General features: G+C 40.8%; 3 protein-coding genes and 1 long non-coding RNA gene across 8 annotated transcripts in view; all 4 read left to right on the forward strand.

Annotated features, from left to right (window-relative positions):
- The window catches only part of bod1l1 (biorientation of chromosomes in cell division 1 like 1), a 23,844-nt gene extending 23,356 nt beyond the window's left edge, over positions 1-488 (forward strand). For all 4 annotated transcript variants that reach the window (XM_089021472.1, XM_089021480.1, XM_089021489.1 and 1 more), the window contains one exon: positions 1-488. This exon is cut by the window's left edge and continues 736 nt beyond it. The gene's annotated coding sequence lies outside the window, so the exon portion shown is untranslated.
- Positions 489-3,703: 3,215 nt separating this feature from the next.
- nkx3-2 (NK3 homeobox 2) lies at positions 3,704-12,671 on the forward strand. The gene is made up of 2 exons (XM_089021509.1): positions 3,704-5,604; positions 11,844-12,671. The coding sequence occupies exons 1-2, from the start codon at positions 5,247-5,249 to the stop codon at positions 12,266-12,268; spliced, it is 783 nt and encodes a 260-aa protein (XP_088877635.1). The 5' UTR covers positions 3,704-5,246; the 3' UTR covers positions 12,269-12,671.
- A 5,227-nt stretch (positions 12,672-17,898) lies between these two features.
- On the forward strand, positions 17,899-74,294 carry rab28 (RAB28, member RAS oncogene family). 2 transcript variants are annotated; one of them, XM_089021524.1, is made up of 8 exons: positions 17,899-18,367; positions 28,894-28,990; positions 44,026-44,114; positions 46,181-46,310; positions 62,926-63,029; positions 63,111-63,188; positions 67,072-67,173; positions 70,093-74,294. In XM_089021524.1, the coding sequence occupies exons 1-7, from the start codon at positions 18,293-18,295 to the stop codon at positions 67,165-67,167; spliced, it is 669 nt and encodes a 222-aa protein (XP_088877650.1). In that variant the 5' UTR covers positions 17,899-18,292; the 3' UTR covers positions 67,168-67,173; positions 70,093-74,294. The 2 variants fall into 2 exon arrangements, with proteins under 2 accessions (XP_088877650.1, XP_088877659.1); XM_089021533.1 differs by lacking the exon at positions 67,072-67,173 and having other exon boundaries at positions 17,904-18,367.
- An 8,787-nt stretch (positions 74,295-83,081) lies between these two features.
- LOC148901259 (uncharacterized) lies at positions 83,082-103,953 on the forward strand. Its single transcript, XR_016117816.1, has 4 exons — positions 83,082-83,134; positions 83,867-84,083; positions 95,760-95,883; positions 103,843-103,953. It is a non-coding gene; the product is annotated as an uncharacterized LOC148901259 (long non-coding RNA).
- Positions 103,954-144,179: the final 40,226 nt, after the last annotated feature.

A 144,179-nucleotide genomic window follows, 5' to 3' on the forward strand; every position in this document is an offset into this window, starting at 1 on the left:
ATAGTCAAGTTTTGTGTGACATTTCAAAATGAACCAGCAAATCATTTTATAGGTGAGCTTAATTTGGCCTCTTGCTAGCTAGCTACCTAACTCTACTTACTATCTAGCTGGTTAGCTAGCTATCTAGTCAAATGGATATAACTTTATGATAAACAAACTGAAACAAAGCCATGGACGCTCTCGTTTTTTTAAACAAAATATTACCGTCAGGAAGTCTGACTTTACATTACTCAGAAAAAGTTGACAGGATAGTCAAGTTTTGTGTGAAATTTCAAGATAAACCAGTAAAACCTTTTAGAGGTTAGCTTAATTTGGCCTCTTGCTATCTAGTTACCTAGCTAGCTATCTATTCGCTATCTAGCAGGATAGCTAGCTTGCTAGCTAGCTAGCTTGTGACTGTAAAGTGACATTGAGAGTTTTGAAAGTCACTTATAAATCAAAGGTATTATTTATTCATTTATTTGTATTAAAGTTTTGAATTCCCATGACCAACTCTTCAATGTTTCAATACTTACCTCACAACTCTGTTTTGTCACAGATACTAACTTTTGTCATCTCATAATTTGACTGTGATATCGTACCCGCCTGTGTAAAAGCAAACGGTGATGGAAATATTTCTGCCAGATGGATTCTGTGGAACTGTGTCATCTTGCAAGATCTCCACGGGAATCAATTTCCACAGGTATCTTTGATTCTTTATGTGGTGGATTGTGAAAGTCTACACCCCCCCTGTTCAAATGCCAGCTTTTTTTTGTAATGGGAAAACAATGAATATAGATAGATATATATATAGATCGACTTTTTTTTTCCTACTGCCACTTATATGAACTGGAACTCGAACAATTAACCTAATTGATGGTTTTTTTTTTTTACTTTATTGAAGACGGAAAACAAGATATGAGTTGCACAAGTGTGCACACCCTCTTATGACTGGGAATTGGCATTTCAACAGGTCTAATGTAGACTATTTGTATGGACGGAGTTAAAAAAATCATTTGTGTGCCTCCTTTCATTTTTTTTCGGGGGGGGGGGGGGGGGGGGTCCCATAAATTTAGTAGAGAGGACTTACTAAAAACTAAAATGGACCCTGATAGGAAAATGCTTCCCCAACGCTGATCTTCTCATATAATGGGACTTTAAAAGCACCCCTCATACGTTTTGAATGGGATCCAAGTCGGGGTCTCCCTTTACTGTATTAAGTGTTCTGTTTGGGGGGGTGAGTGAGGGTGATGCAAAAAAAAGTCCCGGCTCACTTAAAAGGCTGCCTGCCTCCCATCCCTTTTCTTCCCATTTTCCAACCTTGAGCTTGATTGAGTGTGCCATCCAGATGGGGATGATGGGGATATTTGGTGAGAATTACTTTGTAGAAAGAGTGGGGGTTGAGGGGTGGGGTGGGGGGCATTTATTGTAAATGATTCTTGGCAGTTTCTCCACTCTCCATCTGAACGCAATTTGGGGAAAATTCTTTGAAAATGAGGCCGTTCGTATTGGGAGATGTTAACAGCGATTTTACCGTGCCGATGCTCAAGCATATTTCTTTTCAAAATAAGATTGTAGTAACAAGATGAGGCAGGTTAAAAAGAAAAAGAAAACAAATGATTTGGGGTGTTGTTGGCCTAATGTGCCATTGAAGCTGATTTCCTCACTGTACAGCTGGCAGGGAGCTACTTTTTATGATTATTATTGTTATTGTGGGAAATCAAGGCATCATGTCTCAGCAGTGTGAAAGGAGAGGAGGGAAAAGAAGCCACCACTCTAAACCGTTTCCCGGCAGAGCCATTAAGTGCAAACACACCATCTTTCAAGCACGGTTTTTTTCTTTGATGAAAAATGTGGATTTATTCTGGCCAGTAGATGGAGCCATCTGGTCTACAGAAGCTACCTATGGACGTTGTTTTTAAAAAAGTGGGCGAATGAGCTGAGCATTTCATGAAACGAGTTGCTAAATGTTGAAGTTTGGCAATTCTTTTCATTGCTTCAAATTTTGCTAAAAAGAAATTCCATTCCAAAACAAATAAGAGGTTACCAAACTATCGTCCCTAATGTATCAACAACTAACCCCCCCCCAAATAATTTATTGATTGATTATTTCCATAAATGTCAAAGGCAATACATTTCCCCAATGTATTTCCATCTGAAATCGTTTCACATTAATATTAGATTATTTTATAATTGCTGAATACACCCATCAATCTATTGAAGTATGTACTTGTACACTCCAGTCATCATCGGATTTGGCAAATCTAGTAAATACAGAGGTTTGTTAAAATAAACGTTTTTTTAATAAATATTCCTTATTGGCGTGTAAAAATTCCTTATTGGCTTGTATGGGTGTTGATCGTTCTTTGGCTCAAAATAGGATTTATCTTTTTTAAATGACCCAATTTCACCAAAAATAACCAACATTACACGCATAAATAATTGTATCTGTAACAAATGACCTTTGAAACGTTCAAACAAATTAAAATATCTGCATTCTTTATTTTGATACGTTACAGTTATGCAAAACATTCTGAGACCAGACACTTGATCCAAGTGCCTGCATAAAACAATTCATTTTGCATTGAATCGGTGTCATCTATATGATTAAAAAATATGAGTAAGTACGTTTCATTTTAGCACCTGTTGTCTTTTTGCTGTCCAAACTTCCGTTGTGTCTAAAGACAAAAGAAAATGGAAACTGAGGAGAAACAACAAATAGAATTACTGTAGTAAGCGCATACAGTACAACAATATGGTGTAATTGCTGCATGAAAATGTACCAGTTCACATGACAACATCATCAGTAAAAAAAGACACAAATGTCACGTGATCCCGTCGAGATCTGGTTTTGTTGTTTTGAAAACAATGGTAGAATGACATTGTTGTATGAGCAGACAACATGAGAAAGTCCAGCGACCACGACAACGCGTTCATGCAAAAGAAGTTATTGGAATTCAGTTAATGGATGAGAAGCGTAACACTCTTATTATTTCTTGAACGCCCTAGGTAATTATAAAAAAAATACGCAACGACGGCATAAAAGTCCGGCTTTTATGCCGTCGTTGAATTCCGGATTCAATATCATTTTCTCCAAGATAATTCAGAGTGTACGACACAAGCAAATGAGCGAATATAACAAATCGAAATGAAGTGTCAGTTTTTCGGTGCTCTATAAATTCGTTTTTTATTTATGTTACTACTTTTATTTCAAACCGAAAATCAAATCGGCAAAGTTGTCAAATTGTCTATTACGTACTCATTTGACATGTTGTTTTCCCCCCACGTATCTCGCTTGCCTCGTTTCAAACGTCTTTTTAAATATTTTCTTTATTTCATGCAATTCGAGTGAAGTAATAAACGGCAAGTGAACTTTAGCACGTATTTATGGTTAACTTTCAAATCGGTTCATCGAGTATTTTTTATTATTAGTTTTAAATTTCACGCTCTGTCTTTTGTCTAAAAATACTAAATCAAGAATAGCACGTTCAATTCCTTTATTTTAAAAATAACAAACAAGATTTGGAATTGCTCGTCAAGTTATTTTTTTTCTATATAAAACATTTATTTAGATATTTTCTCAAAAAAATTCGTTCGATCCTTCAAAATATTTGAAATAATTAGTCGTTTTTTTTTTTGTTTGTGCATGTGTGTGCGTGTGAGTGGATGTGTAGGCGCGCTCGAAAGAAGAAAATACAGTAGCAGCAAAGTTTACAAACACGCACACACGAACCGCGTGCCAAATATAGCAGATAGAAAAAGATTACTGTTTGTTTCGGAGCAGACTCCCTGAACGAACATGTTTGTTCTTTCAATGGTTCATGCTAACAAAAAGCAGTTAGGAAGTCGTGGGCTTGGTGTTGCGTTTCTCGTCCAAAATTGGGTGGGAGAACTCAAAATAAAGACACGATGCTTAAAACCCGTATCTCTTTTACTAAAACAGATTTTCCAGAAAAAAAATAATTTGTAATGTAATTAAAAAAAACAACTAAATAGAGTAGATGATTTAAATGTTTGAGCCTGTATCATTTTCGGTAGTTTTATGGTTTGTAAGGAGCTCAGTGGGATCTCCTCGTCACGTAACTTCTTCACGTAACTATTCGATTCATTTATTGATCTTCTGAACCGCGTATTCATCATTGGGGTCGCGGGGTGTGCTGGAACCTATCCCAGCTGCCTCAGGCGGTAGGCGGTGGACACCTTGAACCGGTTGCCATGCAATTGCAGAGCACACAAACGAACAACCTTTCGCACGCTCACTCTCCCACCTTGGGTCAATTTGGAGCGTTCAATCAGCCTCCCGTGCATGTTTTCTGTTATGTGAGAGAAAACCGGAGGACCATGAGAAAACCCACGCGGGCTCCGAGAGAACATGCAAACTCCACACAGGGAGGCCGGAACGGGGATTGAAATACACTGTGCTAACCACTCGACGACCGGGCCGCCCGCGTAATTATTCTGATTTATTCAATTACTTTGAAAGCATCTTGGCGTGATAGTGCAGCTCCCTTTCTCTCGAGATTTCGACCAATGGGAGACAGTGTTGGAAGGCTGTCACCGGAACTGTAACACACCGGTAGGGACCTCAACATCCAGACTCATCGGTAAGGCAAGGCCAACAAACAAAAACATCGAGTCGACGAAAATGCCAATTACATGTTGAATATACACACATACAAACATTTAAATAGTCGAATTAGTGTAACAACGGTGAAAGAAACGTGTGGGTTTTACATAATTGACAGAAATGAAATTCGGTTGAGGTAGTTTTGATGGTGTGCTCAAATACAACATGAACATAGAAATTATGAACGCAATAATTCTAAAAGATTGTTTGACAATAAATAGTCTTATTGAGTACGCCGTATCATTTATTTATTTTATTATTATATATTTTTTCGACTGTACTATCTCCGATTATCATACAATGTGACGTCGTGACTGACCAATCAGAAACTGGTTTGCCCTCGGCTTTCCACCAATGGGAGGCGGCGTTGCGAGGCTGTCAGTCACAGGTAAAGCAGGACAAAAAAAGGAAAAAAAGTTGTCTGAAAAGGGCCGGAGCAAGAAGAGCGACCGAGCTGACGGCACAGCTATGCGGAGGGACAGCATCACGCCCGCGGATTTTCCAGCGACTTGTTCCCGCGGGGATGCGAGCCAGAACGTGGTACTTCAAGCGGAGCTCAAAGTTCATCCGCGGATGATCTGACCCCCATCCTTCCCATTCGACCAGCTTAATCGTGCCACTTAAAAAATACAATCTGAACATGGCCGTCCGTGGCAACTCGCTCATGCCCTTCTCCATCCAGGCCATTTTAAACAAGAAGGACGGCGGGAGACACTTGCCCGATTTGGACGTGTGCTTCTCCAAGACGACTTGCTGGAAAATATTCGGGGACGTGCACTCCGCCTCCGGGGAACCATCCGAGAAGATTTACGACTCTGACTCGGGACTGAGCGATGACACCGACGCCAAGCCACCGGGGGTCGCGCAGGGCCTGAAACCGGAGAAATGCGCCGGGACGGCGTCGGACGTCCCGGAGGAGAGCCAGCCGGAGGAGACGGACCACGAATCTGCCGCTGTCGAGAACACCAAAAGTGACAGTGACCTCAAGAACGCCGCAGGTAAGAGCGAGAATTCTGCATGTCCGCTGAAATTAAAACACATTTGATCATTTTAAGGGTATTTATTCATAAAACGCGTCCGTTTGCAAGATAACAGTTTTATAATATCGCCCGATAAAAAAAATAGCAGCGCTTGATAAAATATGACGCCGTCTATAACATACATGTAAAATCTCACGATTTGGTCATGAGACTCCCGATTTTGACCACAATACTAACAATACTCACTTTATAAAGCAACTGTTAACGCAATATACAGACAGTTAATTTGTAAGGTGAAACAAAATAAAATGTAAAAAACAAAATACATATTTATACTAATTGAATGTACAAATAAACAATGAAAGCATGTTGTGTTTTATTTACTTCTAAATTACACTTTTGTAATGTTCACATTATTTTAACACGCACTACAGAGTCGTGCGTACGAAAACCTCCCGATTCATGATTTCTGAAACTTAACATGTATGCTCTAAGAAATTAATTTAAAAAGACCGTTTTTTGCAATTACTGTGATATTTTTTTGTTAAGTAAAACGCTTAACGTCTTTGTGCTGCGATTAATTTGTGTAAGCATACCAAAGACCCGCACAAAAAGTGTTATTTACAATGAGTAAATGTGAATGATTAAAAAAAAGGTAAGCGATGGCGTGATGATGAATTATCCTGCAGATTTCAAGCATGTCAAATATTTGTTCGGGGATTCTGTGATCCTTTGCTATAAGTGTAATTCAGATATACAGTATATGTATAGTATGTGTGTGTGTGTTCATCAGTATTAAATCTGGCCATAATATTGAAAATGACATTTTATGCATGACTATATTTGATTAAGGCGGTTCAGAGTTCCCTGTAACTGGACCACATCCAAAATAATCAGATGCATTTTGCTATGAACTCTCACATTCATCTCATGATTACCCTTTGACCCCCCTACGCACTGAGTTTGAATGATTATTTGGTTACCCTGCCTATGCAATCCTAAAGTTGATCATAAAACCTAACAAAAAACAACAACCTCATATACTATAATGGGTGTTTCAGTTCTCTTTACTAGAATCATCTTTAACTTTTAATTCCTCATGTAGAAGTTTTAAGTTATGTCTCCCATCCAGTAATTTAAATCATTATAATAGTAATAGAAAATATACTTGTGTTATATTAAAAAAAATCTGGTTTATTTTGGATGATGCAAATTATGATATAAATGAGTGTGCTTTCAGGCATATACAATGCAAATAATGTCACTTTTAGTAGAATAGATGAATAGCAGTGCACTTTAAAATGTTTTAGTCCCTATCAGAAATAGAGTGATATTGTTTGATGACCCAAAGCGTCACCCTATTCAAAAACGGTGTCTTCAATGGACAAAAATGCTTTTATTAAAAATGATGATAATAATAAGGACACTGAACAGTCCAGTACTGTGCATGTATTTTTAAATGTCGGTTACAAAGATTGTCAAAATATGTTGCAAAATGACTTTCTAATTTGTTTTACATGATATTGTCCAGAAATACTAGTCTACTTACTCTAAAATTTCGACAATAAGAATTTTGGTTCATATTTCATTCTTCTAAAGAAAGCTTATAAAGAAATACAAAGACATTTAGAAAACCCTCAAAGACACCAAATGCTTAATATTGGGGGACTTTATATTTGGGATTCACAAATTAAAACTCTTTTTCTTTAACCGGTATAGTATAAATCAGTTGAATGCTGGAGAGGTCATGTAGTCAAAAAGTGGCGTGGAAATCATTCTATGGAATTGCTGATGAGGGAGCACATTTGTTAGTGATTTTTTTTTTTTTTTATTAAAAGAAGCAGGTGCACTGTGGTAGAACCAACCACGCATAACAAAATTACAATGTTTAATATATGTGTTCATCCAAAAGATTTTTTGGTGTAGTTTAAGCACAGGTGTCAAAGTCAAGCAGCCACGTCGCATTTTGTGGCTAAAGAAAGTAAATAAGGTGTGGCTACTTCCTGATTCATGCTACACGCATTTCAGTTTGTCAGAAATTCTGTTTACAATTTGCTGTTTGTCTTCATTTTAAACACATATTCCACTCAGCCCTTTTCACCAAATCCCTGCTAAAATACAATACTGATCTGAATTTAGGATTTTTCAAGAAAAGAGACACTGTTATTTGAATGTATTTCTGTTTTGACCACTTATATGGATGCAATCGCTGTCATGGCATGGCAGTGAACTCAACTCAACAATCTGGCAAAGTGAACAATTCACACTGTTTAATGCAACATCCCCGTCCCCGTTGACATTAATTTTAAACAAAATGTAAATTAAAAAAAAATACTGTTATGTATTTAAAACAACCAACAAGCTTTGCCTAAGTTAAATCCATCTTGCTCAGTCCGATCAATGAATCCAAATTGCCATTGCCAGTTTTATATTTATATTTAAAAACAAAGAATGGGGCAAAACATGGAGACAGACAAAAGAACAGTGCTCAGAGGCATATATTCTTCATCCTGTGCAAAGAGCAGATAACATTATTCTAGCAGTGACCGTCTCGTTTTACATCTCTGCAATATCACTCCCTCATACTGACTCCAGGTAGCACAAAAAGTAGTGGAACCATGACCATTAAGTTGAGGCAAAAAAAATACATGGCAGAAATAGTTCTGTATTTTTTTCGCTTGTGAAAAACAACCATTTTTTTTTTGTTAAAAAATGAGATTTTATCTGGTAACAGGCACCATTGTATTTTGTATTTGTCACAATTCCCCATGACATCTGATTTCAATGTCTATTTGTTGCAGTAATCGTCAATAGTAAAATTTTGTTCAGGAGTGGCGTTATGGGTCGCAGAATGTATTTTTGATACATATTTATTTTTTTCTAAGCACATCATAACATTTTTTTTCATTGACCCAAAAGCTGGCACAACCACAACATTTATAGCTATGATTAAAAAAAATCCAACTTTTGCTAAACCAAACCTATAATTCATAATTATCAAGACGCGATACTATACAGTCTTACATAATATATTATGGTTGTTCTATTATGATTATTGCCTGATGGACTTGAGGGAAAAAAGGCAAAATAAAACAAATGGACTCAGAATCGCCACAAAACTCGAGAAAACATTAATTGCACCTCTGATGACTAAAATAAAAAAAAAAATGACCACTAGTATAATCCAATGACGATACATTTTCGAATATGTATAATGCCCAATTGCCTAATACTAAAATGTGAGTTTATGTCAAACACATTTTTTTTTACATATTTGGAATTACATCCAGGACCAACATAGTGCGTCAATAATCCAATGATCAATAATTTGACTTTTGTCCAAAAAACTGTCACCAAAAAAGTTGTTTAGTAGTTTTATGCCATGCTTGAATGGCAATTTTAAACAAAAGGACCCTTTGCACCGGGGAAAAAACAACAACACACAGTGGTTTTTGTTTACTTCAAAACCTTTACTTTTTGGTTAGGATAGTGGATCTTAATCCTGCCACTGAAAAAAATACAGTATTTTGCGGTGTATAAGGCACACTGTTAAATCAGTTGTGAAAAATTACTTCACATATAAGGCGCACGGGCGTATAAGGCACAGGGTCATCTTTTGAAGAAAATCAACGCTTTTGGGTGCACCTTATACACCGGAAAATACGGTGCAGGCAGAACATTTGAGTGGCATTTATAAGGTTTTGTCCTGTAGTATTTTATTTACTGTATTTATTTACAGAAGAATAAAAAATGATGTATTTTTAAAAGAGCTAATATCGACTGATTAATCAGGCTAGCCAATGAATTGGTTGTAAGTCAAGGTGGTATTATGAAAATACTGTATGTGTACCGTAGTTTCCAGTGTATAAGGTGCACCGCAGTAGAAGGCGCACCCCCAATGAATGGTGTAGTTTCAAACTTTCTTAAATATATAAGGTGCACCAGACTATAAGGCACACCACTTCAATGAATGAAAATAGTTTTTCAAATATAATATATAAATATATAAAAGTTTTCCAACCATAGTCAAGGTTGGGCTTATGCCCTACTTCTACAATAGAGGGAAATGAAATGCCCGTCTCAGCACGATGGGGGACAGAGCTTTCAGCTGCTCTGCCCCTAAACTCTGGAACTCACTTCCTCCCAACATTCGTAACATCGATTCTCTTCCCACCATCAAATCCCATCTCAAAACCCAACTATTTAAAATTGCATTTTCTGTGTAGCTCTTTCTCTTGTTTCTATTTATAATTGTATTTTATTTATTGTATTCTACTTTTGATTGTATTTTATTTATTATAGTACCTACGCTTGTCTGTGACTGTAAAGTATCCTTGAGAGCTTTGAAAGGCGCTTAAAATGAAAATTATTATTATTATTAGTATTATTATTATTATAAGGCACAGGGTCATCTTTTACAGAAAATTAAGTCTAAAGGGTGCGCCTTATACACTGGAAAATATAGTAACTCATTCACTGCCAGACAATGTGCAAATATGTGTCCAATCCAGTGCCAGGGTTTTTGTCATTGTCAGTCAAATTCTAACACCCACAGAATATTGAGTTTTAGGACTACATAAACCAGGGGTGTCAAAGTCATTTTTTGCAGCGGGCCACATTGTAGTTATGGTTTCCTCTCGAGGGCCGTTATGAATTTGGGGAACCCATTAGAATGTTTAAATCCCTTCAAATTTTACTTATAGAGCACACAGCAAATTAATGAATAACTCGTTTTCAAATCTGAAGTCAAGAATAATGACTTTTATTGTGGTTGACATCCAAAAATATGAAAATTTGGCTCAGATTTTAGCAATCATCATGGAATTTCACAAGTTTGATTTGCTTTCGCGGGCCGAAAAAAATGATGTGGCGGGCCAGATTTGGCCCGCGGGCCATGACTTTGACACCTGTGACATAAACAATCAATGCAGCGTTAGAAACCTTTCTTCAGAAAACATTTTATTTCGAGATTACTTGGAGTTATCTGCATAAGGTGTATAAGGTTATACACTGGAAAATATGGTATTGTTATGAAAAATTATATCTCTGCACACTCTGCACATTCAATCCCGAGTACTTATTTAAAGGACACCATTTTTTGTGTGTTGGCCTATTGACAAAATGGCTGCTTAAAGGACAACGACACCATTTTTTTGTTTCCTAACTGACATCAGAAAAAACGTTTTATAGCATCTAAAATACCCAAAACATGCAGGCTGATATTTTTAGTCAAATGCAAAACACCAATAAAAATGACTTAGTGTCCCAAAACTACTTCAAAATGACCTCGGAGAAGCCGAGATTCAGAAGGTCCCGCCCCCTTGTTCGGGACGTCACGCCAGGACTTCTTGCCTTTCTCTCGAATCAAAACAATGGCTTCAGATTCGGAGAAGATGCTTTCTTGTTACTCATCCAGTTATGAATATGATTCAAATAGTTCTGAAGGAGAAAGCATAAATATTTGCAATTGTTTAAAGAAGTTCTTCCGGGTCATTTTGAGGCATCAGGGCTGATGTGTAGCGTCCCAGAAAATGCACAAGATGGCGCCCAAGCTCCGTTGGAAATGGGCTGATTTGTCTGCTGGGAATTTGTGTCAACTAGTATCAACTAGTAGTCTTGGTGAAACACACAACGATTCACCACCGCGTTATTGATGTGTTTTACTTCTAATGTCACCATCAACATGGAGTAACACGAAGTTTTCAGACCAAACAAAGTACCCAAAATGCATTGTGTGTCGCTTTCTTGGTCAGGGGCATTCCAGACGTCACGTCAGGCATCGTCATCAACTTGAAAACAAGACTTCCTGAATATTCAGCGCGAGTCTTAAAACGTAAAATATAGCTATATGCGGTGGAATCTTTTTAAAATACGCTCAGTAGAAGTCATTTGAAGCCATTTTACAAATTATGGACACAACTTGTCCGGAGGCGTCGGTTGTCCTTTAAGTAGAGTAAGTAAAATGAAATGTATTATTATTAGTAGGTAGCTATCTATTAGCTCGCTAGCTAACTTTTTATATACAGTATTTGAGTTACTCTGCGGTTGTGTGAACGCTGGCGCATGTGGCTGCCGCTGCTCACCCACAGAAAAACTTATCCTGTGACTGTAAAGTGACCTTGAAAGTTTTGAAAGGCGCTTATAAATGAAATGTATTATTGTATTATTATTATTATTAGGTTGCCCACCTATGTCGCTTTCACATATGCATCATTTGACGTCAAAGCCTCCTAAATTGCTTTTATGACCTTCCGTAGACTGCGGCCGCCCCTCTGACGAGAAAAGCGCCGAACAGCCCAAGGCAAGGAAGAAACGCTCCCGGGCGGCCTTCTCCCACGCGCAAGTCTTTGAGCTGGAGCGCCGTTTCAACCACCAGCGGTACCTTTCCGGGCCCGAGCGCGCCGACCTGGCCGCCTCCCTCAAACTGACAGAGACTCAGGTCAAGATCTGGTTCCAGAACCGACGCTACAAGACTAAACGTCGCCAAATGGCCGCTGACCTGATGGCATCCACGCCGGCCGCCAAGAAGGTGGCGGTCAAGGTGCTGGTGCGTGATGATCAGAGACAGTACGGTCCCGGGGAGGTCCTGCGGCCTCCGTTGCTGTCCCTGCAACCGTCCTACTACTATCCGTATGCGTACTGCCTCCCTGCGTGGACACTCTCGTGCACGGGAAACCCGTGAAAATAGAGCGGACTCTATTTATTTGCAGACTTTGTGTTGTTTTTTTTTTTGACATAAGGAACTTTGACAGCTCTTTCTTTTTCAACCAAAGTGGAAGTCTATGATGGGACCTAATTGGACATTTGTTCATTTATATATTTACATCCTACCTCTGCAGTGATTGATGGTTGTTTTTTTTTTTTTTGGGACTTTTCATTAAATTGCAAGCTGTGTTTATTCCCCCACTGCCCTTTTCTGTCCTATTTTCTCGCTGTCTTTGTAAAGGTAAGATATTTCAGCACTTTTTGGGAAGCATGTACGCGGAGGGGAGAAAAGAAATTTGCAAAAAAACAATTCAAATGTAATGTGTGCTTGTGTTTTGGATGGTACAAATAATAATATTAAAACATATCAGTTTACTATGATATAATGGAATTTTATTTTAAGGCTTTTTTTTTTTGGTTCTTTTGAAGCCGAATCCGGGTTCAAGGAAATAAAGATGAAGAATGTTGAAGCAAAACTAGCATTGCATGACAAAAGTAATAAGCAAGAAAACAATAAATAAGTAAATAAATAATAATAAGCAAGAAAAAAAAATCTGACGTGAAAATGATGAAATGAGAAGAGAAAAAAAAGCCTTACTTTGGTTTGGCTGCCATTTTGATTTGAGGATTCAATTTTAAAACAAGCCAAAAAAAAGTTTTTATTTTGACATTTTTGGTGTTCGTTTTCATAATTTTTTGTTTGGATTCAACATTTACAATACATATTGATTTATATAGTGTAGGGGTGTCAAAGTCATTTTTTGCCGCGGGCCACATTGTAGTTATGGTTTCCTCTCGAGGGCCGTTATGAATTTGGGGAAGCCATTAGAATGTTTAAATCCCTTCAAATATTACATATAGAGCACACAGAAAATTAATGAATAACTCGTTTTCAAATCTGAAGTCAAGAATAATGACTTTTATTGTGGTTGACATCCAAAAATGTGAAATTGTGGCTCAGATTTTAGCAATCATCATGGAATTTAACAAGTTTGATTTGCTTTCGCGGGCTGAAAAAAATGATGTGGCGGGCCGGATTTGGCCCCCGGGCCTTGACTTTGACACCTGTGATATAGTGCTTTAACAATAGATGTCGCTGTAAGTGAAAAATGACTTTATTTGGATGCAGAATCCACTTATAATTGTACTACTATACAGGATTTATTCAATATCAAATAACCACAAGTATAATATGTTTCAATTTAAAGGACAACCGACGCCTCCGGATAAGTTGTGTCCATAATTTGTAAAATGACTTCTACCGAGCGTATTTTACAACGATTCCACGGCATATAGCTATGTTTTACGTTTTAAGACCTGCACTGAATATTCAGTGCAACAACTTTTTTTTCATTCATTCTTATAGTCCGGTGCGCCTTATATATGGAAAAAAGTTTGAAAATACACCATTCATTGAGGATGCGCCTTATACTGAGGCGCGCCGTATACACCGGAAATACGGTATGATCGGCAACAAACCCTGTTCGATATTTATTTTTTACCTCGGTTATGCTTTAAAAAATATGCAAGAAATTTGTTTTCGATGACATGGGATCGTTAAATATGCATAATTCGTTTGAACATGTTTAGTCTGATTCTATAAGCTTGATTATAAGTAATACTTTCCTGTTCTCCAAATCACCAGGAATGTTTAGCAGACTGAAATATATTGTTTCCGATCAAGCACAACCTCCATCCACAGCAGGACTTGGCTATGGTAAGTGTCACAGAGGAACCTGGACAATGCAATGTATTCAAATCAATGAATTGAAAGTATTTTAGTTAAAACATTTGAAAACCATTACCCATCATTGTGGCTCGGCAGAGTTTTATGATAAAACACCAGCTGGGACCAAAGTGGTGAACAAAAAAGACTACTTTATAAACAATAGAAGGACATGTCTGGTCAAAGTGGGAAAGCCAAGAGAGAAAGGAGCACCCCTTTCACCTAGTTTTATCATACAGCAGTGATGACATCATCTCGACCAGGCCTATCAGCAACGAGGAGGGTGTTACATGGTATTAGACTGAAATGAATGCTACAGTGCACCCTATAGATGCACAAAGTCTCTTTAGTCTATATACATCCATATGGACTAAACTAAACATGTTTACGGATGTGTATAAAAACGTTCTATCACTTTCCTCTTCAGAACTATTTGAATCATATTCATAACTGGATGAGTAACAAGAAGGCATATTCTCCGAATCTGAAGCCATCTTTTTGATTCTAGAGCAAGGCAAGATGTCCTTGTGTGACGTCACGAACAAGTGTGTTTTGGGTATTTTAGATGCGATAAAACATTTTTCGGATGTCAGTTAGGAAACACAAAAATGGTGGTGTCGGTTGTCCTTTAAAGTGTTTGTGTTATCTCATAATGACAATTGGGAAATTCCGTATTATTGCTGTTAATTAATTAATAATAAAAAACATCCAAGTTCACACACTTTTCTTTAATGGCATGCAAATCTTGTCAATGTCTTCACAAAGTGGTGACTATAATAAGCCTTGTTATGGACTTCAGATCAGAAAGCCTTTAATAGTCCCACAATGAGGAAATTTGCTAATCAAATTTGTACCACTGGTTCTCGTTCTTCTGCATTCATATACCAAAGAATGAAAGTCTTATATGCAGAGGGAATTATCTTTAATGTGAATGGCAGCAATCAAGACTTGGGGGAAAAAAAAAAAGATAATTCATTTCTCCAGACAAAAATAACTTACAGCATTTTTGCTGCAACAATCAATATGATTGCATGGTCTTCACATTTTAATTCAAAAATTTGAGACCTATAAACACTCGCAAGATTTAAGTGCAAGTCACAAGGGATAATGCGGGTGCTTCTTGTGGGATTTTAGGCTTTAATTCGTCAAATATCAGCATGAATCAATAGCCCTCATTTTCAACATTCTATTGAGTGACATGTTCCAAGCAAACTGAATTACCTTTTTTCACCCACTCCTAGGCCTTCAGTAGTGCTACATCTGAATCACTCCACAGGTGCGAGTGTGGTGTGATTTACGCCACGTCCACTAGAGGGTGGCGTTAGCCAGGAAATAACTTGTGACTTGAAGAAACTTAATAAATACTGTTATTAAACTGTTCGATTTTTCATATGAACGTGTGGAGTCATGATAACCGCATAAAATTGCATTATTTGCTATTTTTGCTAGCTTTGGAGCTGACCAACCTTAATCATGTCACGTCAGGAATCGTCACCAACTCGAAAACAAGACTTCCTGAATATTCAGTGCGAGTCTTAAAACGTAAAATATAGCTATATGCCGTGGAATCTTAAAAAATACACTCAGGAGAAGTCATTTGAAGTGATTTTGCAAATTATGTACACAACTCGTTCGGAGGCGTTCGTTGTCCTTTAAAAGTCTGTCTTGAAAATGGCTGATTGATTGGAATAAACCTCCAATCAAATCAATTTCTTCTCCTCCTTTAGCCATTGTGGGTTGACAAAAACACTATTAAATCAATGCAACAATATATTTGCTTATGCAGCTCGCTACAGATACAGTGTGCTAGCTCTGGCCAGTATGCTCTGATCGCTAGAGGCTATTGATCTTATGATTGGCTAGTGGTGAGCCAGTCATGTGGCTAGCCAATCGACACTTATTTTTATGCTCCAGAGCCTGCAGAACTGATTATGAAGGCGTCCAGGTAGATTTCTGACCCTGGTAACAAATGATAGCTGAAATGTGATTGGTTAAATGCTTAAATACGAAAACACACAAATGGAAGCAGCATAACAGGCAACGGGAGAAAAGCAATGAAATGAAGCTGAAAGACAATTTGGAATTATTAAATAAGAATTCATGGAGAAAATATAATTCACAATAGTCTGTGATTCAGATATTTTAGGCCAGCAGAGAAGGCCTTGCAGGCCCTGACGGCCCACCACTGATCGCAACTATATATCAACTACATGCACTACATGTGCCCGTTCATGTACAGCACACAGACGCCCTCACTGTTGATTCTGAACGCGTCGGTCAGATTTCATACAGCCTGGCGACCCAAGCTAGCTGAATTCTGATTGGATTAAAAACTCTGACCTAAAACTACAACACTGAAAGGAGCATAACCAAATGGATATAACATCAAGAAAACAGTATGTAGAATAATTATATATATATATTTAGAAAAAATACTTTTTTTAATGAAATTGACCTTTATTATAATTATGATAATGATGTCTGATTATGTTAGGCCAGCAGAGAAGGCCTTGCTGGCTCTGACGGCCCACCACTGCTATTGACCTGTCATGAACGTTTTTGGAATGTGGGAAGTGATACAAAGAAAACCCAGCAGGCATGGGGAGAACATGCAATCTTCAAATAGGATCGTCGGATCAAGTGTGATTTTATGATATCCTATAATGTACAGGACACCACGGGAGGTGACACATCTGCCTCACACTTCCGGGATTTAGAGTTTTGAATCTGTGGAGTTTAGATTGCTTTTCCCCTCACATTCCAAAAATATTTTTTGGGGGGCGGGGCTACTTGAATAAAATGTTCTAAATTGTCCGTATGTGTAAATTATCAATACATCGCGTCGCTTTGTGCGAGCGGATTCTCCTGGAAAAGGTACTTTATTTGGACTACCGTTGTGTTCAGTGGGAAGAAAGGAATCACTTTGTGTACAACTCATATGACTGCCTTATGGCTGTGGGTGCTCTGTGTGGACAGGCATTGCTAATCAAACAAGCAAATAGGATTAGGATAAAGTGTAATGTAATAAATGCATCATGTCTCACATTTGCAAAAAAAAAAACGCACAATTTCAGACAATGAAATATCATTTTATTAAAATACTAAGTTTCTGTGTGATTTTCACTATTCACGCTTCTTATTTGATTGTGGGTGATTTCCAAATACGTATGCTGGAGATTGCAATTAGATTATTTTCCAAAAATGGTTCAGCCCTCCTGGTAAAGCAACGACGCATGACAACATTGAACTGCTCATGATTGCACTTATTTTTGCAAGTTGAAGTCCCAAAAAAAGAGTTTAGCCAAACGAGCGCTAATCCAACCCATTTTAACACCGTTCTCTTGCAATCAGGATGATGGTAGAGAGTTATTCTCTGCACCTAGACCACATGGATAACAAAATGAGTAGTATGATGTCATATATGCGCATATATGACAGATTCAGGACGTCAAGTGGTGGTGCATTTTCTATTCAAGCATAATGATGCTATTCAAGCCATTTAAACCAATGAGGGTGGAAAATGAAGCACGGGGAAAAACAACCGCCATTTAGAGATATGCTGTGTCCCAAAACAAACGAATTAACCTGACAATTAGGCATGTGTGTGTTTGTTTGTGTGCGTGTATGTGTTCGTGTATAATGTATACATTTGTTGTCAAGCAGCCGTGTGGTCACTTGGTTAGCTTGTCATTTATTTGGCTTTTTCAATAACACATAAAACACAAAACACCCCAAATAAATAATTACTTTTAAAAATTTGTTGCATGATAGAAGAGCTCCAAATATCCGAGGATTAAAAATTTGTAGCCACCCACTTTCATTTCAGGTCTGTTTTTGTTACCGTAGCAACATCTTTCGTACTATAGCAACGCAGTTACTCGTCACACTGTGGACCCAACCATTCTGTAAACTCGCGGCTGCTGTTTTGCTCCTCAAGCGCTTCCACGCCGTTGTGACGACCACACACACAAATTTCTCGTCGAGGGCTGTAGTGTGTATTTTAATGATTGAAATTTACCTGATTTGAACCAAAAATTGTTTCCTTTTCATTATTTGAAGTGTTTCCGCGGACACAGCCGAAGTGGCAAAGTTGGTACAGTCAAAATGGCGTTTGGTATCTTCTTCGAAACCGTGCTAATCCGTCAGTGATTATTAGCTGCCTCGATTTCGGATTCAAATCTTGGTGTCGTGGAAGCATTTTTCTCTGTGGCGCGGTGGGTTGAGGGGGGTCTCACTATCTCTCTGCCAGACACTGGCTGATCAAACGGCGGCGTCATGTCGGACTCGGAGGAGGACAGCCAGGATCGACAACTTAAAATTGTGGTCATCGGCGACGGCGCTTGCGGCAAGGTGAGCATCACGCTACGAAAAAGTAACTGTGCTTTACTATAATCAAGTCAGATGTTTCCACATGACACGGACGTGTTAATTTTGCCTCGTAATTCCATAACTCCGATATGGTTCGGGCTCCTCGAGACTCTGCTCCTGACTGCTATGGCTCTTCGGGTCACCATGGCGACAGACGCTAAAAAAACGACACATGCTCAATGAGCTGTGAGCTGACAAGCCGGATGAGACGTGTTGTAACATTTTAAACGAATAACATGTTATTGTGTAGATGCATGCATCTCAACACGTTTTTGTTAGATTTACCAGCGCGATTCTCCACATGTTTTGGTTTTAAAGTTCCAAATTTCCTCGTCATGCACCAATAAATGTTCTTACTACTGCTTCACATAGTTCCAAAACATTGAAAAGGCTATATTTCAGGGGAAAATTCAAAATTTCCGACAAAACAATCTAGGAAATTGTAACAATATTCAAATTGAATACATACAAAGAAACATACAGAAATAAAGTCAAAAGTCAAAGTCAAAGTCAGCTGTATTGTCAAATATGCTAATATGCACACAACAACAGTAGTTAATAACAATTAAAAAAATGTACGCTGCAAAAAGATAAAATAAAAATACAAATGCTCTAAAAGTCCTTAACTCATTCACTGCCAGATGTGCAAAAATGTGTCTACTCCAGTGCCAGGGTTTTTGTCATTGTCCCTCGAATTCCAGAACCCACATAATATTTAGTTTTAGGACTACATAAACATTCAATACAGCGTTAGAAACCTTAGACTCTTTTCTCTCATCCCGAAAAAGAGTTAATTCCTAAATAATATGGATCTGGAGTTATATGAGCTTGAAATGGGGCTATCCAAAATACAATGCAGGCTATCCAAAATACAATGCAGTACATACATATTGATTTATATAGTGCTTGAACAACAGCTGAAGCTGAACAACAAAGCGCTAACATGGGAAAAAAAGAAATGCTGTCCGCTTGTGCAAGGGGAAAAAAAACATTGCCAGAGGTCTGACCAGCGCTTTATCGGAACCCATGCAAGAAAAACAAAATCCGAACAAATTCGGGAATGGCGCTCTACGTCATATTTCCAATCCCCGAATAAATTTGTAAATGGCAGTGAATGAGTTAATCACCTGTAACGAAAAAAAGAGTGGATTCAAAACCATATACACATGTGGCCAACAGCAGTTCTGTTTATTCTGTTTCCGTGTAGCATAATTGTGAAATGTTCATGCACCGTGTTTGCTTTAAACTCTGGCCTCCATAAATTAACCTGATTTTAAAGGACAACCGACGTCACTTTTTTTGTTTCCTAACTGACATCAGAAAACGCGTTTTATAGTATCTAAAATACCCAAAACACGCACTATGATATTTTTAGTCAAATGCAAAACACCAATAAATATGACTTAAAGTGTCCAAAATCTGCAAAAAAATGAGCTGCGAATTGGGCATTTTCAGAAAGTCCCGCCCCCAGTTTGTGACGTCACGCCAAGACGTCTTGCATTGCTGGAGAATCAAAACAATGGCTTCAGATTCGGAGAATATGCTTTCTTGTTACACATCCAGTTATGAATATGATTCAAATAGTTCTGAAGAGGAAAGCATACATGTTTGCAATCGATTAAATAATTTATTCCGTGCCATTTTGAGGCAACATTGGGGGGAAATGTCTCACCCAGAAAGAGGCAGAAAATGGCCATGTGAGAAATGAAAATGGCCATGTGAGGAATGAATCAGCCCGTTTCCACAGGCTGATAAATTCCTTACATGGAGCTTGGACGCCCTCTTCTGGCTCTTTCTGGTGCAACACGAGGTTTTCAGACCAAACAAGCATTGACGTGATGGAAGGACTGCTACAATGTGTCCTTTTTTTCGGTCAGGGGCGTTCCTTCAGTGACGTCACGTACGGACTCGTCACCAACTCAAAAACAAGACTTCCTGAATATTCAGCAGGAGTCTTAAAACGTAAAATATAGCTATATACGGTGGTATCTTTGTAAAATACGCTCGGTAGAAGCCATTTGAAGCCATTTTACAAATTATGGACACAACTTGTCCGGAGACGTCGGTTGTCCTTTAAAGGTTTATGTCAATTCAGCGCAATATCAAATAGGTGGCTAAATGTCTTGATGTTAAGCTTTTCTGAAGAAAAAAAAACAATGTAAACTGGTGTCTTGCCAATACATCAGATGTTCAAATGGTATTCAATGTCCACATATTTATCTGGAAGTCCACGTAGGACAACTTTGACATTCTAATACAACAACTACATGCTACCAAAGAAGCAAAACTGGCGGGTGACAACTGCATGCAACCATAATGGGGGAAAAACACTGTAAAAAAGTGAAATAAAATGAAAAGTAAAATAAAACAAATGCACGCCTAATCCACATCGTCACTAGCCAGTTGACCAGAATTGTACTTTTCATCGAGTCACAATAAAAGGGCAACTTCAAGCTAGCACAGCAACATTGCATTTCATTGCTTTAGCGTGTCATCGGCTCTCAACTTACACCGTAGGGCGTAGGAGGTCTTTTTCCTCAATGATAAATTACTGGTTTTTGCAGAAGATTTAAGCTCACCACAGGTTGGGAAACCAACATCACCATTAGCAACTTTATGCACAAGTCTGCCATTATGGAAGACCGCAAGGGTGAGGTGCACATAACTCTTCCGTGTTATATAATTGTGTCATTTATTATCCAATATGGCTTGACATCTTGGTTGAGGAAGTTCAACTCACCAATTCTGCAGATAAATTTTCAGCGGTAGCATTTATAAAGCAAGCAATTCAGAATGTCTTTCTCATTTGCAGAATTAAGTACTGTACTGTATTTTCCGGTGTATAAGGCACACCCAAAATCCTTGTTTTTTTCAGCCTGCGCCTTATAAGCAGGTGCGCCTTATATGTTAAGTAATATTCAACCACAACAAGGTCTTACATCCATCTAAAAAATCTAAACACACACCTTTTGGATGTGATTGGATTATTAGATTATTAGATTGGATTATTAGTCTCGCAGTGGCGAAATTTACATTTAACAGTAGCAAAGTAACGAAAGGAAAGAAAGAAGTAGAAAAACAATACAGAAGCTGCATCTTAAAGTCAAAATGACAACAACAAAAATAAAATCACAAATAATGTGACACAATACAAGACACAGTCAGTCATTCAATCTTAAACACTTTCTGCACCCTCTTTGTTGTATGAAGCAGTTCTAGATGAAAGAGGGGCGAATCAAAGCGTACTTTTCACCAGTGGATCAGGGACGTCGTGGTGAAATGTGCACGTCTGCTACAAGCTAAATGTTGAAAGCAAACCATAAGCTATAGCATCCATTGACGAAAAGAGATTTTCTCACATTTATCCAACGTAAATCAACTTCAATTCCAAGCTGCGACATTTCGAGAATCAAAAGCGTCTTTTTCACCAGTGGACCAAGGACATCATGCTGAAATGTGCACTTCTGCTACAAGCTAAATGTTGAAAGCAAACAATAAGCTATAGCATCCATTGACAAAAAATGATTGTCTCACAACTCCTATCCAACGTTAATCTGCCTCATTTCCAAGCCGCGACAGTTCGAGAATCAAAGTGTGTCATTTTCACCAGTGGATCAGGGACATCATGGTGAAATGTGCACGTCTGCCACAGGCTAAATGTTGAAAGCAAACAATAAGCTATAGCATCCATTGACGAAAAGAGATTTTCTCACATCTCCTATCCAACGTAAATCCACTTCAATTCCAAGCCGCGACAGTTTTAGATAAAAGAGTAGAGGAACAAGGCAATGCACACAAAATTGTACCTGACAATATAGGTATGCCTGTTTTAAACAAGCAGTTCTTTAGGAATAAATGCTAAAAAGTTAAACACAATTGAACTCAGAAATAGTGCTTGTACCACACCGTGATGCCTCAAAATTTACCAAAAATCTCATGTGGAGTCACACTGATTGATTTTTTTATGTCTTAAACTAATAATAATACGAATAATACTAACAATAATAATAATACTAACAATCATACTACTACTACTAATAATAATAATAACAGCAACAACAATAATAATAATAATAATAATAATAATAATAATAATAATAATAATAATAATGCAAGAATACAATAATATAATAATATAATAATATTATAATATTGTAATATTATAATATTATAATAATATAATATAATATAATATAATATAATATAATATAATATAATGTAACATAATAATAATAATAATAATAATAATAATAATACATTGCATTTGTAAGCGCCTTTCAAAACTCACAAGGTCATAAAATTACATTCTCCCTGAATAATGTTATCTCTTCCAAAATAATTGACCTCGGCGGTGTTTTAATTTTTGCGTTTTTTTTCTCCATGAACAAAAGAAGGTGAAACTGAAAAGCCCCATTTTGTGGAGGAAAATGAATGTTATTATTCTAAAAAAAACCTCCATTTTTCTTGTTTTTCTTTTCGGGAGGGTGCACGAATGGCGGTGCTGTTGAGAACACACAGGAGTCAGTTACCAGCAGATACGCTACATTACACCCCCCCCCCCCACCCCCCCCCCCCTTGCCGTCAATCATCCCCCACCTGCTTGTGTGTTGGGCTCAGAAAACACCATTCCCTGCACTCCTCATTTGGATTCAGTACCACTGACTGACATCTTGAATGCCGCCCCACAGCTCCCCCCTCCTCTTATTAATGTCAATTTGCCTAGCAAATTGCAATCGCTTCGGTTTATTTTGGACGCCATTCTTCGCTGGTATTTTGGCTTGCGGTCAGATTGTCCATTCAGAAAAATATTCGAGACGTGGGAAGGTTTGTCCATCTGAGCTGGATGTTTTTAACAAATTCTAGAGGCTCTCGTATAGCCAGAGCCTTAATACGCCGGGCTTCGCTTACACATAAGACTGTTTTTCCACATGAGTGCTCAAGTTTTCTTCACTATTTGCTGTTCCCTTTTGAAAGAAGCTGGCTTTGGATGGAGCGTTAAAGGACAACCGACCCCTCGGACAAGTTGTGTCCATAATTTGTAAAATGGCTTCAAATGACTTCTACTGAGCGTATTTTAATAAGATTCCACCGCATATAGCTATATTTTACGTTTTAAGACACACGCTGAATATTCAGGAAGTCTTGTTTCCGAGTTGATGACGATTCCTGACGTCACGTCACTGAAGGAACGCCCCTGACCGACAAAGCGACACACAATGCATTTTGGGTACTTTGTTTGGTCAGAAAACATTGTGTTGATCCGTGTTGATGGCGAAATTAGAAGGAAAAACACATAAATAACGCGATGGTGAATCGTTGTGGGTTGCACCAAGACAACTATTTGATACTAGTTGACACAAATTCCCTAGCAGACAAATCAGCCCATTTTCAATGGAGTTTGGGCGCCATCTTGTGCGTTTTCTGGGATGCTAAGTTGGAGTCCAGACGCCTCAAAATGACACGAAAGGACTTCTTTAATCGATTGCAAACATTTATGCTTTCCTCTTTGGAACTATTTGAATCATATTCGTAACTGGATGAGTAACAAGAAAGCATCTCTCTGAAGCCATTGTTTTGATTCTCGAGCAAGGAAAGACGTCTTGGCGTGACGTCACGAACAAAAGGGGCGGGACCTTCTGAAACTCTGCGAGCTCATTTTGAAGTAGTTTTGGGACACTTTAAGTCATTTTTATTGGTGTTTTGTATTTGACTAAAAATATCAGCCTGCATGTTTTGGGTATTTTTGATGCTATAAAACGTTTTTCTGATCTTAGGAAACAAAAAATGGTGTCGGTTGTCCTTTAAAGATGAGGGTTACACGCTTCCCTGTATCCTTTTTTTGCATCTTTTCAAAATGGCTGCGCAAAACATGCAGTTAAAATACTAATTTAACTCATTCACTGCCAGGCATGTGCAAAGATGTGTCCACTCCAGTACCAGGGTTTTTGTCATTGTCACTCAAATTCCATGACCCGCAGAATATTGAATTTTAGGACTTCATAAACATTCAAAACAGTGTTAGAAACCTTAGACCAGGGGTGTCAAAGTCATTTTTTGCCGCAGGCCACATTGTAGTTATGGTTTCCTCTCGAGGGCCGTTATGAATTTGGGGAACCCATTAGAATGTTTAAATCCCTTCAAATATTACATATAGAGCACACAGCAAATTAATGAATAACTCGTTTTCAAATCTGAAGTCAAGAATAATGACTGTTATTGTGGTTGACATCCAAAAATATGAAATTTTGGCTCAGATTTTAGCAATCATCATGGAATTTAACAAGTTTGATTTGCTTTCGCGGGCCGAAAAAAATGATGTGGCGGGCCGGATTTGGCCCGCGGGCCTTGACTTTGACACCTGTGCCTTAGACTCTCTTCTTACAATGGGGAAAAAAGTGGTAATTCCATAATTATATGGGTCTGGAGTTTTAAGCTTGAAATAAGGATGGCTGTCCAAAATACAATGCAATACATGCATATTGGTTTATATAGCTCTTTAACATACATCCATACATATTATTTGTTATTTAGTTTTTTTTTACTTTAAGATGGCGCCGCGAGAGTTGCTGCCTTTCCAGCAGCTGCTGTATTTTGCTTTTCTACTTCTTTCTTTCCTTTCCTCTTCCTTTCATAATTTTGCTGCTGTGAAATGTACATTTACAGGAGAAGGACCTTGAACAAATGATTGTAATGACAATATCTGGATGGCAGTGTTTATTTCAACACTTGGTCTTCCAGGACTCTCTGCCGGAGTCCCCTAATCGGTTTTGACTTATCGAAACAAAGGGCTGGAATATTTCTTGGCTCATATTGTGTATTTGAGGTCACTTTTATTTGTTGTTGGACAAGATCGAATATACCTGTCAATCGCTCTTACATTCAATGATGGAGGTGTCGACTGTACAAAATCATCACACTGAGAGCGCATAAGGAATTGCATCGTATATGATTGTGTTAGTTTTCACGGCGCTCCAAGTTTCTTGTTTCATTGGAACACGCCCCTCCCCAAACCCCCCATTTCCCGGCATTGGGATCACGGGTGACCCTGTGCCGGAGTGTCAGGATTACGCCAGCGTTCACATTCACTCTTCCAATTGTACGCTAAAGAGGGGGAAAAAAGTACAAAGGCACTCCTTTTTGGAGGAAAGCCAATCGACTGGGATGCCAAGACAAATGTCCGAGTAGGCCAGCAAGAGCATGAGGGATTCATTTTTGCTGTCCGAGCTCGTTATTCTGGTGTTGCGGCTGATTGTTTGGGCCACCTAAACGAGCCATAGTCTCCTTGTTGCTGTCATTATTCAGTCACTCTTGAGGCTGCGAATAGCCTAGAATGAAGCAATGTGGGGTTGAATAAACGTCCAGAGGAATGATGTTGACGGCACAGTGCTTGAGTGGTGAGCCCATAGGTGTCAAAGTCAAGGCCCGGGGGCCAAGTCTGGCCCCCCACATCATTTTATTCGGCCCGCGAAAGCAAATCAAAGTTGTGAAATTCCATGATGCTTGCTACAGTCCGAACCAAAATAACTATTTTTCCCACAATAACTCATTATTTTTTACTTTAAATTTGAAAACTACGTATTAATTTGTTGTACGCTCGATTGTGTTTCCCGAAAACTAGTTTGAATGCCAAGATTATATTCTCGCAAATTTAATGTTCGTATGGCGAAAACTTTGTTAGCTAAAGCGTTTGTAAGTCGAGGTATCGCTGTATATGATATAATAATAATAACAATAATAATAATAAATTATTAATACATTTCATTTATAAGCGCCTTTCAAAACTCGCAAGGACACTTTACAGTCACAGGATATTTTTCTGCGGGTGAGCAGCGGCAGCCGCACGCGCCAGCATTCACTCAAACCGGAAGTAACATAAAGTAAAAAAATATATAAATACAGTATGTATCATTCATCAATATCCAAGTTAAGATATATATATATATATATATATATATATATATATATATATATATATATATATATATATATATATATATAAAATTTGCGAGAATATAATCCTGGCATTCAAACTAGTTTTCGGGAAACACAATCGAGCGTACAACAAATTAATACGTAGTTTTACCCGGGAATAATCCGTTCCCGGGTTTCCATAAAATATACTTTTCAACTAAATAAGCCGAAAAAACTACACACAACATACCTTATTCTATGTATAATAAATGTGCTATTGTATTGTAATGAAAGAAATACACTGCATTGTATCATAAAGTCACTTTATTTGTATTTGTGATGGTCATTTATGGCTTGATGGAATGGCGTTAGAGGTCGAAGGTCAAAGGGAATTGCTGTTTGGAAAGAGAGGCGCATTACATGAGGTCTGTAATTAAAGAAATAAACTGCTGTAAAATAAAGTTTTATTTACCTTTTTGATGGTCATTGATGGCTTATGGAAGGAGAGTCACCTTCCATATGGACTGTTGGTAACTTAACCTCTGGTGCTGTTCGGTCGTGTGCTTCCGCCGAAGATCACTCCGCCAGCCGTGGTGGGTATGTATTATAAAAATAGTGCTTATTATAAGGTTTAATTTTCATAAATTTGACGTTTGTAACACGAAAAGTTTGTAAGATAAGGTGTTTGTAAGTTGAGGTCTCACTGTATATATATATTCATGGCCGTGGAGCGAAATAAAGTCCTCAGAACATGGGAAACACCCCCTACGGTGCAGTTCAATTCCTCAAAAATGGACTTGCTGCACGATGAGTGCTCAGGTGTTGCGTTGACACTGAGGCAAGTTAATAGACATCCAATGCATCCTGTTTTCGTCCCGCCAAACATGCATCAAAATGAAACCAAGTTGGACTCGTCACCCACAAGCTGTCGTCTCGCAGACGGTCTATTTTCCTCCTCCGCCAATGGTGACAGTGATGGAGCTTTCCTAATTTGTGGCAATTATTTGGTTGCAGTCCGGAGACATGACAGACGCACACACACACACCTGTTTTTGTCATTCTCATTTGACAGTTCCATCCGGATTGCGTCCGCGCTCATTTGTTGGCTTTTTAACTTTTTAAATCTGTGAAAATGATTTATAAAATAAAGTGAGTGTCACACTTTGTTGCACTGTCTTCAGGCTTGTGGGCCCATGGTAGATTCACTGAGGAAAATGACTTGATATGATAAATTACATTTGACTGGTGGTCTATAAGGCGAATCACATGGGAATGAAAACATGGTTTCCCAATTTAACGGTCAAGACCCAAAATTGGTTGTGAACAGGATGACACAAAAACTTTATATCGTTGAACATTATTCATGGAAGAACTCCTTTAAATTCAAACTTTTTTTTTCCTCAGCCGTCTCAACTTCCTGAACGTTTTAGTGTATCGTTCAGACTGAGTATTATCCGTAGGAATCCGGAGTGAAAATGTGTTGATTCTGCTACAAGCTAATCTTGATTTGTTGGGTTGCAAGTTGATTTTCTGCAGGCCTTACATAAAATGGCCGAAAAGAACCATTCATAAAGCAGAGTACAGATAAAGTAATAACCGTATTTTCCGATGTATAAAGCACACCCAAAAGCTTTAATGTTCTTCAAAACAAACCTCTTCCTCTCTGTCTCCTGCCTAGCAGTTCAAGGCTCAGCATTGTTCATATTAGGATAACTTTTATATATTTCTATATAATATTTGGAAAAGCTTTTTCATTCATTGAAGGTGCTCCTTATAATCCGGTGCACCTTGTACACTGGAAAATATGGTATTCTTTAAGAAAATTACATACAAAACCAAAACACTGGAATATTGTATTTATAAAATAATCAACATTAGTATTTGCTTGCCCATCTTGGGCAAAATTATTTAAAGGACAACCGACACCATTTTTTTTTGTTTCCTAATCGATTGACATCAGAACGTTTTATAGCATATAAAATACCCAAAACACGCAGGATGTTTTTAGTCAAATGCAAAACACCAATAAAAATGACTTAAAGTGTCCCAAAACTACTTCAAAATGACTCCCGAAATGGCGAGTTTCAGAAGGTCCCGCCCCTTTGTTCGTGACGTCACGGCAGGACGTCTTGCCTTGCTCTCGAATCAAAACAATGGCTTCAGATTCGGAGAAGATGCTTTCTTGTTACTCATCCAGTTATGAATATGAAATTCAAATAGTTCTGAACAGGAAAGCATAAATGTTTCCAATCGATTAAAGAAGTCCTTCTGTGGCTGCCGCTGCTCACCCACAGAAGAAACTTGCCCTGTTACTGTAAAGTGACCTTGAGAGTTTTGAAAGGCGCTTATTAATGACATGTATTATTGTTATTTATTTATTATTATTATTATTATTATTATTATTAAAGAGTTTCAAAATTTGATTCTGATTAAGAGCAGGAGTGAATTTTTAATGTTGTGCACAGGCAGCGCGTTTCTCCCAACTAAAACTAAATAAATACACAAAATAAAAAAGAAAGCTTACGTCTTCCAGTCATGTGTTGTTGCCGCCTGCTGACTGCTATGTCTCTCCTTTTTTTTTTGCCGCTGTGTTCCAGACTTCACTCGCCACCAGATTTGCTCAGGAGGCCTTTGGGAAGCAGTACAAACAAACCATCGGCCTGGATTTCTTTCTGAAGAGAATAAGCCTTCCAGGTGAGACACCCACCAACCATCGTTTTGGGAGTTCTCGCTCCCTTGTTTAGGGACCGAGCAGGCGCACATGTTACTTATCACTCTGATCATTTTTAAACAAGGGTCGGTACTAGAAAGCTCCTAAATTGAAGCCAAAGATTTAGTACCAATATTTGAAATGCACAATCTATTGCTTGCCTGTCACAAACACCAAAAGAAAATTAGGTGTGACCTTGAATGAGCTTCAGCCAACTATAATTTTTCAGCAAGATAGTGGGGTTACGCACTACTTCTTCAACAGGGGGAAATGGAGTTGGTGACTTCTGACAGTAGTTGCGAGACCTGTTGTGGCTCAACATTACTTCAAATACCCAAAAAAACGGGGCCCAACTCTAATTAGGTTTTGTCAAAATGAAAGGAAACTTTGGTCGTAATTAGTTTATTATCAGTGTTTGAAATAACGTCTGCCCGGTGGCCCGGGGCGTACAGCTTTTACGCCGGGCGTACAACATCTCGGCCCGGGTGGCCGACAACTTCTTCAAAAAAAAAAAAAGAAAAATTCTAATCAAACGTTTGTTTTATTAAATCAAGCAAAAGCTACAAGCAAACCGCTACAAGCCACGTGGACTCCTCTTTCTAAGCGCCTTTCAAAACTTTAGTCCGATTTATTTTTAAAATTTGAATTCCACCCCTGGCACCGCAACGCACTAGCAGGCCGGCAACGTGTACGGCAATTTTGGCCAGCCAGTCAGCATCTCACTCTCGCGCAGCAATCAACTGTGTGATGGCATCAGATGGGGGGAGTTTACGAGTCATTTAGCCTCCGAGTCTCTATCCACCATTTTGAATGGATTTCAACTTACGGCCATTTTGACTTACGACCGTTTGGTCGGAACGGAACTCGGTCGTAAGTCGGATGTTGCCTGTAGAATAAACGAGTTATGACCAAAGTTTCATTTCATTCGGACAAAATACTAATAAAAACAGGGCCTAATTAGAGTTGGGTCCTGCTTTTTTTTTTGAGGGGTCACCCTGTATAAGGCGCACCTGCGTATAAGGCGCAGTGTAGTCTTTTGAAGAAAATCAAGGCATTTGTGTGCGCTTTCTACACCTGAAAACGCGGTACTTTATTCCCGACGTTGGCGTTATTTAATTATCAAATGATCCTGTGTAAAGAAAAAGGTCACTTTCCAAAAATATTCACTTGGTTCTCTATAAAAATGCCCACATGCATACAGGCGGCATTGACTTTAACGTCCTCTTTTACTGTGTAAAAGAGGCTTTCAAAATTCCAGCCTTATTGCCCCACCCTTCACATCTGGTACTGAAAGTATTGTTCTAAAATCCCCTCACATGGGAGGCAGTTATGTGCCAGTCGGCCTCGACTAATCTTCCTTTGCCTTGGAAAATGGACATTAAATTTGACGGGCTGGCCCTTCATGGTGCGACGACGTAAACGTTAACCCTCGACCCTCCCTCACCCCCCCATACACACACACACACCGCGGCAAAAGATGGTTACAGCTCCACTGAGACCCAGACCACAGCGCCAACGTACATGGTGATGGTCCTAACGAAGTTGAGGACCACCCAGCTCGCCGAGCCGCCCTCCTCTTCCTCAGCTCATCAACACCCAATTCTCCAGAAAATGGGCCCTTTAACAACTCAAGTGTTGAGCCAGTGTTATTGCCGCTCCATTGATACAGATAAACGTGCAAAGGCATGGACGATAAGGTGCACGCTTTCACCACGAGAGGTTCAACCAGAAGCGCTCAACAAATGTCGCCGTGCAATTAAGTCAGAGATCATATTAACTCATTCACAGCCAGACATGTGCAATAATAATAATAATAATAATAATAATAATAATAATACATTTCCAAGAGCCTTTCAAAACTCTCAAGGTCACTTGACAGTCACAGGATGAGTTATTTTGTGGGTGAGCAGTGGCAGCCAGACGCACAAGCGTTCACTCAACCCGGAATAACTCAAATAGATAGAACGCCAGCTACCTCATAGGTAGCCAATAACTGGCTAGCCATGTATATAGCTAATAGATAGCTAGCTAATTAATGTGCCGTCCAGATAGCTAATAGATAGCTAGCTAGATAGCCGGGATGCCGACCTACGTTGATGTTCCTCAGGAAGTCGCCGGAGGCCAGCGGCAGGCGGATGTTCTCCAGCAGGGAGAACTGCTGGCGGATACCCCCGGCCGACAACATCGACGAGGTTTGAGAGTACGTGGTGTCCTTCTCGACAATGTGTCCACTCCAGTGCCAGGGTTTTTGTCATTCTCATTTGAATTCCAGGACCCACAGAATATTGAGTTTCAGGACTACATAAAGATTGAATGCAGTGTCAGAAACCTTCGACTCTCTTCTTTTGTCAGAAAACAATGAGTTAATTCCTAAATTATATGGGTCTGGACTTATAAGAGCTTGAAATGAGGGCGGCTGTCCAAAATACAATGCAAGACATACATGTTGGTTTATTTAGCGCTTTAACAACAGCTGAAGCTGGAACAAAGCGTTAACAGGGAAAAAAGGTAATGCTTCCCCCATTGCCAGAGGCCATGAACAGCGCTTTATCGGTACCCAAACATGAAAAAACAGCCCGAACAAATGTGGAGGTCATATTTTCAATTCCCGAATAAATTCTTGAACATTTTGAATGGATTTGACTTGGAGTTGACATCAGTCCGTGACCGATTTTTTTTAGGCCTGCGGAGAAGGCTTTGCAGGCCTTAACAGTCTACCACTGCCGTATGTGTAGGTAGAGTTTGCTGCTTGCTAGTTGTGACTATAAACTGCAAATGTTTAGGTGGGCAAGCTCCGTATACTTTTTTGACTGTTTTTGTCCAGCTGAGCCTGGTGGTGCTTACGGTCTGCTCTTTTCATTTGAGCTCCACCGCAATATTTTTGGGGGTTTAGTTTCCCCAAGTTCTCAAAAGCCGAAACTGACACACAATCAAAACATGATCCTTCGTCCAACTCGCAAATCAACATAACCTCTAAAATTTTACTTCATGTTGTTTTATTAGTAATGAAAGAATAGAGACACTTTGCAGACTTGTGCTGTTGGGGCATTGGCACAAGTTAAAAAGTGACATTTTAGATCACTATTTCACATAGCGGTGAAAAAAAGACTAAATATAGTCAATAAAGGTTTTAATATCGAATAATAATAATAATAATAATAATAATAATAATAATAATAATAATAATAATAATCCTCTTTTCCTTTCTGCTTTTCCCTACAAGGGGTCGCCACAGCAAATCAGTGTCCTCCATCTTTAGAGGTTTGATCCGCATGTTTGTTTTGGCCAAGCTTTTACGTCGGATGCCCTTCCTGACACAACCCTCTGTATTTATCCGGGCGTGGGACCGGCACAAGAAGACTTAAGTCCCTTTGTGGCTACAGAACAAGCAACTGGCTCAGTAAAAGGCTCCCAAACACAAAATGGTCATTGGCACAGCAACAAAAAAAGCAAAAACTATACTCACCATTTGATGACAATGCTCTGATCCTAGGTGCTTTGCCGAATAATATAATAATAATAATAATAATAATAATAATACATTTCATTGATAAGCGCCTTTCAAAACTCTCAAGGTCGCTTTACAGTCACAGGATAAAGTTTTTCTTTGGTGAGAAGCGGCAGCCGCACGCGCCAGCGTTCACTCAACCCGGAATAACTCAAATACATAGAAAGCTAGGTAGCTAACTAATAGATGGCTAATAGATAGTTAGCTAGCTCGCAAGCCAGATCGCTAATAGATAGTGAGCTAGCCAGCCAGCATTAGCTAGATAGCTAATAGATGTAACTAGCTAGCTCTATTGATAGATAGCTCGATAGATAGCTAGCTCGATAGATACTCCTTGTGAAAGCGCTACCTGCTAACCACTGTATTCGCAAAATATCACTTGTACCGCACGGCTGCACCACTGTTGCTACATTCCGGAAAAAATAAAGAAATAATAATAATAATAATAATAATAATAATAATAATACATTTGATTTATAAGCGCCTTTCAAAACTGTCAAGGTCACTGTTGGATACGTTTTTCTTAATAATAATAATAATAATAATACATGACATTTTAAGCGCCTTTCAAAGCTCTCTAATGAGCCCACAAAGCACTGTTATATTGAGCAGACGCAGCATCAACAACTCAAAATATTGATGTTTTACATGGCATGGGACAAAAATGGGATCCATGATAGGAACAGAACACTTTTCATGTATTTACTCGACACTCAGCCCGCAGGATTACGAACAAGGCTGGCCCGGCTGGGATGTGAACTGTGAGCAGTCCGCGGGCCTTGTGCACTGTTTGCTCTGAAGGGAAGAGCTTTCACAGCGAATAAGTTTGAGAAGTGGCAGATGCGCTACAATGAGGCGCCACCAGAAAAGACACATTCAGCTCACATCGCTTGATGGCAAGAATTAAGCCAAACCTCTGGCGAGAAGCATCGGGACATGAAAATAAGGAACGGTCCAAAAAAATGATGGGAAATATAAATAGGAAATACAACATTTAAGGTCAAATACAATCTGTTGACAGGGCGCTGGTCTTCCTCTTGATTTTCTCCCCCCCTCAAAAAAAAAAAATCTCAAGGTGACATCATGCAATTTACCCACAAAATTAAACATTTTCCAGGTGTCTTAATAGCACATCTGTGACATGCCTTGGGCAAATGACCTCAAGGATCGAGAATTACAGCACACTTAAAGGACAACCGACATCACTTTTTTGTTTCCTAACTGACATCAGAAAAACGAAAATACCCAAAACACGCAGTATGTTATTTTTATTCAAATACAAAACACCAATAAAAATGACTTAAAGTGTCCAAAATCTGCAAAAAATTGAGCTGCGAATTGGGCATTTTCAGAAAGTCCCGCCCCCAGTTCGTGACGTCACGCCAAGACGTCTTGCATTGCTGCAGAATCTTGTTACACATCCAGTTATGAATATGATTCAAATAGTTCTGAAGAGGAAAGCGTACATGTTTGCAATTGATTAAAGAATTTATTCCGTGCCATTTTGAGGCAACATTCGGGGGAAATGTATCACCAAAAAAGAGGCAGGAAATGGCGACCAAGCACCTGTTAAGAATTAATCAGCATGTTTCCACAGGCTGATAAAGTCCTTATATGGAGCTTTGTCGCCCTCTTCTGGCTCTTTTTGGTGCAACATGACGTTTTCAGACCAAACAAGCACAGCAAAATGCATTGACGTGATGGAAGGACTGCTACAATGTGTCCTTTTTTCAGTCAGGGGCGTTCCTTCAGTGACGTCACGTACGGACTCATCACCAACTCAAAAACAAGACTTCCGGAATATTCAGCGAGTCTTAAAATGTAAAACATAGCTATATGCGGTGGAATCTTTGTAAAATATGCTCAGTAGAAGTAATTTGAAGCCATTTTACAAATTATGGACACAACTTGTCCAGAGACGTCGGTTGTCCTTTAAGTTTGACAAAAAAAAGGTCACTTAACAAGAACAGCCACCGACTCCATTTCCTCCTGTAGAACAAGTAGTGCATAACGCCAGCCTGTACTGTAGCGCCTTATAATGTGGTGTGCCTTATATTTGGAGAACTTTGATTACATTTATATATTATATTTGGAAAACATGTTTCATTCATTGAAGTTGCGCCATATATTCCGGTGTGCCTCAGATATGGAAAAAGTTTGAAAATACACCATTCATTGGTAGTGCGCCTTATACACCGGAAAATACGGTACTTGTCAAATAGCAATATCACCATACACCACAAGGAAACCGAACGTTTAAACAAATTGAAGTGGATAGTATAAGTGTCATTTTTGGCCATGGCAAGTGTTTGGAAACAGGTCTCAAAGTGGAAGGTTTTGAAAATGTTTACAACTTTACCATGAACATTCTTGAAAACACCCAAACACATTTGGGAAAAAAAAGTATTAGGATCTGTAGGTTGAACCTATATGGCAGGGGTGCTCAAATACGTAGATTGCGATCGACCAGTCGATCTCTAAGGTACTAGAGGTCACATCCGACTTACAACCGGGTTCCGTTCCAACAAAACCGTCGTAAGTCAAACGGTCGTAAGTCGAAATCTATTCAAAATGGCCGACGTGATGTCTACACTACAGCTAGTATACAATGTCAATCTGTTTTTTTAAAGCAACGTTTTCTATTGAATACTATTATATACCAAACTGTTTACAGTTCATTTATACATTTTATAACTTTTAGTGTCAGTTTTATCATTTTATATTTGGTATTATCGATTTTTATTACTGTATAATGCAATACATATATATCGGTTTATATAGCGCTTTAACAACAGCTGAATATGGAAAAAAGCGCTAACATGGAAAAAGGGGAAATGCTGCCCTCTTGTTTAAAAGAAAAAACATTGCCACAGGCAATGGCCAGCGCTTTATCGGCACCCAAGCATGAAAAAGCAAAACCCGAACAAATTCGGGAATGGCGCTCTACGTCCTATTTTCAATTCCCGAATAAATTCGTGAATGGCAGTGAATGAGTTAAAGGCTTTCTGATTCTGATCCACTCCACATATCACAGAAGCAAGAAGGGTATTAATTATTATTTTTTTGCTCACATTTGGTGAGCATTTGTTTCCTAAATTCCATCACCGGGTCATACTGTCTACCCTGGTCCGTCTGTAAAGAATCATTTCTATTTTTACTGGATTGTTGTCATGTAAACCTCGATAAAGTGATGATCATGATGATGATTCCCTCCTCCGTGTGCATTTTCGCGTGACCTTTTTTGAAGTTTATCTGTCAGCCAGCGAGGCTTCCTCCCCAGGCAAAAGCAGAAAAATACCAGTGGCGTTGAGTCAGTGTGAACCTTCTGAAACACAAATAAAGCAAATGTCCGAATGCGGTGGATGGGCGGGGATGAGAGCAGTTATTCATCGTCCTCCTCAATGTAGCTTTACATTGCCACTGTATAGTCTAGATGTAGCGACTGTGAACCTCAACGTTTCCTTTCCTCGCCTTCAAAATAAGGGATAAAGTCGCCCAGCCGTATCCACCGCTCCTCTCGGACTCGGGTACACACACAGTGCGACACCAGTATAAACTGGCCGCTGTCTGGTCCTCTCATCCTCCCCCTTTTGACCACCCCTTTCATTTTCCACAGGAAAAAAATATTTATTTGGGTTTTTGTGCCTGTTTTTCCCACTCACATTCAGCCTGTCTTTCCCTTTCCACTGACATTGTCATGAGCCAGTTGACAGCGGGGCGGGGCCTCCGTTCCCGCCGCTCGCCAGCTGCTGTCAATTCCCTCCTCATTAACTGTGGACATTTAAACCCGACGCTGGCATCCACCCAGCGTCGGAAGATACTTCGCCTTATGCCAAGCTAGTACGTGGAACTTGTTACCAGTACATTATTTGCTTCGCCCGAGGAATGATTTTAGCCACGAACGCGTTTGTTGTTTGCACCGCGTCGTAGGTTGTTTTGCACCCCCGTGTGCCACTTTATTTTCTGGGTTAGTGTGGTTGGGTGGATTGCCGCCACTCACCCACTAACATTGTCAGTTGTCATTTTGAGTTTGTTTCACGAGTTTTTACCGGGTCCGCGTATTTTCGGACCCGCGCTTTATGTTAATAAATCCTTTGCCGGTACCCACGCCTCTGTCCTGCTCTACGATCCACCGCCTATACCACACGTTCCTGCTCGCCAGCTGCCACTGTCGCCGCCGGAACGTGACAGAATCTTCCGACCAACATGGATCCTGCGGACAGTAACCGAATCTTCTCCGTCCTCGCTCAGCAGGCGGAGCAGCTCGGCCAAGTGGTGCCCGCCATCGCGGAGATCCGCCGCGACATCACCCGGTTAGCCCAACGGGTAGATAGACTTGAGGCCAGCGGCGCCTTCGTCGCGGGGGCCGTCCCTCCCCAAACTTTGAGCCGCGAACCCAACATCCCACATCCCGCCCGTTACGGAGGGGAGCCCGGGCGCTGCGCGCAATTCCTGCTGCAGTGCTCCATAGTTTTCGACCAGCAACCCTCCGTATACACCACGGACGCGGCCAAAGTGGCTTACGTCACCAGCCTGCTTGCCGGACCCGCAGCCGCTTGGGCGTTGGCCGTCTGGGAATCTCGGCCGGAGCTCCGAGCCTCCTTCCCGGACTTCGCCGCCGAGTTACGGCAGGTTTTCCATCTCCCGGTGAGTGGGTAGGCAGCGGAGTCCCAGCTGTGGATCTGCCAGCAGGGTAGCCGATCGGCGGCGGAGTATTCCGTCGCCTTCCGCGTCCTGGCTGCCGCCAGCGGGTACGACGACCGTGCGCTGCGAGGGATGTTTCGGCGCGGGCTCAGCGCGGCGTTGAAAGACGAGCTGGCTACCCGCGACGAGTGCTCCAGCCTTCGCGAGCTGATCTCCCTCACGCTGCAGCTGGACAACCGGATGCGAGACAGGGCCCGGGAGCGGGCTGCCCAGGCTAATCTCGAGCCGCCAGCAGGGACCCGAGGGGGTGCCCGGACCTTTCCGCGTGGGGGGCACGCGGCCGTGGAGCCGATGGAGATGGGGGTCGAAAGGGCCGTTGAGCGGGCGCCGGAGCGACGCAACACCGGCCCGGCATGCCAGCTCTGCGGCAAGTTGGGTCATCGAGCCCCGGACTGTCCCAGTTGGGGGCTTCCCGGAAAGACCCCCAGTGACTGTAAGTTACCCCGTCCACACAAGCAACGGGTTCCCTTAAGGTCCGCGGGGGGGTTCACGTCGCGGAGACTGGAGCTGGATGCCGTTATACACGGTCCCACCAGGACAATGTCCGTTCGGGCCTTAGTGGACTCGGGGGCCGACGGCTGTTTTATAGACCCGCGCGTCGTGTCGGCGTTGGGGTGTCGGGTTGTTCAGCTGGGGGCGAGTCGGAGCATACTCGATCTCGACGGTCGGTTACTCGCCGAGGTTACGCAAGAAACCGTGCCGCTTCGACTCGTACTCTCGGGCAATCACGTGGAAAACCGGCGGTTTTTCGTGATGCGTTCACGCTCGGTTCCCATCGTGCTCGGGTTACCTTGGCTGGGGACCCACAATCCGGCCATTTCGTGGGACGGACCTACCATTCAGGGGTGGAGCCCCCTCTGCTACGCTCACTGCCTCCGGTCGGCCGCGGGTGGGCCGGCACCATCTCACAGCTACCCTAGGGAGGAGATTAGCCTAGAGGGGGTGCCGCCCTGTTACCACGACTTACGACAGGCGTTCAGCAAGGACCGCGCCCTGTCGTTACCACCGCACCGTCCCTATGATTGCGCCATTGACATTCAGCCCAACGCTCCGTTTCCCAGTTCTCGTCTGTACAACGTTTCCCAACCCGAACAACAGGCTCTCCGGGACTACATTGACTCTTCGCTCGCGGCCGGGCTCATTCGGCCATCAAGGTCACCTCTGGGAGCGGGGTTCTTTTTTATCACTAAAAAGGATAAATCGTTGCGTCCGTGCGTGGACTATCGGGGACTCAACGAAATAACTATAAAGAACAAATACCCGCTCCCACTGATTGACTCCGCCTTCGCGTCCCTCCAGGCCGCGACCATCTTCACTAGACTGGACCTCCGGAGCGCTTATCATCTTGTTCGGGTCAAAGAGGGGGATGAATGGAAGACCGCATTTAAGACACCTCTGGGACACTTCGAGTACTTGGTGATGCCGTTTGGTCTCACCAATGCACCCGCTGTGTTCCAGAACCTTATTAATGATGTCTTGAGGGATTTTCTGAATATTTTCTGTTTTGTGTATTTGGACGACATTTTAATTTTTTCAGAGTCCCTTGAGGCACATCGCCAGCACGTCCGGCTAGTTCTGCAGCGGCTGCTGCAGAATCGACTATACGTCAAAGCCGAGAAGTGTGAATTCCACACCTCCTCCTTATCCTTCCTGGGCTTCATCGTGGAGCGGGGGCAGATCCGGGCTGACCCAGCCAAGACCGAAGCGGTAGTAGAATGGCCCACACCCACCTCTCGCAAGCAGTTACAACGCTTCCTGGGGTTCGCCAACTTCTACCGCCGCTTCATCCGGGACTACAGCCGGAAAGCCCTCCCTCTCACCCAACTCACCTCTACTAAGACCCCGTTCAGGTGGACGAGAGAAGCGGACGCCGCGTTCCGGCTGCTGAGAGAGGCTTTCTCTCACCCCCCAGTTCTCCGCCATCCAGACCCCAACGGCGCGTTCATTGTGGAGGTAGACGCCTCGGACTCAGGCGTTGGGGCAGTACTCTCCCAACGCTCCTCAGTCGACCAGCAGCTCCACCCCTGCGCCTTCTTCTCCCGCCGCCTCAGCTCCGCCGAAGCCAACTACGACGTGGGCAACAGGGAGCTGCTCGCCGTCGTATTGGCTCTTCAGGAGTGGAGGCACTGGCTCGAAGGGGCGAAGGAGCCGTTCACTGTGCTTACGGACCATAAGAACTTGGCGGTCATCCGGGCCGCCAAGAGGCTGAACGCACGCCAGGCACGGTGGGCGCTCTTCTTAACACGCTTCTCCTTCACCCTAACCTACTGTCCAGGAACAAAGAACACCAAGCCCGACGCCCTCTCGCGGATCCACGAGCCAGCAGACAAGGAAGACCTTGCGGAACCCATCCTGCCCGGCCGCCAGATCATGGGGGCGCTCCAGTGGGAGGTCGAACGGAGGGTCATGGAATCATTAAAAGGTACCCCGACCCCCGATAAGTGTCCCACAGGCAGACTGTTCGTTCCCCAGTCGCTGCGCTCGGAGGTGCTCCAGTGGGGGCACGCATCCAAGGTGGCGTGTCACCCAGGGGTGAGCCGCACCGAGCACCTCGTCTCCCAGCGATTCTGGTGGCCGCGGCTCCGCGACGACGTGGCGGACTTTGTTAAGGCCTGCCCGGAGTGCGCCTGTGGCAAGGTCTCCCATCAGCCTCCGGCAGGACTGCTCCGCCCCCTACCTGTTCCCCCGCGCCCTTGGTCCCACATATCAGTGGATTTTATCACCGGCCTCCCCCCATCCCGTGGTAAGACGGTCATTCTCACAATAGTGGACCGGTTTTCTAAGTCGGCACACTTCGTGCCGTTGACCAAGTTACCGTCCGCCATTGAGACGGCGACACTATTGGTCAAACACGTCGTCCGTCTCCACGGGATCCCCACTGACATCGTGTCGGACCGAGGGCCCCAGTTCGTATCCCGGGTCTGGAAGCGTTTCTGCAGGTCCATGGGGGCGTCGGCCAGCCTGTCCTCCGGTTACCATCCACAGTCCAACGGCCAGACCGAGCGGAAGAACCAGGACCTGGAGGCGGCCCTGCGCTGCGTATGCCTTCATCGTCCCTCGGCCTGGTCCATCCATCTCCCGTGGGTGGAATATGCCCACAACACCCTGGTCTCCTCAGCCACAGGTCGGTCACCGTTTATGTCGGCTTATGGCTACCAGCCGCCGCTCTTTCCCACACAGGAAGGGGAGGTGGAGGTCCCGTCGATACAACACCATCTTCGGCGGGCCCATCGGGTATGGAGGGAGACCAGGGCAGTCCTATCACGCACGGCAGTCCGGAACCAAAGGGTCGCGGATCGCCGTCGCCGTTCCGCGCCAGCCTACCAGGTGGGCCAGAAGGTCTGGTTGTCCACAAGGGACCTACGGCTGGCCGGGACAACCCCCAAATTGGGTCCGCGTTTCGCGGGCCCCTTCACTGTGGAGGCCATCATTAACCCGGTCGCGGTCCGACTTCGGCTGCCCGCCTCCATGAAGATCCACCCGGTTTTCCATGTATCTCTCATCAAACCGGTGGAGTCCAGCCCCTTGGCCCCCCTCTTGCCCAACCCCCCCCCCCCCCCCCCCCCCCCCCGCGGATGGTGGATGGAGGACCGGCATACGCAGTGCGGGAGATCCTGGATTCACGCCGCAGGGGAAAGGGCATCCAGTACCTGGTCGACTGGGAGGGTTACGGACCGGAGGACCGTCAATGGGTTCCGCGAACCTGGATTCTGGACCCGTCGCTCCTGAGAGACTTCCACGAGGCTCACCCGTCGAAACCAGGTGGGCCGCCAGGAGGCGTCCGTTGAGGGGGGGGTACTGTCATGAGCCAGTTGACAGCGGGGCGGGGCCTCCGTTCCCGCCGCTCGCCAGCTGCTGTCAATTCCCTCCTCATTAACTGTGGACATTTAAACCCGACGCTGGCATCCACCCAGCGTCGGAAGATACTTCGCCTTATGCCAAGCTAGTACGTGGAACTTGTTACCAGTACATTATTTGCTTCGCCCGAGGAATGATTTTAGCCACGAACGCGTTTGTTGTTTGCACCGCGTCGTAGGTTGTTTTGCACCCCCGTGTGCCACTTTATTTTCTGGGTTAGTGTGGTTGGGTGGATTGCCGCCACTCACCCACTAACATTGTCAGTTGTCATTTTGAGTTTGTTTCACGAGTTTTTACCGGGTCCGCGTATTTTCGGACCCGCGCTTTATGTTAATAAATCCTTTGCCGGTACCCACGCCTCTGTCCTGCTCTACGATCCACCGCCTATACCACACGTTCCTGCTCGCCAGCTGCCACTGTCGCCGCCGGAACGTGACAGACATGAGGACAAGAGTCCTCTTTTCCTCCCATTTTCTGTTTCATTATATCCATTTTCCCTAACAGCACTTCATTCTCTTCTCCTTCCTGACTCGGCTGTAGCCAGAGATGACACACATGGCACAATACAAACAGCTTTTTTTGCTGCTATGCTTTAAAGCGGGGATGGGAAACTTAAATGCTGGAGGGAACCACAAATGTTCATCAATGCTACGGAGGGGTGGGGGGTACACATACAGTAGGACCACATACAGTGAGACCTCAACTTACGAACTTAATCCCAGACAGAGTGTGTAAGGCGAAAAGTGTGTATCTCAAAAACAAATTTCCCATAGGAATCCTTTAAAATGGGAATAATCCGTTCCCGGGTTTCCATAAAATATACTTTCAACTAAATAAGCCTTAAAACTACACACAACATACCTTATTCTATGTATAATAAATGTGCTATTGTATTGCAATGAAAGAAATACACTGTATTGTATCATAAAGTCACTTTATTTACATTTGTGATGGTCATTTATGGCTTGATGGAATGGTGTTGGAGGTCGAAGGTCAAAGGGAATTGCTGTTTGGAAAGAGAGGCGCATTACATGACTGTAATTAAATAAATAAACTGCTGTAAAATAAAGTTTTATTTACCTCTTTGATGGTCGTTGATGGCTTATGGAAGGAGAGTCACCTTCCATAAGGACTGTTGGTAACTTAACCTGTGGTGCTGTTCAGTCGTGTGATTCCGCCGAAGATCACTCCGCCAGCCGTGGTGGGTGTGTATTATGAAAATAGTGCTTATTATAAGGTTTAATTTTCATAAATTTGACGTTTGTAAGACAAAAAGTTTGTAAGTTGAGGTGTTTGTAAGTTGAGGTCTCACTGTATGTCCTTACCAAATGTATTCCAAGAATGCTATTTGAATATGGCCAAAATATGTGAATGCATGCAAACTATACTCTCAATTTACTTTTTTGAAGATTTTTCAATTCACGCATCAAAGATTCACTCTCCTAACCCAACATCAAAGGTTGGAAGCAAACAAAATAATCAAATAGTATGAAAATAGAATTCAAAGATGACAAGAAACCAATATATGCACTGATTTGTCATTAATATTTCTAACAATGCATACTGGTTTTGTCATTTTTGCATGATAAATCCACAAAAAAAGTCAGGCCTACTCACATCACATTGTTGTTTACAGTCCGGCACTTATAAGACCCAATGTAAGCGAAATTAAGACACATGCACATTCCACCATGACGTCTCTGATCCACTGCAGAAAAGGACACTTTGATCCTCTCCTCTTTCATCTAGAACTGACTTTCACCGAGTGGTGACTGGTGATATTACAATTTAAAACCACAGTCGACCCTTGCCTATTCTCTATTCACCAAGCCTGTGATTTCAACTCTGATTCCCCCGTAACCCACTCTCGAGGACTTGCGCACTGCAAGAATCAAGACAAGAGTGTGGAAAATCCTACTGGCTACCTACTGGCAGGCGCTACCGATCCATGAGCACCAAATCCAGCAGATATTTAAACAGCTTCTTCCCTCTAACAATTAACTCTGCTGCAAAATGATTGCCGAACATTTATTTCCCATAAGAACCCATTAAAAATGAGAATAATCCGTTCCCAGGTCCCCATAAAACATACTTTTCTACTGAATAAGCCTTAAAACTACACAAAATATACCTTATTTTATGTATAATAAATGTGCTATTGGATTGTAATTAAAGAAATAAACTGTACTGTTTTATAAAGTCGTTTTATTTACTTTTCTGAATGGTCGTTGACGTAGTTGCCTCTTGATGATATCCGAGTGAAGTTGCCGTGGTTCCTCGATGATAATACCTTCACTCACACTGTCCCATGCTAGCTGCTTTTTGTTAATCCAAATCAACAAGTTTTTCAACCTCTTCTACTGCCTGAGACAGTTGCTTAGACAAGACAGAATCACCCTTAGCCACATGTAGCAATGGTCGACTTAGCATACTGGTACTGGGACGCTAAGTCACACAAACGCACACCTCGTTCGTGTTTTTCGATGATCTCCTTCTCCTCTTCTCGACCGTAATTTTCTTTTATGTCCTTTTCGGTTTAACACTATCATGTGGTGGGGTCTTTTTCGGTCCCATAATAGCAAAATTACTCCACTCAATGACAAATCACGTCTGCACTCAAATAAAGTGGGTGTGGAAAACCGTGGCGTTGTTTGGCCGTGTGGTTTGGTGTTCATCCGCCGAAAAGTAGTCTGCCAGCCACCATGGCGCTGTGTGGTTTGGTTCGCCCGCCAAAAATTAGTTCGTTAGCAAGGACTATATGCTCGCGAATGTAATGTTCGTGAGGCGAAAGGTTTGTGAGCTAAAGTGTTTGTAAGCCAAGGTATCACTGTACTGGCATTCCCACTCATATCAATACAATTTTTGCTTTATGAGCAAGGTCAGGGAACTCATATCTCGAAGCACCAGTGCGTTTTATGTCACGGTACACTTCTCTTTTACCTCTTGCAGGCAATTTGAATGTGACCTTGCAGGTGTGGGACATTGGAGGCCAAACGTTAGGAGGGAAAATGCTGGATAAATACGTTTACGGAGCTCAGGTATGTCACGTTACTCTGCATGTACACAATCTAATGGCAACACTTTTTCAATCACTTAACTTTCCAAACAGCTAGCACATCTTTTTCACTAGAAAGGGTGCATCCTCCTTCCCCAACAAGATGGCTCCAGTTGATTTGGGGAATTTAGCGCTCATCACTGCGGTGGGACAGTAATAGGAAGAACAGGAAGGATTAGTTTTGAGCCACGTCGGTGACTCCACTAACGCTTATTATTACAGTCTCGTCAGGCCTCCTGGCGGGAGCCATATGATAATAAACTCAAGCCATCGACTGACACATGAACTGATGGTAAATGCAGCAGGCCGGTAGACACTCATAATTTGTGTCAAAGTGAGGCCATGGAGGAATTGGCAACATCCGTAAGGGGCGTCTACTGGTTGCCATTGTCAAATAATATTTCAGGGATTTTCATTTAGTACTATGGATTTGTTCATGCATCCCTAACCGAAAATGACAGATGTGGCTGACGTTGCTCAGTGCATACTGCAGCTTAGAAGCACACTATCTTACCTCACTTTTTCAAGCGTGAACCCATTTAAATCTACGTGAAAATGGTAAATGGTGCCACAACGGTGTACATATCACATAATGGTGCATTTCATGCTAGTTTTAACCCCTTCCCCAACAATTGTTTTTTTTGTGTGAAAAAGTTCCTTTTTCGGTCATTTTTTTTTTCAACATGATATCATTGATGCTGGCTATCAAAACAGTTTGTAAATCCTACCCAGTTTGTTTAGCAAAACGATTAGTCTCTTCCAGTACAGTGTCAGTAAACTTTTTAACAATAAAAACACTGAAGAATTCAAATGGACTCAGTTCTTCTGGGTTTTCATCAATCGTTATTGCAGAATTTCCTGTGAAAGGATACACTCCTCTGACAACTCGAGGCTTCTCCAAGTTCTTCGCTCACCCCCCTCCTCCTCCTCTTCCCCATTTGTTGAGAAATAGTCATTGGCCAATCAACTGGAAGAGTTATCAGAAGTATTCAGGCTTCTGAGGGGAGTTTCATATTCACGATTATCCGTTGAACTAGACAATTGTGGTGTAACACTTGAAAACGCTACAAAAAAAAAAAAATGAATGCAAGTGTGGATGCGAACAACAACGTTACGACGACAGCGGCTGGCGGAGCAAGTCTCGTAACAATGTCCTTGAAATCCCACGGCTCTACCCTATCGCGAGAATAATCGTTTCACACGTAGAATGTCTCACAGTCTTAAAATCGACAAGTATATAAGAATGTAGCTGGTTTTTGAAAGTAAGATTTTAGATGAGTATACTCGTCCATGACTGAAAAACGAACATTTTGTGAAAAAGTGCATACAGACGCTCCCCTACTTGCGAACATTCGACTTACAAACAACGGTACATACGAACATTTTTGTAATTACATATGTAGTCTTCTCTAGTTGTACATGTACATATCTTGATAAAGCATATATTGTATTAAATGTTTATTTTTCAGTACAAACCAATACAGGTTACTTATACAAGCCTTAAACATACTTATGTAAGCCTTAAACATACATTCCATGCAAAATATAGCACTGAACTAACTTACGAACATATTCACCTTATGAACGAACGTTCGGAACGTATTTCGTTCGTAAGTTGTGGAGCGTCTGTACTCGTTTCAGCTGGGGCTGGGGTTAATGCCAGTACTGTGTGAAACTTTCCATCCCATCATTCCACCCTGTGCTTTCTGTAATCAATCATGTTGTGTCTACAAAGACAAGTGGTAATCGGAAGCGTCGCGACCTGTCGACACCGACCACGCATATTGTGATAGTGCGTGTCGCTGAACTATTACGCCTTTAGTCATGCCGCACAGTACAGTAACTGAACTAACATTCACCTTGCTGACCCTCAGTCAGGTCCGATATGGAGGTCACAAAACCTTGACTTCAGTGGCCCTCAAATTATTTGCACCTAGTGCTACTTCTAAGATTACTGTGCACGGCTATGTTTGCCCCATCGTAATGGCCAACATTAAAAGGCAAAAATCACTCAGAGGTTTAATTGTGTTCCGTTCCTTTCCCACGTAGGGGATTCTACTTGTGTATGACATCACCAATTACCAGAGCTTTGAGAATCTTGAGGATTGGTTCAGCATGGCGAAAAAGGCCAATGAAGAGTCTGACATCCAGCCTGTCGTCTTCCTGGTCGGGAACAAAAGTGAGTGTTACACATTCAAAACTCACACTCACAACATTGACAACCCCAAAGATGCCTTTAAGTAAGAGTGTGCCTTATACTCCATAAGGCACACCCCAAATGAATGGCATATGTTAATACTTTTTTCCGTATATAAGGTGCACTGGACTATAAGGCGCACCTATGAATTAAAGATGTTTTCCAATTGTAATATAGAAATTACTGTTTTCCAAATATAAGGCACACCGCATTATAAGGCGCTACAGTAGAAGCTTACTTCGCATATAAGGCGCAGGGTCTTCTTGAAGAAAATGAAGACTTTTGCGTGTGCCTTATACACCGGAAAATATGGTACTTTGCATATGCCGGATGTTTCCTCCGTTTGCTTCAGCCTGTTCCACAATTCATGTTACACATCTGTGGAGGAGTGCGTGTTTGATGGTAGCAGCCATGTTTGTTGAAGCGCCAGATAACCGATCTTGTGTGATATGTCCGTCGATAACAAGGTAGTTCGGGTTTGGAGCGGTGGGAGTGTTTGTAAACTCTGGGGAGTCAGCGGCAATGATTTAGGATCCGCGGATCATCAAACCTCAGGAGAGTGCTTATCTATGTCCCTCCTGTCTCACGGTCAGATGCCCCTCATCTCGCCGCCCTCCTCACCCGCGCTCTCCTGATCTCAAATAGTCGATCAGGCACGCTTTGACGCTAACCAGACGGCTGGACTGCTATCTCCACAATAAGGAGTAATAACGATGACATCCCATCGGACAGATGTGTTGTCTCGGGTACCGCTGTGTTATTGTGAAATGTCAGCGTGTGCTCGATGCTCCTCCTTGTTGGACGATGTTGAACAGTGAGCAAAGTAGCATCTACACACCAGGAGCGCTCCAATGTTCACTCATTGGGGCCATAGGTCACATGTCTCCTGCATACAATGCATTCTACCGTCTTCACTTGAATCTCCAAAAGCTGGCTTTGGAGATGAGCGCCACTTGACGTTAGAGTTGAGTGTGGTGGTTCTTAAACTGGGTTCAATCAAACCCTAGGGGTTCGGTGTATCCTCCGCCGCAGAGGTCCACCCCTCAGTCTAGTCTGCAGTTAGTGGGCAAAGTCATTGAAAGAAGCGTTCGATGAATGAGCATGATGAAACTGGTGGGGTTCGGTGCCTCCACCAAGATTAAGAACCACCGGACTGTAACGTCAAGTCGAATGGTTAGACCAGTGGTTCGTTAGACCAGTTTCATATGCTCATTCCCCGAACCCTTATTCCAATGACTCTGCCTACTAACTGCAGTCTAGACTGAGGGGTGGACTTCTGGCGGAGGATCCACCAAAGCCCTGAGACCGACGCACCGAACCACTAGGGTTTGATCGAACCAAGGTTATGAACCACTGGGTTAGCCTGTAATATTTAATTACGCACACCGTCATGTACCCCCCAAACCGCCAACGGCTGTCTTGCTTGGAATACCCCCATGTGTGTTTCCTGACCAAAAAAACAAAACAGCAATCCCATACAGATGTCCCCACTAGGAGCCATCAATCACCTTATGAATCTCCCAGCATTTCTTTGGGTTCATGTCTAAGACAACGTGAAAGCTAGGTCAAGTCTTCGCTTGGAAATATAAGTACACTTTCTCTGTACTCTTCAAGGGGCTTTTACACATCGGTCATATTTGTGTTTCTCCAAGTGGAATTCTTGGCTTGCAACAACAATGAACATGTGATTACGTAGCATTCTTTGCGAGTGGAGAGGTCTTTCGGAGCGGTTTCCCATGATGTCGGACGAGTTGGGCAACATGTTTGCAACAAACCAAAATAGACAAGCAGACATAACAAGGAGCTTGTACAAACATGACATTTTTGTGTCTGTGAGGACCTGACTCACGGGTCATCTGGGTGTTTTGACATCCGGGGACATTTTCACTTCGAAAAACTTGAGGCAAGCTCTCCACAATAGTGGCCTTCCCTTTAATAAACACGATGCCTTCAATTCTTCACTCACGTCAACCTATGACAAATGAATGCCCAGGCTGTTAAGTTCCACTCCCGGTTAGTTTACTGTCAAACTAAACATAAAAGAAAGAGAATTACAGGTTTATTTAAAACATTGTCTTGATAGTTTAGATTAATGGTAACAAACAACGCAAAACACCATTAACTGGCTAATGATTACTTTAGGTGTCACTGTGTTAGATAACACTTTAAGCAGTGGATGAATTGAACATAAATGGTGGAGCAACACCCGTGGAAAGGCAATATTACACGATAAGCAGAGTTCCCTATGTCATTCTAAATGAAAATGATGTCTTGAACAGTGATTTGTGTTGCAGTCGACTTGCTCTACAATTGTGTGTGTCCATGTCATTTTCCGTGGAGGTGCGACTCATTTTTAGTTTTGCCTGTTGAGTCAAAGTTTTAATACAGGGTGACCCAAAAAGATGCGTACCCATGAAAATTTCAATTGTGGCTTTAATTAAAAAACTATTTACAGTAAAGTCTCGTTATATCGATATTCAAGGGAGTCCGAAAAAATATTGATATAACCGGGACTATCGATATATCCGACCCTGTTTGCATGTAATTTTCTCCGTGCGTGCATAGTAATAGTATCGATATAACCGGGACTATCGATATATCCGATATCGATATAACAAGACTTTACTGTATTTCAAATTACAACCACACATTATTCAGTTTATGGAAGACCATTCACCGGAGTTTCAGCTATTTCTGTCCATTTTTAATCAATTTATGGCTTTCCCAAGATGTGTTCCAAATGTCCACTATTTCGTTGCAAGCAAACCTGTACACGTCTGACAAAGTTGTCAATCACTTTTACACACTTCTCTTTTGGGAAGGCGACCCACAAAGATTCTTGCTACTGAGTCCCTCTCTGCAAGAATATTTTCTCCAGAAAGAGGAGTGTGTAAAAGTGATTGACAACTTTGTCAGACAAGTACAGGTTTACTTGCAATGAAATTGTGGACATTTGGAACACATCTTGGGAAAGCCACAAATTGATTAAAAATGGACAGAAATAGCTGAAGCGCCGGTGAATGGTCTTCCATAAACTGAATAATGTGTGGTTGTAATTTGAAATAAATAGCTTTTTAATCAAAGCCACAATTGACATTTTTATGGGTACACATCTTTTTGGGTCACCACGTACTTTGAGTCATTATTTCCAAATTCTATTCCATAGCCAGCTAACCAAACCATACAATAAAATTTAAATTCATGCACACATATGTTTGTGGCTGAGGGGCTTCCTTCATCAACTAAGTATCTCAAACATTGTTTTAAAACAAAATAGGCTTATTAAAATGTCTCACCAATTTTTTCACTCGTTTTTGTTGTGATTCGCGAGCTGGTCGAGTTATCGGATTTCTCAGATATTTGAAATGGTCCAAGAAAATTAATAATTTGAGAGCCTTTCAAAAGTATTAAAATACTTTGTATTTTGTAAAAATAGACAAACATTGAGTTATTTTTTTAACTCATTCACTGCCATTCCCAATTTTTTTCTGGAAGTGAAAATATGACATAGAGCGGTCTTCCCAAATTTGTTAGGGTTTTGTTTTTTCATGCTTGAGTGCCGCTGAAGCGCTGGCCATGGCCTCTGGCAATGTTTTTCCCTTCCACAAGGGGGCAGGGTTTCCCTTTTTGTTGTTATGTTAGCGCTTTGTTCAAATTCAGCTGTTTTTAAAGCACTACAGTAATGCAAATTTCCCTATTGTGGGACAATTAAAGGCTTTCTGATTCTGATATTGCATTGCATTTTGGACAGCCGCCCTCATTTCAAGCTCTTATCACTCCAGATACATGTAATTTAGGAATTAACTCTTTTTTTCCTGAAAGAAGAGAGTCTAAGGTTTCTAACTCTGTATTGAATATTTATGTAGTCCTAAAATTCAATCTTCTGTGAATCTGTGGCGTCACAGGTTTGCCTGTGAGACCTGACAACTTACGACTAAAGAGAAATAATATAATAATAATAAAATAATCAGGCACATGGACCAGGCGGGACCTCCTCAGCCTCATCAGCCTCACCGCCTCATCAGCTGTCACATCTTCACTCGTTGCTCCTTCTGCTCACTCGCCTCCGAGGCTTTTCGTGCGCTTTTAACACCTTGTTGAGGCTGATCCGGCTTTTGTAATAATGTCACCAAAACACCCTCCGAAGCGAAAGCGTAAACAACACATGATCAGAGGTATTGCTTTGTTACTGGCTAAACTGCGCTCAATGAGATATGCTAAGCCATGGGTTTGCAAACGTTTTGGATCCGAGGACCGCTGACAGAGGAGACATTTTTTCAAAGAATGAAGAGGCTTATGTCAGTTAAACATCCCTACCATTGACCCCCTAAAAGCTACATGAATTAAAAAGTAGCCTATTAACTAGAATAAATGGTATAATAGCATTCCCATGAAATACAAAAAGATGCAGTGTTAGGAGAACAAAATTGTATTGGGTCAATGAGGAAAGAAATCAGTGACTTCCAAAAATAAACATTGGCTCTTGTGAGATGAATTTTTTGTGTTCTGGAAAATATACTTTCATTTTATGTAAAAAAAAAGTCTGTTTTTGCAAAATATTCCTTTTTATTTTGAAACAATAATTCAGATGTAAAAATGACAATCTGTCAAAATATACCCAGGTTATGTATTTTAGCAAATGAATTATTTTGAGGCAGGGAGTTTCTTTGTTGTGGAGGGTTTTATTGGCATTTGAAGTTTTCATTTCATGTTTTTTTTTTTACAAAATACCACAACAAATTTGGCCACTTGGCTAATTGTAGACTTTTAAGTGGCTAAGGACGCCTAAGTGAGACCTTACAAAGCAATTGTTTTATGTGCCAATCATCACATGTACTGAAGGTGCTCTCTGCCTACTTTTTTTTAGAATGATGAGCCATAATGAATCAACTTCATCTAGATCCATATTTTATGAGTGGACCCTACGTCTACTTCAGTGGTTCTTAATCTTGTTGGAGGCACCCAACCCCACCAGTTTCATCTGCTCATTCACCGAACCCTTCTTTCAATGACTGTGCCCACTTACTGCAGACTAGACTGAGGGGTGGACCTCTGCGGCGGAGGATCCACCGAACCCCTGAGACGATTCACCGAACCCCTCGAACCTAGTTTAAGAACCACTGCTCTACTTAAAAACGTATTTGGATGCAGATGGTTTTACTTGGGTCACCCACTTGACAGAATAAAATGGAGCGAATTCTACAATAACCCTTTTCAATGTGTGCTCGTGTCGCTCAGAAATTGTGTCAATTTAAGTACTTTGTAACCGGGAATTTTGATGTTTCAGACCATGTAGTCCACCACCTTAAAACATGTTACAACATGCTCTCTTGAATGAGACCTAACATACATGTCCTTTCTTATGCTAGTACGTCTGTAGACATGCTGTCTGCATTATTTATCACGCCCATTTGTTTTTATGGAGTAAGGATAGGCCCCGCTCGTTCCTGAAACATATGCCTTCCCCTTGCTAGTGCTCTTTCCCTCATGAGCTCCAGTACCATCCGTCATGGGCTTGCATAGCCCTTATTTGGGGTGACTTAAATGGGTTCAGTTCTCTTAACCCCTCCTCATCACTCATGAGTTTTCTTTGCGCCCGATCCACTCAGATCCGCCATGGGAAACTCCTTGTCACCTCGCAAAAGTCTTACCTGCTCTCATTCCTTTTGCTGTCCTGTCTTCTCATGGTTTTGTCTTGCTAACGCTTCTAATGGCACACTTCAGCTCATCTCACTCTCTTTAGCGTGTGTGGATTTTTGCCGTCGCCAACCTTACTCACAGTAATGTCTTTACATTGGCTCCGTGGTGCTGTTGTGTCAAACAACACCCGCATGTTTGCCTTGTGCACGCCGCGGCCGATCTCTCCGCATGTTGGTCCCCATCACACTTTTCTCTCCGTAGTTTTCCAGCCAACCATGTGAGAGTCAAAAAGTCAAAACACGGATCTTCTCGTGAAGCGTATCTTTGCCACCAACATTGTTGGGCTGGATTTGTTTGTACGTTTCATAGGGCCTCAGGTCAAGTGCAAGCCAACGCCGCGAACCCTTACGCGTCACCCTCATGCCCCTGCAAAAGTGCCACAGTTTTCAGAATTGGCCTGCGCATTTCTCATTTGAGAGATGCTCAGACGTCCAGTGGTGCAGAGGAGCTCAATGCGCTTCTGTTTTTGGTTTAGCTGAAAAATGTTTTTCCTGGCTCAACCCACTCCTACTTAGGTCCTCTTACAACAAACTAAAAGGTCTTAATTGCCCCCGAGGGAAAGGTTTAGCCACAATAGACATGTGGTGGGACAAAAGCCCAGTACTCTTGTACCCTCACCCCTCCCCAGATTGGAGGGATGAACACGTCAGCAGTGCCTGTGTCGCACGGTAGGTTGTGCAACCGCAGCTTTGACGCTGTATATACACCATATAGACCTAGTTAAGGCATGGTTTACGGATGGATAAAAACCTGGAATGTCTGCCCTTTGCAGCAAATCCAGCGTTTCCTTTTTCTCTTCACTTTTTATTTGCACTCAAAAGGTCAGCACAGATGTATCGTGTTGTCTCGGTTCTTGCGCCGGCAGTTTTTTAAAGTCTGGAAGTGATGGAAAATGTAGAATCGTATTACAACGGGACAAAAGTGGGAAGAACGAAGAAGTGCATCTGTATTACTTTGCGACAAGTAGTGTAACAATCACCTCGACCGAGGTTGAGTTCTGTGACTGGCACTGATTAAGAAATACTTGCCAGGCTGTGTTGAAGCTGACTTCCAAAACATTCTTCGCTTCTAGAACCCATAAAACAACTATAAGCTAATTGAATCAAGCACTACAATTTGATTGTGACAACTCAATGACTCTGCTGTGGTGCCCCCCATCTCCCCTCACGACACTCCTCTCCCCACCTCTTTTGCTCTTGCGCCTGTTAAAACATGGAAAGTCCTCATTCATTCTAGCCATCCATAAAGCAAATATTGTTGCACATGCAGCTGATGATCAGTCTTCCAATACCGTCTTGTGTGGTCAGTCATGGGCCATTTGAGTTGCACAGCACAGCTTAGCCACCTGACCTGAATGGATCCTGGAACCCTTACGAATTTATTTCTTCACTTCTCCACAACACTGATAAGGAGGAATTTGTGGATGATGCGTTGACACATCTTTTCATCTGTAAGTTCCAGAATGCACTTTGAACCTGAACGTCACTAGCTCTTTTTACTCCAAAAGTCTGCCATTTTACTCTTTTCCGTTAAAAAAACACCAGCAGGCAATGACAGGGGTGGGCCCGACTACTCCTTGAACATGAAGAACTGCTTTCACGTTCAAGGGGTAGTTGTTGAGGCTTTGCGGAAGCATCTGAAATTGACTTCCCCTGCACTGTTGTGTTGAACGCAATAGTACGCCACACTAGATGCCAGGGTAGTCACATGTCGAATTACCTCATGTCTTTGTGCAAGCACACACAGTTGCGGCAATACCCAGATTCGGTGGGCTCTGTGTAAAAGTGATGGGCAGATAAATTCAAAACCTTTTATTTCTAATTGTCTGTATTTTTGTGCAAGAGATGCAACTGACCGACTATGCCCATGCACCAGGATTTAACTCCACATGAAGTCTCAGTGGCTTGTTAACAGGAGAGCATTTTTATATAAAAGAGAAAAAAAACAATGCAACACAGCAAATGTTTAGGACCTGAGTATTGAGTCATAAGAGATTTCGTAATAATGCTCAAAATGCTTGTGTGTGAAAGAACCGATTGGCCATTATTTATTGGTCCCCCCAGGAATCTGCAGAAGAATGTTGATTTCCCAGAGAGCTTTTCTGATTCTTGGGAGAGCAAATCTTGATTTTTGTGCCTTAAAAGTTTATTTTGCATAATGTCCTTGGGCCTGTGTGCTTTGAAATTTGCCTTGTTGATGCTTGTCTGAATAATAAAGGCAATCATGATCTATCCGGTTTTATGAGCCACGATGATAGAGCTTCATTTTTACTGTTTTGTTACAATTTGATACCATTTCTTGAGGAAAAAAACACACCTTTGACGCCAAAATTGTGTGTATGAAAGACTCGTTCCAAAGTAAAACACAGCCATTGGCGTGTGACTAGATAAATACTACACAGCCCTACGTGCTTACGATAATGCTAAACTGATGTCTATGCCTCCCATTAATTACCTTTAATGTAAGAGTCGCCCCTGCTAACATGGCTGCCACGTATTTACATGCATTGCAATAGGTGGGCAAGTGCCCAGTGGCTGGCTACATGTGTGCTGCATTGCCGCATTATTTTTAGCCTGCTCTCATCTACTGTAGAGTCTAAGACGAAACCAGCGCAAGCCAGAAACATGATTTGTCTCTGTGTGTTGATGTCGGCCAATTTGAAAGGTAATGTACAAAGAATCCGTTTTTATAATTTTCTGTCTGTTGAAACAGGGTCTGTTAAATCAAGGGTTCACTGTCATGTTTCTTTAGAAAAAGCCATCAACTCCCTACCCAAGCGTGCGTTACTTCGTTTTCTGTCTTTGTTCCAGGCATCGTTTTGACCCTGTTGTTTGACAATTCAAAAAAGCAATGAAACCAAACCCGAGCAGAACTTATTCGCCCTGTCCACGATTTGGACGCTCAGTCAAGTTTGTTAGGATTGGTGATGTTTCATTTGCTGTAATTAGATCAAAAGTCCCCGTGAACTCAATGACTAGACTCATAGGAATGATGAGGCAGCCAATGATGAAGGCTCCCCCGTGCTCAGCAGAAATGTTATAGGGCATAGCGGTGATTCAGGCTCACAGAGACACGCATTACTGCTTAGCTATAAAAGTCCACTTAGTTTAACAGCAGCAGGAGAGCTTGGAGGACATTGCCAGTGAAAACCCAGGCAACATCTTGTGTGGTCAGCTCGGTACTGACTCTTTTGTTCACTTTTCATGAGTCCTGAGAGCCCGCTAACACAACCTGCAAGGCTTTTGGACCCATGTTTTACTGGAGCGCTGAACAGCCGTGCACTCCAGCTACTGCCAGACGTGTACATTTCCCTACTTCTGCGGGAGGAAGACCACATTGTAGCCAGGCCACCGTAGAGTAGTGTGAGATTGCACCGCAAAGTGTGAAAGCAACGTGTGTTTGACACGCACGTGTGCGTCCGTGCGGGCTTTCATGAAAAACGATCGAATGACAGGATGAGCTGTGATCAATGAGCTGTCGACAGAACACTTCTGACCTAGTGGAAAGCTAGTCCCTTGACGTTCCCGGCCGGTTTCAGGCCACCAGGGCGGGGGGCGCCGCCGCACAAAGAATGCTCTGTCTCTGTCAGGATTCCCTTGAGAAGCCTTGCGCAGGCCTCGCTCACCTTCCGCAACGCCAGCCGACTAACAGCACTTCATCTGTCTGGGTTTGCTTGAACCAGTCGTGATTATCTTATTATCGAAGCTTTAATATGCTGCTGATTGCTTCTCATTATTTTGTCACCGGTAATATTCACTTGTATCCACTGGTACAAGGAATTAATTGAATGCGCAGAATTGCGACCTTGTTATGGATTTCCCCCATGACTCAGCTGAGTATTCATCTGTTCTGGCTAAAAAAGTACGATAGTCATTTTGTAAATCTGGAAATTCCGTGTTAAATTTATGTAATAAAAAATATTTTGTTACAAATATGAAAATTCTGTCTCTTGTAACCAATTCATTTGTTCTCTCAATTTGTCCTTAGCTTGAGAATAACCCATAACACATCACGAAATACGACTCATTCCTCACATCCTTCTGTGACATTGCCATTTTCAGCATGCATGTAAACACAGAATAATTTATTGTATGCCCGAGAGACTTTTATATGTTGTAAAGTTTAATTAGCCAACTTGTCCTACAAAATCCAAGCGTAAATCAAACCCTGCATCAATTACTTTTATAGATTCTCTCACAACTCTATGTAAACATGGCTTTGTGAGCATGGAATAGGTCACATCATTTAGGAATTTCGGAAGCCAAGTTTGGACTGTTGGGCATTCATTTAATCAGGCCAGCAGTAAAGGTGCTGTGGAGTGATTTTGAAACATAAAAACATTGAATATTGGAGGTTTTTTTTTAGTTTCAACGTATTTTAAGACAGCTCCTATGCACTTTCCATTATATATTATGAGACCCAAGTTTTTGAATTTCATCATAGTTGGAAGTCAACCAGCATTACAGAATGGATTATCTTTCACTGTGGGAGTTCCCGGCATCATACTACAACCAATCCCACAAACTTCAATATTTGTCACCTGAGCCCAACTTATTGAGAATGCCCATTGATATGATGTTACAATGCAAGAAAACAAAATCAATTGTAATAACAATTTAGTCAAAAAAGGCATGGCGGATGTCGTCATCCATGAAAGCCGATATGGAACACATCCAACCACAACACAGCTTGACTGACAGTTTCTGTCACAGTTTGTTTGATAACCTTCACCGTTTGTTTGATAACCTTCACCGTTTGATAACCTGCATTGGCTCACATTTTCACATTGAGAGGGAAACTGAAGAAAACCCAGAGGAGTTTTCAAGGCCTGCTGTTAGATAATGTTGGACGTTCTCCCTTGTGGTTGTTTGGTCTCGACCGTGGAACTTTCTTTTAATAGAATAGGACCCCTGAGCGCGCTCTTGACAGCAAGCGGCCCACCATTTCTATCGCATTCCACTCTCAGCTCGCAGACGAGGCCGTGCGGCTGCTTAGTTTAAAATGCCAGCAATTAACTGTGCTATGTCAGCCGTATTCTCATGCTGTCCATTACTGGCAATCTTGTTGCAATTGGTCCCCAGCAGCTTAAATACAGGAACATTAGCTACGTGTCTGCTTTCACGGCATGCTTTTAAGAAGCCCACAGTTGAAGATGATCAAAGTCAAAGTCAGCTTTATTGTCAAATATGCTAATATGCATGACATACAGCACAGATGAAATTACTGTCCTCTCTGACCCAGCATGCAAGGAACTTATAATTACTTTAACAAACATAAACATGAAAACGGCAATTTGCCGGGAGAGGGGAGCCTCTGCGTGTTCACGCGCCGCCATCTTGGGAAAAAAAAAAATGAAAAAATAACAAATATGACAACACAAAGACACAGAGTCATTCATTCTTCAGGACTTGCTGTACCCTCTTTGTGATGACATGAAGCAGTTCTAGTTAAAAGAGGAGAGGATCAAAGCATCCATGTCAGCAGTGGATCAGGGACGTCATGGTGGAATTTGTACGTCTACTACAAGCTAAATGTTGAAAGCAAACACGAAGCTGTAGCATCCATTGATGAAAAGACATTGTCTCACATCTCCTGTCCCACATAAATCCGCTTCAATTCCAAGCCGCGACAGTTCCACATACGCATCGGCGCTCTGCGCTGACGCTGCTTTCTTGTTATCGCTGGCTCCTCAAGCCATGCATCCATCCAACCGCAGACTGACCAACAGCACTGACCTTTCCACTGAACAAAGCGGGGCTGTGAAGATGCTGCCCATTACAGGCGCAAAAAAGCACAATGGCCCCTTTGGTGTCCAGCGATGGTAGTCAAATGGCTCCGACATTCCTCCCATTCAAAAACAGTACTGGCATATTCATGCTGCCGAAAGGCGCAACCGCTCAGCACAGTCTCCTCCTTGATGAATGTCGTGGTCAAAAATGCTGAAAAACAATCTGTATCCGTTCCACGTGACGCACAACAACATAAAGTGACAAAAGAAAACACAATAACAAGACAAAAACAACAAAAAAAAGCAAGGCTCGTGAGAGCACTTGCTGATGGCTGCCTACTCAGGCGCCATCTTGGAAAAAAAAAAACATGATGACAGCTAACAGTCTCTTCTTGTTTGGCCTTTGCAGCACGTGCAGCAATATAAAAAGGACATTGCAAAGCATTTTGGAATGCCAGGGGAAAAAAATGCATGAAATTTGAAAAAAAAAGACAATTAAATCTGGTGTTTGAATTTTTGTTCTGCCAAATATCGAAATCGGCATCAGTCTTAAAATAATTAAATGATTAACAAATAAATAAATAAAAACAACACAAACAAACAAATAAATAATAAAAAACAAACAGACAAACAACTAAGTAGCTAACTAACTAACGAGCTCACAAACGAACTAACCAACCTCCCTTCCTACCAACCTATCAACCATCCTCCCTTTCTACCAACCTACCGACCTACCTACCTACCTACCTACCTACCTACCTACCTACCAACCAACCAATGAGCCAACCACATAAATACATAACAAATATTTAAGCAAGACACATCGATTCCAGATTTTTTCCCTCTTTTTGGAGTGACCAGGTTGGATATGATCAGGAATGAGGAGATCAGAGGGACCACTTATATTAGAGAGTTTGGAGAGAAAGTCAGAGAGGCCAGACTGACGTGGTTTGGACATGTCCAGAGAAGAGAGAGTGAATATATTGGCAGAAGGATGCTGAGTCTTGAACTGCCGGGCAGGAGACAGAGAGGAAGACCAAAAAGGAGGTTTATGGATGCTGTCAAAGAGGTGTGAGAGAAGAGAATGCACAAAACAGGCTTAGATTGAGGACACTGATTCGCTATGGCGACCCCTGAAGGCAGAAGCCCAAAGGAAAAATAAACAAACTCTATCACCTAAAAAGTCTCTTACACTCATCAGATATTTATCTCCAGCTACTCACTCAGAATTCCCTGCTTTGGCATGCAAATATTTGAAATAAACAGTGACGGTGACCAGAACGAGGGAGAGCCATCGGTCTTGACGAGTGATGTTTCACTCCACTATCTCTTACCCACTCGGAGGCCTAAACAGTTTAAGGTCGTGTTTGCAGTCACTTCCTCTGGGTTGTTAAACTGATGTACAATTTGACAGATATGGAAGGAAACCAGAACATGGTGGTGGGATTGTTTTGACCTGATAAGTAGAAATGGGTACATTAGGTAGACAAATTGAGCAAAACACTAAAATGCAAGGATTAAGCTTGTATTGAGTATAGAAAGATGGGTGCCACATGCTACAGCATTTTCCCAGTTTGGTTTGAAGAATGCAAAAATGGATTTCTTTCGTCCGGTCATAAAAATGTTAGCAATCTGAAGATGATGGTGTGCAAAGTAGATCGTGAATGCTGCTCAGGTGGCATAAGAGGCGCGGTTGCAATCTGGGTCTGTCTTCCGATTTTCTTGAGACCATCGCCAGCTCCAGCCACTCTCATAGCACAATTCCACAGCTTTGGAGACGGGTTTGGCGGACGGCACACCGCAGCACAGCAGAGAACATTACAGCACATTGAGTTAAGATAGCAAGCAATATTGTTTTGGAAGTATGATTTCAATAGTCTGGTTTCAATGTCATTTTCATACTTGTGTTCTCAAAAAATAGCCTTTTATTTAAGTTCTTCATATTGTAGTTGACACAAGTAATATACTTGTTTCTCACAATCAAAGTTGCCGATCTTTTCCACCATACAATTCTTTGTCTTTTATCTATGGACTATGATATTTTCTGGTGTATTAGGCGCATATAAGGTATAAAAGTTGACCAAAAAAATGTGGCTATGTTAAAGATATCAGTATCAAACAATGATAACGGAAATTACCAACATAACGCGAAGAATTACTGATACCATTGCCACAATTGTTCGCTGTAGTATAGCCTTATCATGACAAAAAATTGAGTACTGTCCTGATGTGCTTCATGCGATTAATGGGACCCATGTAGAAATGGATTAACATATTTTCCGGTGTATCAAGTGCACTGGAGTATAAGGCGCACCCCGAATGAATGGTGTATTTTCTAACTTTTTTCATATACCTTCAATGAATGAAAAACGGTTTCCAAATATAATATGATTTTTTTTTTCCCGTTACAGCCGCTACAGTAGAGGATGGGGTTACGTACTACTACAGAGGGAAATTGAGTCGTAGCTGCTGACAGTAGTTGCGAGATCTTTTGTGGCTCAATCTTACTGCACATACAGTATAAGGAGCACCTGTGTATAAGGCGCAGGGTCATCTTTTGAAGAAAATCAAGGCTTCTGGGTGCGACTTATACACCAGAAAATACGGTACTCATGGTATTCAGATAGTGACACTACATGGGAATATCTTGAATTAAAGAAAACATTCAAATGAAATAGATGTCACAACTGTGTTTTAAAAGTTGTTTACTCAACAAACAAAAATGCTGTAGTTGAGTGCAAGTTATGCCATCGTTTAACAATATTTGTTTGAAACAGGTCGTTTTAACCACAAGACTGCACTTGGTATTGGTGAGTGCTCAAATGTAAGCACTTCTACTCGAGTGTCAAAACAAGTTGAAGATTTCAGGGGGCCCCAGTACTCACAATGTAGAGACATGTCATGATGATGCTGTGTCGTTTGGAAACTACAACAGCAATAACAGCAGTAGGGACGGGAAATCGTGGCAAGCTAATTCCGCCTTTTGTGTTCTATAGTCTTGTTTTCGGTCTCAGAAGTCGTATCTTTTTACATCCACTTTAACTTGCATCACCACTCTAGAGCCAGTGTTGATGTTAATGTTTCCAAATGTGACACTGACACATGACCGACCTCTGCCAAGTGAGCAGGATCCAAAGGATTAGGCGTGTTTACTCCGAGTTGCATGGAGGTACCTATGCATGTTAATGATGGGAATTAATAACCTGCTGACGCCTGGGAGATAGCTGTGTTTACTCCCTAGCTGCGACATGACAGTCTGCCCTTGCCCTGAAAGGTTTCTGTTTATGTGTCTCTTATGACCACGATAATCGGCTTCTACTGGAAAATAACCACTCAAACCCCCGTCCCCCCTTGCGCCCTCTTTAAAAGTATTTGCTATAGCTTGCCTGCTGGCATTTTTAGGGTCATGTGACTTGCTGAGATATTAATATTGCTCAATAAATGTAGTAGTTTTGCTCTCCCAGACTATATATCTGTCCTTCCGAGTACAACTCTCTCTTTCTCGCACTCGCTCTCAGGGCATGAGAACACAGTAAATCCTTGACAACATCCCACAATGAAGAAAACTCTCAGACGGGGGTCGAGAGAAATGCAACACCGTACAGTAGCCTGACTTCCTCCGGGTGCCATAGACCGGCATTAACCAGATACCGGGTGTGGCCACCGAAAAGCACAAAGCCAGAAATAAAGAGGCGGGCTATTGCTTTTCAGCAGGGAGACCCAGTGTGACCTTCCCCATCGACCCCAGTATGACCCTACATGGGAGAACCCGAGTAGTTCGTATCACTCAGAAGCAGTGAAATGCTCAGCCAGCACCAACAAAAGCATAAAAACGAAGGTGTTGTCATCGGAGCCTCTTCAAATCAGGTGACAGCCCCCGTTATTGAACCAGTGTGCCCACCTTATTCCCTCATTAATCAAAGCGCTTATGCGTTAGCGCTCTTACTGTGGCTTTAGGCTGGATTCCTTGTCCAGTTCTTGTTCCTGACCATCTCTGCCCCTGATTTGTCTGTGTCAAGTCAAATAAAGGTTCTTCAGGGTGGAAGTGTGCTTGACTGGTGGCATATGTCCCAATGGGTTTGAATGCCAGGTTTAGTGTGACTGAATTGATCATATTGAAGGGAAACAAGACACATGTTAACCGAGTGGTTCAGCTGACATTATCTGACGACTGATTGCGGTGGTGTGCACTGAGCTTACAGTGTACAGACGCTCCCCAACTTTCGAACATTCAAGTTATGAAAAATGGTACATACGACCATTTTTGCGGCTATAGTATGTTCTAGCTCGCTTACGATTGGCTGCGTATAGTATGTGGGCGGGGAGGAAATCCCTCTTCTCAATTGAGTCTCCGAAGAGAAGGCGAATGGCGATGCATAACAAAAATAATGGCACGTAATTCAGTAATTACGTGGCAGCAGCTTACTGAAGACCCAAGGATATACAGTATGTCGTTGTACTACAGTAGGTGTGAATTTATTTTATGACTGTTAGAACATCTGTGTATTATACTTCCCCGTTTAGTGTTTGACTTAAACATACATTCCATACAAAATACAACACTGAAACAATACGTCTGTGTAAGCTCTCAGTCGTACAGGAGTGGTCCATCGATGAAAAGGTTTCTTCAGCCGTCATCTGTACCTTAAGTACAGATGAAGAAACCTTTTCATCGAAAGCACTGAAGCAACTTACGATCAAACTCACCATACCAGTGACCGCTCGGAATGTATCTCCTTCGTAAGGTGGGGAGCGTCTGTAGTCAGGCACTAACTACTACCTCTGCAGTTAGGTATAAAAATATGAAGTTAAATTATAGATTAGCCTACATTTATATTTCACCGTTATCGAAAGAACAGTTTCAACCAAGTTAAAAATGGAATTCATTCATGATTTCAAGTCAAGTTCGTTTCTTTTTTTAATTAGGTCTTCTGTTACAGAATACCCAATTAATTCGGCCACAAGCACCCTCAAAACCAGCGTTACCTTCAGCCAGGTTTGACGGCGACATAACTATTGGGTTATGGTTTGTTGTCAGTCTCCTTCTGTCTCTGGTTTATGTTTGTAAACAGTTATCTCTGCTGTTTATGTTGGAAAATAACGTGATAGTTTTAGCTGAAGTGCGAAACTCGATTCTCTCATTTGTCACGCATGTTTTTTTGTCCCCAGTCGACCTGGAGCACATGAGGACGGTGAAATCGGACAAGCACCAGCGCTTTTGCCAAGAAAACGGCCTCATCAGTCAGTTCGTGTCCGCCAAGACCGGCGACTCTGTAAGCGTCTGACGCCAACAAAAGCATGATTTTGATCATATTTACTCGGGTTAACGTTACACCTTGTGTTACTGTCTTCAGGTATATCTTTGTTTCCAGAGGGTTGCGGCTGAGATTCTCGGCGTAAAGTTGAACAAAGCTGAGATAGAACAGTCCCAGGTGAGTCATTCAAGTGTCGCGTTTCAACAAAAGGTCTGGACGTTACTTTTTCTTCCTGGATTCGTTGACCTGAGAAAAATGATCAGCCTTACAGAGTATCTAACATTATGCCAGTTGTAATGGAGGTCAATGGGAGTGCGTGGGGTCAACAGAGGTCACCACACACTGTAAATGACCTTTTGTTGCATAAACACCGGTTTGTTACGTCTACCTCAAGTAACGCTCTACCTGCCAGTGAAGCTGCCCATCTGTAAATAAGACCCACATTGACCACATTAATGCGTGAAGTCAGAGGTTAAAGGTATGCATTTGCGGGGGTGACAAGGTTACTTGAGCCGGCTGATTTATTTTGTTTATCTCCGCAACGATGCCTAAAAAACACTTGGGCCTGCCAGCGAGGCCCGGTTGCCCAAACGTGGCGGCCACAGGATTTACACGGTCACCTCCCCCAGAAGCATTAATCCTCCCTATGATACGAGCGTTTGGAGCCACCCTGGCTGGGGTAGTGCTTGATGAGCTGGGGCCTGCAGAAAGGTCACGGCCCTGGGAGAGGAGGAGCGCATGTAAGGGGAGCGCTGGCCTGGTTCTCAAGCCCATCATCACCACTGTTACTACCGCTGCCTACTGACTAATGGAGCCGTCCATCCACTTTGTTCTTCCTACCCCGCTGTCACCGGAACAAAGTGCTTTGATCCATGTTTAGCAAGCGGAGAGAATGGCAGTGTGAAAAAAAATGAAGTGATACACTGTGGTGGTCTTCTCGTTTTAATTATGGAACACTTATTTGTTTTTAAATCTCTTGAAGGGAAATCTTGTGATTTTGACACACCACAAAGAACAGAGTGTTGGTTAAAAAGGTCTTCCAAAAGCAATTGAAGAAAGCTCTTACAGAATGACCAGACACATAATTGACAGTCAAATGTTCTTCTGCTACTACTAGTACAACTCCCTGTAGCATTTTATTCTTTTAAATGCCGACACATCTCTCCATGTTTAAAGTCCAACAATATATTTGGTTAAATCCTCCACTGACTAGATTATATTTCACCATGTACCTGTAGTAGCGGGACATGGTGGTCCAATGGCATGCCTGTTCAGTGTGTCCTCATCTCTCTTTCTCTCTCTCTCTCTCTCTCTCTCTCTCTCTCTCTCTCTCTCTCTCTCTCTCTCTCTCTCTCTCTCTCTCTCTCTCTCTCTCTCTCTCTCATTCTCTCTCTCTCTCTCTCTCTCATTCTCTCTCTCTCTATATATATAACATATTGTGTGTATATATATAACATAGTGTGTATATATATATATATATATATATATATATATATATATATATATATATATATATATATATATATATATATATATATATATATACAGTAAAGTCTCGTTATATCGATATCGGTTATATCGATAGTACCGATTATTACGATACTATTTCCATGAACGCCAGGAGAAAATTACATGCACGCAGGATTGGATATATCGATAGTCCCGGTTATATCGATATTTTTTCGGACTCCCGAGAATATCGATATAACAAGACTTTACTGTGTACATATATATATATATATATATATATATATATATATATATATATATATATATATATATATATATATATATATATATATATATATATATATATTCAAACAGCGCCGTCCATACGGCTGAGATGAAGAAGCGCCATTCTGCCCTCATTTTCATGTCTGTGAATCATCATCCGCCAATCATATCATATACTGTATAAAAACTGGGCTTCAGCATCCGTTGATGCCTCGCAACGGACAGCAGAAGTGCATTCCTGTTTGAAGATTGAGGTGACGCTACAATTTTGTGATATTTCTGAATGCGGTGATAAAGTTAACTAGTGCTTTTTTTTCGTCCCGCGCTTATCAGCACAGTTTGCAAAACAAGATACAGTAAAGTCTCGTTATATCGATATTCAAGGGAGTCCGAAAAAATATCGATATAACCGGGACTATCGATATATCCGACCCTGTTTGCATGTAATTTTCTCCGTGCGTGCATAGAAATAGTATCGATATAACCGGGACTATCGATATATCCGACCCTGTTTGCATGTAATTTTCTCCGTGCGTGCATAGAAATAGTATCGATATAACCGGGACTATCGATATATCCGATATCGATATAACGAGACTTTACTGTATATATATATATATATATATATATATATATCAAAGTCAAAGTCAGCTTTATTGTCAAATATGCTAATATGCATGACATTCAGCACAGATGAAATTAGTGTCCCCTCGGACCCAGCATGCAAGGCACTTATAATGACTTTAACAAACATAATAAACATGAAAACGCCAATTTACCGGGAGAGGGGAGCCGCTGCGTGTTCACGCGCCGCCATCTTGGGAAAAACAAAAATTACAAATATGACAACACAAAGACACAGAGTCATTCATTCTTCAGGACTTGCTGTACACTCTTTGCGATGACATGAAGCAGTTCTAGATGAAAGAGGAGAGCATCAAAGCATCCATTTCAGAAGTGAATCAGGGACGTCATGGTGGAATTTGCACGTCTACTACAAGCTAAATGTTGAAAGCAAACAAGAAGCTGTAGCATCCATTGACGAAAAGACATTGTCTCACATCTCCTGTCCCACATAAATCCGCTTCAATTCCAAGCCGCGACAGTTCCATACACGCATCGGCGCTCTGCGCTGACGCTCCTTCTTATCGCAAATCTTATCTTATTCTTGTATATATATATATATATATATATATATATATATATATATATATATATATATATATATATATATATATATATATATATATATATATATATATATTCGAGATGCAAAGAATGTGGGTCAGTTGATGGTACTCCGGAAGCTTGATGGTACTCCAGACGCTTCCTGCTTCGAGCTAATTCTTCAATCATGATGCCCTAATGATTTATTTATATGTTTATTTATTTTGATAAGCGTTTCAGAGAACGGATCAATGGATGCGAGGTCTGCTCTCTGTGCTTGTTTAGAGGTGGAGACAGAGGCTCAGTCAAGCCTCATTATCAGCTGTCAGCTATAGCAAGCTGAACACAAGGGTCGCGACCCATGACAGAATTATATCTGCCCGGCTGCCCCTTCCTTCTTTCCTCTCTGTCTTCGGGATCAGATAGCGAGCCCTCAGATCCATCACTAGCTTTGACACCAGGCCTCAGCAGCTCATTCATTAGCCAGCCAAACGTCTGTGCTCCCGCTAATGGGACGTAGCCGCCGTTTTCCCGCTTAACACTGATGTCATCTGTTTCCTCTTTCTATTGCACCTCAATTTCTTCCGTATCATCCCACATGTTAATGATGATAATGCATTTAATTTCTAAGTGCCTTTCAAAGCTCTCAAGGTCACTTTACAGTCACAGGATATTTTTTTTTCTGTGGGTGAGCAGTGGCAGCCACATGCGCCAGCGTTCACTCAACACGGAAGGAACTCAAATAGATAGAAAGCTAGCCAACTAGCTAATAGATAGCCAATAGCCAGTGAGCTAGATAGCTATATAGCTAGCCAGATAGCTAGCCAGCTCGACAATATAGCTAGCTAGGGATCGTTTTAGCTAGCGTTTGTAGCGCTAGCTAGCTAGATATCTATATCTATGTATTTATCTATGTATTTATTTAACTATTTATTTAATTACAGTAGTGAAATTGGCTTTTTTTGCTGTGTCAAATTTAGAAAACATTTTTGCTAGGTATTTTAATATGTGAACATGAAAGGTAAGATGAATATATTCCTCACTTTCTACCTGCCCTAACTCTCCATTCTTACCATGACTATTTTCTCTCCTTTGCTCATTGTTTTCATTTTTGTTTTCACTCTCTCTTTGCTGCCCGGCATGTGGCCTACCTGCTCAGAGGATAGTGAAGGCCGAGCTGGTGAACTACCCACAGGATGAAGGCCCGATTAGACAGGAGTATCGCCAGCAAAGCAAAATATGTCTGGTTCAATAGTTGAAAGTATGTTTGCACAGTAGCATACTAGCAATGAGGGTCATTAGAGGATTAAGTAGCTTCCCTTTTTTAGCATTTAGCTATTAAACAGTTCTTGGACTTTTAGAAGTGTGTCATTTTGTAGTCCTTTTAGTAAATGTAGTGCTGAAGTATTCATAGCATTCCATTTTAGCCGTATTCTGTTGTTACAGCCTCATTCCAAAATACAATCTATTTTTTTTTGCTAGAAATCTCTACACAAAACAACCATAACAACAATGTGTTTGTATCATTCAAATGTATTCACAGATTTTGTTCAAGACTTTGTTGATGCATCTTTGGCAGTAATTGGAGCCTCAGGTCTATTGACGTGTAATATATGCAGAATATTGAGTTTTAGGACTACATGAAAACCGATTTGGTCAAAAACAGAAACATTTCTCATTATAATAAATGTAATCAATGTCGTTTTTTTAACTCATTCACTGCCAGACATGTTCAAAAATGTGTCCGCTTCAGTGCCAGGGTTTTTGTTATTGTCACTCAAATTCCAGGGACCACAGAATATTGCGTTTTAGGACTACATAAACATTCAATGCAGCGTGAGAAACCATAGACTCTCTTCCTTCATCAGAAAGAAAGAGTTAATTTGTAAATTATATGGGTCTGAAGTTATATGAGTTTGAAATGAGGGCAGCTGTCCAAAATACTATGCAATACACGCATATTGGTTTATTTAGCGCTTTGAAAGCAGCTGAAGCTGGAACAAAGCGCTAACACGGAAAATAAGAAATGCTGCCCCCTTCTGGAAGGGGAAAAAAACATTGCCAGATGTCTGGCCTGCGCTTTATCGGCACCCAAGCATGAAAAAACAAAACACGAACAAATTCTGGAATGGCGTTCGACATCATATGTCCAATTCCCGAATAAATTCTGGAATGGCAGTGAATGAGAGATCTCTCTAGAAATGGTTGCGCACATTCAAGTCTGGGCTCAGTCTGGGGGTACTGTGGTCATTGGAACCTTCAAAGGAGCATAGTTTTTTTTTTTTCCCGACCCTTCCCCAGATTATTGCCTCGAGACAATCCTGTCTTGCAGGTCAACAGACAATTCCTTTGACTTGACACCTGTGACACCTTAAATAGACAGGTGTGTGCTTTTCCAAGTCATGTTCAATCAACAGAAGGGGTGTTCACACCGCAAGTGTTACTCCGGTGTAGCTCCGGGGTTGCCCCCCCCCCTCCCCGGTAGAGCATTCGCATGTACAACGTTATACCGGTGTAGCCCTTGAAAACAGCTTAAACCGGAGCAAATTCATGAGGTGGATCCCCGATTATTTTGGGGTAAATGCTAGTTTGAAGGGTAGCACTATGGGATGTGAAGGCTACAGGGTTAGAACCATGCGAATAGTTGATTGCATATGGTATTTTGTGCTCGGTTATACCGTGTTTTCCGGTGTATAAGGTGCATTCAAAAGCCTTGATTTGTCATATTGAGCCACGACAGGTCTTGCAACGACTGTCAGCAGCCACCGACTCCATTTCCCCCTGTAGAAGAAATTGTGCGTAATCCAAACCTGTACTGTAATAATAATAATACTAATAATAATAATACATGTAATTTCTAAGCGCCTTTCAAAACTCTCCCGGACACTTTACAGTCACTGGATTTTTTTTTCTGCGGGTGAGCAGCGGCAGCCACACGCACCAGAGGTGCCTTATATATATGGAAAACATTTTATATATTTCTCTCATTTTTTACATTTTTATCATTCTTTGAAGGTGTCACCCCTGCCTTATATATTGAAAAAGTTTGAAAATACACTATACATTGGGGGTGCGCCTTATACTCTGGTGCGCCCTTATGTATGGAAAAGTTTGAAAACACACCATTCATTGATTGGCCTTATACTCCATTGCGCCTTATACACTGGAAAATACAGTGAGACCTCAACTTACAAACACCTTATCTTACAAACTTTTCGTCTTACAAACGTCAAATTTATGAAAATTAAACCTTATAATAAGCACTATTTTCATAATACACACCCACCACGGCTGGCGGAATGATCTTCGACGGAAGCACACGACCGAACAGCACCAGAGGTTAAGTTACCAACAGTCCTTATGGAAGGTGACTCTCCTTCCATAAGCCATCAACGACCATCAAAAAGGTCAATAAAACTTTATTTTACAGCACAGTTCATTTCTTTAATTACAGTCGTCATGTAATGCGCCTCTCTTTCCAAACAGCAATTCCCTTTGACCTTCGACCTCCAACACCATTCCATCAAGCCATAAATGACCATCACAAATGTAAATAAAGTGACTGTATGATACAATGCAGTGTATTTCTTTCATTACAATACAATAGCACATTTATTATACATAGAATAAGGTATGTTGTGTGTAGTTTTTTAGGCTTATTTAGTTGAAAAGTATATTTTATGGAAACCCGGGAACGGATTATTCCCATTTTAATGGTTTCCTATGGGAAATGTTTTTTTGAGATACACACTTTTCGCCTCTACACACCAATTAAGTTCGTAAGTTGAGGTCTCACTGTACAATACTTCATGTCAACTCCAATGAGATTGTAGGTACCTCTCAAAGATCACTGAGCTCAATTTTTAGCTTTGTGGGGAAAGGCTGTGAACACTTGTGAATGAATGTGGAAAGTTTGAAAATTGGTGAGTACTCTATGGATGCACTCTACTGGAGGTAAGAACAAAAAAGTGCCGTCAACGTCATTTTCACAGGGATACCCGCGACGGATGTTTTCGCAGAACGTATGTCTGTTGCGTGAATGAAGCACCAATGTGGTTTCAACCCTAGTAAAAAAATAAACATAAAGATTATGTGGTCTCTGCACATTATGGTTGATCTTGAATGCAGTCATGATTCTGAACAAACAATACTGTGTCTTACTGGTGTGTTCTTCTTACAGCGTGTGGTCAAAGCGGATATCGTGAACTACAGTCAAGAAATGGCAGCCCGGACCGTCAACACCCCTCGCAGCTCCATGTGTGCGGTACAGTAAGACCTAGCAAAGCCCACTTCAATGCCAACATTGAACTTCAGTATTTTCCTTTCGGGCTGACGTGTTCAAACAGCGCCGTCCATACGGCTGAGATGAAGAAGCGCCATTCTGCCCTCATTTTCATGTCTGTGAATCATCATCCGCCAATCATATCATATACTGTATAAAAACTGGGCTTCAGCGTCCGTCGATGCCTCGCAACGGACAGCAGAAGTGCATTCCTGTTTGAAGATTGAGGTGACGCTACAATTTTGTGATATTTCTGAATGCGGTGATAAAGTTAACTCGTGCTTTTTTTTCATCCCGCACTTATCAGCACAGTTTGCAAAACAAGATACAGTAAAGTCTCGTTATATCGATATTCAAGGGAGTCCGAAAAAATAACGATATAACCGGGACTATCGATATATCCGACCCTGTTTGCATGTAATTTTCTCCGTGCGTGCATAGAAATAGTATCGATATAACCGGGACTATCAATATATCCGATATCGATATAACGAGACTTTACTGTACTTTTAACTCATTCAATGCCATTCATGAATGTATTCGGGAATTGAAAATATGACGCAGAGCGCCATTCCCGAATTTGGTCGGCTTTTGTTTTTTTTATGTTTGAGTGCTGATAAAGCGCTGGCCATGGCCTCTGGCAATGTTTTTCTTTTCCACAAGGGTCAGCATTTCTGTTTTTACCATGTTAGCGCTTTGTTCCAGCTTCAGCTGTTGTTAAAGCACTAAATAACCACACATATATATGTATTGTATTGTATTGTATTTTAGACAACCACCCTCATTTCAAGCTCATATAACTCCAGACCCATATCATTTTGGAATTAACCCTTTTTTTTCCTGATTAAAGAAAATAGTCTAAGGTTTCTTACGCTGCATTGATTGTTTATGTAGTCCTAAAACTCAATATTCTCTGGGTCCTGGAATTCAAGTGACAATGACAAAAACCCTGGCACTAGAGTGGACACATTTTTGCACATCATCTGGCAGTGAATGAGTTAAATGGTGTATTTCTTGGATTCTGATTAAATAACATTGAGATGCTGAAAGTATTTCCGCTCTGGATAGTTCTCTCTGTGCACTTCCAGAGAAATTCAATGGTGACGTGGTATTGGTGAAGCCTTAGAAAAGATGTTTAAATGGATGTTATTACTTGTGAAGAGTGACACTGTAGTAGTTAGTTTCAATATGTAAATGTCATCAAAAACATCAAAAGCTGGACAATGCCCATCATAAAACTAAACATGTACATCTAGATTCCCCCGATGTGATGTAAGTCAAATGATGGGCTGCATATTTGCAGTTCAAATTCGTGATTATTTTCCTGTTTTTAAATCCCTCTGTGTAAGCTCTCAGTCGTACAGTAGTGGTTCATCAATGAAAAGGTTTCTTCAGCCATCATCTGTACTTCTTTGTCAGACGTTTCGCTCCTCATCCGAAAAGCTTCGTCAGCAAACTAAAAATTTTGGTGGTAATCAGCAGACGAAAAGCTTTGTCAGCGAACTAAAAATGTTGCTGGTAATCAGCAAATCACAATCAATGGTAATGTTTGCTGATTCTTACGCTTGCATTGAATGTTTATGTCTGATTACCAGCAACAATTTTAGTTCACTGAAGATGCTTTTCGGATGAGGAGCGAAACATGCGACACCTTCTAAGAAGTACAGATGACTGAAATTTTTGCTGATCACCAGCAAAAATTTTCATTCGCTGACGAGGCTTTTCAGATGACGAGCAAAACGTCCAACACCTTCATAGGTGTACAGATGACAAATTTTTTGCTGATTACCAGCAACATTTTTGGTCCGCTGACGAAGCTTTTCGGCTGAGAATCAAAACGTCCGACACCTTCAAAAAAAGTACAGATGATGGCTGAAGATCTGTTTTAAAATCCTATGTTACTGTCGAAAATGACCATTGGTGAGTGAATACGGTTTCAATGAGTTGACATCTTGCAATCTTTCACTCATCGAATCAACACAGACCAACAATGAAGTTGAATGCTCCAGAAGAACTGTTGAAATTTTAAGAGTAAGGACTGAAACATGACCCCCCCCCCTCCCCCAGACCCCATCCCCTCCCTATACAGCTCTAACAGTCACCGCTAGCTCACGATCCACCTGGTTGGTCTTTGTCCTGTGAATCTCCACTAAAATAGCTTTGAAATGTACCCAAGACAGTTGATACAAACGCCTTATAAAAGCTAATAAGTGCTATCACTGTAATTATTTACCCAAATACAGTAGTCCTGAGACTTTTGTGATTGGAGGGCTCCTAGTTCAACCACCCCACCCTTTTTTTTGGCCTCGTCAGTGTCACTCACTGAAGCCAGCAATGGATTAAGTGCCTTTGAAACCGCACGGATAAACAAAACAAAAGACAGTATCTCTCCAACCAGGTGTCGACTCCAATAGAGAGTGGGGGGGGGGTGTCACACCAGCCCCACGTGCAGTTGTTTCGCTCCAGTGGACGTCTTAGGAATTGTCTTGACTGGATTTTTTTTTTTTTTGGGGGGGGGGAGCAAGAGCTGTCACCAGTGTTGACAGGAGAGAGTTGCCCTTGGCTTTGCGGCTGTTTGGACAGGTGTTTTTGTCAGGAGAAAACAACCACAGTCCCCTCTCCATGCTCAGACCCGCACGATATTGTCGCGTCTTTCCAGACGGAAGCAAAGAATATCAGCACAGCAATAATGCCGGAGAAAGGACGAGGCTTCTGCTACACCGGAGGGGGCACGTCAAGGTTGGGTGGCTCAAAACTCAGACTTTCTTCCTGTTTGTTTTAGCACCATTGTGTGAGGCGTTTTTTTTTTTTTTTTGCAAATGAACAAAGTTCCATGAATTGTTAGCATTCCTGCTTTAAAAGTGAAGACGTGAATCACAGTTAACATGGCACTCTAAAATCAATTCACAAATTGAACATGCAGCAAAATGTTTAAAAAGATGCCAGACAATTGGTGAAGTTAAGCTAATTCTTTGAAAACAAATGCATTTTTTTCTGTTATCTAGTGTTGCGGATGAGTTGGTGAGGTCCACCTGGCACCATTCACCTGCCAAAAAATCATGAACCATCATGCTTGGAAAAAAATCTGAATACTAAACCAGTGCTAGATATAAATGAAAATATAAATCCAAAGCTAATGCTAAAATGCTAAAGAACTAATGAAGTGCAACAAATTCCCAAAGAACAATCAACCAGTGTAGCGAGAGAAGGTGTGACTGAGGAATGTGTCAATCATTTGCTCATGTGCATCCAGATCAGGACACACACACACACACACAAAATATATCCGAAAACACTATGATTGGACAGTTGTATAAAACCGATTTGCTACAAAAATTAAACAACTAACTCATTCACCGCCATTCACAAATTTATTTGGGAATTGAAAATATGACAGAGCGCCATTCCTGAATTTATTTGGGTTTTGTTTTTTCATGCTTGGGTGCCGATAAAGCACTGGCTTGGCCTCTGGCAATGTTTTTCCTTTGCAATAGGGGGCATAATGTCCCTTTTTTCCATGTTAGCGCTTTGTTCCAGCTTCAGCTGTCATTAAAGCGCTATAAACCAATATGTATGTATTTTATTGCATTGTATTTTGTACAGCCGCCCTCATTTCAAGCTCATATGACTCCAGACCCATATAATTTAGGAATTAACTCATTTTTTCGAATGAAAGAAGAGAGTCTAATGTTTTTTTACGCTGCATTGAGTGTTTGTTTATTCCTAAAACTCAATCTTCTGTGGGTCCTGGATTTCGAGTGACAATGACAAAAACCCCGTCACTGCAGTGGACACATTTTTGCACATCGTCTGGCAGTCAATGAGTTAAGGTCTTAAACTCAAGTGACATAACTAGTGTTTAAAACAAGGATGGCTACAATCGCGTTCCCATCGTGTCATCAGTCAATCCCCCTCTTCACTTTTAATTGATTAATTTAAGGGGCGTGGCATTTGAAACATGGCCAATTTGTCTTCTTTTGAACTTTAGGACATAAATTTGTCCGCCTAATGTTCAGTGTCATCGTCTCCATGCATTCTCTTTGGTAACAATAACGTTTTGTCTTAGCTCAATTGTTTCTTTCAATAAATAGTTGAATGTGTATCAATGGCTGTGGCTCTCCTTTTTTTCATTTACTTCTCTGGCATGAAAAAAGACCAAATGATTGTAATGTGAAAAGTAACAAAAAAAAAAAATAATATATATATATATATATATATACATATATATATATACTTCGTTACTGCTGCAACTGTTGTGAAAGGCGCTATATATAAATTAAGATGTATTGTATTGTATAAGGCGCAGTCTAAAATGCTCCCTCAGTGAATGGTGTATTTTCAAACGCATTCCATATATAAGGCACACCGGACTATAATGAATGAAATGTTTTCCAAATCTAATGTATATATACAAAAGTTTTCCAAATATAAGGAACAGTACATTATAAGGCGCTACAGTCGAGTATGGGGTGACGCACTGCTTCTCCTACAGGAGAAATGGGGTCGGTGGCTGCTGATAGTAGTTACAAGACCTGTTATGGCTCAATATTACTTCACATATAAGATGCACCTGCATATAAGACGCAGGGTCATCTTTTGAAGAAAATGAAGGCTGTTGGATCCACCTCATACACCGGAAAATACGGTACAGGCCGAACATTTAAGTGGAATTTAAAAGGTTTTGACCTGTAGTATTTTATTTTAATATTAAAGAAGAATGAAAAATGGTCCATTTTTAAAAGAGCTACTATTGACTGATTAACCAGGCTAGCCAATGAATACATTATAAGTCAAGATACCGAGGTGGTATTATCTGTACAGTATTTTCTGGTGTATAAGGTTCACTGGAGTAGCTATCTATTTGCTATCTAACTAGCGAGCTAGCTATCTATTAGCTGGCTATCTAGCTGACTATTTAGCTATCTGGCTGGCTACCTAGCTAGATATCTGGTGGCTTCCAAGCTGTCTATCTATTTGCTATCTAACGAGCAACCTTACTATCTATTAGTTATCTATTAGCTGGCTGGCTAGCTATCTGGCTGGCTATTTAGCTATCTAGCTAGCTATCTAACTGGCTACCTGACTAGCTATCTAGGTGGCTTCCTAGCTAGCTATGTATTAGCTATCTAGCTAGCGAGCTAGCTAGCTATCTTTCTATCTATTTGAGTTATTCTGGGTTGAGTGAACACTGGCGCGTGTCTGCCGCTGCTCACCCGCAGATAAACTTATCCTGTGACTGTAAAGTGACCTTGAGAGTTTTGAAAGGCGCTTAGAAATGAAATGGTTTATTATTACATGGCGCACCCCCAATGAATTGGTGTATTAAGAATATCCATATATAAGGCGCACCAAACTATAAGGTGCACCTTCAATTAATGAAAAACGTTTGCCAAATATAATATTTAAAAATATAATAGTTTGATTCTGATTCTGATTCTGATAAGGCACTACGGTTGAGGCTGGGGCTATGCAATACTTTTTCTACGGGTGGAAATGGAGTCAGTGATGCTGACAGTGGCACACCTGCGTTTCAGGTGCAGGGTCATCTTTTGAAGAACATCAAAACTTTTGGGTGCACACCGGAAAATACGGTATATGTACTTTAAATGAGGCCTAATGACAAGCAATTGTACTGACAGCCACTCGAAAGCATTTATTTGAATGTTTTTCTTTTTGTATGTACTGTATATTGTTGCTTACGTGTTTTTCTTCGTTCTCTCGATTCTCCCAATATGACGGTTTTCACTGTGAAACCAAAACACTTCATCACCTCTCTTCCTGCTCTGTGACCTTTCTGCCTGGATATAGACGGGGTCCGCTTATCTTCATACCTTTCCATATTTGCGCCTCCTTGCAATGACTTTGCAGTATCAGTCGTAGAGTAAAACAAAAGATGGTAAGTAACCCGGTAAGAGGCCCCTGGTTGGTTCTTGTGGCCAACACCCTGGTGATTACCCACTCACCCTTCTTTCTGTTCTGCACCTTAGCCAGAGCGGCAAAGTAATAAGTAGAATGTATAAATCAACCCCTGAGATGAGTCTTTCCTTCTGTCCCCGCGTCGTGGTGTGAGCCAGACGCAGTCCCGTTCCCAGGGAGCCTCTGTGGGTGTTCCCCCAGTTCCCGTTGGACCAGGCAATGGGCATCTCGCCTCGACCCGTTTGCTAGGTGCTGCCTGTCTGCCGCAGCCGAGAAGCCGGTGATTTATTTTTGCGGCAAGGATGTGGGCATTCCGAAGGGTCGTATTTATAGTGCGCTTGGTCTTGCTGGGAGGACCCTGCCAGGAAAAACAGGCAGATTCCCAAAAGGGAGACTCGGGGACAGAAAAGTAAAGGACTTTCTGGCATGGACGGACGCTATTTTCAGTGGGTTGATGAATGAACAGCACTTACGGTCAACAGACTCCGCGTATGACTTGAGATGGAGGGGAGGACAACCAAGTCGTCCCTCCTGTAGTGGCAGTTTGAAACCCGAATCAAAATTGGGCAGCGTTATGTGGTCGGTGTTAAAAATGTTCCAATGTCAACCTCTCAAAAGCACAATTGCAACTCTAATTGTATGCAATTCATGTCAGAGAAAGAATCTTGTTGATTGTGATCGGTGTCAGATTTTTATTTGTTTTTACAATGTTTTCCCCAGTCAAGAATTTGGGATGTTATTGAATTTCATTGGATTAGCCTTTATTAGTCTCGCAGTCGAGACATTTACATTTCACAGCATCAAAATGAGGAAAGGAAAGAAGATGTTGACAAACACAATACAGAAGCTGCTGGAAAGGCAGCCACTCTCGCGACGCCATCTTGAAGTCAAAACAACAAAAAAACACTAAATAAATAATATGAAAACACAAAAGACACAGAAAGTCATTCAATCTTAAGCAGTTTTCTGCACCCTCTTCGTTACATGGAGTTCTAGATGAAAGAGGAGAGCAGCAAAGCGTCCTTTTCACCAATGGATCAGGGACCTCATGGTGAAATGTGCACGTCTCCTACAAGCTAAATGTTGAAAGCAAACACAAAGCTGTTCGCATCCATTGACGAAAAGAGATTGTCTCACATCTCTTGTCCCACGTAAATCCGCTTCAATTCCAAATTGTGACAGTTTCACATATGCATCGGTGTAATGCGGGGCTGTGAAAATGCTGCCCATTACAGGTGCAAAAAAAGCACAATCGACCCAGAGCTGTCTAGCAATGACAGTCCAATGGAACTGACATTGCTCCCAATCAAAAACAGTGCTGGCATCCTGTTTTTGATATGCACACTGAAGCAACTTACGAACAAATTCACCTCATGAACGACTACTCGAAACATATCTCGTTCATAAGGTGGGGAGCATCTGTAAATCTGAAAAAGGGATGAAATCATGACTACTTAAACCGGCATCATATCTTGAAATAGGTCACCTGTCTATGCTAAATGAGAATATAGAAGATGTTCTTGCCAAAGTATGCTTTCAGTGGACAAGCCATCATTTGTTTCTGTGCCCTCACTGGTCCGTTGGTTATCGTGCTGTGCTATGTTCAGAAACTCCCCCATCCCGAAGACCGTGAAACCCGAGCCCCCAATCCTAGCATGGACCGCCAGCCTCCAGTAATCGCGCGCCTCTTGCGCCAGCATCTACAGTACAGCGTCGGAATCAGCTGACACTTCCCCCAACAACCGACACCGTGGAACCCGACTTGACTTCTATTCCGATTCTTTTCCCGCAGCCACTTTTCTCCCCAAAGTACGCCGCCCGGCCGTTGCCCCTCGCTTGTATGAAATGTCATCGAGCTCCACAATGCTTTCAAGACTTGACGTATCGCCGTGAGGCAAAACTTAATGTGTGTTATTACAAAAAACTTTGGGGGGACTCCAGTGAGTAAAATCAGAGCTGGAAAGTTTTGTTGTTTTTTAATACCGGTCAAGCAAAGGAAATGGACTAAGGAGCCAATAAAAGCAAGAGCTCTTGGCTTGGGTCATGACAAAAGCGGCACTTCAATCAAAAGTGAACAATTTGGCCTTGTGCAACCGGTTGAGAGACTCTGTACTCAATATTTGTGGAGTGCCGTTGCGTGCCTTCATTTCAACCCAGAATTTCCTCTCCACGGCTGCTGACCTCCGATCCATCGGACCAGACTGCTTCTGATTATCTGGAGTGCGTCCCAAAATTGAGAGCAGCGGGCTTTGAGACATCCTGACGGATACTCACGTCGCACCGTTCGGCCATTCCACACTGGGCGCTTTGTGTCGATCCTCCAAAGAATTTCCAACATCACCTCACATTAATATGGATGCTTTCTCCCTTGCTCAATATGAAGTTGCCGCAACACTCCATTTCTCTTCTGGCACGCTGGTGTGATGAGATGTTCTGTTTACACCAATAAATGACCCAGGGCACCGTCATGAGGCATTTCAAGAAAAGATCCTTGACTAAAATTTTGAGAACGCCAAGCCAGAAACATATTTGACTTGATATTGTTGTTGGCCAGTCCAGCAGAAGTTGATTGGTGTCACGGTCCTTTCAGCTGGAGCTCAATTCCCCCTGACAGGCCGATTCCTCCCTGCTGGGTGGGTTACTGTTCAGTGAGATCGGAAAGTGCCACGTTGCAAATGCGACGTAACGCAGCCTGGTGAGGCTCGACGTTTCTGCCGCAAACTCTACTTCTAACTTGTTTTATCGTCTGAATGATTTGGAGTTGATAAAACACTGGCTCAGACTCTGCAACCACTGAATCTAAATCCCCGCGTCTATCCAATCAGCATGATTCTGTTGCGTAAACCGCCTTGGCGAGGTCACGTTTCATAGTCTCTGCGGCACCCGAGGCAATAACGTAATCCCCCGTCAATGGGCTGCTGTCGTTCGCAACGCCGTCTTTGAGTTTAGACGATGTGATATCAGCCCGATGGATTTCTGACATGGAGGGTGGATGAAAGTTGGGGATATTTGCCAATTTCGTCAATTTCAAAGAATCCAATTTAGGTCATCACATTTGATGCGGGTTTCAGGTTTTGGAAAAGATGACGAAAGATATTCTAAGTATTCTATGCACAAAAGAAAATGTCGGGAGAATGAAATGTGTAACTGAACAAAAAACGTTTCATAAAAAGAACTGTACATAGTGCAAAGTATAAAAATAAGTATAAAAGGCTTATTTGATATATGTAACTGTATTGACTCGACATAGGGTGGCTGTGTTATTTACAATGCATGTGTCCAGGGTTTTTGTGTGTGTTTTTTTTTCATTTGTGTTTATAAAGAAGCCTGACAGCAGTCGGTAGGAATGAGCGGCGGTACATTTCCTTCTTGCAGCGCGGGTGTAACAGTCTCTGGCTAAAGGAGCTACCCAGTGCTGTCAGGGTGGGCAAGGAGGGGCCGTCCATCATAGCTTTTAATTTAGCTAGCGTCCATTTGTTTCCCACCTCCTCCACAGAATCCAGCGAGCAGCCCAGGACAGAACTGGCCCTCTTGACCAGGTGCTCCAGTCTTTTTCTGTCCCGGGTGGTGATACTGCCTGACGAGCAGACAATTCCGTACTGGATGGCCGACCTCAGTGTCTTAAGGAGTGACGCCTGAATCCCAAAAGACCTCAGTTTCCTGAGTAGCAAGAGGTGACTTTGATCGGGGCATCTGTTTTTGTAGTCCAGTCCAGTTTATAGTTGAGAATAACATCCAGGTACTTGTAGGAGGTCACCCTCTCTATGTGTGTACCGTGGATGTTCAATGGTGCAGGTGAGGACCGTTTCCTGCAGAAATCCACAACCAACTCTTTGGTTTTCCTGGGGTTGATCTGGAGGTGATTCTGCAGGCACCAGTCCACAAAGTCCTCTGTCAGTCCCCTGTACTCCCGATCGTCTCCTTCTGTAATTAGGCAGACAATAGCTGAGTCGTCAGAGAACTTCTGAAGGTGGCAGGTTGGAGTGTTGTAGCTGAAGTCCGAAGTGTAGAGGGTGGACAAGAATGGAGCCAGGCGTGTCCCCTGCGGCGCCCCAGTGCTGCGGAGAAGCCTGCACAACTCAGTTCTTAACCCTCACATACTGTGACCGGTTTGTGAGGTAATCTGTAATTCATGATTTGATTTCATATGCTAAAATGCTAAAAAAACATTACACCACAAGAGGCAAATGTGTGACCAGGTATCACGGCGAAAAGTGTGTATCTCAAAAAAAAAAATTCCCATAGGAAACCATTAAAATGGGAATAATCAATAATCCGTTCCCGGGTTTCCATAAAATATACTTTTCAACTAAATAAGCCTTAAAACTACACACAACATACCTTATTCTATGTATAATAAATGTGCTATTGTATTGTAATGAAAGAAATACACTGAATTGTATCATAAAGTCACTTTATTTACATTTGTGATGGTCATTTATGGCTTGATGGATTGGCGTTGCAGGTCGAAGGTCAAAGGGAATTGCTGTTTGGAAAGAGAGGTGCATTACATGAGGACTATAATTAAAGAAATAAACTGCTGTAAAATAAAGTTTTATTTACCTTTTTGATGGTCGTTGATGGCTTATGGTAGGAGAGTCACCTTCCATAAGGACTGTTGGTAACTTAACCTCTGGTGCTGTTCGGTCGTGTGCTTCCGCCGAAGATTACTCCGCCAGCCGTGGTGGGTGTGTATTATGAAAATAGTGCTTATTATAAGGTTTAATTTTCATAAATTTGATGTTTGTAAGACGAAAAGTTTGTAAGATAAGGTGTTTGTAAGTTGAGGTCTCACTGTACTGTATATGTGTAAATATTTATATATGTATACATATACGTACATATATACACACGGCTGGTGTCAAAAACTCAACCAGTCAATAATTTACCGTGGTTGACGTTCAAAAAGGGAAACGATGTTGCGCTCGTACAAGTCAAAACCTAATCCGCGCACAGAAAAGAGGCAAGGGTAAATTGTACAAAGGCGCGGCATACGACACCCAAGCCTGCAAACGGCCATCTGTCTTCATAATAAGTGGCACCTGATGTGCGCCACTTAAGTGTAACCTTGAATCGTTGATGCTCTCCTCAATTAAGGTGAGCCGATTAAGATGTGAATTATTGAGTCGAATTTAGACATCAAATCACTTATTCATAAGCATTTTGGTCACGTGATGAGTGTCATCAGCGGCCGGTTACTAATTCATCTGTTTTGATGAACTGAGCAAGTTCTTCCTCTTTGCTTATTCATATTCTCCACCTTGGACAATGGCAGACCTCTTCAAACTCCATAACAGGTAATCCCCCATCGTCAAAAGTCACGTCTCAGGTGTTTCATGGGAGAATGTCAGCTGAAACGCGATCGCGCCTCTGAATTTTCCCTCCTTTTTGTTTACTTTGACAGCCCCAAAGAAGCACTTACAGGACTTGTGACGGCTTTGCAGCTTCTCTTTTCCTCCATGATGCATGTGCCCCGTTGAATCATGCAATAGGGGATTAGATGACTTGTAATGTTCATTATAACAGGAGTCATTAATATCAACGGGATTTGGTGACTAATCCCGAAACTCAAGTGGGACAAAGACAAAATTCTACCCGTTTTTTTTTCTGTTTATTTCTGCCATTACTATGCACCCAATGTACACCCTTCATCATTTATTTTATCGAATTGAATATTCAAATAAACTCACGGGTAAAAAAACATAAATCTACGCTGTGCTCTTATTGTGGTTAAACAATTTATACCATTTTTAGTGTTTATTCGAAAAAAATGGAATGCTTTGAAAATAAACTTGTTACAAAACCGAATGTCATGAGAATAAATTCCCACTACTGAAAATAATATATATATTTCAGGAAAATCAAATGATGATGTCAAAAAAAATTGTAAAATTAGCATATATTTTTCCTTTGTACATGACAACATTATAAGACAAAAAATAGACAAGTTTGTATGTAACAAGAGAATTCACTCAATAAAATGTTCTTATGACGTCACTTTATATTATATTATATTATATTATATTATATTATATTATATTATATTATTATCAATATTGAAAGAAGTAAGTTTGATAATTATTGTTTAGTATTTTTCACACACTTCAAAAATTAAGTTCCACCCTTAAGCAGAAAAATCATCCAATATTCCCAGAATCTAATTGTCTCTTTTTTTTTTTGTTTCATTGGTAATAATTAAGTGCAAAACTAATGCTATGAGAAAACAAATGTGATATCGTGATATTGTTATTGTGCTGTTGTTAAAGTGTTATATAAATCAGTATAGTATTGTATATTGATATTGTGGTTGATAAAAACAGCCTTTGAAAAGTCAGTTTACGTGAGAACGTTTTGACACTAAAATCCGATTTCCCCCAAGAATAAACTAAAATATGAAGAGGAAAAAAAGACGAGAGCATTTTTTTCGGGAGAATACAAATGTAAATACATCTCAAAAAAATCAATTGCTTAGAAGGGCAGCCCAGTGGAAGGTGGTTAGCTCACTGTCTCGAAGTGATTCCAGGTTTGATTCCAGCCTTCCTGTGTGGAGTTTGCAACCATTCGAGTTACGACGTTACGGTACATACGAACAGTTTTGCGGGTACAGTATGTAGAAAAATGTTCGGACAGAGATACTGTAAATTACATTTTGTATTGCGCTCCTTTTTCCGCCCGAGGACATTTGCCATTGGTTGCGTACTGTGCTTCACGCACACACACAGACACGTCAAGGTATTGAGGGCTGTATGTTTACGTGACAGACACCAAAGATGACCAATCAGCGCCCTGCTATACTGAAGTGTTACCAACAAGTTCAGACCCCGATCCGCCGAGCTCGCTTACAATTGGCTGCGTAGAGTATGTGGGCGGGACGGAAATTCCTCTTCCGAGGTTACCCTCTGAGTAGGAGGCGCCGCGCTTGCTAACAATTGGCTGTTTAGAGTATATGGGCGGGCCCGTAATCCCTCTTCCCAGTTGACGCGCCAGGAGCAAGCGATCCAAGGATATATGTCGTCGTACTACAGTAGGTGGGAATTTATTTCACGACTGTGATAGCGTCTGTGTTTGATACTTCCCCTTTCAGCGTTTGACTTAGACATACAGTAGTCAAAGTCAAAAGTCAAAGTCAGCTTTATTGTCAAATATGCTAATATGCATGACATACAGCACAGATGAAATTAATGTCCTCTCGGACCCAGCGTGCAAGACATGCAAGACACTTATAACGTGGCTAAAAAAGACATACAATTGACAACAGACAATACATGTAATTTCTGTATGTAAAGTGAGGTAGTGTCGTATGGAAAGTGAGGCAGTGACGTATGTAAAGTGAGGTAGTGACATATGTAAAGTGAGGAAGTGACGTATATAAAGTGACGTAATGTAGTAATGCAAAAACGAACAACAAGAAAGGGTTGAAGTGAGGTCTTGCAGAAAAAAATGAGAAAGAAGAAAAAATAGAGTTCAGGGTGAACTGTACATTCCATCCAATATATAGCACTGAAGCAATTTACGAACAAATTAACCTTACGAACGACGACTTGGAACGTATCTCGTTCGTATGGTAGGGAGCGTCTGTAAAGCCTTGTAAAAAAGGGTAAAAAGTCCAGCGTGAGTACTTTTATCACCTCCACGTGTGAGTTGATCCAATTGCGGCCTCTGTCCAATGTGTCTACATGACTGGCAGTACGCTTTAATAATAAATGAGACTTGAGGAAGAAACAAAAGCTTGTTTTCTCTCCCCCCATGTCAATAGAATGCGTTGATGCAAGGGGAATGCCCAAACCCTCGTCCATTGTTATCCTGGCACCTCCTGCCTGCGGTTCACACACCGAAGAGACTCGAGACGAAAGAAAGCACCGCAACAAAAAGCAGCCTTGGCCCTTCTCGTCATGTGAGCGCCCCTGAAATGACTTGACTGCAATGATGAACACCTTCAATGAACCATGGGGTGCAGGTGATCTTCGTCTTCTGTAAGTATTAGGCATGTTAAGCAGTGACAAATCATGTGGAACCTGAAAAAGCAGAAGTACTCCGATGACAGCTATCTTACGCTTTGTGGCACCAAAATACCACAATGATGTCATTTTGAGTACAAATCCAAGTCGTATTAGATTCCCGTCGCAAAAATGAATAAATAAATAAATAAAATTAATATTCAAAACTTTGGTCTCGTGATATAATATGATGTTCCAGAAGCCTCAAAATAAATAGGGACGACTGAATATATGTATATATATACAGTACCGTCAAACCTCAGTTTTCAAGCCATAATCTGTTCCAGAAACCTGTTTGAAAACCACAAAAGAATCACATTATAATCATTGTAATGAAAGTCAGCTTTTTTAAACTCATTCACTGCCGGACATATTCAAAATTGTGTCCACTCCAGTGTCAAGGTTTTTGACATCATCACTCAAATTCCAGGACTCACAGAATATTGAGTTTTAGGACTACAGAAAAATTCAATGCAGCATAAGGATCCTCAGACTCTCTTCTTTCCTCTGAAAAAAAGTCCATTACATTTATATAGGTCTAAAGTTATATGAGCTTGAAATGAGGGTTGCAGTCCAAAATGTACAATGCTATACATACATATTGGTTTATATAGCGCTTTAACAACAGCTAAAGCTGTAACAAAGCGCAAACATGGAAGAAAGGGAAATGCTTCCCCCTTGTGGAAAAGAAAAAAAACATTGCCAGAGGGCTGACCAGCGCATTAATAGCAGTTCAGCAAGACAAACAAAAACCGAACAAATTCAGAAATGGCGCCCGACGTAATATTTTCAATTCCCGAAAAACATTCGGGAATGGCAGTGAATGAGTTTATATTGTGATGATAAATACAAACACGCCTGCTCACAATGGAACTACACGAGGATAATGAGTTGATCACAATGAAACGCTACACAAGGAAGCGTATAAGAAAGCGGAGGGGAGTCGAGAATCGATTTTCGGTTTTTAACCGAGGTATAAAAAAACAGTTTTTTTTGGTCAAAAACTGATTTTCTGTTCTCTACCGAGATATAAAAAAAAACAGAAAAAAAATTGGTGGAAAAGCTTGGAACTGATACGAATTGGTTTTCAGCATTTTTGGCCACAGCATTCCTCAAGGAGGAGACTTTGCTGAGCGGTTGCGCCTTTTCGGCAGCATGAATATGCCAGTACTGTTTTTGAACGGGAGGAATGTCGCTGCCATTCGACTGTCATCGCTGGACACCACGGGGGCCATTGTGCTTTTTTTGCACCTGTAATGTGCAGCATCTTCACAGCCTCGCTTTGTTCAGCGGAAGGTCGGTGCTGTTGGACAGTCTGCAGCTGGATGGATACATGGCTTGAGGAGCCCGCGATAAGAAGGAAAGAATATGCCAATGGAATTGAAGCAGATTTATGAGGGACAGGAGATGTGAGGCAATCTCTTTTCGTCAATGGATGCTACAGCTGCGTGTTTGCTTTCAACATTTAGCTTGTAGTCGACGTGCACATTCCACCGTAATGTCCTTCATCCACTGGTGAAGAGACACTTTGATCCTCTCCTCTTTCATCTGAAACTGCTTTATATAACAAAGATGGTACAGAAAATGCTTGAGAATGGATGTCTCTGTGTCTTTGTGTTGTCATATTATTTATTGAGTTTTTGTTGTTGTTGTTTTGACTTCAAGATGGCGTCGCGGGAGTGGCTGCCTATCCAGCAGCTCCTGTATTTTGCTTTTCTACTTTCATTTCTTTCATAATTTTGCTGCTGTGAAATGTAAATTTCTCCACTGCGAGACTAATAAAGGCAAATCCAATCCAATCCAAAACCCGTCTTCACTTATCTGATCCACTAAATTATGATAGCAATCTTAATATCTGACGAACATAAACAAAGCCCCCAAAACAGCAGCTCCCTGGTGGAGGTAATGAGTCAATGTGCAATGTTGAAGTGGAGCTCCTAGCCTGAGAAGAAGTCCACGGCGGTGTTGCGTATCCCGCAGGTGTCTGCCTCTGGCTTGCGGGGCCATGTATGCGATTTAGTTGCGGGTTTAGAGTTGCGCTCCTGTTCATGAGGGAATTTTGCCTTGTTGAGAAAGAAACGCTGAAACTGATCCCCTTTGCCTTTTTTTTCCATCTCTCTTCTTCATCTCAGGAAGATTGGATGCAATATTTTTCTGGTTGACGTTTCTGGTGTATTGCCATACATTTTGATGCCTTTTTATGAAGGGGAGGGTGAATGGTGTTCGAGGACCTTTTGCAAAAACGGCTGACAGAGCAGAATACCAGGAAGTAGCATATAAATAAATGCCCAGACAACAAAATGTCAAGAGAGATAAAAAGGCTGATTATAAGCCGTCGTAACGACTTTCTATTACCTTGCTTTTGTCGTACTTTATTCCGATGCTAAAATGCTACTGAAACACATGCTATACACTTTTTATTTCTTTTAGTAACAAAATCTGATCAAAACAAATCCAAGGTCGCTAGTGCTCCAGGTGACTAAATTTTAACCTCAGCTCCCGAAGGTTACCATTTATTTATTTATCTATTTTACCATTTATTTTATTGTTTTATTTATCACTTCAAGATGGTGCCGTGAGAGTTTCTGCTTTTCCAGCAGCTCCTGTATTTCTTTTTTCTACTTCTTTCTTTCCTTGTCTCTTCCTTTCATAACCTTGCTGCTGTGTTACTGCCGGGTAGAGTGAACGCTGGCGCGAATGGTTGCCGCTGCTCACCCGCACAAAAAAAAGTTCTTATTCCGTGACTGGAAAGTGTACTTGAGAGTTTTGAAAGGCGCTTAGAAATTAAATGTATTATTATTATTATTATTATCCATCCATCCATCCATTTTCCGTACCGCTTATTCCTCATTAGGGTCACGGAGGGGGGGGGGGTGCTGGAGCCTATATCAGCTGTCTTCGGGCACGAGGCGGGGGACACCCTGAATTGGTTGCCAGCCAATCGCGGGGCACACAAAGACGTACAACAGTCACTCTCCCACTCACACCTAAGGACAAGTTAGAGTGTTCAATCTGCCTGCCATGCATGTTTTTGGAATGTGGGAGTAATGATTTATTATTATTATTATTTTTTTTTTTATAAGTTAAAATGTTCATCACTTTTCCTCCTTCACAACAGTGTCCAATTTTTTTTACGTTGTCAAACTATCAGGCATTACGTACAAGTAACATTATTTTCATTCATTTAATGCTTAGGTGTGAATGGCTACTCAAACAAGCCGTGGGGTTGGTGCAGGATGGCCAATTTACATAAATATGCCGCTGAATAGACGTGAAGGGTGGTTGGGTGTCATATGTTGGCTATTGTTTGTAGTTGGCACTTTGTGAGGACACCAGAGAAGTTTAAAAAGGCAAAAAAAAAAAAAAAAAAAAAAAAAAAACACGGTATGTCAGTGGCAGGCCGTGGATTTCATCGCTAGGCCTTCAGTAGTGCTATGTCAATAAATCCAGACTGAAAAAAGTGGTGTGATTTACTACTAGTCCACTAGATACTACCATTAGCAAGGAAATAACTGACCAACCTTTTAAATGATGTCCATTTTTCTTGAAAAGTCCGTCTTGAAAATGGCTTTAACAGTAAATCTCCAACCAAATCAATTTCTTCTCCTCCTTCAGCCATTTTGGGTTGATAAAAATGCTATTAAATCAACATAATATATTTGCTTATGCAGCTCGCTACCGATACAGTGCGCTAGCTCTGGCTAGCTTGATCTTGCGGCAAGTGATGTTATGATTGACTGGTGACTAGCCAATCATAGTTTGCGAAAACTGACGTTACCCCAGGCCTCACGTCACCAACTTGAAATCTGATTGGTTAAAGCAACAGACATTAATTAAAGCAACAGTGTCATTGACACCACATTTAAAGCGACAAGGGCCGCAGAACTGATTGTGAAGGCGTACAGGTAGATTTCTGACCTTGGTAACGAATGATGGCTGAAATGTGATTGGTTAAATGCTTAAATACGAAAACACACATCTGGAAGCAGCGTCGCAGGGGGAACGTAATGAAAGGAATCTTAAAGGACAACCGACATCACTTTTTTGTTTTTTTAACTGACACCAGAAAAACGTTTTATAGCATCTAAAATACCCAAAACATGCAGTATGATATTTTTTGTCAAATGCAAAACACCAATAAAAATGACGTAAAGTGTCCAAATTCTGCAAAAAAATGAGCTGCGAATTGGGCATTTTCAGAAAGTCCCGCCCCCATTTCGTGACATCACGCCAAGACGTCTTGCATTGCTTGTGAATCAAAACAATGGCTTCAGATTCGGAGAATATGCTTTCTTGTTACACATCCAGTTATGAATATGATTGAAATAGTCCTGATGAGCAAAGCATACATGTTTGCAATCGATGAAAGAATTTATTCCGTGTCATTTTGAGGCAAACGGGCGGGGGGGGGGGGGTGTCTCACCCAAAAAGAGGCAGAAAAATGGCGACCAGCTCCGGTGAGGAATGAATCAGCCCGTTTCCACAGGCTGATAAATTATTTCCATGGAGTTTGCCTCCCTCTGCTGGCGGCTTTTGGGTGTAAGACATGGTTAAAAAAAAACAGTACAGCAAAATACATTTACGTGATGGAAAGACGCTACAATGCGTCTTTTTTTTACGGTGAGGAGGCGGACCTTTTCTGACGTCACGTACAGACTCGTCACCAACTCAAAAACAAGACTTCCTGAATGTTCAGCGCTAGTCTTAAAACATAAAATATAGCTATATGCGGTGGAATCTTATTAAAATACGCACAGTAGAAGTCATTTGAAGCCATTTTACAAATTATGGACAGAACTTCGGTTGTCGAGACGTCGGTTGTCCTTTAAAGACAATTACAAATTATTTAATAAAAATTCACTGACACAATATAATTAACATCAGTCCGTGATTCCGATATTTGTAGGCCTGCAGAGAAGGCTTTGCGGGCTTTGAAGGTCCGCCGCTGCCGTATCTGTAGGTAGAGTTTGCTGCTGGCTAGTTGCGACTATAAACAGCAAATGTTTAGGTGGGAAGGCTCCACAAACTTTTTTCCCTGTTTTTCAGCTAGTAAAAAGGCTGTTTTGTGACTGATTAGATTTGACTGCTGAAAGTCAGCTCTGAGTATGGTGCGATATCCTGGAAAAAAATATCAAAATGCTCTAAAGCAGGGGTGTCAAAGTCATTTTTTGCTGCGGGCCACATTGTAGGTATGGTTTCCTCCCGAGGGCCGTTATGAATTTGGGGAAGCCATTAGAATGTTTAATCCGATCCACATCTTACATATAGAGCACACAACAAATGAATGAATAACTAGTTATCAAATCTGAAGTCAAGAATAATGACTGTTATTGTGGTTTATATCCAAAAATATGAAATTTTGGTTAAGAATTTAGCAAGCATCATGAAATTTCATACGTTTGATTTGCTTTCGCGGGCCGAAAAAATTTATGTGGCAGGCCGGATTTGGCCCGCGGGCCTTGACTTTGACACCTGTGCTCTAAAGAGTGTGGCAACATTGTTGGGGTAGTGAGAGATGGAGTAATGATGGGTAAATCCCCACTCAAGGCTCATCTACCAAATGTATGGCTTCCATGATTTGGTTGGTCACAAATATGTGACAGAACAATAACTGCATCTATTTGGGAGTGGCTTTTTTTTCCTTCAACATTATCACGCCAAACTTTTGAAGACATGGATTATATATTCCCCAGAGTGACAGGTTTATGTGAATATGAGGCGTTCATCCCCTTCAAAGCAAAGAGTTCTCTCGGGTGCGAGTACAACAGTTGTCGCCTGCGGGCATGTGTGGGGCCACTGACACATTGTTTGACTGTGAGCTGGTTGCTAAGGACTCGCTGATGTTTGAACTTGAGAGGGTGCTTGGGCATGAACACCTGCATTTGTATCACCCCCCCCCCTCCCCACCCAAGCTTTAGGAAAAAGACCTGGATATCTTTCACTCGGTGGCACTTGGAGAAGAAAAGAGTCGCGAGTTAGAGAAAGGAAAGTATCCGAGAGACATCCCCCAGGTTGTCAAGTCGTGGGTCAGAGGTGAAAGGTCAGTGGGGAGGGTAGGTGGTATGTCAGGTGTTAAGTGGAGAAGACAAATCGCCAAAGACTTTTTAAATGTGCTTACCTGCATCCAGCTGGAAACACCCTCAAAGCAGTTATTTATTTATTTATTTATTTATTTATTCATTTATTTATTTATTCATTTATTGAGTTATTTATTCATTCATTTATTTGTTTATTTGTTCGTTTATTTATTTATTCATTTATTATTCTTATTCTTATTATAGTAATAATAATAATAATAATTATTATTATTATTAATTATTAATAAAAAATATTATTATATCGGTACACAAACAGAAGGGCGTGTGTTATTTATATATTTATTTATTTATGTATTTATGTATCTATCTATTTATTGAGTTTATTCATTCATTCATTTGTTTATGTGTTTGTTTATTTATTTATTCATTTATTATTCTTATTCTTATTGCAATTATAATTATAATTGTAATTGTAATTATAATTATAATTATAATGTGGATTGTAATGTCAAATTTCAATTCTGATTGTTCTGACAGTTACCAAATGCGCAGATGATACATACTCTGCTCCATCACACAGTCGCGCACATGCGCAGTCGATTCCAAATACAAAGGAAAATCAATGAAAAAAAAAACATCAACGTGGGATGTCACAGCAAACAAATGCAATTTGACCGCCGATGAGCCAACACAATGCGATCGCAGATGATTTAATTGAAAAATACATTATTTGCTCTCTGTCTTGTATTTAAGGTTATGCTCGCGTTCACAACAATGAATAGAGGGGAGAACATGTGATCAAGCTTTATGCTCAATCATAGAAACGTTTGTTAGGCAAGACAATTCACTATGCCCTGAACACAAAGAGACGATGCACACGTTAGATCAGATGCAATTCGACTCCCAAACCAGTCGGTTCAGCTTCTTTTGGAGCTTCATTAAAACACTTTTGACAGCCAGCGGATCGGCAAACAATTTCTTGTGCTGTGCGTTAAAACCCTCGGGCACCGCATTGTCCGCCACAATACAGACACGGTGAACACAACAAAGCATTTGGTAACACCTCGATCAAGCCAAATGCAATTATCAACTCACAAATAGCCAGCGGTGGGCCGTCAGGGCCTTCTCTGCTGGTCTTAAAATATCTGAATCACAGACTGATGTTAATTATATTTTGTCCATAAATTCTTATGAAATAATTCCAAATTGTATTTCAACTTCCTGTCATTGCTTTTGTTTCCTATGTTGTGCTGCTTCCAGATGTGTTTTTTTCATATTCGAGCCTGTAACCAATAACATTTCAGCAACATTTTTGTTACCAGGGTCCTACCTGGACGCCTTCAAAATCAGTTCTGAAGGCCCTGTCGCAATAAATGAGGTGTTGATGACTGTGTTGCTTTAACTAATGTATGTTGCTTTTAACCAATCAGATTTTGAGTTGGTGACAGACAGGGCCTTCTCGCAGGCTATATCACCAGCCACTCGTGACAAGAGCATACTGGCCAGAGCTAGCACATTGTATCGGTAGCGAGCTGCATAAGCAAATACATTGTTGTGTTGATTTAATAGCAGTTTTGTCAACCCACAATGGCTGAAGGAGGAGAAGAAATGGATTTGGTTGCAGATTTATTGCTAAAGCCATTTTCAAGACAGGCTTTTCAAGAAAAAAAATGCGCATCATTAAAAATGGTCTGATATGATTCATGATCCTGTTGTTCTATCTTCTCTGCTGTGTCAAAGATTGACTTGTGATCCCATATTGCGAATCCACACATTCGCGGTAAAAACTCGACAAAATGACAGTATTTCTTTCTTCACAACTTATTTCCTGGCTAACGGGACCCTTTGGTAAATCACACCAAACTTTTTTATTTACAGTCGCAGCTTGGACGTAGCACTACTGAAGGCCCAGGGGTGAAATTCATGACCCGCCACTGCAAATAGCGTCTTCTAAACTGCGGCTGAACCATTCATCAAATTCAAATTGACATCGCAAAGTTCCAGTCGCCAAATATGATCGGGTAATATTCAATCAAACAAACATAATGAATGTAATTTGGTTCGGTTCTTCCTGTAAGAATTCTTACCAATGATTCAGATTTTTGCAGTATTGAATCTTCTGATGGTCAAATTAATACTGTGTAAAATCTTGAAGCGAATCGAAAAATCTATCAGCTTCAATTGTGCATTGGGAATCGATTCGGGTCGGTCTCCTGTGAATCGGATCAAATGTGACCGGGCTCCTTTGGCTCCTTATCTGAAGTCAACAGTCTCAAACTTGGGTCTTGAACTGGACAGTGACTTTAAACTTGACCGACAAATTGGTGTTGTTGCTAAATCTAGCTTCTTTCATTTTTGGCATCTGGCTAAAATAAAACCCCATGAGCACCTTGGAGCCGTAATTCATGCCTTTGTCACATCTCGGCAACATTACTGTAATGCGCATTAACTTTGGAGTCAGTCAATCCTCCATGAGGTGTCTCCAGCTCGCCCAGAATGCTGCTGCTCCCCTCTTGAATGGTACTCGTAAGATGGAGCGCATACAGTAACTCCTATTCTGGCATCCAATCACTGGCTCTGTATCCATTTTAGAGTTCTTTTCAAGATCTTATTATTTGTCTTCAAATCTTTAAATGGCCTCATCCACCTCTATACACCTTCCCGACGCCTCAGATCTGCTGACCAGACATTATTTGATGTGCCAAAACCTAATTGGAGTCTTAAAGGGTCTGTTCCTTTGCTGGTCCCACTCTCTGGAATGACACAAAACTGAACATTCGGCCTCAAAACTCACTTGTACTCTTTGGCAATTGACTCAGCATGATTCCGACTTGATCGTGGTTTCACTCCTTGGTGCTTTCTACTATCTTTGTGACTGCTTTATTCCTGTATATGATAGTTGTCCATGTTAAGCGCTTTGTTCCTGTTTTTTTGTGAGCCTTGCAGGTGCGTTCAGGGTCAACTGTTTCAGTTGGAATGCCACGTTCAATGAAAGGTTGGTAAACAGTCCGATCTGTAGTTAAGATCCAAAAGCGTGGAGAACAGGGGTGGAGGGGCGGAGTCCTCATTTTCTACATGGACCCCTCTCTCGCTATTGTTCACATGATTGTGGGTGCGCTCTTTAAGTTCTTCCAAGCAGGAAATGTTTAAACATAGCTAATTAGTGAATATTCCCCGCAGGATGTGTCTCTGGTACTCCTTCTTTGAGGCTGATCTGACAGGAGTCGTGCCCTCTGGGGGTCCCACTGGTCAATTATGGGGGCCAGTCGTGGCGGGATGTTTTTTGGGAGGGAGGGAGGGGGGGGAAGAGCTCAATCCTGAGCTTGGCCTTCACCACTTTGGACTGACTTTGACTTTGAAATCAGCGTGAGGCCTGTCTGTCTTTACTGGGGAATTTGAACCTCTCTCTCTCTCTCTCTCTCTCTCTCTCTCTCTCTCTCTCTCTCTCTCTCTCTCTCTCTCTCTCTCTCTCTCTGTCTGTCTGTCTGTCTGTCTGTCTCTGTCTGTCTATGTCTCTATCGGTCTGTCTCTCGATGTTTCTCTCACTGTCTCTCTCTCTGTCTGTCTATGCCTCTGTCTGTCTCTCTGTCAATCTCTCTCTGTCTCTCTCTCCATGTCTATCTCTCTCTCTCTCTCTCTCTCTCTCTCTCTCTCTCTCTCTCTCTCTCTCTCTGTCTCTTTCTCTCTGTCTGTCTCTTTCTCTCTGTCTGTCTATCTGCCTACCTGTCTGTCTCTGTCTCCCTCTCTCTTTCTGTCTGTCTGTCTCTCTCTCTGTCTCTGCATGTGTCTCTGTCGCTCTGTCTGTCTTTCTCTGCCTCTCTCGCTCGCTCTCTCACTCTCTCTGTCTGTCTGCCTACCTATCTGTCTCTGTCTCCCTTTCTCGCTGTCTCTTTCTCTGCCTGTCTCTCTCTCTCACTCTGTCTCTCTCAGTCTCTCTGCCTGTCTCTCCCTTTCTCTCTCTCTCTCCCTGTTTATCTCTCTGTCTCTCTCTTTCTGTCTGCCTGCTCTCTCTCTCTCTCTCTCTCTCTCTCTCTCTCTCTCTCTCTCTCTCTCTCTCTCTCTCTCTCTCTCTCTCCCTCTCTCTCTCTCTCTATCTCTCTCTATGCCTCTGTCTGTATCTCTGTCTCTCTCTTTCTGTCTGCCTGCTTCTCTCTCTCTCTCTCTCTCTCTCTCTCTCTCTCTCTCTCTCTCTCTCTCTCTCTCTCTCTCTCTCTCTCTCTCTATCCCCCCTCTCTCTCTCTCTTTCACACACACACACACACACACACACACACACACACACACACACACACACACACACACACACACACACACACACATCAACTGAGATTGCTCGAATCTTGAAACTGCTGGGTTGAAAGTAACGCACATTTGGGGAAACATCAATGGGCTGAGCCAATGGTGGATTATTCGTACCCGGATCAAGATTTTGATCTATCAAGAAGTAAAAAAACCAAAACAAAACAACAAAAAAGATACATACTGACAAGTTCAGACGGCCAGAAATGGGGACCAGCTTTCGCTCTTCAGACCGGCTCATATCCAATCTCCAATGCAATCTGCTGGGTCAAAATAATTAACCCAACCTTGGGTTAAAAATAAAAATCTTTTGAAAATGCCCAGCTAGTCAGCCAATGAGTTATCCAAACAGGTACTTTGATACATGACTTATAAACATTGATGTGGGACTTGATCTTCAAATTTTCACTTCAAATTTTAGAAAATGTAGACTTTATAATAATATCTCAACACTTGAATTTCTCACATTGTGAGTGATCGAATTTTCTGATATGCAAACAAATGACAGGGTGTATATTATCACATTTGGTTTGTTTTGTGTATGTGTGTACATACAAATAAAATGCAATCACCTCTATGTTATAGTTCACATGAATAAAATAGGACTTTTGTTCTGTGGTGTAACCACTTTTAATTTGTCCTTGTGGAGGAAAAAAAAGTGTGCCTCAAATGATCAAAAATGTAAAGACAAACACAAATCAGACATGTGTCACCTTTTTCCCTTCTCCTTAACCAATTATCATTAATAAGAGCCGTTTTTTGGGGGGAAAGTCAAGAAGGCAAAACACTCGCCGCGGCTCGTCGCTGCCGAAATTAACTTGTCATTGGAGCGTCTGCCTAAATCCTGCACGCTTACACAGGCAGAGTTCAGAGTGCTGTGTACCGTTCAATTACAATTTAACAGATGGCTCTCTATTAGTCGGTGTCCATTTCAGGGTTGGAGGTGGGGGGGTCATGACCCACCCCTCTCGAAGTCAAGCAGGTGCTTATGTTTGACCCCTCCTCCCAGTCCTTTTTCACCGACAAAATAAAACGTACAACCAAACGGACAGATTAGAGCGATACAAAACACACCTGGATAGCAGCATGGACAAATCATGTGAGCTTTATCCATCGCACACACACACACACACACACATACACACGTGCACGCCAGCCTGGGTGGAAATCCAATCTGACAGTCAACATGTCAAATAAATATATCCTCCCCACCCCGTCGGCCCATTTTTTTTTTGTTTTGAAGATATTAAAGTAATTTCTATAATTGTTCCAAACAAGTCCACTTTTCCTAATTCCCATCTGTGTCCTTGACAAGGAGGTCAACGATCAGGAGGAGCCCTCCTCGACTATTCTCGGCTCGCGGCAGCTGGCCGGCACGCCGACGAGAGACAGCGCAGGCCCGAGAAACAGAGGAACAACCGGAAGAGGAGACCAGGCAAGTCTCTAAAAAGACACAGATAGAATTGATTGAATTCCTTTATTTGGCCCCTCCCTGCCAAACCCTGGTCATGTACTTTCACTTTCGAATGATGGCCATTGATGCTTGGCTGCTCAATCACACTGATGTCTCGCATCCTTCTTTCTTTTTATAATAATAATAATAATAATAAATAATAATAATAATAATAATAATTAATAATTAGCATATTTGACAATAAATCTGACTTTGACTTTGATAATAATACTAATAAATTTAATCTACAAGTGCCCAAGGACACTTTACAATTAAAAGAACAATAAAAGCATAAGTTTTCCCCACTTTTGTTTTCATTTATTGTCACATTCTTCACCACACGGCACACCATCAAACAAAAAGAGAATGTGGATTTTTTTCTCTAATACAATGTATTTGTTCTTTCTGTCACTATAAGTTGATGGCATAGAGCAGGAGTGCTCAATACATTGATCGCGATCGACCAGTCGATCTCCAATGTACTATTGCTAGAACACATGACAACGTTATGTAACGTTGTCTTGAACTGATGTTATACAAATAAAGTTACGTTGTTTCGAAAAAACTGGACGTCAGCCTATCAGCCAACCCTTCACTTGATTGACACCGGACAACCAATCAGATGACATTTAATTATTCGATACACTGCGTACCAGCCATCCCTTCACTTGATTGAAACACTGGACAACCAATTAGATGACGTTTTATTATTAGTCACACTGCGTGCTCAAACAACGCATCTGAATGTTGCAAAGTTAACATTAATTTAGTTGTTAGTTACATCCTAATTTTTCGCTCGTTTTTTTCCCTCTTAAATGTAAAATAGGGTATAAAATGAGTGGGGGAGCTGGACCAAGTAAGAAGAAAACAATTTATCACTTTCATACGGAATGGGAGGAGGATTTTTTTTTTCAAAGTTAGTTTGTCTCGTCTGCCAGTTATCAGAGTGGACTCAGGTAATGAAAAAAAAATGTACAGAAGGATATTATGTTGTGTAACATGCAGTTACAGTGATCCTCGCTACTTCGCGGTTCACTTATCGCGGCTTCAGGGCATCGCTGATTTTTTTTTTTCAGGGGATTTTTTTTAATGGAATGCAAATGTGCAAACAAAGTAAAAGAAACAACACTGCAAACAAAGCAGAATAAAATCAAGCACACTGGCGTGGAGCATTCTGCTTCTAGAAATCGGGCCATGTCGGTTTATAAAAATATTCTTGCAAAAAAAAGGGAGTGCCAACAACTACCGATAACAATGTTCTTCTCTCGGAAAAAGACTCCTTCAGTAGAGAAAGACGCAACAGCGCAGCGGAGTCAGGACGAATAGGCTCAGCAGCAAATATTGTTTTACAACACCATTCGTGAAACGATTAAAAAATAGGTTTTATTTTTTTGTTTCATTCTGCAGTATGGACAGTTTTGCATTGTGTTAAAAAAAAAAGCTGACTACATTGTACTTCGCGGATTTCACCTATCGTGGGCTATTTTTGGAACATATCTCCCGCAATAAACGAGGGTTCACTGTATACATCAACATAAGTTGCAAGAATCATCAAATTTATTTCTTAATAAATATGAGTAGCTCATTTTGATGTGGTCATTTCAAAAGTAGCTTTTGAAAAAGTTTGAAAAAGCACCCATGACGTAGAGCACAGCTCTCAAAGTCAAGGCCCAGGGGCCAAATCTGGCCCGCCATATCATTTTATTTGGCCCGCAAAAGAAAATCAAACTTGTGAACTTTCATAAGGCACTCTAACTCTAGGACAATTGAACTGACGGCCATGAATTTCTACTTGTAGAAAATAAAGGAGAGTAAGTTTCTTCCCAAATTTGCTACAAGTTAATACCTCATTCTTCCAATATCTCGTCATGTGGCATTTTTCGGCTGTCAACACAAGATTGCATTACAATTACTCCAGGTGTACAAGTGAGTGCCAATTACTTTGCTCTGCATTTTTATCATTATATGTTACTAAATATCTATAAAAATGGTTTCCTATGTTTGCATTGTGTTGTATAAATTCTTCATGTATGGTTTTATTAATAAAACTAATAGAAATGTGGGATGAGATTTTATTTACGATCAATATAAATATTGTAAAAAAGTTATGTATTTCTGCATTTCTTAAAGGACAACCGACGTTTCCAGACAAGTTGTGTCCATAATTTGTAAAATGGCTTCAAATGACTTCTACTGAGTGTATTTTACAAAAATTCCACCGCATATAGCTATATTTTACGTTTTAAGACTCGCGCTGAATATTCCGGAAGTCTTGTTTTTGAGTTGGTGACGAGTCCGTACGTGACGTCACTGAAGGAACGCCCCTGACCGAAAAAAGGACACATTGTAGCAGTCCTTCCATCACGTCAATGCATTTCGCTGTGCTTGTTTGGTCTGAAAACGTCATGTTGCACCAAAAAGAGCCAGAAGAGGGCGAACAAGCTCCATATAAGGAATTTATCAGCCTGTGGAAACGGGCTGATTAATTCCTCACAGGAGCTCGGTCGCCATTTTCTGCCTCTTTTTTGGTGAGACATTTCCCCCCAATGTTGCCTCAAAATGACACGGAATAAATTCTTTAATCGATTGCCAACATGTATGCTTTTCTCTTCAGAACTATTTGAATCATATTCATAACTGAATGTGTAACAAGAAAGCATATTCTCCGAATCTGAAACCATTGTTTTGATTCTCCAGCAATGCAAGATGTCCTGGTGTGACGTCACAAACTGGGGGCGGGACTTTCTGAAAATGCCCAATTCGCAGCTCAATTTTTTTGCAGATTTCGGACACTTTAAGTCATTTTTATTGGTGTTTTGCATTTGAATAAAAATATCATACTGCGTGTTTTGGGTATTTTAGATGCTATAAAACGTTTTTCTGTTGTCAGGAAACAAAAAAGTGATGTCGGTTGTCCTTTAATTGATACGCCTTCTTTAGTAGTGAATAAAATGATTCATCATGAAATGTAATTTTCAGATTATGGTAACAAAAGGGTTAAATGTTTCTTTCTCGCTCTCACACACACGCGCGCGCGCACACACACACACACACACACACACACACACACACACACACACACACACACACACACACACACACACACACACACGCGCACACACACACAAACACAAACATGTGCAGTATGGATGTTTGGGTTATCTCGGTCGACTTTTTACCACAAACATTTCTCTCCAAAGGTTTCCTGAATGGAAATCAAACAAATAGCATTTACAACAACAATAAAAGGTAAAATAAAAATGGTAGTCTGCTGTGTTTCAGGCCCTCTCAGTGCGAGCGTAAGGTGTGAGAAGATAAAGTGTATAAATAAAATGTTTATAGAAGTGGAAACATTCTCCATGCATGCTTACACTGGTTCAAATGAGGGCCCTTAAAACAACACGGGGCGGCTGTTTAGGACGAAGTAAAGCAGACAGAGTGACAAAGCACTCAAGGGCTAACGCGAGACACAACACGCGAGGCGCTCCGCGTCCGTGTCGCCGCCTCTTGGCCACCGGAGCCAATCTGGTTCTTATCTTGTGCAAAGTCAAATGTAACCAAACATGTGGAACACGTGTTAGATCCCAAAAAGCTGCTTGAAAAATAAGCAGGCGCTGCACTGTCGACATCCGTCACTCCAAAGGGAATTCCTAGAAAAATAACTCTTTACTTGATTCCTTCACTCCAACAAGCCGAGAAATTAACATTAAAGTTGTTTGAAATCATCATGTAAGATTTTGACAAAGTAGCAAATGAAACTGTTATGACATTGTTATTTTGAGGAACATAATTTATTTTACACAATGGTCATCCCACCTGCATCACCATGAAAGAAATATACAGATACAAATACAGAAAATACAGCTATTTTTTTGCTCCATATCAAAATGTCCTGTGCATTGATCTGATTGCATGTTGACACAATTGTGTAGATACCTGTCTCTTTGTCCTAAAATAAAACTATTATGTATATAATTCCTTTTGGCAGACTCAAGATCACAATTATATTTATTATTTTTCTTCCCAGAAATAGTTTTTAAAGTCCAAACTTAAAACAAATAATGTGTAGTGGGGGCACTGTATTATGTCACAATTTTTTTTTGCATTATATTTTGAGACTATATTTATTAATCCAGGCCAAGACCCTCCCATTTATGCCCTTTTACTCATACATTATATTAATTATTATTATTATTATTATTATTATTATTATTATTATTATTATGAGTAGTAAATTATTAATTATTATTATTATTAGTAGTAGTAGTAGTAGTAAGAGGAGTAGATTTTAAAAACCACAAAACATCTTCAGAATGTTGCCCATCAATATGTATTTGTATTATTATTAGTCATTATAATATTGATATTATTATCATTAGTAGTAGGAATAGTATTATTATTATTATTATTAGTATAGTAGTATTGTTATTATTATTAGTATTATTGTTATTAGCAGCAGTAGTAGTAGTAGTAGTAGTAGTAGTAGTAGTAGTAGTAGTAGTAGGACTAGATTTGAAAAACCAACCAATAGTAAGGATGCCATCTTTAGAATGTTGCCCATCAATATGTATTTGTATTATTATTAGTCATTATAATATTGATATTATTATCATTAGTAGTAGGAATAGTAGTAGTAGTAGTAGTAGTAGTCGTAGTAGTAGTAGCGGTGATGGTAGTAATAGTAGTAGGACTAGATTTGAAAAACCAAGACATAGTAAGGATGTCATATTTAGAATGTTGCCCATCAATATGTATTATGTATTATTATTATAATATTATTATTAGTAGTAGAAATAGTAGTTTATTATTATTATTATTATTATTATTATTATTATTATTATTATTATTATTATTATTATTATTATTATAGTAGTAGTAGTAGTAGTAGTAGTAGTAGTAGTATTGGTAGTAGATTTTAAAAACCACAATACATAGTAAGGATTTGATCTTTAGAATATTGCCCCTCAATATATATTTATTGATGATGATGATTATTATTATTATTCATAATAATAATCTGAATATTAATAATCAGATTAATATTACTATTAATAGTAGTAGAACTAGTAGCATATATTATTATTATTATTATTATTATTAGTAGTAGTAGTAGTAGTAGTAGTCATAGATGTTAAAAATCACAACACAGAGTAAGGTTGTCATATTTGGAATGTTGCCCATCAATATGTATTATATTGTGTTGTATTACATTTCCCATGAAAATATTGAATCCATGAATAATTTTAAAACATTGTCTTGTGGTCAATATGGCTATTTTGCAAACAAAATGATGATTACCACATACCCTAACCTCCAATGTCAATATTTATGTACATTTTCACCCGCCCCCAAAACAAAACAAAAAAGTAAATAAATAAACAAGTAACTGTGAATGTTTTAGGAAAAGTTTGTGACAAGTTGTCAGCATAAACATACAAAATATCCACAATTGTCAATGAAAGGATAACAGGTTGACTTTCATAACACTTTGACGTTTATATACATAAAGATGTATTGTGTTACACACACGCACACGCACACACACACACACACACACACACACTGGAAGCTGTTACAAAATGCACGTCCTCACATGCAAACATGCATCTTTCCGTCGCTCTCGACTCTCGGAGGCCTGGTAGCTGTTAAACAAGCAAAATATCAGCGCAGCTGCAGTCGGCTTTGATACGCCGTGAGGTTGGATGATGCTTATTTGATCATTTCATTAGAACATTTTCTAGAGGTGTCAAAGAGGTCCCCTATGTGTGTGCGGCCGCTATTAGGCTCAATTATAGCCGCGAGAAGCCAGCAGAACTGAGCTGGCTCTGTGCGTCACTTACAAAATGGCCTTAAAGAGCCACTGAGAGAGACACAGAAATTGCCATTCATAACACTTAATGGCTTATGAATTAAGTTCCATCGCCCCCCCCCCCCCCCCAATCAGTTGTAATCACTTGTCGGAGACAAGAAAATGGAAAATGGGGGGGGGGGATGACTGATGGAACAATGGAAGGATACAAACAATTACAAAGGCAGACTCTAGCATGGAACAGGCACTTCATTGTTTAAAATTAGAGGATGTGAAGCACGAATCCAACTGCAAAAAAGCTTGTGAAAAGGACCTTGACAACAAAAACATAATCATAATAATGCTATGTTCAAGGACAACCGACATCACATTTTTGTTTCCTAACTGACACCAGAAAAACGTTTTATAGCATCTAAAATACCCAAAACACGCAGTATGATATTTTTATTCAAATGCAAAACACTAATAAAAAATAAAAATGACTTAAAGTGTCAAAAATCTGCAAAAAATTGAGCTGCGAATTGGGCATTTTCAGTAAGTCCCGCCCCCAGTTCGTGACTTTACGCCAAGACGTCTTGCATTGCTGGAGAATCAAAACAATGGCTTTAGATTCGGAGAATATTCTTTCTTGTTACACATTCAGTTATGAATATGATTCAAATAGTTCTGAAGAGGAAAGCATACATGTTTGCAATCGATTAAATAATTTATTCCGTGCCATTTTGAGGCAACATCGGGGGGAAATGTACCACCCAAAAAGAGGCAGAAAATGGCGACCGACCTCCTGTGAGGAATTAATCAGCCCGTTTCCACAGGCTGATAAATTCCTTATATAGAGCTTGGTCGCCCTCTTCTGGCTCTTCTTGGTGCAACACAACGTTTTCAGACCAAACATGCACAGCAAAATGCATTGATGTGATGGAAGGACTGCTACAATGTGTCATTTTTTTCAGTCAGGGGCGTTCCTTCAGTGACGTAGGGTGAGGACTCGTCACCAACTCAAAAACAAGACTTCCGGAATATTCAGCGCGAGTCTTAAAACGTAAAATATAGCTATATGCGGTGGAATCTTTGTAAAATACGCTCAGTAGAAGTCATTTGAAGACATTTTACAAATTAGGGACGCAACTTGTCCGGGGACGTTGGTTGTCCTTTAAATTGCAATTATTGGTATATTATTTTTCAAAATTGTTCAGTGCTTTTTGTCACATGGTGGGTTTATCTGTTTTTTTTTTAAGTGATTAAAATAATAGAAATGACATTATTTTTCTCTGATTGGTATAAAGTTCAGAAAAAATATCTGCAAAATTAACTTGTGACTTTGGCCGGGATAGAGACACTCCTATTTTCCATTCAGTCCCTTTTTAATCCTTGTGTGGTGGTTCTCCTCCATCCTGCAAAAAAAAAAAAAAACACACACACAAAAGCTCCACCAAAAAGTATAAACGTTTTGGATGTTCGTTGATCTATTAGGAAATTTTCTTAAAATTATTAATAATAATAATAATAATAATCATCATCATCATCATCATCATAGTCATAGTAGTAATAATAATAATAATAATAATACATTCCATTTCTTAGCGCCTTTCAAAACTCTTAAGGACACTTTAGAGTCATGGGATAATTGTTTTTCTGTGAGTGAGCAGAACATTTTTTATCTATTATAAAATGAATTATATACAGTAAAGTCTCGTTATATCGATATTCAAGGGAGTCCGAAAAAATATCGATATAACCGGGACTATCGATATATCCGACCCTGTTTGCATGTAATTTTCTCCGTGCGTGCATAGAAATAGTATCGATATAACCGGGACTATCGATATATCCGATATCGATATAACGAGACTTTACTGTATATTTTAATATATTTTGGAACATTATAGTCAGGTCCTTTTTTTAGGCTTTTCCCCCTGACCCAAACACTCTCAGAAACAATCACCTTCATTGACAACGGAAAATTATTTCTGAATTTTCTAATTTATGATCATTTTTTTTCATTGACAGATGTGAACAGCAATACTTATTAATTATTTTCTTTGACGCCTTCCTTCAAAAGGAAAAAAAAATGTACACATCTGCATCATATTGTATATTCATTCCATAAACCCTGTTAAATATTTTCCCAGGGAGTGGTGAACTGTAAGCGGTCAAATCCATATTTTGGGGGTCCAATCAGATTTCAGCTTCGACAGGATGACATGTTCAGGTAATCTGCCCAAGGCCTTCATAATCTCTACCCGCAAACATACATGCGCGTTATCATGTCACGTCACTTACGGGGACCACCCTTCACAAATGACTTACAGTTCCCCCAAAAAATCATGGATGCACACGGTGACTTTGTCATCTTATACACACTTTTAAATATACTATAAGACTTTATGAAGTCATGTTTGGACCGTAATGAGGACTAAATTTCAATATGAATAAATGCATTTAAATACTTCACACGATCCTTACCAGTTACACCTGTTTAATGGGGACGTCACACTAACTGTATTACGAATCAAAAATGGCAATCTGATCTGAACTGTCAAACGAAAGTCAATTATGTGACTAATCATTGAAATAATTGAATTAAACATTTTTGGTTTGTTAAAGGTTGTGACTTGAATATACAAACACTTGCGCGCACACACGCAAAAACACGCACAAACACACCCTGTTATCGACGTGGTGTTTTTTATTATTATTATTATTATAATTATATTATTATTATTATTATTATTATTATTATTATTATTATTATTATGTTTATTAATATTATTATTTTTAATAGTCAATTACATTTCAGAAACAGTCTGCACAAATGTTCATCAAAATGCTCATGTGAGCATTTTTTCCATGCTCCGATTGGTTGAGCTAAATATGTGCACAAAATATTGATTGACATGTTGTCATACATGACTAAAAATGTATTTTAAAGGAGAACTATTCAAGGGCAAGTGAATGTCCTGAAAATAGGTCATCTAATACCATTGCTTGCTGGCTTGTTTCAACGCAGAAAGTTTATTTATTTATTTATTTATTTATTTATTTATTTATTTATTTATTTATTTATTTATTCGTGCATTTATGTATTTATTTTATTTTATTTTTTATGCAGTTTCAGTGCAACACAAATGAGTGCTTTGACTAGCTTACATTGACAGGCAGGAGCAATGAAAGATTATCTGCATTGTGTATTTTATAAAAACAAATTGTGATAATTAGTCTGCTATACAGCTGTGCAGTGGTTTGTACTTGTTTGAAGGTTATGTACTGAAAGACAGGAGTTTTTCTTGCGTTGTCTTCTTTTTTGTGCCGTATAGTGATTTTGGCTTGTTTATGTATTTATTTAGTTTTTAAATATCGTTTTCCAACATGGTGTTATGTTGGAGGTACATTAGGTCACTGAAGTCCCATGGTTGAAAATCACTGCCCGCCACTGGTTTGTCCTGCACTGTAAAAAACAAACAAACAAACAAAACACGCGCGCGCGCACACACACACACACACACACACACACACACACACACACACACACACACACACGCACACACACACAGTATTTTTTGGGGGCCTAAAATAATAATAATAATGTTGGAAAATATAAATTACTGACATTTAGCACTAAAAAGCAGGCAGAGTTTTTGCTCATCCAGTATCATTCAGTTGGGGTTTAGCAAAAGGGACACCCATTTTCTCAACTGTTATTTTTTTTATTGTGAAATGTCGCCCATTTTTTCAAAAGCGAAACCAAAAAACACTGAGTTGAATTACCTAATTTAAAATGTTAAAAATCGCCTTGAAATTTGAGTTCAGCTAACATTTTTTTTTACAGTGTAGGCACTCATATCGATGCTGAAATTTCCTGATCACTTTGGTGTGAAAGGGCTTAATGGGGACCCTCGGGATGTCAACTCGCTAAGAATTGGAACCAATTTCGGGGCCTTCTGTCACCTAGCGCAAAGATTAACTGAGAGAACATGGCAGCAAATAAACATAATTATATGGGACAATATACAACATGTAGTATTTTGCTGAGTTTACACAATCTATAAACTCTAACCCCCCCCCCCTCCCACCCCCTTGAGGAATAACAGTTGGGGGCATGTTCCCATTCCTGATGTTGATGTTCAAAATTGCGCACATGACGTATGCACGCATATGCATTTTTTTTTTAATTTAAGAACCACCAAGCCATTATTTGTAATGGACGTGCCGGGAAATGTGCAGCAGGAAGAATGTCAACCACATGTTCAAAAATAAATAGAGCGACGAGAATTGAAACAAGCACTCGGAGGGTTAATCAAAGCTAATTTCTTCATGGTTTCTCTTCGCGGACTGCGCTCCAACGCCGTTTCCCCTGTCACTTTATTATTGCAGCATTTCTTTCACGGGGTAACGCTAATCCGGGCATAACTACGCCCTGCCATAAGACATTAGCGGCAAACGGACACAGGAGAGAGTGAGAGGGGGTAACGTACTACTTTCACCCCCCCCAAAAAAATGGGCTTGAATTACTCCAGAATCCACATTGTGTTTGTTCAAAAGACGTGAAACTTTTCCAGGCTGCACTCAGAGGTGTGTTAAAGGCCAGGGGTAAAAGTGACGGGACACCTTCAAACTCCCCTCTGTTCTTCTAATGGACTCCTCCGTCGACATGCTGGGGTTAGAAACATCATAAGTTCATATTCCCCACATGAGACTTTCCTCCATTTAGCGGTGTTCGCTTTCACGCGTCTCAATGGCTCCAACTTTCGCGAGCCGAAGAATCAGAGTCCTATCAGTGAAATCAAAGGCGATTACACAGCTCGCCAGTCACGTCGGATCTCTGTGGCCGTGCTAAGTATGTAGCGCAGGCCGCAGCCCCCGAAGTCTCTGTTTATTCAGTCAAAGTGCTCTGTAATTTATTTAAAATAATCTATTTTAACAAATAAAGAGGTCATTGAGGGAGCGCGTGGCTGCAGGCGCATATTTGAAATGGCTCTTTAAGAGGGCCGGGCCGAGTGGACTGCACCCTCGGAGGAGGACGCCTTCCCACGTGGAACGCCGCCACGCAAAACCCAAAGAGCAACATCTCACGCGGAGAAGAGAGCGAGCACTTGCCTTGGCCTCATTCCCACCGACACTTGTGATTGCCATGGCGACCTCCTTTCGCGGCCCATCGTGGCGTCAGTTTTTATAGCTAAAAAAAATCAGGAAGGGGCAACTACCACTTAAGTCAACTTCATGCTAGAAAAACTACTCAAACGCTTTTTATGCCTCACACTTTTTATCCAGAATTCACTTGGCTAAACCACACAGACTGGAAAGTCGAAGTGAGGGATGGGTAACTCCAGTGTCTGAAACTCATGACAAAAAGTTAGTGGACACCCCGGCAGACAACTCTGAAAAGTTGCCAATGTGCATACTCGCATATTGACAATTTGCATACTCGGCACCGGCAGCCAATCAGAAGCCTGTTTCGTGCTTCGGACTATACCGTGACTCTAACGTGTACTTGAGAGTTTTGAAAGTTGCTTAGAAAGAGGAGTCCACGTGACTTGTAGCGGTTTGCTTGTAGCTTTTGCTTTATAGAATAAAACAAACATTTGATTTGAAAAAAATGTTGTTTTTTTTCTTGAAGAAGTTGTCGGTCACCCGGGCCGAGATGTTTTGACAGTTGTATGCCCGACGTAAAGATTGTAAGCCACTGGGCAGACGTTATTTCAAACACTGGTAACTGGCGTATATTTCAAAAGAGGACATTTTGGAACTTTGTGACCATAATATCGCAATACTAATTTTGTCAAAGAATTGCTATATCAAATGAATACACGCCGCGATGAATCAGAATCAATCAGAATCAGGATCATCTTTATTGCCAAGTATGTAGAACACACAAGGAATTTGTTTCCGGTAGAACACGCTGCACTAGTATCGTCGTCAAAAAAACTGCTAAGTGGCACTATACAGTTCCATTTTGGCTACTGTTGAAGGATTATTTATTAATTGATTATATTGTTTGTTGACCAATTACGAGGGGTGTCCCTCAGGGAAGCGGGTGCAAGTTTTCCCTTTAGTGGTACCTCTTAAATTGTCATTTTTAAAATGTATTTCTTGCTCTTTTTAGGAGAGTAGTTATTGTTGTCGCAGAGCTTTAGTCACCTAACACTGTTGGTGCAGTCTCTTGTTTCTTTGAAGATCGTGTAGGTCACAAGCATAGAAAATGGAACATCTCAGAAGGAACCTTGACATGTTTGGACCGTAATAGTACCGTATTTTCCGGTGTACAAGGTGCACCCAAAAGCCTTGATTTTTCTTCAAAAGATGCCTCTGCGCCTTATAGACAGGTGCACCTTATATGTGAAGTAATATTGAGCAACAACAGGTCTCACAACTTCCGTCAGCAGCCACCGACGCTATTTGGAAAAACACTTATGTTTTATCTATTATTCACTCCTCATTATCAACTGGAATTGTTCCTATCCCACTCAAAACCGCAGCTGTCACTCCAATCTTGAAAAAACCTGGCTCAGACCCAAACGATTTCAATAACCTACGTCCAATTTCCCACCTTCCATTCATCGCCAAAATTCTTGAAAAGACAGTTGTTTCCCAGCTTCACTCACACCTCACTCACAATAACCTCTACGAACAATTCCAGTCTGGTTTCCGCCCCCGCCACAGTACTGAATCGGCTCTCATAAAAATCACGAATGATCTTTTTATGGCAGCCGATGCCGGTTCACTCTCCATCCTCATTCTTCTCGACCTGACCTCAGCTTTTGACACCATTTCCCACCCTATCCTTCTCGACAGACTTTCCACCCTAGGCATCACCCACATCCCACTCCGCTGGTTTCACTCCTATCTCTCTGATCGCGCACAATTCATCCAAATCAACTCGTTCACCTCACGGTCCTCTCCGGTGTCCTCTGGTGTGCCTCAAGGGTCTGTCCTGGGGCCAATTCTCTTTATTATCTACCTACTTCCTCTTGGCAATATTTTCCGTAAGTTTGGCATTCACTTTCACTGCTTCGCGGATGACACCCAACTCTACCTCTCCAGCAAACCCGACGCTTCTCTTCCACCTTCATCCCTCTCTTGTTGCCTCTCAGAAATTAAATCCTGGCTTTCCCATAACTTTCTCAAGCTCAACAGTGAAAAAACTGAACTTCTTCTTGTCGGTACCAAATCCACCCTCCACAAAACTAACAGTTTCTCCCTCACCATTGACAGTTCTACCGTGTCCCCCTCCCCTCAGGTCAAGAGTCTGGGTGTCATCCTCGATAGCTCACTTTCCTTTCACTCCCATATTAATAACATTACTCGGTCTGCTTATTTCCACCTCCGTAATATTAACCGTCTCCGTCCCTCGCTCACCCCTCACTCCGCTGCTATCCTTATCCACAGTCTTGTCACCTCCCGCATCGATTATTGCAACGCACTTCTCTTCGGTGTCAATCAGAAATTTCTCCATAAACTCCAACTCGTCCAAAATTCTTCAGCCCGGATCATCACCAAAACCCCCTCCTTTCACCACATCACCCCTGTACTCCAGCAACTCCACTGGCTACCTGTTAAACATCGAATCGAATTCAAAATACTTCTGTTTACATTTAAAGCCATCCATAACCTTGCTCCTCCCTATCTTTCTGACCTGCTTCAAATCTCTGTTCCCTCTCGGTCCCTCAGATCCTCATCCTCCCTTCACCTCTATGTGCCCTCTGCCCGTCTCACCACGATGGGATGCAGAGCTTTCAGCCGCTCTGCTCCCAAACTCTGGAATTCACTCCCACCCAACATCCGTAATATTGACTCCCTCCCTATTTTCAAGGCTCATCTCAAAACCCATTTGTTTAAAATTGCTTTCAATGTATAATTCTCTCTGCTATTTTATTATTTATCATTTTACTTATGGTTTTATTGTTATGTGCTGTGTTCTATTGTTTTTATTGTAAAGTGTCCTTGGGTGTTTTGAAAGGCGCTTGAAATAAAATGTATTATTATTATTATTATTATATATTATACAGTGACACCTCAGCTTACAAACGTAATTGGTTCCCTGAAAGTGTGTGTAAGGTGAAAAGTTCGTCTGCCAAACATTTATTTCCCATAAGAAACCATTAAAAATGAGAATAATCCGTTCCCAGGTCCCCATAAAACATAATTTTCTACTAACTAAACCAGGGGTGTCCAAAGTCAGTCCTCGAGGGCCGCCGTCCTGCCTGCTTGAATCAGGTGTGTTGCTCCTGGGAGAGCTGGAAAACAGGCAGGACAGCGGCCCTCGAGGACCGACTTTGGACACCCCTGAACTAAATCTTAAAACTACACAAAATATACCTTATTTTATGTATGATAAATGTGCAATTGTATTGTAATTAATAAAATAAACTGTACTTTATAATAAAGTCATTTTATTTACATTTGTGATAAGAGTTGTCAATGCATCACAAACTTCCAGGTTGCCTCTTGATGATATCCGAGTGAAGTTGCTCTTTTTTCTCTGCGATAATACTGTCACTCACAATGTCCCCCGTCTAGCTGCTTTTCATTAATCCAAGTCAACAGATGTTTTTCAACCTCTTTTATTGCCTGAGACCGTTGCTGAGACAACACAGAAACACCCTTAGCCACGTACACCATGCTCTCCTTCTTCTGCTCGACCGTCATTTTCTTTTGTGTCCTCTTAGGCTGAACACTAGCCTGTGGTGGGGTATTTTTTGGTTCAATAATAGCAAAAGTATCCTTGATAACAAACCACCATATGCATCAAAGAAATGAAAACGAGTCCGCCAGCCACTGTGGCGCTGTTCGACCGTGTGGTTTGGTGTTCTTCCGCCAAAAACAAGTCTGCCAGCCACCGTGGAGCTCCGTGTGGTTTGGTTCGTTTGCCGAAAACGAGTTTGTATGCCAAGATTATATTCTCGCAAATTTAATCTTCGTAAACTAAACCGTAAACTGAGATATCACTGTACGTGGAAAATGTTTTTCATTCATTGAAGGTGTGCCTTATATATGGAAAAAGTTTGAAAATACACCATTCTTCGGTCTGCCTTATACACCAAAAATGTGGTATATTTTTGTGGACATAAGTCTACACATTCCTGTTTGCATTTTCCTAATACAAAAGACTGACACTGAGGTAAATTATCTTGCAAAATGAAACTTAAATCACCTTTAACGGGACCCACTGTATATCACATAGCGATCTTTTAGAAATGGAAAATGACAATAAGCGTGGACGCCCGCTTTGTAGTTTTCGCGGAACAAATGGAATCTATGCAAATTAACCCCTTGCACTGATTGTCATGAGCCTTATTGTGCCCTTCTTATTGATACTTTATGGCCAATCCAGACCCTTGATACTTGTTTGAAGACAGGGTGGGCTAAGGACACTAAAATACCACGGATGTCTCGAAATAGAACCCATTTTCTAACCAATCACCGACCAGATTCTGTATGTCAATGTGATGTCCCCTCCTCCCTGATGACATGAGACTTGCACCATCAGAGGAGGTCTTAGTGAAGGGAGGGAGTCCAACTGTAAGAGGCCCGCTTGTATAAATGGAGCCAAAGTACTTTGCTGTATTTGGACTTGTTTGGCTGTATTTGTTTGCACACCGCACAGTTCGGTGAGATGCAGGGCAAAGTTTTTCCCTCCCACTTGAAAGACCAACATGTTGTTGATGCTGGATGCCAGCTTCCAAAACCACTTTTTTTTTAAACACCCCAGACCCCCAATCATTAAACCTGTTTTCATGACATTTCCGTAATTTAAACCATCAATTACACTGGGACCTCTCAGATAGAAAATATGATCGGGAAACCTTTATCTCCCATTTTGTTCCTGTTTCATAGTCATCCTAATGGAAATAATGTAACTAGTAACACAGTGATTCCCCTTCTTTTTCACCATTTTAATTTATTTTTGTTCACAGAGTACTGTACTGTACTGTACTGTACCCGAAGAGCTTCAGGTACAGTACAGGTGGTAGCAAGGTTGTTGTGGTAGGTTGTGGTAGGTTGAGGTGGTAGCAAAGATGAATATGTTGAGGTTTTCTTTGGGAGTGACCAGGTTGGATTGGATCAGGAATGACTATATCAGAGGGACATCCTATTAGAGGTTTTGGAGAGAAAGTTCGGGAGGCCAGACTTAGATGGTTTGGACATGTCCAGAGGAGAGAGAGTGACTATATCGGGAGAATCATGCTGAACTTTGAACTGCCAGGCAGGAGACCAAAAGGAAGACCTCAGAGGTGTTTTATGGATGTTGTGAAAGAGGACCTGAAGGTAGGTGGTGTCAGATAAAAGGATGCACAAAACCGGGTTAGATGCAGGACATTGATTCGCTGTGGCGACCCCTGAAGGGAAAAGCCGAAAAGAAAAGAAGAAGAGTAGTGTACTGACTGTAATGCTTTTGCATGTGGCAATGGAGACAGCAAGGCATTAAAATCTATAAAGGCACTGAGCACGCGTGCACAGAAACAGTTGTTGACCACTTACTCACACCCAGACACAATTCCGCCGTGGTTCATGTGTTGGTAACGATTAATTATTAAATATGATTAATGATTAATGCCAATTTCCCCATTGTAGACTATTAAAGGCTTTCTGATTCTGAATTCATTGACAACAAAAATGTAATGGGTCACTGGAATCTTGCTCAGCCAATTTCCTGTGACAAATATTATTGTTTACACATGGAGCTTGCATTCCAAAAACAAAGTGAAAACAAAGAATTTTCCATCCCTGCCATTTGATCGTAGACACAAGACATAAGACAAAAGTTTCATAAGCACCATTTAGGAATTAACAGAAATAATTGAATGACAAATGAAGATGTATGATGTAAATAATTCCACAAACTGTTTGCTGTTAATTTGAAAAGCTAACTAGTAAGTTTATTTTGCTGTTGAACATTTAGTTAATTTCATGTCAAGATATCACATCATTTTGTAGGCACTACGGTTGAACAAAAGTTAGACAAAATAACACGGAAATTTGAAATTTGACCAAATATTATAACAAATATGTACGTTTAGCCGTGTTAGCATGTTTCCGGAGTCTATACGTTTTTTTGTACATTTTATGTGTCACAGTTGAGCGGTTGCGCAGAGCGCTGATGCATATGTGGAACTGTCGTGGCTTGGAATTGAAGCAGATTTACCTGGGACAGGAAATGTGAGAATATCTTTTCGTCAATGGATGCTACAGCTTCGTGTTTGCTTTCAAGACCTAGCTTGTAGCAGATGTGCACATTCCACCATGACGTCCCTGATCCACTGGTGAAAAGGAGGCTTGGATCCTCGATTCTTTCGTCTAGAACTGCTTCATGCAATAAAGAGGGTGTAGGAAATGCTTAAGACTGAAGATTGTCTATGTCTTTCATGTTGTGTCACATTATTTGTTATAGTGTTTTTTTTTTACTTCAAGATGGCGCCACAAGAGTGGCTGCCTTTACACCAGCTCCTGTATTTAGTTTTTGCTGCTGTGAAATGTAAATTTCTCAACTGTGAGACACATAAAGGCTCAACTAATCTAATGTAATGTGGCAGTCAGGGTTCATATAAATACATGGGCATACCATACATCAATTTAAATGTGAACGGCAGTGCCGTTGTACTGCACATGATCACTCATGGAATGACTGTTGTTCAACAAGACTCCTTAGTCAGAACTGTTTTTTCATAAACACGGTGGCAGTCATTGCTCACATGATGGCATTTTTACGAAGTATGACTTATCCAACTAATTCCAGTCTAGCGGCCTCATGTCGGGTTATAAAAACAGCACACTGGATGACCTTGTACCAGACCTGTTCATGTATATCTACAGTGTATAGATGAATTTCACCAACCGTCTTTAGAAAAACACGGCCTAAAACCGTGACTGGCATCTGGTGCAGAAAATGGTCTTTGCCAGCCAAAGAAAACCTGCTTCAGGGTAACCATCATATAGGACATTTTACGAGATGCCGTTATTTCTGTTTGTGGCTTGGGTTTGACTTTTTACAGTCGTCCTTTTTTTAAGGAATTTTGTGAATCTATCCATTCCTGATGTTTCCAGATAATTTCCACGCTACTCTGTCAAAAAAGCTTCTCAGTATGTATTGGCCGACATGTTGGTTTGGGTCAGTGAATCGAGGTCAGACTGGTGGATTACTTTACTAATGATTTTGGTCTGAGCAGACGGCTTGTTTCCAAAAGCAGTTTGAGTTTCGCACGTTGTTATGCTCCGAGATGTTCTCACCGGGCCAAGAACTGTCGCTTGATTATTTAACGTTCTTGTTTTACAAACCGGCTTAATCTTCAGAGCAAAGAAACAAGAAATCCAATCGTCACGACGGATTTTCAGGACTCCCGGCCCGGAGTTGGACGCTGCGTTTTCCCTCGTAACACAATCCATCGCTTCCCGTTTGAGATGTTTGCATGTACTGTAGCGCCCGGCGGAAAGATGGGCTCCGTGATTGAGCCCACCCACACTGCGCCAATGTGAGGGAGCATGCCCCTCAACTCCCATTGGGGGCAACAAGGTCCTGTGTCCACATTTCAAGCGCGCCTGTCACTCACAGTAGGGGAGCGAGGGTCAACACTTATGTTCTCCAGCTAAGAAAGCAAGGCGGTGAAGCTCAACACAGCCTCTTTGTGCTGATCCTCATTGGAGGAGGATGGACGCAAAGTGACCAGAGTGAAAGACAATTACAAAAGGAAATACACCAAAGTACTGGGATTGATCTGTCACTTGTTGGACACGGCTCAAGAATCTTCATTTTGAAACGAGATGGACTTGTTGGAACTGTTTGCAAGGTCCTTAACTCTCATTCACTGCTAGATGTTGTGCAAAAATGTGTCCACTCTAGTGCCAGGGTTTTTGTCATTTTTCACTCAAATTCCAGGGCCAATAGAATATCGAGTTTTAGGACTACATAAACATTCAATGCAGCGTTAGAAACCATCGACTATTCTTTCATCAGAAAAAAAAGAGTTAATTCCTAAATCATATGGAAGTTATCTGATCTTGAAATGGGGGCAGCTTTACAAAAGGCAAATGCTGCCCCCCCATAAGAAGGAAAAACATTGCCAGAGGTCTGACCAGTGCTTTATCGGCACCCCCATGCAAGACAAACCAAAACTCGAATAAATTCGGGAATGGCGCTCGACGTCATGCTTTTCAATTCCAGAATAAATTCGGGAATGGCGGTGAATGAGTTAACGGGGATCTCCATTTTGAGATATTAATGATGAAGGGGAGCAATACTACATATTTCTACTAGTATCTACTGTTCCCATTTTCGCCATTTAGATTAGATTAGATTAGATTAGCCTTTATTAGTCTCGCAGTGGAGAAATTTAGATTTCAGAGCAGCAATTTATGAAAGGGTGAGGAATGGAAAGAAAAATAAGAAAAACAAAATACAGGAGCAGCTGTAAAGTCAGCCACTCTTGCAGCGCCATCTTGAAGTCAAAACAACAACCAAAAACAAAACAAAAAAAAAACATTTTTTATATTTATTTGCCAAAATTGTGCACTTGCAACCCTTATTGTTAATTTCAATGCAAAGTGCCATGTTTAAAACAAATCTCTGCACCCAACAAGTTGTTATTGAATTATAGATTCTTATTATGTTGTTATATATCACAGTTCTTTCAGGCTGGACTCTTACCTCAAATCTGTGATTGTTGTTCGCTCACAATTTAACCACTGAATCCTCCAGATTGTTAGTCTACATTTGCAAAAGAAGGTGGAGGGGGGGGGGGGGGGAGTCACGGGGTCCAAAAATGTAATATCCAATTTTATCCTGAAGGTAAAGGAAGTGCACGTTTATAATGCTTTATGCTCCTTGTCATTGATTTCACTTTTTTTCCCCTTTGTTATTGAAACATTCCGTCAGGATAGAAAATTGTATGGACAGAAAGATCTCGCCAGCTAGTATAAGCTTACTTTACAGCCATTTTTTTGGACTGACCATATACAAATATATATATATATATATATGTTTCCTTCTGACCACCACTGATAGATTTAATCGCCTTCATGGATGAGTTTGGTTAGGAGGGATGTGCCAATCAAACTCATAAGTGATCTTGGTTTCACTCCCTGGTGCTTTCTACTATTTTTGGTACTGCTTTATTTCCTGTATATAATAACTGTCCATGTGAAGCGCTTTGTTCGAGCTTCGGCTGTTGTGAAAGCAATCTATCAGTTAATATGTATTGTGCTCTATTGTCTTCTATCTCATCTTCATGAAGTAAATCACACCGTTGACACACCCTACACGTCTTCTGAAAAGTTTTCCCAGGAAAGTGGAAGCAAAGGGGGTAAGGCTGGCTTCAGTTTTATGCTTCCTGTAGGTGACCCGGTAGCTTGCTAAATTGTGAAGCTAGATGGCGAGCTGGATAAATAAATACTGTCGTATAATATGCCCATGTTTCATTCAGCTCATTTTTGAAGTTCCCGCATATGCTCTTTTGCTCCATATGGTACAATCCAATTATCTCAGGCAGGTGACATTGATTCGCATCACCTCACTTGCACTGATGACTTATTTTCATTGACGACAGCTTGTCTGCTCCGAATTTGTTCTTGTTTGAACCTCTAATTGACTTATCCGGGATTCGCACGGACAACACATCACCGAGTGAGGCCGCAGAAGATAAAAGGAGGCGTGACTAGAAGGCAGCTCGACGTGCTGTCACCTCTTAATATAATTTAGCACACAGAGCAATGACTTTGGTTGGGTGTAGAGTTTCTTTTAAGTGGCTAATGCCTGCGGTGGGCCAGCACCCATGGGGGACAAGAGAGGTCAGTGTGTTTTTGGTGGGACGTGTGGAGCAGGGGGTGGAGGGTGCTTCCTGTCATTCCCCGCCTTGGCTCACCTTTGAACCCCGTATAGCCTCACCGGCCACCTCACCCTACTTGAGATCTTGGAAAAAAAATGCATCGGGCGCAAGCACAACTGACCCACTGGTTCAGCAAATAAATGTTAGATTCCAACTAATATGGTGGACAGGAAGAAATATTTTTCCCCAAGTTTGTACACAATAAGTGAGGTCTGTGTAGGCTTTCAGTCATATAGTAGTGGTCTATCGAGGGAAAAGTTTCTTCAACTCATCTGTAGTTCATTGAAGGTGTCTGATGTTTCGCTCCTCATCCGAAAAGCTTCGTCAGCGAACTAAAGTTGTGCTGGTAACTCTGGCCCTATATATCCCTAATGGACAGGGGTGACAGTGCCAGACCTCTGCTCTGATAGGTCCCTGCTCTAAGGTTGGGGGAGCAGTAGACTACTCCCTGAAGCTCATCTGATTACTTTTGACATGTCTGATGACCTCTAATGTATTATGCCTGGCATTGATTGCCCCATTAGCGATGGGATCACCTCATGAGCATGCTAATGTTGTAAAATAATTCATTCTTTTAGAATTCTTCTTCTCCTTCTTTTTCTTTTTCTACTTCTTATATTATTATTATTATTATTATTATTATTATTATTTTTATTTTTTTTTTAATGTCAGCATTTCATGACTATTGATGGTTTAGTTTGATTCAATCATAATAATACATTTTATTTCATTTTAAGTGCCTTTCAAAGCGTTAGTGTGTGTGAATGTGTATGTGTACGTGCAGATTTACTTTTGTAAAATAAATGCTTTCTTTTTGACAACAAAAATAAAATATTTTCGTAAGTACAGGGATACCTCGGTTTATGGTACATTTATGAAAATTTTACGTTGGCATACGAACTTTTTTCATACACGGAGGTGCCTCACTAAGTGATATATCGTTCGCGAACGAGCCCGCTCTTCTAACAACAAAATGGCAGCACTGTTTATGTCCTCTATTCCCCGCCCCCAGTCTTCAGTTAAAGCCACGTGATTGGTCAAGAACGCAGCAGCGAGGGGGGGGGGGTTAAACATGAAAGAGACAGGCAGACAGTGAGAGAGTTTCAACTTTGATAGTTCAAAGGCAGAGTGTAGACTGCAAGGTTAAAATATCCCATCAATCAGGCTCCACAAACAACCCGCACAAGCCATCTGTACACCTAATGCAAAAAGCTATCAACCCAGCTAAACAGAACACAATTGATGAGGAACTAGATACAATTATCACAGGGAAAGCACCTACAAGGGATCATTCCTCAAGATGGTGAAAGAAGAAGGCTACGTTCCTCATCAAGTGTTTAATGCTGATGGAACTGGCCACTCCATTCCATCAAGCCATCAACGACCATCAGAAAGGTAAATAAAATGACTTTATTATATGGTACAGTTTATTTCTTTAATTATAATACCATAGCACATTTATTATACATACAATAAGGTCTATTTTGTTTAGTTTTAAGGCTTAGAGAATTATAAAGTAGAAAATTATGTTTCATGGGGACCTGGGAACGGATTATACTCATTTTAATGGTTTCCTATGGGAAATTAATTTTTGGGATACACACTTTTCGCCTTATACACTGACTGGGAACCAATTAAGTTCGTAAGCTAAGGTATCACTGTACTGTATTCAAATTCATTTTTTTTTCAAACTTGCCCAAAACTGTGTTATTTTTATTCCAAACCATATTGCACTTTTTAATATTCCACATCCCTTCCCAATTGTTTTGGTTCAGCAAAGTTTTACTGATTTGTTCAGCGGTAAAGGATCTTCAAAAACATGCCATAGTCACATTCATCGTCTAAATCTACAGGAAAGGTTACAAATAGACCTCAAAAATACCCTCTAAAGAAAAAAAATGACATTGAGCAGAACAGCCAAGTTTTCACTGGTGGCCTCCAGTGGCTGCCAATCATTCCTTGAAACTTTCCACTGCCCGTTCCCTTGCCTTCTATTACACTCCATCATTGATATGATACACTTGAATGCTCTTTGCCCAAGTGGCAGACAGCTGTCACTAATTATTACGCAATCTCTGGAGAGAACTCAGCACATCTAATATTTCCTTGTCGCGTAAAAAAATAAGACGTAATAACAGCAAGGAACGTGCTTGGCCACACATTGATTTTGTGTTTTACAACTTCCTATTTTACACTACAACCCTTAAATCTTTATTTGTAATTACAGTTTTTACAGTATTTATTAGCTCTTTATCAGGGACCATTTTAAATGTTATTTAAAAGAAAAAACATTTAGGGCCATTTTAATTTTATGGGAAAAAAATATTTAAAATGTTTATTTTTATTGTGCATTCACTGTTCGTGGATTTCCACAACATCCATCCATCCATCCATTTCCCGTACCGCTTATTCCTCACTGAGGTCGCGGGGGGTGCTCGGGCCTATCCCATCTGTCTTCGGGTACGAGACACTCTGAATTGGTTGCCAGCCAATCGCAGTGCACACAGAGACAAACAACAGTCACTCTCCCACTCACACCTCAGGACAATTTGAAGTGTTCAATCTGCCTGCCATGCATGTTTTTGGAGTGTGGGAGGAAACCGGAGGACCCGGAGAAAACCCACGCAGGCCTGGGGAGAACGTGCAAGCTCCATACAGGGAGGCCGGAGCGGGACGCGAACCGGCAACCTCTGCACTGTGAAGCTGCCGTGCTAACCACTCGACTACCGGGATGCCCGATTTCCATAACAGATTTCCATAGAAGTCAAAAAAATGTCACATTTTTATTGCAACATCCACATCCATCCATCCATAACCCACACCTGCCTACCTACCTAACTAGCTATATTTGTATCTATCTACATCTATCTAGCGATCAAGCTAGTGAGCTAGCTATCGAGGTAGCTATTTATTCAAAGAAAATAACAGACACTAGTGGGGACTTGTGCAAAAAAAAAAAATCAACCCAATTTGGACATCTGCCCATTAATAGCAATTAGTTTTAAGATTTGCGTGGGGGCGGGGGGGCAACTCGGATGCTATGAAGGGGCCCCAAATATGGCTTGACCACCCTTGACATTAACTGCCGGACACATCTACATATATAGCAAACAATTTGGAAACACAACCATCTCAAAGTCGCAACATTATAAATAATTCCCCTCAAAAGACAATGCAAATACTCACACTGGTAAACACACACATACACGCACTCTTGCATATACACACACTTAAAGTTGATGCGCTGGCGAGGTGCTGCAGAACTGCTGAGCATCAAGGGACATTCACAAAACACTCATTAACTTCCTTCACAAAGCCGCCTTTGTGACCTGCCAGACCCTGGCTGCACTCCGACACACACACAAACACGCACACGAACACACACACGCACACACACACACACGGCGAGCCCAATAAGAAAGTACATAAACACTAAATGGGATTAAAGTCCAAAGTGTTCAAGCTACCGCGATGGTCTACCAAGGCCTTTACACAGGCATCTAAACAAAAGAAATATGTCAAAGACCAACTTATACCAATGTAAGGAGGCTCAGACACAACCGTTCACACAAGATACAGTACATGGTCAATAGTGAGCAAAAAAAACACAAGGGTTTTTAATGTTATTTTTATTGACATAACAATGACACAATGTTGTAGTGCTCTCAAAACATTGATTTGACAGATCCTGTGGTGATCGATGACATATTTAGCATGACGAGGTTGCCCCAACAACACCAATAAATCAAGCATCCGAGCTGGCATCCTGCTCGAGTTTCAGTGGTAGATGAGTTTGTTCGTCAAGAGGCCATTCTCTCAGTAGGGGTAAACCCTTTCAGAAGGTTCACCAAAAGACCACCAAGGGGATCAGCAGATGAAACGGTTGCATGCATTTTAAGGCTGTTTGCGCAAAACTGAGAACTGTCTCCATAATCAGAATCAGAAAAGCTGTATTCGTCCCACAATGGGGAAATTTGCAGTCCACGGCAGCAATTTGAAAGGAGATGGGGAGCTATTGGAGTGTGTTTAGTGACACCTCTGCACACGTAGCTGAGATTCCCATAGACCAAGCTGCACTAGACTCATTCTGTTGGTCAACTGCTTGTACGGTAGCACTCACAGCATCATATGACATTTCTTTTGTACATCCTTCCATATATGTTACCATATCAAGGGGTATCAACACTGTTTTTGCACTTCGATCTCAACACTGTTTTTGCACTTCGAGCACCAAATTTAAATGTGCTCACATTACTTCTAAAGATGATTAAAAAACTGAAGTTCCACGAATAAACTGTTCATGCCGCTAGAGATGTTTTTGCTTTAAAAATGGGACAGAGTATCAACCAAGACATCTGCATGGAGATTCTGCGCCATTCAGTGCAGGACAACACATAGCTTTTTCATTGCCTCGAACATTCGGCATGTGCCGACCGAGAAAATCACCCTTAGCAACCTCCCTACTCACCTTAACTGACTCAATGTGATTTTATTTTCTTTCAAGGGGAATATTAGGGTGACCAATCGATGGACAACATCAAAATAGGTGTTACGATGGAGCCAAAGTATCCAAAGAAGAGGTACTTTGCATTTAAACCGTAACCTTTGTGTCGCCAGTCCTGGAATTCATAGTGTATGAAACTGGAGGAGCAGTGTGGCTGAAAAAGGTCCTTTCCACCTACACCCGTCACCTTGGAACATGACCTCGCGAACCCAAGACACCCAATTCCCCTTGGCAGTGTCAATGTCCTCCGGGCTCATCCTTGCACATCTGACAGTTTGGAGAATTTAAAACATTTATAAATTAGTTATTACATTGTCATTACTCTAAGTCAGATCTATAACATAGATGATATTAAGCAGCTGTGGTCAAAGATCATTACCAGGCTGAATTTTGGTCGCAGTATGTCCCTTATTGTTGCTCTTTGGTCTGGTGCATTGGGTCTTGAGTCGCATTGAGTGATATCATGGGTAGTCAAACCCTGATCAGTGTGTTTATAGCTGTTCATACTGAGACACATCCTGTCCAAATTTGATATGAAACTCCCTCCGGAATATGGTTTTGATCAGTCTCACAAAAATCCAATGTTGAGTGCTTTGTGACTTTTGGATCTGGGCGGGCTAAAAATCGTATTTCTTCTACAAATCTGAACAAAGCCTATGTTACTCTTTAGTATATTTCAAGTCCAAGCTACTGATTGCTTTGTTAGATAGATGGTCAAACCTTTTACCCCAAAGATTGACTTGGATTGGATTTGCCTTTATTTGTCTCGCAGTGGAGAAATTTACATTTCACAGCAGCAAAGTTATGAAAGAAATGAAAGTAGAAAAGCAAAACACAGGAGCTGCTGGAAAGGCAGCCACTCTCGCGGCGCCGTCTTGAAGTCAAAAGAACAAAAAAAAAACTAAATAACAAATAACATGACAACACAAAGACACAGAGAGACATTCATTCTTAAGCACTTTCTGTACCCTCTTTGTTACATAAAGCAGTTCCAGATGAAAGAGGAGAGGATCATAGCGTCTCTTCACCAGTGGATCAGGGACATCATGGTGGAATGTGCACGTCGACCACAAGCTAAACTTTTGAGGCACCCGGCCTCCCGCGATCGACCACATCGTGCATGTGCATATATACACACACGCTCGCGGGTGCCCAACCATGTGTTTAAAAATTAATGGTCATAGTTGGTTAAAAGTCATTGTTAATTTGCTAAAATGTATCACTTGATATATAGACAAAACAGGTCAACTTAATTTGGCTTGATATGTTACTACCACTTAAGCAAAATATGCAGAGAGAATATTGTAGCAAGATAGATGGGCATACCACAGTAGTTGTTGTTGTCATGTTAAAGAACAACCGACACCATTTTTTTGTTTAATAACTGACATCAGAAACACGTTTTACAGCATCTAAAATACCCAAAACTTGCAGATTGATATTTTTTGTCAAATGCAAAACACCAATAAAAATGAGTTAAAGTGTCCCAAAACTACTTCAAAATGACCTCGGAGATGCCGAGTTTCAGAAGGTCCCACCCCTTGTTCGTAACGTCATGCCAGGACGTTTTGCCTTGCTCTAGAATCAAAACAATGGCTTCAGATTCGGAGAAGAGGCTTTCTTGTTACTCATCCAGTTATGAATATGATTCAAATAGTTCCGAAGAGGAAAGCATAAATGTTTACAATCGATTAAAGAAGTCCCCCAGTATCAATTCGAACCGTCAGGACTCCAATGTAGCGTCCCAGAAAATGCGCTCAAGATGACGCCCAAGCTTCATTGGAAATGGGCTGATTTGTCTGCTGCAAATCTGTGTCAACTAGTATCAAATAGTAGTCTTGGTGCAACACACAACGATTCACCATTGCGTTATCTATGTGTTTTCCTTCTAATTTCGCCAGCAACATGAAGTTTTCAGACCAAACAAAGTACCCAAAATGCATTGTGTGTCGCTTTCTCGGTCAGGGGCGTTCCAGACGTGACGTCACGTCAGGCATCGTCATCAACTCGAAAACAAGACTTCCTGAATATTCAGCGTGAGTCTTAAAACGTAAAATATAGCTATATGCTGTGGAATCTTTGTAAAATACACTCAGTAGAAGTCATTTGAAGTGATTTTACAAATTATGGATCCAACTTGTCGGTTGTCCTTTAAGGTACCTTTTTCACCATCCTCAGTGAGGAATCGACAAGTTCTCTATTAACATTCAATAGCCCAGTGTACACACATGAACTCAGCCTGAGGGGACCCTCGCAAAATATTCTATAAAGACATACTTGTTAGTTTCAACGTCAGGAAAATTTCAGTCAAGATGAGAGGTGCATGATGGATGACAGTGCAATAAGTATCTACGCTCAGAGGGGAAATTTCAAATTACAAGAGGCGAGGCGCATGCTCATTCATAGGGCGTAGGGGTTTGGCGTCATGAATCGAATAGTGTAGTGAGGATTCCCGGGATGGACCCAAAGTGGCAATTTTTTTGCCGACCACAGTCCACCTCGACCCATCACATAATCAAGCCCTTCAAACAGACACATTTTAATACACCCCATTTCATTTATTGCCTCGTTAAAAAAAAAATAAAAAAACATTTTTCCCTTCACATAGAGCTCCATTCATGGCAAACGGGTGCAGCAGCACTTACTACTCTTACGCTTCCTGTAAACAGAATGGCACCCATCCGGAGCTTGGCATTAAATATGAAAAGAAAGCAACATGTTAATCCAGCCAGATACATATTTTGGTTAGTACATAAAAGTGCACTCGTTTTTGTCTTTTCCCAAAATAATTTGTCATAGTTGACGTTCGACTCTGTGAGTCATTCATCCGAAATGCCTATTAGCAAAATGACGCTCAGTAAACGTGAGTCTATTCATATTCCTGGTTTTGAGTCATCATCTGTTGCGGTTTACATTGTGCAGCGACTAAGGGCGAAAGTGTCCTCTGTGGCTATGTGGCTAAGCTAACAAAGTTATTAATATGCTTTTATCTGACTCCTTTTTTATTCATTAGTTATGAGATATGAATAGATAGATAGATAGATAGATCCAAACTATCCTCATGAACTAAATAGAAAGCCTATTTCATTACATCTATGATAGGTATCTTGCTAGCAACAACGCTATATCAAGCTACTCCACTCAAAAGTCAGGGAGCAACATTTTTTCACAAAGTCAGCAGTTTTCATTTGTTTTTCACATGTATTTTTGTTTACAGCTTTTAAAGGGCGTACAGTAGGTGCTAAAACCTACAGAAAGTAATCCGATTATCACATGGAAATACAGTTTAGAAGTAATTTGATGTTGAAGTTAAATAAAAACAAACGAACGCTTGGAAAGGCTCACCCAGGGTTTTGACCACCCTTTCTCAAAATGGGCACTTGTCCAGCAGCTACATGTAGTCACTTGACAGTTAGTGTTACAGTACATATTGACATTTGAAGTTAGAATTTTGAAATATTGGCTAATCAGGTATTTTCATAAGACAAATGTGAACCTCGCTGAGTGTTTCTGGTTCGGGCGGAATGAAAACACCATCCCGTCCGTGGTCATTTACAGTAATGTTTTCCTCCAAACGCAGCGTTGCCGAGCTCACCTCCACTTGAGAGGTGAAAATGAACATGACTAAAAAGGGAGCTTTTGATAGAGTGAAATAAACCCAGCTGTGAGCTGGACCCAACCCATGTGATGTATAAATAAACGTGCATGTGTTGCCAGTTTCAAAAACCACCAACTTAATGGAATATTTTATTACAAATTAGATCTGGAGATATCAATATTAAAAGTGAATGGTGTCAAATTATTTTCAATTTGGTGTTGATTCAGGTGTAAAATGTTTTTTTTTTCTTTTTCGATAGCGAAACAAGCTGTAGTCAAAATAAGCTTAATTCCAAAAAATAAATAGAGACCGAAACCAGGACTGTATGTATGGTTTGATGGATAGCGAGACCGAAGGACGGACCGACGGGCAGACCAACGGACGGACAGACTGACTGACAGACCGACCCACCTACGGACGGACCGACCGACAGACAGACCGACGGACAGACAGATAGATAGATGTGTGTGTGTGCGTATTTATAAAGATTAGTTACATTCTGTAGACACTAAATGAGCACACCAGGTTCCCAATATAGGACCGACTGACGGACTGACCGACCGACGGACAGACCAAAGGACGGACAGACTGACGGACGGACCGACCCACCGACGGACCAACCGACCGACCGACAGACAGACTGACGGACCGACATACAGACCGACAGACAGATAGATAGATGTGTGTGTGTGTGCGTATTTATAAACATTAGTTACATTCTGTAGACACTAAATGAGCACACCAGGTTCCCAAGGTAGTAAGATGAAATCAAGAGTTAGCTCATAAGAAAAGTCAGTATCTACAACAGATAAAATGGACGAGTATAGTAAACAAATATAACTCTAAAATCTCCAAGTTGGTTGAGGAGCTGAAAGGGTAGCTTCATCATTAAGGTCCTCATCAGGTAGCTAAGCAAACAATGTGGCTCAAATAGTTTGTTTCTTGATTGTTGTTTGACAATTTTCATTTCTGTAATTAAGTGACACACACATAAAAAAAATAAAATAAATCAAACTGTCACCATTAATCATATTCAAACGTAGACCTTTCCTGCTATTCCTGTGCAGTCAATCGCTTGATGTGACATATCAAAACAGCAGCAACACTTAGCAGAGAAATCCCCATTTGCAATATGCTTCAGTGCATATATTGCACGTATTCAACAAACACTTGTGAGCGTTGTGATACTGCGTCAAGAGCCACTTTGGGTGATGTTTGCTTTAATTAATGAAATGAAAGCAGTATTTTGGATTAACACTTGAATTAAAGCTGTGACCAGTTTTTAAGAGAGGAAAATCCATCCACTTAACCAAAGACGTGTGTCCATTTTAACCCTCCTGACTGGATGGCCTGGTGAAGGAACTGGCCACTGACTTGAAAAGGACATTAAAATTGTGAGCCTTTGCGGTCCGTCAAGAAACTTTCTCATGGACTTCAAGCGGACAGCTTTAAAGAGTGATACAAGGCAGGTTTCCTCTTGCGTTCATGCTGTGTGAGTCTTGGATGCTGCGCATAACGTGGAAATGTTTGTGCGGGAACATCAGGGTGGTTGGCATTTATTGGAGATGACAACAAGTGTATAACAGCTTCCCTATATGTGGCGCAAAACGAGAGGCTTCTTCTGTCCATATTTCAGGAAAACGGCAATACCTGAAAAGTGATTCTCAGACTCAAATAATTTGTCATTTGGATAAGAAATGGCAGTTGCTGTAGTAGCATGACATGTCACATTCACAGCCGTTAATAAAACCATTTACTGCCATTCACAAATTTATTCGGGAATTGAAAATATGACATTGAGTGCCCGCCATTCCCTGAATTTGCTCGGGTGTTGTTTTTTCATGCTTGGGTGCCGATAAAGTGCTGGCCATGGCCTCTGGCAATTTTTTTGTTTCCACTAGGAGGTAGCATTTCATTTTTTTTCCCATGTTAGTGCTTTGTTCCAGCTTCAGCTGTTGTTAAAGTGCTCTATACCCCAAAGATTGACTTGGATTGGATACATTGCATTGCATTGTATTTTGGACAACCACCCTCATTTGAAGCTCATGTAACTCCAGACACATATAATTTAGGAAATAACTTTTTTTCTGGTGAAAGAAGAGAGTCTAAGGGTGAGACTCTAAGGTTTCTAACGCTGTATTGAATAGTTATGTCATCCTAAAATTCAATATTCGGTGGGCCCTGGAATTCAAGTGACAATGACAAAAACCCTGGCACTGGAGTGGACATATTTTTGCACATGTCTGGAAGTGAATAAGTTAAAAGAGTGTGAAGTGAATGAGTTGAAAGGATGCAAAGTGTGTCCACGGATACTCAAGTGGTTGGAAAGGCAGCGCTTCACTGCTAATGTTTGGCATTGTGGCTGCCATTCTCTTTCGTACTGTCCTCACAACTCTCCCCATGGCCTTCCTGTCCTCAGCCCCAGAAACTTGCAACCTTCTATGTTAATGTCTTGTAGTCATGATGCACATCACCAAAGGACATTCAAGGTCCTAAATTGTTTCACTCTTCAATTAGCTTGTTGCAAAATGAAAATACACACTACCCTCTCTTTTGCATTGATAGCTTAACTTACATCTGCGATCCCGGCAAAAAGGTTCATGAATGAACTAGTGATAAAACACTGTCACAGTGTTTTTACAATTGGTTTAATATTACAGCTCCGGTTTAAGAAAACGTTCATTAAATATCAGCTGGATATGAAATTCAACCTGCCAAAAGGGGCAAGTGAAAGTGACAGAATTCGCCACGGATAATATTAAGCTACATTTGCCTACCCGATGGGTTCAGGTCAAGCGTCGGTTATGGCATTATTTTTTTCCCCCTATGAACAAGAAGGGAACTGCAAAATTTAACTAAAATAAGAAGATTTAGCCACAAAAACAAATCTTTTGAGTCATTGTTGTCATGAGCACAGTAATTCTGGATATGTTTATGATGTGAAAGCCACAAAGAATATCCATGATTATTTCGACAATCTTGTAGTTGTCTTAACATCATCAAACCTCAAGTAGAACATTTGATTTGTGAGAAATGTGCACAAATTGGCCAGCGTCCATACATTATCAATGTTAATTTGCGTAAGAAAAACATTGGCTAAGACAAGTGGCTAACAACTGCAATCATGATTGTCGTTTATGACGTCATATTTTCACATCCTCCATGCGAAGCCACAAAAGGGCCTCCAGCAACTATTTCTGAAGTTCCGGAAAGGTCATAGAACAACTAACTGTCAAACTATTACAACTGTTATCTTAAAGACAGCAATTGATGAAAAGGTTTCTTCAGCTGTCATCTGTACTTCCTTGAAGGTGTCGGACGTTTCGCTCCTCATCCGAAAAGCTTCGTCAGTTAACTAGTTGTGCTGGTAGCTCTGGACCGATCTGGTCCATCTATCCATCCATCCATACATACATATATACATAAATATATACATATATACACATATATATATATATACACACACACACACACACACATTTATATATATATATATATATATATATATATATATATATATATATATATATATACACACAAACAATGGCTTCAGATTCGAAGATGCTTTCTTGTTACTCATCCAGTTATGTACAGTAAAGTCTCGTTATATCGATATCGGATATATCGATAGTCCCGGTTATATCGATACTATTTCTATGCACGCACGGAGAAAATTACATGCAAACAGAGTCGGAAATATCGATAGTCCCGGTTATATCAATATTTTTTCGGACTCCCTTGAATATCGATATAACAAGACTTTACTGTATATGATTCAAATAGTTCCGAAGAGGAAAGCATAAATGTTTGCAATCGAGTAAAGACGTCCTTTCGTGTCATTTTGAGGCGTCTGGACTGAAATATAGCGTCCCAGAAAATGCACAAGATGGTGGCCAAGCTCCGTTGGAAATGGGCTGATTTGTCTGCTGAGAATTTGTGTCAACTAGTATCAAATAGTTGTCTTGGTGCAAAACACAACGATTCACCATCGTGTTTTCCTTCTAATTTCGCCATCACCACGGATCAACACGAAGTTTTCAGACCAAACAAAGTACCCAAAATGCATTGTGTGTCGCTTTCTCGGTCAGGGACGTTCCAGACGTGACGTCACGTCAGGCATCGTCATCAACTCGGAAACAAGACTTTCTGAATATTCAGCGCTAGTCTTAAAACGTAAAATATGCGGTGGAATCTTTGTCAAATACGCTCAGTAGAAGTCTTTTGAAGTGATTTTACAAATTATGGACACAACTTGTCCGGAGATGAGAAGGTTTCTTCAGCCGTCATCTGTACAATTTTGAAGGTTTCGGATGTTTGTACAGATGACGGCTGAAGAAACCTTCTCATCGATGGACCACTCCTGTACGACTGAAAGCTTGCACAGACGAACTTGTCCGGAGGTGTCGGTTGTCCTTTAAAGCTTTGTAATTGAAATGTCTCTAATGTCTTGGAAAATTAGGAGTCCCTCTTTATATTAGGGATGAAGCTTTTCCCTATTCCATCCTTTCTTATTTCTCACCGGTGAATAATGGGGACAGGACTCTCGGAAATAAAGCAAGAATGTAACAGGAAGAGAAGACGGTGGACAGTCAGATTTTTTTTTCTTTTTTTGTGTGGCCGGCCACCCTGCACGATGAAGTGCTTTTGTTGTGAGTGAAAACACCGGAGCGGCACATGTCATAACATTGACACCTCGGAGGGGGTCAGCTGGGATCCATCCTCGGGCCACGGCTCCCATGTGCCCTCTTGGCCTGAAAGACTAACCCTAAACAGCCCCAAAAGTCATTCCTTTTCTCTTCTCTCCGACACTCTTGCCAACGTTCCGCCTTCCTGCTGGATGCCAGATCGGCACTGACCTTAAAAGTAGCACCGGGCTTGCATCCATCAGGACAAGTTCTTAAACATTAAACAGAAGGTCTTGGTGGTCTGAACAGAGGTGAGGTCCTTGTGGAATAATGAGCTACCACATGACTCTCTTCCACTGATTTTTAGTGCATCCTCACAGTATGAAAATCTCTCGAGGATTTATATCACAAAATATGTGGACCGAAGCACCAGGTGCCCTACAACATTGGGGGAAAAATGTCTTCCACTACGTAGCTTAAAACTACTGTCGATCATGCTATTAAAGATAGTCTTCAAACTATTTTCAATATTTGAACGTAGCTTTGTACCTTGGCCTTAAGAAATGTCCCCAGCAAAATGTATGGCGGGCCACCAAGGCAACCATAATGAAGTGGTGGGTCTTCATGGCCTGCAAGGCCTTTTCTGCTAGCCTAAAAATATCTGAATCACAGACTAATGTTAATTATATTTTGTCCATGAATTTTTATTAAATAACTCCAAATTGCATTTCAGCTTCCTCTCATTGCTTTTCTTTCCTCTGTTTTGCTGCTTCCAGATGTGTTTTTTTTCATATTCAAGCATTGAACCAATCACATTTGAAATGTGATGAAAACACACATCTGGGGAAAAGTAATGAAAGGCAATTTGGAATTATTTAAAAAGAATTCATGCACAAAATATCAGTGATTCAGATATTTTTAGGCCAGCAGAGAAGGCTTTGTGTACCGCCACTGCGGTACATAAATGAAAATGTAATACATACGGTACATAAATGAAAAAATGTAATAGGCTTTTATTGTATCTCTGTCATGTCTTTACATGACAGAGATACAATCGAGATACAAACAGCCATTCTAACTCTAATTTGCGCACGCACAGACACACACACACACACACACACACACACACACACACACACACACACACACACACACACACACACACACACACACAAACACACACACACACACACACACGCACACACACACAAACCTAACATTTATGATTTTAGAACCCGGATGGATGCTGTGGCACAAACCCACACAAGTGCCAGGAAAAGACTGTAGACTCCACACAGGAAGGTCAGTGCTGGCATTCAAATTGGGATTTTCGTGTTTATTATGTTTGTTAAAGTCATTATAAGTGCCTTGCACGCTCGGTCCGAGAGGACAGTAATTTCATCTGTGCTGTATGTCATGCATATTCGCATATTTGACAATAAAGCCGACTTTGACTTTGCAATCCCAAACCTTGATCTGTGTGGCCAAAATGCTAACTGTAAAATGTAAAATATACAAAGAAGGAACAGGATGTTTTGCTCAGTGATACTAGTTGGCATTGATTAACTTTCTTCAAGGTTGTTTTTTTTTTCAGAATCAGAATCATCTTTATTGCCAAGTACAGTAAAGTCTCGTTATATCGATATCGGTTATATCGATAGTACTGCTTATAACGATACTATTTCTATGAACGCAAGGAGAAAATTTACATCCCGCAGGATCGAATATATCGATAATCCGGTTATATCGATATTTTTTCCGACTCCCGAGAATATCGATATAACGAGACTTTACTGTAAGTAGAACACACAAGGACTATCGATATATCCGATATCGATATAACGAGACTTTACTGTATATGGAAAAAGTTTGAAAATACACCATTCATTAGGGGTGCGCCTTATACTACGGTGCGCCTTATACACCGGAAAATAAAGTATTTATTTTTGTTAGTGATGAACAAGATATTTAGGAACTTCTTTTATTCTGTCCGTGGAGACTTCTGAAGATTCTCGTTAGAAAAGCATCGTTTCACCCGCATCGAGGCTGTAGAATGAATGGCATTTGCAAGAAGCCACAGCAGGCTAATTGAACTGCCTTCTGTTACAGAACATTAGGCAGAACGGCTCACGGTTCCAGAAATCTTTGGTTTGATTTCCAGTTCCCATGAGTTCCAGAACCTTTTTCAGATTTAGTATGTAATTATATTGTCAGTGTCTGAAACACATGACAAAAAGTTACCTAACACCAGGTCAGACAACTCTGAAAAGTTGCCTGCCCGGACATAAAGTTGCCTGCCCCATTTTTCACAACTTGAAAAACAATAAGACGACTAATCGCAAAAAAAAACCATTGTAGCAAAGTATGAATGATTTTTTTTTTTAATTAAGGATGTACCTACCACAAATGCTCCCTTGCTTAATTTATCGTAAATATCCCTTGCTGATGATTTTGCTCCAGTTGTCGTTGGCCCATACACTGTTCGGCATGTTGCACAATGCAATGTGCAGTCTTTTTTCCACGATACATTTAATAATAATAATAATAATAATAATAATAATAATAATAATAATAATAATAATAATAATGCATTTAATTTCTAAGCGCCTTTCAAAACTCTCAATGACACTTTACAGTCGGGATAATGTACATTTACGTTATGTAGCATCATAAATTTCGTTAGCTTCTTTTGAATCTTTCTTCCGGGGCTGAGGTTCTGTGCATCTACTTTGGAAAATAATACGCAAATGCACAACCTTATAACGCTCGGGAAAGTCCGTAAGCACGAAGCAGGCTTCTGATTGGCTGCCGTGCCGAGTATGCAAATTGCCAAATTGACCAAAATTTCCAAACCAAACTAACATTTCGAAATCTTCATTCAAACGTTTGCTTTATTGAAAACAGCAAACGTTTGATTTGAAAAAAAAAAAAAAATTTGAAAAAAAAAAAATCAATATTTTTTTTTTTTTTTTTTCTAAAAAGTTGTCGGCCACTCGAGCGAAGACGTTTTGTAAGTTGTACACCCGATGTAAAAGTTGCACACCCCGGGTGTCCGGGCAGTCGTTGTTTCAGACACTGATATCATTAACAAAAAAGCCACACGTTACCCAACACAATTTACAAATACAATCATGCAGTAATTTAAAAAAAGGTAATTTCTCTTTCTGTCATTTGAAAATAATGACCACCCCCCCCACCCCTTATTCCAAGGCTCAAAAACGGTTGATTCCCAATGAGGCCTGTTAACATATAGATATACAAATGAACAAAAATCGCTTTTGTTCAACCTTGCCTGTCACATGACATCATGGCGTGCGTTCATGCGCTCAAAGTGAGCGACAACACCTCACAGTTTGTTTGCTTGGAAACACTTTGTCACATGTTGTTGCTTTACCCCCGGTCACTTGGCATTTGTGGTTGCCCCGAGCGTGACTCCACTCAAATATTCCAGCAGTAGCCTTTTAACCGCCAACATCGTTGTTGGACATCTTTGTTTTGGGCACCGCTTGCCGTGGAGTAAGGGGTGCGGCGGCTGCATCTAATTGCATGACCACCAGAGCTATTTTTGCAGGAAGGCCTGTGTTTACCTGGAGTGTGTGACAGGAGTCGAGGATGCCTGTTATAATGGGGTTTATTTACATTCACACTCACTTACACTGGCCAGCGCCTGCCGCTCTAAGCAAGGGGGACACGTTCCTGTTAGCAGACGTCATCGCTCCTGCTCCACATAGGAGCTGTTTGCAAGAGCTGTGGGGTCAGCCATGGGGATTACTCCAATTGAAAAGGCAATGCAGCTGCCACACAGTAACCAAAAAGGCTTTATCTTCGGGATCCACAGGTGCAAGCGGTCTTAGAGTGTGGAGCGCGCATGCTTGTATATTTTCTTTCTACCAGCTCATTTCAGACTTGTGAGATTTCTAGCTCACGTTTTGGCTCGAGACACAACGGCAAACCTTGACAGAGCCATCCAGTAAATCCTTTGGTGCCTGACTATTTCTTAAACTACGTCAGTGAGCGAGCCGTTTTGCCTCATGTTCTGAAACAGAAGGCAGTTCAATTAGCTTCGGTGGCTTCTTGCAAATGTCATTCATCTTGCAGCCTTGATGCACGGGTGAAACAATGCTTCCCTGGAGAGAGTCTTAAGAAGTATCCAATGACAGGATTAAAAAAAAAAGTTCTGAAATTTCTTATTCATCGCTTACCAAATTAAATACCGTTTTTTTCCAGTGTATAAGGCGCACCCCTATTGTATGGTGTATTTTTATATAGTAGGTCCCATTAAAGGTTATTTAGTTTTCTATACCAATATAATTTCCCTCCGTCTCAGTCTTTTGTATTAGGAAAATCTGTAATGCAAGCAGGGATGTGTAGACTTATTATGTCCACCAAAAGTTACCGTATTTTCAGGTGTAAAAGGCGCACCGGAGTATAAGGCGCACCACTAATAAATGGTGTATTTTCAAACCTTTTCCATACATAAGGCACACTGGAGTATAAGGTGCACCTTCAATGAATGAAAAAAATATATAATATATAAATATATATAATTTTTATATAATTTTTCCACATATAAGGCACACCATATTATAAGGCGCTACAGTAGAGGCTGGGGTTACGCACTACTTCTTCTACAAGGGGAAAATTGAGTTGGTGGCCCCTGACAAAAATGGACAAAATCCGACTTCAACGGAAAAAAAAAAATTGGCACCGCGCTACCCACTCTCGAGGACTTGCACATTGCAAGAATCAAAACAAGGGTGTGGACCACAGGTGTCAAAGTCAAGGCCCGCGGGCCAAATCCGGCCCGCCACATCATTTTTTTCAGCCCGCGAAAGCAAATTAAACTTGTTAAATTCCATGATGATTGCTAAAATCAGAGCCAAAATTTCATATTTTTGGAGGTCAACCACAATAAAAGTCATTATTCTTGACTTCAGATTTGAAAACGAGTTATTCATTAATTTGCTGTGTGCTCCATATGTAATATTTGAAGGGATTTAAACATTCTAATGGGTTCCCCAAATTCATAACGGCCCTCGAGAGGAAACCATAACTACAATGTGGCCCGCGGCAAAAAACTTTGACACCCTTGGACTGTGGACAATTCTATTGGACCCTCCGCACCCTGCCCACTACCTTTTTCAGCGTGTCCCCTCAGGCAGGCGCTACTGATCCATGCGCACTAAATCCAGAAGACATTTAAACAGCTTCTTACCCCGTCGCCATTAACTCTCTAAACAGTAAGCCAAATACAATATAACTGTATAGTGCCTCCATTTTTCTTAGGATGATACTAGTGCAGTGTTCTACCGGATACAGATTCCTTGTATGTTCTACAGACTTGGCAATAAAGATGATTCTGATTCTCAATATGACTTCACAGATAAAACGCACCAGCACATAAGGCGCAGGGTCATCTTTTGAAAAAAATTAAGGCTTTTGGGTGCGGCTCATACACTGTAAAATACAGTAAATAAATAATAAGGAAGGTCATTGAAGGTGTCAAAAAAATGAGCAACATTAAGTGTAGCTGATGTTGTCACATGTCCATGTTTCATCCTGGTTGTCATGGTAAAAGTCAGAAATGGATATTACTGATAATTGATTTACAATTATTTATTATTTTCGTATTTCGGCCTGTGACCGTACATGAGATCTTTTATTTAGACATTCTGAAATAGTTTTAGAAATATTAAATTGGGGGGAAAAAACATATCTATTGACTTGAACTCAATCACTGCCATTCCTGAATTTTTCGGGAATTGAAAATATGATGTGGAGCGCCATTCCCGAATTTGTTCGGGTTTTGTTTTTTTTTTGTGTTGCTGATATAGCGCTGGCCAGACCTCTGGTAATATTTTTACCTCCCATTAAGGGGGCAGCATTTGCCTTTTGTCCATGTTAGTGCTTTGTTCCAGCATCAGCTGTTGTTAAAGTGCTATATAAAACAATATTTATGTATTGCATTGTATTTTGGACGCCCGCCCTCATTTCAAGCTCATATAACTCCAGACCCATACAACTTAGGAATTAACTCTTTTTTCTGATGAAAGGGGATACGCTTACGCTGCATTGAATGTTTATGTTTCCTAAAACTCAATATTCTGTGGGTCCAGGAATTTGAGTGAAAATGACAAAAACCCTGGCATTGGAGTGGACACATTTTTGCATATCCTCTGACAGTGAATGATTTAAAAAAAGTGGATCAAAATACAATGGAACCTGGAATGGTAAACTTCCTGCGATAGAACAACACTGTAGTCAAAATATCTCTCTAAAATCAAACGACGAATGCCTCTGGGTCTCGATTTTGCAGTCCTGAGCAGTCGCTCGACTGACGCTGCGCAGAAAGATGGGCCTCATACAGAAACATTTAGCAGAGCAAAAAGGTCCAATACTTGCCAACTGCATGATCGGAATTCCGTCTGATTTCCCAGAAAGGATTTTTTTCCCCATCACCTCCCTGCCTCCCCCCAAAGTGGAGATTTCATGAGATTTAAAAGCAATTTTATATTCAGAGTGCTACATTGATATTTTACAGCAAAATGTGTGGAACACTCTGAGCACTGTTGGTCTGCTGACCCATTTAAGGTCTAATATTGACAAATTCAATTTTTCAAATCTTTTTTTTTTGTTGTTATAATGGCCAAATCAAATTATTAAGTTAACAAGGCATTGCGCAGTTCATTAAAAGTTATAAATCTGTATGATTTATCCCAAAATTAAATAGCGGAATTCATTTAAAAATATAAGTGGTTGTCAAAGGGAAATGGATCGAATCCAACTGTAATGCAATGTAAATACACGTTAGATCGATGCGTATGTGGAACTGTCGCAGCTTGGAATTGAAGCGGATTTACATGGGACAGGAGATGTGAGAAAGTCTCAATGGATGCTAACAGCTTCGTGTATGCTTTCGACATTTAGCTTGTAGCAGATGTGCACATTCCACCATGATGTCCCTGATCCACTGGTAAAAAGGACGCTTTGCACCAAAGAGGGTACAGACAGTGCTGAACATAGAATGACTTTGTGTTGTCATATTATGTGTATTTAGGTTTTTTTTTTTTGTTCTTTTGACTTCAAGATGGCGCCGCGATAGTGGCTGGCTTTACAGCAACTCCTGTATTTTGTTTTTCTACTTCTTTCTTTCCTTTCACCTTCCTTTAACAACTTTGCTGCTGTTAAATGTCAATTTCTCCACCGCTAGACTAATTAAAGTAATTCCAATCCAATATTTGTGAAGGGGACTTTCTTTGCTTGACATCACTCAGCTGATTATTTAGATGTCATTTGGTGTCGGTCTGCGAGCACCTTCCTATTCAGCGCTTCTCAGACGTGCATTCGATCGATGGAAATGGTGAGAATCAATTGGGAATTGATTGGTCAACTAAATCCATTTTTATTCTTTTTACAGCAAGGTACGTTTGAGAAGGACTTTTCTTGACCCCTTTTTCCCCATATTTGCAGCAAAAACAAAGCCAAGAGGTAATCAAGTGTTCCATGTCGTCCTGAACTCCACATTGGATCAACATGTCAAAAAAAGGGGTCCCAGTCAAAAATGTCCTCGTGAACGGGAGAGGGGAGTGGAAATGAATGTTTCATTATATCTAATGTTGCCTTCGCTGCGGGGCCATCCAAAGTAAGCGAGCTGTGAAAGGTTCAAGCCCCTTGTGAGCACTTGGAGCAAAGCAACTCTCCGCGTTCTTCATATTGGCCCTCCAACGAGTACCGCTGCATGGATTTTGGGCCAGCACACACTAGCGCTTTTTATTCAACCGCACTTTTTTTCTTAATCTTGACATGATTTTAACAAGGTCACTATGTTAAGATGAAGGAACACACAAATAAATATTTTTTTGAGTGACACCGGTATAGTAGACATATATTAGGAGGTGTTTTTCTCCATCGTTCCAATTTTTAAATATCATAGCCAATGTATTTTTTTTTGTTAATGTGATGAGGAAAAAAAATCCAAAAGTGCTTGCTTACAGCTATTCATGGTGTGCGATGTACTCAACAAGCTGACACATTATTGGAAATCAAACATGGTGGGGTATATTAATGGCTGATATGCCGCCCGCACATATGCATATCACAAAATTAACCCTTCAGTGTCGTCACTAATCATGATCATCGGTTAAAGTGACGTGATTGGTTAAGAACGTAGCAGTGAGGGGAGGTGGTTTCAATATTAAAGGACAACCGACGTCACTTTTTTGTTTCTTAGCTGACATGAGAAAAACGTTATATAGCATCTAAAATACCCAAAACATGCAGTATGATATTTTTATTCGAATGCAAAACCCCAATAAAAATGACTTAAAGTGTCCAAAATCTGCAAAAAATTGGGCATTTTAAGAAAGTCCCGCCCCCAGTTCGTGACATCACGCCAAGACGTCTTGCATTGCTGAAAAATCACAACAATGGCTTCAGATTCGGAGAATATGCTTTCTTGTTACACATCCAGTTATGAATATGATTCAAATAGTTCTGAAGAGGAAAGCATACAAGTTTGCAATCGATTAAATAAATTTTTCTGTGTCATTTTGAGGCAAAGGGTGGGGGAGAAATGTCGCACCCAAAAAATGGTGACCAGCTCCCGTGAGGAATCAGCCCGTTTCCACAGGCTGATAAATTCCTTCCATGGAGCTTGGACGCCCTCTTCTGGCGGCTTTTGGGTGCAACATCAAGGTTTTCAGACAAACAGTACAGCAAAATACATCGGTCGGGGGGGGGGGGGGGGGGGGGGGTTCCTTTAGTGACGTCACGTGCCGACTTGTCACCAACTCAAAAACAAGACTTCCTGAATATTCAGCGCGAGTCTTAATACGTAAAATATAGCTATATGCGGTGGAATCTTTGTAAAATACGCTCAGTAGAAGTCATTTGAAGCAATTTTACTAATTATGGACACAACTTATCTGGAGACGTCGGTTGTCCTTTAAAGAGACAGGCTAACGACAGAGCGACAAAATGGATAGAAAACAGTGAAATTTTGACTCGTTTCAACTTTGATAGTTCAAATGCAGAGTGTAGACTGCAAGGTTAAAATTCCCATCAATCAGGCTCCACAAATAACCCGCACAAGCCACCTGGACACTTGATGCAAAAAAGCTATCAACCCAGCTAAACAGAACACAAGTGATGAGGAACAAGGTAAAATTATCGCAGAGAAAGCACCTACAAGGGATCATTCCTCAAGATGGTGAAAGAAGAAGGCTATGTTCCTCATCAAGTGTTTAATGCTGATGCAACCGGCCACTCCATTCCATCAAGCCATCAACGACCATCACAAAGGTAAATAAAACCACTTATTATACAGTACAGTTTATTTCTTTAATTATAATACCGCAGCACATTTATTATACATAAAATAAGATATATTTTGTGTAGTTTTAAGGCTTAGAAAAGTTGAAAAATATGCTTTATGAGGACCTAGGAACAGATAATTCTCATTTTAATGGTTTCCTATGGGAAATTAATTTTTGGGATAAACCCTTTTCGCCTTACACACTCTGTCTGGGAACCAATTAAGTTCGTAAGCAAAGGTATGGTATTTTCGAGTGTATAAGGCGCACCCAAAAGTCTTGATTTTCTTCAAAGGATGACCCTGCGCCTTATATGCAGGTGCGCCTTATACACTGGAAAATACATAATCAAAGTTTACCACATTAAAAAAAACTCAATCTGAAATAAAACCTAAACATAATTAAATTTTCTAAAGTATTGTAAAAATAATACTTATCTTGAAAATCGATGAAAAGGTTTCTTCAGCCATCGTCTGTACTTCTTTGAAGGTGTCGGATGCTTCGTTCCTCATCCGAAGAGCTTCGTCAGTGAACTATCTTGAAAATGTTATGATGAATAAACATGACATGAATTAAATGTAATCATTGTAGAAATAATATGGCATTAAAAAAGGCTGATTTGAATATGTTTCTAATCTTTAATGTACCCTTAAAATTATTCAAGTGTCATTATAATAACACATGTGCTCCTGTCAAAATAAAAGTGAGCATCACGGCCTGCCTCCTCTAAATTCAAGACTTAATTGCCTCTATCATTTCACTAAATGGCTAATGACAGTGATTTCAGCACACAGCGCCATATAAGTGTGTGTGTGTGTGTGTGTGCGTATGTGTGCATACGGCGTGTGTGCTTTGATTTCCCCCCGCCGGCATGTGTGAGGACTTAGCGGGGCGAGCTCCCACACATCTGTTGGACATTAGGGGCAATAACAGCTGGGCGGACCTCAAACATGGTCACCCACTTCACCTCGCCGCGTCTCTGAGGATAACCCCAGCTGCCTCGCACTTCACATGACAAGTGCCCGTTCATTGTGTCTGAGGCGTGGCAGATGAACCATGCCAAGCGGCCCCCGATCGGAAGGCCTCTTAGTGTCTTTCTCGCCGCCTTCGATCATCACGCGGTGTCAGGAAAGAAAGCGGGTGGCATATCAGCCATTAAAGTACCCCACCATGTTTGATTTCCCATAATGTGTCAGCTTGTTGTTGGAATAAATTTCAGCTCGGCGGTGGTTGTCCATCAACGTTCTCTCTCGTGGCGTTCGACTGCGAAGTTGGCCGTACGCGCAGATGTTGAGGTCACGCTTTTACAAATTTCCAAGATGTGTTTTGTTTTTCAGTGTGGTTACAAATCCAGTGCGCTGCGCAAGTCCAAAGATATGCATGTCGAAGAAAAAAAAAAAAAAAAACAGATAGCCATCATAGAAAGGCATCAAATTCCTCCACTGAAGTAGAAACAAGGTAAAGTACCTCGTTCATCTATAACTGATTCATGTGATAAAGTATTTGTCTTGTACTCAAACATTATAGAGGGGAAAGTTATTAATATTGCACAAATGTCCATGTTTTTAAATTCCTGTTGTGTTTATTATTTTGCTTTGTTTTGACTATTATGTGAAGCGCTTTGTTATAGCTGCAGCTGTTGTGAAAGCGCTATGTAAATTACGATGTATTGTATTGTACTGTATAAAAGCAAGTTGTATATACATTTTGGTTAAAAACAGCTTAAAACAGAAAACACACCTCTATCCATGTTTTTAAATTCCTGTTGTGTTTATTATTTTGCTTTGTGTTGACTATTATGAGAAGCACTTTGTTACAGCTGCAGCTGTTGTGAAAACGCTATATAAATTAGGATATTTATATTGTATAAAAGCAAATAGTATATAAAATTTGGCTAAAAACAGCTTCAAACAGTAAACACACCTCTATACTGAAAATATATCCCTGATGTACTGAACATATATTTTTTTATGAAATATCAAAACATATAAATATCATTGAAAGGCTAATAATGTTAACGACCAGGATCGAGACACACTTAATTATATTCAAATTCACTGTCACTGTGAGCCAGTTGTATGAGGAATTAAAAATTGTATTAAGCAAAATGCGTAAGCAAATGGTCTGAAGAAGCAATATATTACAATACAATACATATAGATTTATATAGTGCTTTAACAACAGCTGAAGCTCTAAAAAGTGCTTAACGTGGACAGGTATCATACAGGAAATTAAGCAGTCACAGAGTTAGTAGAAAGCACCAGGGAGTGAAACCAAGAGCAAGTCGAAATCAATTAACCAATCAATAGTCAAAGCTAATGCTAAAAAAACGAATAGTGTTTTAGTGTGTGCAGATTTCTAGAGTTTTGTGTTGCTTGTTAGATTGACTTGACTATTTCTCATCAACTGATCAGAGGAGTAGCAGCAGTCTGACCCCATGTGGATGGATGTGAAATCCGTTTGGTTAAAAAAAAAACAGTCCCATTCCATTTGTGTGTTTTTGACGAGGCAGAATAAAGATACTGAAATTTGATTGAATAAAAATGTTATATTAACTTTTCGTGTGGAAGCAAAAAAGAAAACGAAACTAGATTTTGGAGAGTAAATTCATACAGTTTCATGAAAAAAAATAGTATATTTTTACTCATGGAAAATTATTCCTCCGAGCAATTATTAATTCTGAATAAATCAGCACATTCATCGCCCGCCATATTGACGCGGCGTGACCAACCCCAGCGTTTTAAAGACGTGGTGGAGTTTCATTTTATGAGCTTGTGATTAGTGATTTTATGGCGGTGTGGAGGTCTTGCAGATGGTCTGTGTAAATTTGTCACACTGAGGCTCTCTTGTAGGATAAACTGAACGGGAGCTCTGTTACGCACTCAAAAGAGTTTGTAACGCAGAGGAGGTGCGCTCTCTTCTGGATCACTGTACAATCTGCATTCTAAAACAATTCCTAACTTTCTTTTATTTATTTATTGCTGCGCAGTAAAATGAAGTTGGGCGACGTAGTGAAGTTTTTAATGACAGACGTTTTCATAGAAATAGAGTTAGATAGATAGATCGAGTTGATGCGTCATTCAATATAGGTCACGGTGTCCCGTTGGAAACATGTCGACACAGTGGTATAATTAAAATACCCCCAGTATATCTTTGCTTGTCCAGTTTAGACATTATTTATATTACACGAAGAGATTATTACGAAAGTTTGAAAGTTTGTATTACCTGCCAAATTCTGAAGCCAGAAAAGCCGAGAAACACGCAGGGGTCCAGGTTACTGCGCGTGCGCAGTAAACGGTCTACATTAATGCTCGTTAGCGATTTTTAAAAAATCATTTCAAATAATATGCAGCGTACCATAACTTTTATACTGGAATTATACTCATTTATACGAGCAGCTATTAGCCAAGGTTGACAGGTATGAAACTCAAACTTGCGTAATTTACACTTTTCTTGAGCAAAGTCTAACTCCTGGAAATGCTTGGGGGTATTCCTCACGAAACGACTGTGGTTTTCATTCACTTTTCACACTTGTTGTTGATTTCTCTCACGCAGATGTCATTGCACGAAAATGGTAAAAACGACGCTAACTCGTGTGCCGTGTGTCAATTCCAAGAATGAGCTGTCACTCTGGATTCCAGGAAAGACCCGTACCACGCGCATGCGCAATCCATCTAAAGGAAGCTAACAACTAGCCCTGTGACGATCGCCTGTTCTCGTGTTTTGAATGAACGTTGAGTACAGTACCGTACTTACTATTTTGACGATTTTGGATTTATTGCTTTTATTGGAAACCGTTATTTTAATTACTAACCCGTAACCCGGATTGGGATATTGAAAATCGTAGTTTGTACGGCAAAACAGGAGTAGTTAGTTGGCAGGTATGATTATGAATGACTCAGAAATTTAGCATTCGGACTCGATCTTTTTAACGTATATTTTACATCAGCTTTCCTTAAAGGACAACCGACACTACTAATAAAAAATGACTTAAAGTGTCCCAAAACGACTTCAAAATGACCTCAAAAAGTTTCAGTTTCAGAAGGTCCTGCCCCCTTGTTCGTTACGTCACGCCAGGACATTTTGCCTTGCTCAAGAATCAAAACAATGGCTTCAGATTTGGAGAAGATTCTTTCTTGTCACTCATCCAGTTATCAATATGATTCAAATAGTTCTGAAGAGGAAAGCATAAATGTTTGCAATCGATTAAAGAAGTCCTTCCGTCTCATTTTGAGGCGTCTGGACTCCAATGTAGCACCCAGAAAAATGCACAGGGCGTTCCTGACGTGACGTCAAGTCAGGCATCGTCATCAACTCGAAAATAAGACTTCCTGAATATTCAGCGCGAGTCTTAAAATGTAAAATATAGCTATATGCCGTGCAATCTTTGTAAAATACGCTCAGTAGAAGTCATTTGAAGTGATTTTACAAATTATGGACACAACTTGTCCGGAGGCGTCAGTTGTCCTTTAAGGCTTATTTACTAGAAAATTGTTTTATAGGGACCTGGAAACGGATTATTCACATTTTTAAAGTTTTCCTATGGGAAATTAATGTTTGGAAGACACACCTTTCGCCTTAAACACACTTTCTGTGCACTTTGATCTGTGCTGTATGTCATGCATATTAGCATATTTGACAATAAAGCTGACTTTGACTTTTCTGGGAACCAATTAAGTTTGTAAGCTGAGTAATCACTGAATCTTAAATATTAGCTTACCAAACAGCAGCTCCATTTTTGAAAGATGACTTTTTTTTTTTAATGTGAATGCATCTCATACTTTTCCACACCAAATCCATCCATGCTTGGATTTATGGCCGCTGCCCAATAAATTCTTGTAACTCAGGCCCCATATGGATTTCAAAACTGAGAATGGTTCCTTTGATGTAACTCAGAGCCAACATACGTTCGGCTAGTAGCAAATATGTTTCAAAGAAAAACAACAACAGCCTTCCTACTGTCAGATTTTTGGGGATGTAAAATATTTCCTTTCCTGCTCTCCCAATTTTGCCCACTTCCTCTTTCAGGGTCTCAATGAAGCCTAGTGTTCTTATGCACTCCTTGTCACACAGCCAATCACAGCAGCAGCTCTTAAAGTGCCCAAAGTAATTAATGAAAGAATCCATCTCTCTTATGAGTATTATTATGAAGGGTTCGGTGTTAAAGGAAGGCAAGAGTGTCATTCTTACTGACCGACATCTTTAATTCATTTGGACTGCGAGGGGAGTGGGGGGTACATCTATATTTGACTGCCCCTTGTATTTTCTCAGGTGCTCTTACTTGACTAGAATGAAAAGGCTCGAGCCGCAAGCTTGGACATTTCCACTCGGCAGACCTGCGCTCGCCGCCACAGTGGTGACTTTTGGGTATTTCCCAGTGTGTCAGCTTTTCGGTCATGACATGATCCCTTAAAGTTGTACATGAGCATAGAGGGTCTACAACGCGGGTGTCAAAGTCAAGGCCCGCGGGCCAAATCCGGCCCGCCACATAATTTTTTTCGGCCCGCGAAAGCAAATCAAACTTGTTAAATTCTATGATGATTGCTAAAATCTGAGCTAAAATTTCATATTTTTGGATGTCAACCACAATAAAAGTCATTATTCTTGACTTCAGATTTG

This window comes from Hippocampus bargibanti, linkage group LG02, assembly GCF_051943395.1.
Source record: "Hippocampus bargibanti isolate YZ-2025 linkage group LG02, ASM5194339v1, whole genome shotgun sequence".
Lineage (NCBI taxonomy): Eukaryota > Metazoa > Chordata > Actinopteri > Syngnathiformes > Syngnathidae > Hippocampus > Hippocampus bargibanti.

Bases quoted from the DNA above. Each gene is read 5' to 3' on its own strand.
- rab28 (XM_089021524.1), top strand. From the start codon at position 18,293: ATGTCGGACTCGGAGGAGGACAGCCAGGATCGACAACTTAAAATTGTG. The intron at 28,991-44,025 runs GTGAGACACCCA...TACCTCTTGCAG, and splicing joins GAAGAGAATAAGCCTTCCAG to GCAATTTGAATGTGACCTTG. The intron at 63,189-67,071 runs GTGAGTCATTCA...CTACCTGCTCAG, and splicing joins CTGAGATAGAACAGTCCCAG to AGGATAGTGAAGGCCGAGCT.
- nkx3-2 (XM_089021509.1), top strand. From the start codon at position 5,247: ATGGCCGTCCGTGGCAACTCGCTCATGCCCTTCTCCATCCAGGCCATT. The intron at 5,605-11,843 runs GTAAGAGCGAGA...GACCTTCCGTAG, and splicing joins TGACCTCAAGAACGCCGCAG to ACTGCGGCCGCCCCTCTGAC.